The 144,179-nt window shown below is 38.5% G+C and overlaps 5 protein-coding genes across 6 annotated transcripts; 2 read left to right on the top strand and 3 right to left on the bottom strand.

Moving 5' to 3' along the window:
• Nucleotides 1-1,100: 1,100 nt before the first annotated feature.
• On the top strand, nucleotides 1,101-2,848 carry LOC131688289 (large ribosomal subunit protein eL14; the record flags this gene model as incomplete). The annotated part of the gene is made up of 3 exons (XM_058972481.1): nucleotides 1,101-1,208; nucleotides 1,408-1,602; nucleotides 2,529-2,848. Coding segments are annotated over 3 exons (540 nt in total), but the record flags the coding sequence as incomplete, so codon positions are not given.
• A 20,701-nt stretch (nucleotides 2,849-23,549) lies between these two features.
• LOC131691887 (cytochrome P450 302a1, mitochondrial) lies at nucleotides 23,550-33,838 on the bottom strand. The gene is made up of 8 exons (XM_058978577.1): nucleotides 33,623-33,838; nucleotides 25,955-26,037; nucleotides 25,630-25,873; nucleotides 25,380-25,567; nucleotides 24,805-25,320; nucleotides 24,423-24,745; nucleotides 24,194-24,361; nucleotides 23,550-24,127 (listed from the first exon to the last, which is right to left on the bottom strand). The coding sequence occupies exons 1-7, from the start codon at nucleotides 33,703-33,705 to the stop codon at nucleotides 24,248-24,250; spliced, it is 1,551 nt and encodes a 516-aa protein (XP_058834560.1). The 5' UTR covers nucleotides 33,706-33,838; the 3' UTR covers nucleotides 23,550-24,127; nucleotides 24,194-24,247.
• A 6,590-nt stretch (nucleotides 33,839-40,428) lies between these two features.
• LOC131688288 (uncharacterized) lies at nucleotides 40,429-43,770 on the bottom strand. Its single transcript, XM_058972480.1, has 3 exons — nucleotides 43,765-43,770; nucleotides 42,359-43,258; nucleotides 40,429-40,641 (listed from the first exon to the last, which is right to left on the bottom strand). Exons 1-3 carry the CDS (start codon nucleotides 43,768-43,770, stop codon nucleotides 40,429-40,431), a joined length of 1,119 nt encoding a protein of 372 aa, XP_058828463.1.
• Nucleotides 43,771-52,957: 9,187 nt separating this feature from the next.
• On the bottom strand, nucleotides 52,958-124,983 carry LOC131689839 (uncharacterized). 2 transcript variants are annotated; one of them, XM_058975161.1, is made up of 4 exons: nucleotides 124,243-124,983; nucleotides 55,790-55,943; nucleotides 55,615-55,736; nucleotides 52,958-55,552 (listed from the first exon to the last, which is right to left on the bottom strand). In XM_058975161.1, the coding sequence occupies exons 1-4, from the start codon at nucleotides 124,279-124,281 to the stop codon at nucleotides 54,536-54,538; spliced, it is 1,332 nt and encodes a 443-aa protein (XP_058831144.1). In that variant the 5' UTR covers nucleotides 124,282-124,983; the 3' UTR covers nucleotides 52,958-54,535. The 2 variants fall into 2 exon arrangements, with proteins under 2 accessions (XP_058831144.1, XP_058831143.1); XM_058975160.1 differs by lacking the exon at nucleotides 124,243-124,983 and adding an exon at nucleotides 56,044-56,289.
• Nucleotides 78,879-80,020, top strand: LOC131689841 (uncharacterized). Its single transcript, XM_058975162.1, has 3 exons — nucleotides 78,879-79,463; nucleotides 79,523-79,688; nucleotides 79,746-80,020. Exons 1-3 carry the CDS (start codon nucleotides 79,047-79,049, stop codon nucleotides 79,991-79,993), a joined length of 831 nt encoding a protein of 276 aa, XP_058831145.1. The 5' UTR covers nucleotides 78,879-79,046; the 3' UTR covers nucleotides 79,994-80,020.
• Nucleotides 124,984-144,179: the final 19,196 nt, after the last annotated feature.

The raw sequence follows: 144,179 nt of genomic DNA, 5'->3' as shown, positions 1-144,179 counted from the left end.
GTGCTCTTAGTTTAAAAATAAAACTTTTGATTTGAGTACCATTCTTCATTTGCTTAAAAGGAAAACTTTTACTTTGATTATTATTCTTGATTAATTTAAAAGTTTTACTTTCAACCTAATAGTTGGCGTTGGTTGTTCTTTGCTAAGAGCGGAACACTCTTACTTTTACCAATATTTTTTTCTGTGTGTAGTGGTCTATCCCGTCTACTTGCGCATATATCAGTGGCGCCATAATCTCAAAAGCGGCCACAGTCCCAACTAACAATATATTAAAAATGACCGTTAAAGCGGGCGAAGAATTGTTTTCGAGTGTTATGTCGGTTAGTCTGGGATTTAATTTCGTTGATGCGAGCATTAAATGATTTATCCATAGCCCGCATTGGTATTTAATTGGATACATACAGGCTCATTTTCTCCCTTTTTAATAATATATCAAGTAATTTAGTTTAATTAAAATATAAGCGTATGAAAGTGCAACTTCTGAAGAAGGATGCGTGAAGTTTTATCTATTTATTTATTTTATCTTGAGTAATGTTAAATTTTGCAATTGTTACGTCGTTTTCGTACTACCCTGAAAAAGGCTTTTGAAAATGACTACAAAATTTGTTGAACTGTCAACGCAAGGCCTTTTGGTTTATCAAGCCGCAAGGTTGGCAACGCGACCCATTACTGTCTTTCTTTCCGGTCCAAAATGGTACGAAGTCAGGTTTCGCTGTTAGTTCGCTCGTCGCAATTTTGTGTTTAAATTAGTTGAAAATTGGTTTGATTTGTACTTAAAGTGCCATCGTTGTGAATAAATAGTTACTATAAAATGGAATTATGTTAGTGCACGGTCTGTTTAGTGCTAATTTCGGTTAAATAGCATCCAACAATAGATAGCACAGTGATGGTTTTATATTAAAAGCGAGATGTTTGCCACATGTTTATCTGTCAAAACATTGAATGCAAACGGCCGCAAACGCTTCTCATCGGTTCACTTGATTGTTGGAACCTATTTTTTCACAACGTTAGCTTTCCTGAAATTGAAACTTGCGAGCTAAAATAGTTTAGATATTGGTAGTAGGTACTTATTGAAACAGGATTGAAGTTATTGTTTCTAATTTCAGACCTTCACGCGTTTTGTGGAGACTGGCCGCGTGGCCAAATGCGCCTCCGGAAGATACAAGGGTCGCCTCGTAGCTATCGTCAATGTGATCGATCAAAATCGGGTAAGTTCTGTGTTAACCGTAGTTGATATTCGTACAAGTATTCGTGATGACGTTCTCCCAAAGAGGAGAACTTGAAGATTAGGAAGGGCCGCCTGAATCATATATGAAGCCATGTCTTCCAGTTCTGAAAGTAATATGGCAAAAATGTGATTCGCAAAGCTGGTTAAGTTCAAAAACTAACGGACGATCTATTTCACAGGTACTCATCGATGGTCCAACCACCGGTGTTCCCCGGCAGCAGTATCCAGTTGATCACCTCCATCTGACCAAGTTCCGTGTCAAGTTCCCGTATACCGCCAGGACCAAGGTGGTACGCAAGGCTCTAGAGGCGTTCAACCTCAAAGAGAAGTTCTCCAGCACCAGATGGCAGGAACGTGCCGCCGCCAAGGCCAAGGTGAGCATCTTCATTTGAATTATGAACAACTTATGGTTGAACTGAGATTGGTTCAAAAATCATGAAAGAATATTTTTCACAGCTATTGCTACATAAGTTAGTAGCTGCCTTTTTGATTTTTGCATCATTCCCAGCGCACCGTATTGTAGTTTAATAAAGTTTACAGTTCGGAAAACGTGACACGGGATTTAGACTCCTGTGTATTTTAGATGAAGTCTGTGATTTTGAATCCCGTGGTGGGAAACGAGTACAACATGAAAATGATAACTAATCGCGGCGAGATGGGCCAACCCTAGCCATGAACTAGTACATGCTGCGTTACATAGCGGTACTTTCCGAGCCCCAGCTCGACCGGAATGACATTTGGTGCGCTCTTTGTTTACTTAGCTGATCAGATGTTCACAGGTTTTCTAAAGAACAGCTGATCAGCCAGTAAACAAAGAGCGCACCAAATGTCATTCCGGTCGAGCTGGGGCTCGGAATGTAACTCATATAACACAGCGTAATTTGGTTGATAGCCTGTCATGGAAAAGATAATGCAAAGAAAATAACTAATCTCGGTAAACGTCGCGGATTATGAAAATTTACACAACAAATTATACCGGACACAGTTTCACATGAAATGTCCGACGCAAGTTACTTTGTTTTGTTACTTTTTTTAAAAGTACCAGAACATCTTGTTTGAAAATTCGGAGATTTTGGCAGACAAATATCCCCGGTCAAAATCCCGTGACTAATTTTCCGATCTGTAAACTCCCTCAGACTACTCATGATGAACCCTTTATAATAATTTCATTGATAGGAAAGGCCGACTGATTCAAACATGAAGCCACTTAATTCTGAAACAATTTATTTTTCCAATGTGTTACATGGAGACGATCACCAAACAGCAATTTCATGGTCTCTTGTTTTCTCTCCCCCGACAGCGCTGCAACCTGTCTGACTTTGACCGTTTCAAGCTGCGGCTGGCCCGTGCCGAGCGTAACCGTATCGTCAGTGCTCAGTACAAGAAGCTAAAGAAGGAGGTTGTCAACAACGGTATGCTATTCGGAAAGCCAATCAAGGGTACGAAACCGCTGCCTAAGCGACGCAACCCAATCCCGAAGAAGGAAGGCAAGAAGAAGCGCGTCAGGAAAAACAAAAAAACCCCGGCCAAGAAGTAAAGAGTTTCGCGCTGGTTTTTTTCTGAAAGTTCGTGAGAGTGTGTAAGGAGAAAGGAGGAAATATACTAATTATTGAACGCCTATCTATCATTGTAATGCTTTATATCCTCTGTTAGATGCTTTTGATTAGACATGTCTAATCTGTTTTAGTGTTCTCATACTTTTGTTTAGAATGAATGCGAAATTGTTATTAGAATCAAAATAGTCTTACTTCATGTAGTTTGGTTGTACATATGCAGTTTATTCTCCGCCGTTCATTCTCTTTAATATTCTTAGATTGACGATTAGATTTTGCCATCTGCTAGGTGTACATAACACTAAACGATTTTGCCGATTCCCTTAACAATGAGTGGGACTAATTGCACAGAGAAGAGACGTCTATCTCGAGCGCCTGAGCTGTGTAAAATTTAATAATCTTGAAATTTAGTTTGATGCTTTCCATCAAACGTCTACGATCGGTCTTTTTAAGGATTGGCACACAGCTACCCAAGATGCCAAAAGTTGAGCAATTTTCATATGATTTGGCAGTTTCACTTTCAAAATAATGTGTTCGCATGTTGAATCAAACTGATCTGAGGTATTTTGGGAGTAGTGGTATCAGCTGTTCCTTTTGAGGCACGATCCTCAACGAAAACTTATACCTAGTATCCGATACGTTGTGGACTGTGTTGTGTCTGGTCGATCGTCGGCCGGTTGCCGATGGAATGTTTATAGTTCGATTTTTTTGTGATATGTATAGTTAGTGCTCGTCAATTTCAAACTTTCTGTGGTAGTTTTTTTATTTTAATGATGTTTCATTCTGCGGTGAAGTTAAATTACCAGTCTGTTGTTTCAAATATCATCCGAAAGTGCTCAACTAATAATGTGGTGTTAGTATGTTTCGTTAAACTTAAAAAAATAGTTCGATAAGGCTTCTAAGTGTTAGCATGGCGCCATACGATAGCCTTGCACTCGACTCTTTGTGGATAGGATTAGTTTCTGTCTGGGCGGGAACCCCTTTTTTGGTATAAAAACTGTGTGAGTATTAATTCGATGAGGAAGGTGCGATTTTTGGCGAACAGGACTATCGCGTGACCATTTTTCTTTTTTTTTCTAGAATATAAACTTGTTCTAATGTCGCTCTCTTTCTGCACTATCATAAAATTCAAAAAATGGAATTGAAATCATGCAATTTCTATAGTATTGAGAAACAATATGAGTTTTATTCTATTTTATTGAAATAGATTGTAATTGAACACAATTGAATATTTTCTAGAATTATTATGATTTCGAATAGATTTAGATAAAATAGCGTTTAAAAACTTCGCAGAAGCAAAAGCACAGACCAGTAGACATAAACTATTCTTCTCCAGCTTTAGTGGCGTGGGTGAAAATTTGAAGTTTAATTCGGTAAAAAGGACTTTTTTAAATTTATTGCGACACAGAGAGTGGTAGTATATTAATTCCATATAATAATGCATAATATTTTCTCAAAATTTCATTGCAAAATACTGAAAATTGAGCGAGTGACAATGAATCTCTTATTTTGAGGTGTACATCGTTGTGAAATTTTCCAGAGTTCTTCATATCATTCCCCAGATAACTCCGGGAGCTTTCTCTATTTTTTTAATAGTTTTGGTGTTTCCCAATGCAGCTGACAACAAAGATGCAAAACCGACATTTTTTTAAACACTCTTGTACGCAAAATTACAAATAAAACTTTAACTATCTTGATCCCTATCCTTTTGCGTGGATAACTGTCAAAAATGCTAACCCATGTGGCTAAATTCAATGTCAAGGAAGACCGATTGTTCGGAATTCTTTCGGGATAAACTAGTCCTTGAATCAGCTGTGTTTTATTAGCAGATCAAAACTGTAATTATCGATATATTTTAGTTCATACATTTCTTCATTTCTTACTCATTAACTCACAGATTTTAGTTTCCCTCTCCGTTTGCCTCATGTGGATATGAAACCTTCTAACACATACTATTTTCGCTTTTTCACTGCGCTTCAATAACATCATAATATTGACATTGACAGAACCTCAACTTATTTGCCCGCAAAAATAAACATGCATCTGCATTCTTTAATCGGCAGTAAAAGGGTCGGCGATACTCGCCGTAACATACCCCGGACCGTAATCCTGGTAAGGGGCAACCCTACCCAGTGTTACCTTCACTATCATCTCCGCTGCTGCATTAACATGTACACTCAAGTTTTTTTTAGGCGGTTTTTTTTGCGCGGTATTTTTTTACGCGGTTTTTTTTTACGCGGATTTTGAAATTTACGCGGTTTTCATTTACGCGGATTTTGAAATTTACGCGGTTTTCATTTACGCGGTTTTTGAAATTTACGCGGTTTTCATTTACGCGGATTTTGGAATTTACGCGGTATCCATCAATGAGGTTCCCTTTATCGCGGATTCTTAAATTTAAGTGGTCTTCATTTACGCGGATTTTGAAATTTACGCGGTTTTCATTTACGCGGATTTTGAAATTTACGCGGTTTTCATTTACGCGGATTTTGAAATTTACGCGGTTTTCATTTACGCGGATTTTGAAATTTACGCGGTTTTCATTTACGCGGCTCGTATCCCCCGCGTAAAAAAAACCTGAGTGTATAATCGTTCGCACACCTATCTCAGCGCGTGAAAAAGTTATTTGTTTATCATTGATAAAAAACTCTGCAGCTTCCGTAGCGCTCTTCAAGCTTCCTCGTCCGTTTGATTCTACGACATCGATAACCAATACCGAAAAGCTCTGTCTGAGCTGATATCGAACTCTCATTTCTAAATAAATCGTCGGCTGCTCATCTATCCCTTTATATTCATTAAGTTTTGCCTTCAATTTTTTCTTATCCGTGTTTACACTGTTTTTCATATTATTTATACTGGAACGGTTCAAAACAACAACACACACGTTTTGCTGTGCTTCGATCGTCTGTTTTGCCAGTACTTCAATCGGCGGATCTGCATTGGTAAAAATCTGTTCCGAACTTTGCACCATTTCGTTCAGATAACATCCTATGTTCATTTCACCAAGCGGTTGATCAACTACCTCCTTTTGATCGTCATTACTCTCATCACACACCTTATTGATATCATCTTTATATAATTCTATCAACTCACTTTTCTTCCTGTGGAACTCCTCCTGTATAGCTTGCTTTCTTCTACGAAAAGTCTCTTCAACAGCTAGGCATTCTTCTAACATTTCCCGCTCATGTTTATGTTTACTTTGCTCCATCTCAAGCTCCAGCTCAGTTCCGAATTTCTGGAATTTGAGCTGCATTTGAACCCGCTTTTCCTCTAGCAACCTCTTTCGCATTGTCGAGCAGGATTCGCAAAGGCATCCTTCCCGTCCTGAACAAGGCATCCAGGTGAAATAATCGAAGTGCATACATCGACTTGCGATGGAAGGAATCATCTTTCGAGGTTAAAATCTTTTTGATTTTGTTCGGACTTCTTTCGGGATAAACTAGTCCTTGAATCAGCTGTGTTTTATTAGCAGATCAAAACTGTAATTATCGATATATTTTAGTTCATACATTTCTTCATTTCTTACTCATTAACTCACAGATTTTAGTTTCCCTCTCCGTTTGCCTCATGTGGATATGAAACCTTCTAACACATACTATTTTCGCTTTTTCACTGCGCTTCAATAACATCATAATATTGACATTGACAGAACCTCAACTTATTTGCCCGCAAAAATAAACATGCATCTGCATTCTTTAATCGGCAGTAAAAGGGTCGGCGATACTCGCCGTAACACCGATATTGTCAAACGAGGACGTATTAATATTTACGCTTACGTGTCGGGTTGACCAGGATCAAGGGTCCAGTGACGTTAGCTAAAATGCGCGCTGATAAACTGAAGATTATTGTTGAGTCTTTTCTCGAAACACGACCCAGCCGCATGGCCACCTACACCGTACGATGATCAGGCCCGATAAGAGGGGGGGGGGGGGGGGGGTCAGCCAGGGCAATTGCCCTGGGGCCTGGGTGGCATTTGGGGGCCCGCGTTTCTACCCGGAAGATGGGCGAACACGTTCGGTATTCATAAAAGAGTAATAAAAATAGCGATAGTAATTCTTAAGGGAGTTTTGTTACGAAATATTTAGAAGCCGATTAAAATTTTTGACCATTTTTAAAAGTTACTCATTTTTAAATGATTTTTTTTACCGAGAAACAATTTTTTTGGACCTTTTAGAATGTAAGATGACAAATAATATGTTTACGTTAATTTTAAGCCTAATATCGCTAACATCGGATGGAAAATGTTGATGCTATAGCACATTGAGCGAAATGGAAATTTTATGATTTTAGCGGACCCTGCCCTGGATATGATTTTCGTGCTCAGCGACCCAAAATTGACTTAGAAAACACCTTTTTTCTAAACTTTATGCAATTAACTCAAAATTTGTAAACTAGTGTAATATGCGAAATAAAAAATCAAATTAGTTCAGTTCATCCATTGTTGTCGGGTCTGTAGTGTATAAGATATTGTTGGAAGAGGAATAATTTATCTAAAATCAATATTAGAATATGTCAGTATAAAGTATACATTCCACCTTAATGAATCGGTATATCGGTACGAATGTGAATGCAACAGAATAAGAACATTCAAGCAGTCTCGTTGATGTGTTTCACTATATATGCCTTGTGAGAAGAAGAAAATACAAGAGCAATGAGTACAGCTGTGTGCGTTTCAGCGTGTCATGCAGTGACAACAGACATCGAACACACGTAAGCGAGTGTGTTGATATATTTTGCGGCAGGGAAACCGATGGAAGTGCGAATACGATTCAGTCTGTTAAGAACTATTGATAGGTGAAGACGCTTTGAAGCGGAAAATACTTCGACCATGGATGCGACACGCATCCATGGTCGAAGTATTTTCCGCTTCAAAGCGTCTTCACCTATCAATAGTTCTTAACAGACTGAATCGTATTCGCACTTCCATCGGTTTCCCTGCCGCAAAATATATCAACACACTCGCTTACGTGTGTTCGATGTCTGTTGTCACTGCATGACACGCTGAAACGCACACAGCTGTACTCATTGCTCTTGTATTTTCTTCTTCTCACAAGGCATATATAGTGAAACACATCAACGAGACTGCTTGAATGTTCTTATTCTGTTGCATTCACATTCGTACCGATATACCGATTCATTAAGGTGGAATGTATACTTTATACTGACATATTCTAATATTGATTTTAGATAAATTATTCCTCTTCCAACAATATCTTATACACTACAGGGTCCTACATATTCTCACAGCAAATTAAAAAAAAACTCGTAACTATGGATATTAAGCCGATTTGGATACCACGGAATAAGAAGCTGTCGAAAATCGCCTGTCTGGCATGCTATCTGTGGATGTGGCAATGAGTCAACCGGCGACTAATAGAAACCACGGACCACGAGTTTCTCATAGCTGAAGAGGTACAAATGAACTAGAGGGCTTAGGTTTTAAAGGGTCCGCCAGTATTACAAGCCTTGGGGCCCGACACGACTCTCGACGGCCCTGACGATGATGCAGACGGTGGAAATGCTGATGACAATCGAGTCTCCAACAACGAGCTCCTTATAGTGGCAAAAGGGCTGAAAGCGAAGAAAGCTCCTGATTCGGACTGAATCCCCAACATGGCACTGAAGACCGCGATCCTGGCGTTTCCGAACATGTTCAGGCTAGTTCTATAGAAACGCCTGGACGAAGGCCACTTTCCGGATAGATGGAAGAAACTAATGTTGCTGCCAAAATTAGGGAAACCACCAGGAGATCCAGCATCATATCGGCCTATATGCCTGCTGGATCTTGGTAAACTTCTGGAAAGTAAGAACTAGGCAGTTCGAGTTCCGAAAAGGGATATCGACGGTGAACGCCATCCGCACAGTCATCGCGAGCGCGGAGAAAGCAGTCTTGAAACCACAAATGAGTTTTTGAAAGAAATTTCACCGCTAGGGAACTTTCCGCCGGTGTAGACTGGGTCCTCCACCGGGAGCCAGTTGAGTAATACGCGACGTAGTACCGGGCTCGGGTCGTCGGGGCGCAAACAAATCGGACGTCAGACTTCACCGGAATCGACGAACCGACCGGATTGTTCGTGAGTAGGCTAGATCCACTGCAGGGTATTAGAGCGAGTAGACCGCATCGAATAGCTAGTGGATCGTTGGGACTCCAGTGAACCGGAAGCTCGGAATTGCTGAATAGATCTCTGCACCTACTGGCTGGCCCGATGAGTGAGCTAGGTCCACCGCCGGCGACTAGATCGAGTCGATCGGGACGAAGCAGGAAGCCAAATGGTTCGCGGAAACGAATATTGGTATCGAGATCTACCGCCGGGGAATTCTCAGTAGGGTAGATTCACCGCTATGGACTATCCGACTATATTGCGACAAAAATGGGAGTTCATTGGCTCACGAAACAGACATCGGTACCTAGAGAAATTCCGCTATCAGGACTCTCAGTCGGAGTAGGGTAGTTTTACTGCTCAATAAAGCTGGGAGATAAATGAGACAAAAAATCGGATATCATTGTCAGGATAAATTCCTCCGTCGAGGAAATCTCAGTCGGAGTGGGATCACCACCGAGAACTATTCGATTAGATCGTGATAAGGCTGGGAGCTGAATGACTAATGGAAACAGGAGCTAAATGGTAAACGGTTCACTGAGATAAGAGCTAAATACCGATAAATGGAGACGAAAGGCAAGAGAAGAATCGAGAGTAAAATGATAGATAGATCGAGCCATTTCTTGGATCAAGTGAGGCTCCGAGATAGCTGCGAAAAACTCGTGAATAAATAAAAGAGGGGTGACAAAAATACAACGACACAAACCCCCCCCCCCACCCCTGGAGCTAATATTGATGTAGATGTAGTTACGAGAGAAAAAGGGCGAATTATATTAAGGAGTGTTTTTATTGGTTAGGCACGAAAGTGGGTCGTCAGTCCCACTCAGCGCCAATACACTACAGGCCAGATTTTTTAAGCAAACAATGCACTAAGCCTTACTAAAACACTCACACGTGGAGACAGCAGGGACAGGAGTTCAAGGTTTTAACGACCCCCTTCCTACCACGAGCTGGGGAGTTTTGCTACGATTTGACGACTTTGGGCTGATAGGCGTCTGCCTCCTTCCTGTTCAAACCTTGGAAGGTCTTCGCGTGCTTTCAAAACTGATCTTAGAGTTGGATGTACCACTCCTAATTGTAATTGGTGACGAAGTACCCAAGCAGACACATTTGGAATGAATCGGTGGGTCCACCTTCCTTTCTACTCTTGCAGCCACTTAGCCAACAAGTTGGCTCGGACCAGTTATCTCGGCAATTACGTACACCGCCTCCGACAATAACGTTCTGTACGCACTAGCGACACGAATAGTTATTAGGTGAAACGTGCTTGTTAACTTCGTCCGGTTCCGCTTTGAGTTCAGCGCAGGGTGGTGAGCCATACCACAGTATTGAGAATGAGACTCCAACCAGGAGACGTCTCGTGCTGTTTCTTTCCTTGATCCTTGCCAGTGCGTTAAGTAGCCTCGCAGCCTGCTCACACAGGTAATCGACATGGCTGGTGTAATTTAACCGATCGTCGGCCATCATACCCAGGTGCTTCAGCACATGCATCAATGGGATGGATTGTCCCCCGACGCTGATCACGACATGCTGGATTTTTTACGGTTGCTGACCAGCACTACCTCCGTCTTGTGGTGAGCCATCTCCAACTTGACGTCAGCCATCTAGGTTTCCCACGATGCCTATTGTTTCCGCCGTCAACATCTCCACCTCTTCAAGGGTCTCGCCGGTTATCGTCAGAACAACATCATCTGCAAAGCAGACGATCTCAACTTCCTTGGGCAGTACCAGTATTAACAGTCCGTTGTACTTTATATTCCAGAGTGTTGAGTCGAATAAGGAGCCCTGAGTTACTCCCGCCGTGACACTAACCGACCTCTTGCCCATGTTCGTTTCGTAGATCAGTATTCGGTTCTGGAAGTAAGATTTCAGAGCCTGGCATAGTCCATCTATCCGGAAAGTAGGCATCGTCCAGTCATTTCTGTAGTACTATCCTGAACATGTCCGGAAACACCAGGATCGCGGTCTTCAGTGCCACGTTGGGGATACCATTCGGTCCGGGAGCTTTCAGCCCTTTTGCCAATGTAAGGAGCTTGTCGTTGGAGACTCAATTGTCACCAGCATTTCCACCAACTGCCTCAACGTACGGTGTAGGCGGCCATGCGGTTGAGTCCGGCTTCAGGAAAAGACCCTCCACGATAATTTTAAGTTTGTCAGCATACATTTCGACTAGCGTCATTGGACCCTTGACCCTGGACATAACGACATGGTAAGCATTGCCCCAGGGGTTAGCATCTACTTCGCTGCATAGCTCCTTGTAGCATGTGGACTTGCTTAGCACTATCTCGCGTTTAAAAGCGGCCCTTGTCGCCCGGAACGTCACCTTACACTCTTCTCTGACTGCCTCAGATCATGCTCCCTGAACGCGTTTTCTGGCTTTAAGGCAGGCAGTCCGGAGGATGCTTAACCTTTTGTTCCATCAGTACGCCGGACGCCGGTGGTTCCTCAGCTCCATTTCTCTCGGCATTGTTACATCACATGCCCTCGCTACTGTTTCCGACAGTTCATCGGCACTCGGAATTGGAGTAACGCTGTCAGCACAAAGTGCTTTCACAAAAAGGTCCCTATCGAAGTCCTTTATTTTCCACTTCCGCTCGTACAATTTCACCGAGCAATAGCTTGGTGGTCACTATATGTGTACTGCTCAGTGACTCGCCAATTTATGTTATCCATCAGCGAAGCGCTGCAGAATGGTATGGTCTTTACGGAATGTGGTAGTGGAGCCTTCGTTGCACAGTCTCACATCCAGCTTCGCCAGATTTCCAACAAGCTGTAACCTCTTACGTTGGTCTATCTGCTATCCCACTCCACGGCCCAAGTGTTAAAGTATCCTCCTTTAACAACTGGCGTTCGTCCGACTAATGAGTCGGTTAGCGCGTCCAGCATCCGATTGTACTGCTCTGGTGTCCACCTTGGAGGAGCATAGCAGCTACAGACGACTACACCGGTGATGCTGGCGATCACAAAGCCTTCATGTGTGTTATCCACCACCCAGTTACCGTTATCGGGTGGAATACGGTACAGCTCTGCGAAAATTGCAACGGCGCACTTCGTTTCTATTGTAGAGTACCACAACATATGCTGTGCAATGTAGCAATGATTGAGATTAAGCTGGGTTATCTTCATCAATATTGGCCTGCCTTCGCCTTTATGTACGCAGGGCATTTGAAGCCTCTCGTCGACGGCGCCGGTGGTTGAGTGGTAAGCATGACCGCCTCTCATTCCAGTTGGTCTGGGTGTTCAATCCCAGCCGAGGTCGTTGAGATTTTTCTGAGGTGAAAAATCCTGTGGTGTTCTTAAGGGAACATCACATACCTATCCCAAGCAACCAAAAGTTCGTATAAGGGAGCTGCATAAGCTTCTCGTTTGAAGTAATTTTGCAGTGCGTTTTATGTTCTAATAGCGGCTTCAGCAGTTTTCAAGTTCCATTAAAGCTTAAGCAGCTTGGAAGTTCGCTAAGAACTTTATGTGAACTTTAAAGTGTGCTTTTTAAGTATTATTCGAACTTCTGGTTGCTTGGGATCTCTTCTCGTTTCTTTGTAATTTCTTTACTAAACTTTTCCCGTAATCGACTTGCAATAGCTTAAAAGTCTATAATCTAAAAAATATGGCTTATATAATTATTTCCAAGGTTTCATTGGAAAGCTGAGCAAATTTCCTTTCAATGTATGTACAAATATCTCTTAGTTAAGTGCCATAAATGACTTTTTACTAGTAAAACAACTTAAAATTAGCGTTTTTTGAAAATTTTGTGATTATTCTAATTATTATTCAACTAAATTTATTGTAACTATTGTTCATTTCACTTTATTCCTATCGCTTTTCATTTCACTGCAATGTAATAGTTAACACAGCATAACCTCACCACAAATGCAATGGATTCGAAATCGTTGTTCTTGCATATGACGAATTTCGCGTTAAATCATATTCAGAGTTGGCCCGAATAGAATTTTACAATAGCATTTACCCTACAAACAACCATAAAACAATAAATATTATAGGGTGATGAGCCTATTTTCACCATACTAAGACTATCAGCACCGGTGCGTAAGCAAATGCGTGTGTATTTTGATTACGCTAAACGATAATATTTTATTTAGACACCCGTTTTCGCACCAGTCGTTGGTAAAAAGGTTGCCAAAATAATAATCTGTTTTTACACCGGTAGTTGTTATTATAATTACGTTACACTTTTTTGCAATCATGCAATAAAATAATCGTTTTTTTTTAATGATATGGACTTTATTCAGTGAAAAAAATATTGCTAGAAAGAAAATACATTTATTTATTGAATTCAATAAAACCATTTCAGTAACAAACATCGTTCTCTTTTCTAAAAACATTTTATTGCAATGATTGTAAAATTATTCAAACTGGAAATGTTTATTGAGATTAAAAGTTAATTATTGTTTCAATGAAAAAAATGCTCATATCATTAATTTTGCCATTTGAAGCAATAAACATTGTATTATTGAATTGAATAAGACATTTTTTTTGTTCAAATATGCTAAAATTCTCTATGTAATAAAAATTCTAAGAAATGTTATGGGTTCGGAACGGACAACGAATTCTAATAACTAATGTTTACCCAGAAGTTATTGTCTGAAGCACATACTACGGCCGCTCTGAATCAGGAGTGTAATGAAAAGGATCTCATGCTAGATATTACAAACAAACTTGCGGAGAAGGAACCTTTACGACCACTCAACGATTGTTTTGCGGAAACAGTTTATACGATCAGTTTCGAATACGCTTTCGTTTTCATGTATTTCGAAGCCTTTGAAGAGGAGCTAATACTATATTGAAAAGTCAGAGAAAGTTGGGTTTTACCAAATTATACGGAAGCCATCTGACGTACGTCCTTCAGACGCTGCAGTCAAATATATTCGGATGGGAGAAAAATTGCGCGTTAATGTATGTGAGAATACTGCCATACCCGTTTACGTTTAGACGTTTACACTGATTTTTACATAAATTTTGTAGCCCAAATGTCCATCAGCTGTGGTCATATTGTAGACAGCATAGCCGGGTAAACATATCTGGGTTTTAAGTATATTCAAAGGCAATTTTAAATCGCAGAATAGTGGGCTTATTCATGAATACTTGGTACGCTGGACTATAGCCATTCGAAATGAAAACATTACTGTACAATTTGGGCAGAACAGTATGCAGTAAAAAAAATAATTAAGTGATAGTATTTTATGTGTGGCTTCAATAATAATATTAACTTGCGTAAAATGGGTTGTTTTCCTAGGTTGATACACGAAGCACGTTGTTATAGCAATCATATCTCATTTAACTATTGCTTGTGGCAGTAAAAACTGGATTCTAACCACACTGCGCACTTACTATTCTTCTATTGAATTCTTCTCATAGACTGGTTAGCTCGGCTGGTCTGTCCATGAAAATACCATCTCTATCACTTGAAATACATGTGATTTGACAGCTCGCAGTTTTCAGTAGCAGTTTGATCACTCGCACTTCGAAAGTGCAGAGTTCAGGTTGGTGGGAAGTGCGTAATATAACCTAGAACTAGAATCAGGAATCAGCAGCGACTGGTTCAAATAGCACGTTCCCCATGTTGATCGGAGATTTGTGCTTAAAAGACAATTATCAAAATTCACGTTGAGAGGAAGTTCCAAACCAATATTCACCAAATACATCTAGTGCTCGTGAACAAAAGGAGTATCGTCAACTCTTTCGTGACTGCTGTGAATTGCGCTGAACCTACAATAGTTTCTCCGGAATTTCCCCTCAATGTGGATTTTGACCCATACCAAAAGTAATTTTACTTTTGCTATTAATAAATGACATCCAATTCAGATTGTATGTAAAACATATAACTATCATTTTTAAGCAAACAACAATTAGTGTCTGTGGTATTATGGAGTCCCGTACAGAGGAATACGCAACGCTGCCTAAAATGATGCCATCTTCTTTGTTTCTGGCACCCATATTTTTTGCTGTAATTTTGAGTGACTTCAACCGAGTTACACAATAAATTAATATGGAGTGAATTGAAAGCCCACTGTTTCGTGGCTTATAGCACTTTATTCTTGATACTATTCCATGTAATTTATTTTACATTGTTACAAAAAAAGCATAATAAACCGAATACAGTGTCTTGTGTCTTGACGATTGAAATATTTCGCCATGATATTAACTAACTAATACATTTCTTGCTTATTCTCCGAAAGAAGAATATTTGTTTACTTTGCACGATAGGTAGCCATCTGACTGTTTGATAGGTAGATTTGGGTTCACTCTGTGCGAGCCTTTATAACATAAACAAGGCCTTTGGCAACAAGTAGCCGCTAGCCGGTGCTACTACCGGCCAATAGGCTTCCAGTAATCGATATATGAACTTTGCGTGCACCTATGGGTAAAGTAAAGTACAATCGGAAATTCTGGTTGGTTCTAATTCGTATTCGTAATTCGTATTCCGGCCGATTTCCCGAAAAAGCTTAACTGTGTAGTATTCCGGCGCCAATAACACAACTAATTCTAATTACAATCGGTTGTATCGCTGGAGCTGAAATACTAACTACAACTACATCTACTTCAAGAAATAAACATTAAGTGCGTACCCTGGAGCAAATTGGTACACACAAATTTGTGGCAAGTTAATACAGATATATATTAACTGAATTCAACATTTTGTCGTCGATGCGGTAATTCCAAAGATGGAATCAAATAATGAGTTATTGCTCAAAAATCATAAATTTGATTCCAATTTATCAGTATGCTGCTTACCAAATTGGTCATCAAATCCACATTCATGTATCCACAGTTTGCATAAAATTGTCGGAGTAAGTCAAAAACTATTGCAACAAATTAACAAAAGTGGCTATCCTAGAATTATAGGACATTTCCACATTGTTCGACGCGGAATACTTCTAGTAAATTTATAATAAACGTCTTGAAACAAGCAATTTCATTGTCCAACAATAAATTATAAAGTTAATTAACATTTCGTGTTACTGTTTCTAAGAACAATATTAGAAATGTTGAAATGTAATAAAAATATCATTTTTATAAGTTAAGTACAACCACACAACCCCGTCTACTCCCGCCCTCCCCTTATTTACAGACTAAGTGAATTGAATTCCAAGTGCATTCACGTTCATGCATTTCACTATACTGCCTATGATTGTAAGTCAGTCCCATGAAGATAGGAAATCCCATAGAAAACGGGGCAAGTAAGCGATCTTGGGTAGTATACAGTCGTGATTCGCTGGTTGGGCCACAGCCTTGTCCAATTAACGAATTTGATTCGCTAGTTGGACCGACTGACAAATGTCAAAAACTCTCCAAAGAAGATGTTGGCAGTGTAAATGCATCTGTTCTTATTTCTATATATTGTCAGATTGATTGTCAAAGTAAATTTGGCACGAGCTTTTTAGTTGGACAATTATCCAACTAGCGGAGGTTCAACTAAAAAGCGGTCCAGTTAAAAAGTGTCCAACCAGCGAATCTCGACTGTACACCACAACACAATATTATCCCTCGAAAATATGATGAACCACCGTATGAAATGAGATGGTGATGATGTAACAGGTGTGATCTGTGTCCTGCCATGCGTACCTATTAGCAATTAAATCCAGCGTTTTTGAACTAAGCGCTGCAGAGTGTGTGATAAACCATTATCGTTGTGATCTTCTTTTTACTACTGGTCCTGAATTAAAAAATTTGGCGCGAGAAAAATACACGCATTTTCTTTCTTCTCGAATCTTAGTTTCCACAGTCCCCACAATCATCACCATTTGTTCGCAGCGATTTTCGATTTTCGTTGGACACTATCATTAGCTTTCGTATTGGCCTCCACATATAAAAATTTTCGGGCTTTTACAAGCTTCAAAGCCAATGAAATTCAGCTTCTTGCTAGCATCCCATCAATCGGATCCTGGGACACATCATGCCCAGGTTGACATAATGCTACATCTTCCAGTTCAATCCAAGCTGCTTAGATGCACTAATTTTTACTTCCACGCAGAAAACATACAGCATAATCAAAACTGTGGGTAATTGAATACAAACAAATACTGTTCATTGTATCAAACGACAAAATAATTGGTGTGAATCGAGGTTTGAAAGTATATTTTCATTAAAGTTACAATAAACTTTTAATTTCAATAATTATTTTAATTTCTGTAAACTTTAAAAAAATGTTATTGAATTCAATCAAATAATTTATTGTCTCACAACCGATAGTTTTATTTATTGAGCTCAATCCATAATTTTATTTAAAATAAAAATCTTTCACGAGTCGAATAAAAGTTCACGCAGAACACTTCTGCATAACATTTATCGCGAGATCCTATTTTTTACATTTTCCTTTGTTTTGCCTCCTTTCTGCGAATAGCAACGTTGGCGTCGGTTGGAAGAAGTTACCAAATATAGACACTCGCTGTAAATCGAAACGATAAGTTTCCATTTCCCAACCTGTTTACCAACCGCCGGTGCGGTGTCGTGTTATGATGACGGTTAGTAAATTGCTTATACCCACGCCCGGTGCTGATAGTCTAAGCAAGGTGCCTCACTAATTCGATAATTTCTTGCCTTACAATCAATGGAATGCGTAAAAATTGACATCAACCGCTTTGCTTCGTTGTTAAGAACCAATATAATAACAAATGCGTTGAAAACAGTAAAATTCTCGTGTTTGAGCACAACAAAAACTCGAATCGAGTGCCCCTTTTGTTGCGCTACCATTTGACTCAATGCGTTGAACAAAGATGGCGGACGCTGCTCTAACCAACGGCTTCAAATGGGTAGGGTGATAATAAAAACATGGCGCAAATAGGCTCATCACCCTAGTTATTACTGTTTCAACATTGTTAGTCGCAGTAGATTTACAATAAAATTTCATGCAACAATCAATTTTATTGTTCAGCAAAAAACTGACACAGTAAATTCATATTAAATTTTACTGTTTTCAAGAATAAAATGCATGGAGAAAAATCGATTTTTTTTAATGTTAAGATACATAACCACCTCCGTTTTTCACTGTAAAAGTCGTTTTTACTTTGCAATTTACCGTAAATACGTAAAGTTTACTGTTTTTTCATTGTCACATAACATTAGAACTTACTGTAAATTATTGTAAAATTACTGTACTGTCACAGTGAAAATCATGGTTCACCCTCTCAGATTTTAATGAAACTTTCTGTACGTGAGTACTTTGTCACAAAAAGCCACTTTGCATACTTTGTTTTTCCAAAAATGATCTAGACTGTCTTTTGAAAAGGGTCAAACTTTTTAACCAACTTTTTTTAAATGGCTATAGTTCAATAATGACAAATCCTACAAAAAATTCTGTAGAAGTGATTTTCACAAAATCAGTCAAATTTTTGAATAAATATGTCGAAAAAAATCTTCTTTGACTCCTACACTAAAAAAAATGATTTTAAAAATGTAAAGTCGATTTACAAAAAAAAACCATTTTTGAAATTTTGTTCCAAGATAGGTAATTATGTTCCCTACCTACCGTCAAAAATTCAAATTGGGCACTTTTAACGAAAAAAAGTTATTGAAAAAAACTTTTCCTTGTCCAAACTGAATTTATTTTTTCAGTGTATTTTCATCGAAAACTAAACTAATGAAAGTCATAATCATCTCAGAATTCAATTTCCCATCTGCTAAGTGCCTGATACATGCAAAAAGTATCAGTAACGAGTTTGGTATATATTCATAACAAACTTGAGTGAGGGCAAAGCTGAGCCACTTGGTCGTGTACGAAAAAGTATCTTGTCTATGTACCCGCCGGGGAAGTAGAGATTGATGGTGTAGTCTCCAACAGGGGCCTTAATTGCGAAGTATGTGGTTCGCTCCTTCAAGAACCCTTTGTTTCAGCCAGTGAAAATTCTGGTTCGCAAGTAATTGCGTTCAAGAAAAAATCAAGGAGTATTTGAACACAACTTATTTTCCATCAGCCTCATGTCGAACCCTTGGCCCAATCTGCTCTTCCAAACTTTGATCTTTTGGACGGGGCTAGTCTACCTGGTCGCCTTTTTGTGCCGCGAGGCATGAACTTATTGTAGAAACAAGGCACGTCGTGGAAAATGCATATAAATTATGTGGGGACAAAATGAAACATTCTTTGAAGAAATACTCCGATAATGGAAAAAATGGCTACGCACCGACAACGACTAATTTCTACGTTTCCTTGTACACTAAAGAGTGAGAGTCTGACCATCCCATTGTGGGAACATCTTCTAATGTGCCCATAAATTTCCGAAACAGGAAAATCAGTTTTCTCTCCTAGGCTCCCTCGTAAAGGCCTGAGAGTGTTCCTTGAAGGGTGCTGTTACAAAACCGAAGTAAGTGGTTCCTGGTCTCGGTAATCTTAGAAACTAGCAGGAATTTCCACATGGGACATCAAAAAACCCAAGTGTCCTTATATTTCAGTTCCTATCAACGACCATGCCCACATCGTTACAGTTACAGGAGAGGGATTCCATGAGAAACCAGCCGACCGCAAAATATGACCATCGTCGATTCGAACGAAACTTTGCAGGTGTGTTCGCTGTATGAATCTCCATGATATTCTCTGGCAATTGGAATATTTTGATACAAGACTAATGTTTCAAAAGGGCGTAAACGTTTCCACGTGTATAAATTTCAATTTTTTTTTGATCGATTACTGTATTTTATACAGCAAAACTATCTGAGAACAAGTTACAGGGAATGAATACTTCTATCCGAAAAAAATAAACACTGAAAAAAATATTGCGTCATTTTTCAAAAAAACAAAAATTTAAGTTAAAAATTCAAATTGCGAAAAAACCCATTTTTTTAAAAAAAATTATATTTCGGAAACAAAAACCTAAAGAGAAAAGAAACATTTTGAATGTGATTGCATGATGGAGAAAAAATCGGTAAAAAAAGTTTTTCTAACAATAACTTCGTACATCATACTAATTGACATACAAAATTGTAATTTTATTACAGAATATAATTCTAAGCACCAGTTAAAACCAAAATGCATATAACAAAAATCCTCCAAAATGCGATAGTTGTCGAGATATTTGGAATTTTGCTCCATCAAAAATAATTAATTCGTGTAATTATGCTCTTTTTAAAAGTTATTTGCCTTACCCTATCATAAAATGACAATAAATTAATGTTTATCGTTTTAAAGACGTAAAAGCAACTCTTTTAGTGTATTTGGATCATGGAGAAGTTTTCAATAAAAAAGTTTTCCTAACAACAACTTTTGACATATTTTTATAATTTATACTATTTGCAGTCAAAAATACAATTTTCTTTTTGAATATGATTCTAAACGCCATTTTAAATCAAAATGCTCTCATCAAAAAATTTCTGAAATGTAGTAGTTCTCGAGATATTTTAACTTTTGTTTTGACAACACAATTATTTTGTTTCATTACGACCTTTTCATAAGTTATTCACGTTTCTCCATCAACAATAATAGGTTTTTCAAAAGGCCCATAAAATTTCCTGTAACTTTCTCTTTGACATCAAAATATGATTCAACTATATAGTTTAATCATCAGACCCTATGGTTGAAATATATTATGGTTGTTTTCATGTAACTTTCAAATGGTTTACAATATCGCCTTGATGTCAAAGGGAAAGTTGCAGGAATGTTTACGGGCCTTTTGAAAAACCTATTATAGTTGATGGAGAAACGCGAATAACTCATGAAAAGGGGTCGTAATAAAACAAAATAATTGTGCTGTTAAAACATAAGTTAAAATATCTCGAGAACTACTACATTTCAGAAATTTTTTGTTAAGAGCATTTCGATTTAAAATGGCATTTGGAATCATATTCAAAAAGAAAATTGTATTATTTTTGACTGCAAATAGTATAAATTATAAAAATATGTCAAAAGTTGTTGTTAGGAAAACTTTTTTCTTGGAAGCTTCTCCATGATCCAAATACACTAAAAAAGTTGCTTTTACGTCTTTAAAACGATAAACATTAATTTATTGTCATTTTATGATAGGGTAAGGCGAATAACTTTTAAAAAGAGCATAATTACACGAATTAATTGTTTTTGATGGAGCAAAATTCCAAATATCTCGACAACTATCGCATTTTGGAGGATTTTTGTTAAATGCATTTTGGTTTTAAATGGTGCTTAGAATTATATTCTGTAATAGAATTACAATTGTGTATGTCTATTAGTATGAAATTTAAAAACATGTACGAAGTTATTGTTAGGAAAACTTTTTTACCGATTTTTTCTCCATCATGCAATCACATTCAAAATGTTTCTTTTCTCTTTAGGTTTTTGGTAACAAAATATAAAAAATTTAAAAAAATGGGTTTTTTCACAATTTAAATTTTTATCATAAATTTTTGTTTTTTTGAAAAATGACACAACATTTTTTTCAGTGTATATTTTTTTCGGACAGAAGTATTCATTCCCTGTAACTCGTTCTCAGATAGTTTTGCTGTATAAAATACAGTAATCGAACAAAAAAAAAATTGAAATTCATACACGTAGAAACGTTTACGCCCTTTTGAAAAGTTGCTCTTGAGTCAAAATAATCTTATTACCTGTGGAAAATATTTAGTCTTGCATGACGGTGAAGCGTGTAAAGTTTCATTGGAATCTAAGATGGTCGGTCACGATTTTAAAGATTTTCGGACGGATCTTCGTGGAATTCCTCAGGAGGCTCTCACACTTAATTTTTTCTGACGAATCTCAGCAATTTTTGCAACTTTTGCCGATATTTGAACAGCCGAACACTCGGCAAATTCGTTTTTCGCTGAGATCTCAGTATAAGCTTTAATTGTTTGCTGAGAATCGGAAAATATTTCGCTAAAAATCAGCAAACAAATTTCACTTTTCCGAGATATCAGTAGAAATATTTACTGATTACTCGGCTGTGCGGGAAATTGCCGAGCTAAACTAAGTGTGCTCCGTTTGATGGAGCATGGAAAGCACTCTTTGTATTTCCTGGAGGAAACATGAGAGTTTTTTAGTACTTTATCAGAAAAATCATGTTTTGCATGATATCAGGTAACTAGCAGTTGGGAAATTGGATTCTGAGATGATTGTGATATTCATTGGTTCAGTTTTCGATAAAAATGCACTGAAAAAAATCGGTTTGGGTAAGGAACAGTTTTTTTAAATAACTTTTTTTTTTAAAAAGGCCCAACTTGAATTTTTGCCGGTAGGTAGGGAACATAATTACCTATATTGGAACAAAATTTCATCCAAATCAAAGATGTTTTTTGTAAATCGACTTTAAATTTTTAAAATCGATTTTTTTCAGTGTAGAAGTCGATGAAGATTTTTTTTAATATTTTTATTCAAAAATTTGACTAATTATGTGAAAATGCTACATTTTTTGTAGGATTTGTCATTTTTAAACTAAAGCCATTTGAATAAAATTGGTAAAAAAAGTTTGACCCTTTTGAAACGACAGTCTAGATCATTTTTGGAAAAACAAAGTTTGCAGAGTAGCTTTTTGTGACAAAGTTCTCATGTACAGAAAGTTTCATTAAAATCGGAGAGGGTGCTACCAACATTTGTTCGAGTTGGCGCGAAATTCGTCATATGAAACTATGTGATAAAAATGATTTAGCGTCGAAACAAAAAGAGATAATTGAATGGAATCAAAGTAAGTATTGTAGAACTTGCTGAGATGCATTAATTCCATGATAATAATGGTCATGTTTATTATTTACTATTTTAAGGAAATAACGAAAATGTTAATAATAACACTAACTTTAGTCTAATTTACTTCTAAAAGAATACTAAATTCAGGTAACTGAAAGGTATTAATACATTTTTCTCTTTAAGAATTTCCTGGCATTCGAATGAAATAAAGAAAAGGTACAATAAGTGTCATACTTTTTCAATAGAGCTAGTATTCGTGAAAATGTTCAATAACCCAAACACATGAAAACAAGAAAAGATAAGTGTATGATGTCAAAGAACGAATTATGCAGCTCTTCAAGACTAACTATTAAAATAATGACGTTAACTATTAGGATGTTCGAGAAATGAACGAAAAATCGATCAAAATTGTTAAATTTTAAATAAATTACTTTAAAAAGGTTACTTAACCTCATTAGCTGAGACAAAAAAGACCTAAAAGATTTGAAAAACAATGTATATGTTTTGCGTTAGACGTATTTTAAGATAACTATGTTTTCAACACAAAAAGTTTAATAACTTAGTTACGGTTGAAATTTGATGGTATCTACGGCCTCTATTAAAACTAACCATTCCTTTCCTTTCCTTCCGCGATCTACGTTCTGCCGCGCCGGTGTTGATCAATAAACACATTAGGATGCTGCTCGCATACTTCATTGTAACCTTGTACCATGTGGGAATATATTGAAAAGTAGTGCGAAGCGGGCATAGAGCAAAATGAACGCATTTTTATTGAATATATCTATTTTATCTAAACTATTAAATGGTAGGACTAGAACTCCTCATGCTCTAATCTACCAAAGATTCAACCGTACTCATTTGATTACCGACACTTTTCCAAAAAAAAATATCATTTTATTTGGTTTAATTTGTGCAACGAGCATTGAAGTTATAGATGCAATTTTCCGATTTTTTCAGTGTGCAACGGATACCAAACCAATTTAACCTAGTACCTCCAAACCAACACCCAGCATCACCAGCGGGAAAGAATGCGACTAAAAATAAACACACAATCATAATCCGCTAGCACTACCAGAAAGCAAGAACACTCGGGAGTACTACAGCGACGTTAGCATAGATGTATATATTAAAGAAGGATATTATTTAGAACCCCTAGTTTTAATAACTGCAACATTGATGATTCCTCGTCGATAAAATAGATCACAGCTAAAAGTGGAAAGCTTCTTTCACTAGATCTAACGAGCGTAATCTAATATATATTCCTTTTCTTTAATTTTTACAAATAGAGAATATGCTAGGTATATAGTAGAGTGGCAGTTATTTTCGCGATATTTTAATTTTGTGCATCTCCGAATTGCGTTTAAAGTTTAAAATATATGTATGGGAAGTTCATGTATTTTTCGTATATTTTATTTGAAAATTCATAATGTTTAGGTAGGTTGCAGTCAGTCGTGCATCTAGATGGCGCATTCGTTTCTCGAATCAGCATGACAGGTGTTGGTATGTCGTACTCTTTGATGATCAAACGACATTCTTTCGTGTGTGCCGATCCCGGATCTTGTCACATATGGTGCATATGTAATGAAGAAATTTCAACTGTCGTTACAGACAAACTAGATGTAACGAGCTATAGGAAGACACCGGTCCACTGCAATTAATTAGTAAATGACGAAACAATTATTAATGCGAAATATAGAAACATCCTCTAAATCACCTTCTGGCTGAATGGCCACGTGCCTGTGCCTGGAGCCGGCAGTGTCTATTATTATTATGAACGAGCACGAAACACGATCGCAATGGGCTGATCAGGCTGATTAATAAGCTTAGTCTGGATATCCATGGGAACACTTCCGGCCCATTCGATCTCGAACGATCGTATCAGCTACAAAATGAAAGAAAAATATTCGGTTTAGAATCACGAAAAAATTACTAATAATACTTGCCCGCAGTAGTAGCACCAACATATTCTGCTCCGCCATTCTTCTGGCGATGCACGCCCTCATGCCATGTCCGAAGGGAAGCACCAGGTACGGATGCACCGACTCCTTGCTCCCTCGCATCCAACGTTCCGGCAAAAACATGGACGCATTCTTGAAGTACTGCTCCTGCCGGCAGGAGATCAAATTTTGCGTTACGACTACCGTCCCCTTCGGCACGTGGAATCCTCCGAGAATGGCATCTTTATTCAGAATTCGCCCAACGCCAACGGAAATGGGATTCAAGCGGAGAGCTTCCTTCAGAACAGCCCGACAGTAGGATGCTTCTGCTGATCACAGACGGTTGCTATTGTAAAATTTAAACAATTTTAGTTCGATATCTACTCACAGTTCAAAGCAGCTGCTTCGATGTTATTTTTCCACGGATCGGGAAGAATTCGTTTTGCCTCCTCGAACAACTTTTGCTGAGCATCGTGATTAAGACACAAATGGTACAGGGCGAATGCCAGCGTATAGGAAGTTGTGTGAACCCCAGCCAACAGTAAGTCTGCTGCCATTCCTATAATGTCGTTTAGCTCCAGATTAGGATTTCTGAGATACTCCTCGAGTAGCGATCTAGATCTATGCTGACCGGAAGCCATCTTTTGGCGATCTTCGTCGAAGTAAAGTAATTTTTGCGATACCAACTCAACGGCAGTCTTCTCCATAAATTCTTGCGATTTTCGAATTTGTCTATAGGATGGAGTTTCGAAAAGTCTCCACAATTGGAATCCTTGGTCGGTTGGTAAAATATTTTGATTAGTCACCTCCGCAGCATCCATCAGTCTCGAGGAGAGGGAAGTGGGTTGCATTTGCTCGGTTGAGAAGCTGTCCAGTCGTACGTCAAACGCCATTAAGCACGTTACTAAAGCATCGGTATAAAGCTTGAAATCGTTTTGAAGAAAAGTTATAAAATATACTCACGCTCTAGATTGAGTCGAGAAATTGCTGGCATGAAATCGGGAACCCGTTCCCGTTTATCTGAGGGTTTTATGTTAGCAACGAACTCACTCGTGACCTGATCGGTCAGTGGTAAAAAATTCCGCACGCTCTGAGGAGAGCTCAGCCCCTTCTGCAATTCAGATCGTATTTTCCACCACTCAATGCCATTGCTGGAAACAACGAGTAGAAATCATACATTTTGAAATTCCAATTAGGATAATTTACATCTTACGAGGCCAACAGTCCAGCCGTCCGGTACACATTGGGCCGATCGCGTCGATACTTGGCCAACGCTAGGTGGCTCCGTCGTGCGGGATAAATACCGGGTGTTTTGTCATTTAGTACGGTCGCAATGTCGTCGGGATCGTACAGCCAGACGAGGTTTTGTCCGGGGACCATGGTTTCACGGACAATGGGGCCATACTTTTCGAGTTTGTCTCTGCCAGATTCGTGCAGGGCTTCGAAGCTATATTTTCCTGTTAAAAATGTGAACAGAATGCATAATGGTTGAATAATTGCTTTCGTCATGCAGTTTAAGTATAAATTCGGACACATACCTATTCCTGGAATGTATTGATACAAATTTCCCAGACCAAGAGGGCCACGTGGTCCTGGCATTTCATCGAATGGTTTCGGAGAGCTATAGGGGGAAAATAAAGTTCTTTGATAAATTCGAACGGCCCAGAACGTTTGAGCAGCTTCATTGAAAACGCAAACTTTCTAAATGATCCGGATAAGATAAAACAAGTTTAAAAGTTTGTTATTTCATGTGTACTAGCGCCACGTGGTGACATACTTTCGAACGACATTTGCTTTTTAATAATCTTATCTGAAGGCCGAACTATCATGGTATTATTGACACGGTCTTTACCTTTTGAAAAATCTCATTGAAGCCACGAAATGTGTAGGCCATTAGGAAAATGTGGTAAAACTGGTTAAAACTATGTTTGTGTATGTCTTTGAGTGTAGTCGATGTGGCTTAAGCCTTAAGTGCATGAATTTCACTTTTCCTTCGGGTTGGATACGATGTACACATTTCGTTGAGGTTTTATATCACAAAATTCGGTATGTTGCCAAATGGCAACAGTATGCATTTAAGGGTTAAGTTCAGTCGGGAGTCTACCTTCACTCTCAGTTGTACTATGCTATATTCTCCTTAGTGGAGAAAAATTTAGGTAAAAACTATTTTTTCCACTAAGGAGAAAATTGTTTTAAACCACATTTGCGCGTTATGGGAACAAAACCTATAACTAAATTAGTTAAGGAATTTGCGTTTGGACTTCGTCTCATCAGAATTCGACACTAACTTAATGACAGAACTACGGTAGAACCGGATTGACGTTAGCTCCACAAATGAAAACACTATTTTCTTGCGGGACAACACGCAAGGCTAGGGATGCTCTGAGAAACACAAATAGTGTTTTAATTTTTGGAGTTCTGCCACTAAGTTAACGTCGAGTCCTGATGAGGCGAAGTCGAAACGCAAATACCATAACTAATTTACTACTAGTTGTCTGACTTCTCGCTTAGAGTTGATGATACACTCTCTGACTGAAATTCTTATCTATTGCACTATCCTTCTGTTGCTTTATAAAACCACCTCGATTTTGTGCTGAGCTAACGCCAACTTCTTTTCCCGCATCTGGTTTTCGGCAGCGTCTACCGCCTCCGTAACATGTACTTCTACTTCCTCTAATGATTCACCGATCACTAGGAGTCACCACCAAGGATCACCAAGTCATCCGTAAAATCAACAATTTTCACTTCTCTGGGGAGGATCCACTTCAGCACTCCGTCGTACATAGCCTTCCAAAGATTCGTACCGAGTACAGAATCCTAAGGAATGCCCCGCTGTTAGGGTTACATTTCTTTATCCGGCGTCAGTTCCGTGGATCAGTGTACGATTCTGATAGCAGCTCCTCAGAATTCAACAGAGGGAAACTTGCAGTCAGTGCAGCAAATCGGCCATTACAGCTCAACTAGCACCGTTGGTTGAAGGCTTTTTTACGTCCAGCGTAACCACTCCACAGGAACGGTTTTAGCTTCTGTGCAGCCTCCATAGTTTTCACAACCGTTCATTTAGCGTCCACAGTGGAGCTACCTTTCCGGAAGCTGAATTGCACATTGGATAGGACATTCAATTTCTCCGTGTATGTTGTAAGCCTGTTAAGGATTACTCTTTAAAGCACCTTGTCGACTGTATCCAACCGTCATATCGACCCATATGCTGAAGGATATCTAGGGGACCTCCCTGACTTCGGCAATAACACCAGCTTTGCCGCTTCTAAATGTCGGGGAAGTTACCAATATATTTTTGCAACGCAGTCCTAAACATCCGGCTTCGTTAGGATTGCTATTTTCAGAGCCACGTTGGGAATACCGTCTAGTCCCGGGGCCATCTTGGTTCTCAGGGCTTTCATCACCGCTATCAGATCCTCGTTAGTTACTCGAGCTTTTTCTTCGTGGTCATGCGTGTGCGGCCAGGTCGTCGGTTCATGCTGTGGAAATACTGCTTCCTTACCGGGCACCCATCCCGTCCTCTTATCTTCGTCATGGTAACTCTATAGGCGTCTTTCTACGGATTTGAATTGGCATTGCGATAAAGCTCCTTTAGGCAGGCATTCTTACTGAGCTTGATTTCCTTGTTAAGTGCAACTCTTGCCGCCTTATACGCTGGTCTCAGAACGGCTCTTTTAGCGACTCTCCTTTAGGTTTGGTGGTAACATGCACGTAGGTCAGCATTCGTCGATTTCCACCAGCAGGCTGGGCTGCGACTGTAGCTTGGTTTACCCACTCTTGGCATGGTTGCATCGCACGCTCCCTCTAATGCCGCTATTATTTCATTTGCACTGAAGTATAGGTGATTGCACTCAAGCCTCAACGCTTCAATGAGACTCTCTTGTCGAACTCCGTTGTTTCCCTCTCCGTACGTTTGATTGAGTCACGCGCGCTTACGATTGTCTATTGCTTCCGAAAGTGTTGCTTGTGTCTTTGTCCTCCTCGCACACAATCCAATTCAAACTTACTGTTAGCCCTGATTCTTGATCTTCCCGGTGGTAGGTGCTGGTTGCACCATCGTTTGCAACATCTACGTTCAGCTTTGCAAAGGCCTCGAATAGACTACTCCCCCTTGGGTTAGTGAAGCGGCTGCCCCATAATACTGCTCAAGCGTTGAAATCGCCTGCTATAACGACTGGTCACCGATCGATAAGTTCTTCTGTCAGCTTATCGAGCATGTCTATGTATCGATCGATCATCCACCGAGTATCCATTGATTTTGGCGATTACAAAGTCTTCGTCTTCGCGATAAACAATTGCCAGAAATGAATATCTTCCCATCGTTCAAGTCGCTGTTACTTTTGCTTTATGTGATATCCTAGATACAGTATGGATCCAAATTCGAGTCCGCTAAAGATTGGCACAGCAAGTGTTATGCTGTATCGCTGTGGTTGAGGTTGATTTGCGTTACTTCAATTTTAAATTCGTAGTAGTCGCCTATTTGAAGGCCGGACGCCGTAGTCTCCTTTAATGTGGTTATAACCTTCTTCGTCTGCACAGATCAGACATCTCGAAACCTGTCGGCAGTCTTTTGCCTTATGGTCTGCTTCCCCGCACCTTTTGCTTAATTTTTCTCCTGCCATGTCCACTGCAGTGTTTAGCCAGGTGACCGAACTCTTCACACTTGAAGTACACTTCCGGTCGCTGAGAGACACTCAGTGAACATACCGACCATCGTATTTTGATATTCTCGGTTTTAGTGCATTTTTCGCTGCTTGGACTGGAAGTCTAACCGAGGCCACTAGCATACCGTAAGGTATCCCTATACGGATCATTATCTGCGCTTCTCCAAGCGCGCGCTGTTCTTTCAGAGCTTCTCTTAGCACTTCTTCCGAGGATACCTTCATCCAATTCCTTACATTGGATGGTTGCCTCCGGGCACAACGCTCTCACTTCTACCGCGTCGCTCATGGCTTTCTCGGTCAGCTCTTTGTAAGCAGATCAGGTTGACTTCGAATCTTGCGGATGCAGGTGCGCCTGATTTTCTTACTGTCTGAGCAAGCTCCTTGACTGCCGACTTTAACCGCATTGCGCACAGTACCTTCTCGTACGAGTCATCGATAGCTTTGGCTATGTATGCTTCACCTTTGTTTTGTCCCTTAAAGATACTTTGCTTTTCGGACTCATACTTGTTCTTCGCCTTCCGTTTTGTGCTGCCAACTACTTCCCATTGGATTTTTCTACCCACGTTAGTAACTACTTCGTTCGCTACGGGTGCCACGGTGCCGGGAGCCTCCTTATGTTTCTTGGAACCTCCTGATCTCATATAATCTTAGTATCTTCAGTGTAGGGATGGATTATCTCTGGGGTTTATCTTTCACCTGCTCAAATTTCCCCCACTTTTGGTGGTGCCACTGTTTGTCTTATTTCCAAGAACTTCTTGGCCAACGACGGCTCGGGCTTTTTTTCGGTTAAATCCTTGACGGCTAAACCGAAGTTCCCTTGTATTTTCAGAACCAGAGTCTTGATGTCATTGGGCACATTACTCCTGTTGTCTATGAAGTTGTGCAGTCCGTACATCAGGTTTTAGCTACTATTACTTTCAACTACGTGCTGCCCTCCTGCATTTGCTGCTTCTGTTGGGGCTGCTGCTCTTATTGTTTAAGCTGCGGCTGCTGTTTCTTCTGCTCGTGGTGTTGTTGCACTGGTTCGCTTGGCCAAGGTGCCAAGGCAGCCGTCAGGGAGTAGAACAGCACGCTTATCAGACCAAAGTCATCAAATCTCCCCAACTCGTGGTATGCCCGCGGGAGGGGGGAGTTAACTACTAAAAACACTCCTTACTCTTATTTCGCCCTTCTTTCTCATGGAACTATATCTACATCACTATTATTTCGTATGGTGGAGGTGGTTTCATTATGCTTTCGTCACACCTTTTTCTTTTACTCATGAGTTTTCCGCTATCGCTGAGCTATCTCGGAGCCTTACTTGATCCAAGAAATGGCTCGACCTTTGAACCATTAAACTTTTGACTCTTCTCTTGCCTTTCGTCTCTATTTATCGCCATTTAGCTCTCATCTCAGAGGACCGTTAAGTTGCTAATTCCATGAGCCATTTAGCGCCTGTTTCCGCGAGCCATTCAGCTCCCAGCCTTATCACGATCTACTCGAATATCACCACTGAGAATCTCACTCTACTCCGACTGAGATTTCCCCGAAGGAGGAATTTATCCCGACTTCGATAACCACTTTCTTGACCCAAATAGCTCCCAGCGCTATCGAGATCGACGCGGATATTATCCAGCGGTAAAACTACCCTACTCCGACTGAGAGTCCTCTGATAGCGGAAATTCTCTCGGTACCGATGTCTGTTTTGTGAGCCAATGAACTCCTATTTTTGTCGCAATATAGTCGGATAATCCACGGCGGTGAATCTACCCTACTTCCACCCCCGTTAGCCATTTAGCTTCCTGCTTCGTCCAGATCTACTCGATCTAGTCCCCGGCGGTGGATCTAGCTTACTCATCGGGCCATACAGTAGGTGCAGAGGCCTGTCCAGCAATTCAGAGTGTAGCGTAGCTTCCGGTTCACTGGCGCCCTAACAACCCACTGCTAGCGATTCGATGCGGGTACTCCTTGTAGTGGATCTAGCCTACTCACGAACAATCTGGCAGGGAGTCGAGGTCAGCTCGTCGACTCCGTTGGAGTCTGACGTCTGGTTTGCTGGCGCCCCGACGACCCGAACCCGGTGTTACATCGCGTATTTCTCAACTGGTTTCCGGTGGACGACCTAGTCTACACCGGTGGTGGAATTTGTACCAAAAACTGATTGGTGGTTTCACGGCGGCTTTCTAGCCGGGGCTGCTCTGTTGGTTCCTTCACCACTTTCTCTGCAGCTTGGGGAGTACATTCGTAACTACTCTAGTTACTGCATCTTAGATACGCTCATCGTGGTACATCTCCACGGCGAACCTAGGGCATTCGAATTTCTTCGAACCTAGGGCATTCGAAGACCACGTGATCTAGTGTCTCTTGCACGTTCACACACTCCGGGCAAAGGTTGTGACGAAGAATGTTCAAACCGATACAGGTACTTCCGGAAGCATGCGTGCCCGGACCAAAAACTGCGTTAAGTTGAAGTTCACCTCTCCAGGTTTCCTATGCTCCCAAGCCGACTCATTTGGGATGAGTCGGTGGGTTCACCTTCGTTTCTCCGCCTTGTCCCACACCTGTTGCCTCTTAGCCAACGAGTCCGCTCGGACCAATCTTCTTGTATTTCGTGCATTTCTCCGCTGGTAGCATTCCACGGCCTCAGCCAAAGTTATGCAGATGGGAATCATCCCGGCAATTATGCATTCCGCCTCCGACGATATCGTTATGTACGCATTGGCGACACGAACATCCATTAGGCGGGACATGCTCGTCAACTTCGTCCAGTTTCGCTTTGAGTTTAATGCAGCAGTCCAGGTCCAGGTTTCGTTGTTCAGCATGATCTTTACCAATGTGTTAGTTGTCCCTGAAGTACTCCGGCCGTGACCCTGATCGACCTCTATCCCATGTTCGTTTCGTAGACTAGTACTCGGTTCTGGAAGTATTTGTTCATCCATCCTGTTTAGCGCTACGGCAATCGCTTCCTAGCTGGCACTGTTGTACGCGTTCTTCACGTCTATCGTTTTCACGGCACAGTAGCGATTACCCCTTCTCTTTTGCTTTGATGCTTTCTCTGCGCTCGCGATGACTGTGCGGATGGTGTCCACCGTCGATATCCCTTTCCGGAGCTCGAACTGCCTCTGCAATAGTCCGTTCTCACTTTCAGTATAGATCGTCAGCCTGTTGAGGACAACCCTTTCCAGAAGTTTACCAAGAGTATCCAGCAGCCATATAGGCCGATACGATGCTGGATCTCCTGGTGGTTTCCCTAATTTTGGCAGCAACATCAGTTTGTGGATCTTCCATCTATCCGGAAAGCAGCCTTCGTCCAGGCGTTTCTGTAGAACTAGCCTGAACATGTCCGGAAACGCCAGGATCGCGGTCTTCAGTGCCACGTTGTGAATACAGTCCGGGTCAGGAGCTTTCTTCGCTTTCAGCCCTTTTGCCACTGTAAGGAGCTCGTTGTTGGAGACTCGATTGTCATCAGCATTTCCATCGTCATACGGTGTAGGTGGCCATGTGGTTGGGTCGTGTTTCGAGCAAAGACTCTCAACGATAATCTTCAGTTTATCAGCGCGCATTTTAGCTAACGTCACTAGACTCTTGATCCTGGTCAACCCAACACGTAAGCGTAAATGATAACATGTCCTTGTTTGACAATATCGGTCTTCCTTGAAATTTAATTTAGTCACATGGGTTAGCATTTTTGACAGTTGTCCCAGCAAAAGGATAGGGATCAAGGTAGTTATTATATATATTTGTATTTGTAATTTTGCGTACAAGAGTGTTTAAAAAAATTGTCGGTTTTACATCTTTGGTGTCAGCTGCATTGGGAAACACCAAAACCATTAAAAAAATAAAGAAAGCTCCCGGAGTTATCTGGGGAATGATATGAAGAACTCTGGAAAATTTCAAAACGATGTGCACCTCAAAATAAGAGATTCACTGTCACTCGCTCAATTTTCTTTATTTTGCAATGAAATTTTGAGAAAATATTGTACATTATTATATGGAATGAATATACTACCACTCTCTGTGTCGTAACAAATCTAAAAAAAGTCCTTTTTACCGAATTAAACGCCACTAAAGCTGGAAAAAATTAGTTTATGTCTACTGGTCTGTGCTTTTGCTTCTGCGAAGTTTTTGTACGCTATTTTATCTAAATCTACTCGAAATCATAATAACTCTAGAAAATATTCAAATTATTATTTGTGTTCTATTACAATTTATTTCAATAAAATAGAATAAAATTTTCATATTGTTTCTCAATGCTATAGAAATTTAATAATTTCATTTCCATTTTTTGAATTTTATGATAGTGCAGAAAGAGTGTGACATTAGAACAAGTTTATATTCTAGAAAAAAAAAAAAATGGTCACGCGATAGTACTGTGCGCCAAAAATCCCACCTTCCTCATCGAATTATTACTCACGCAGTTTTTTTTACCAAAAAAAGGGGTTTCCGCCCAGACAGAAACTAATCCTATCCACAAAGAGTCGAGTGCAAGGCTATCATATGGCGCCATGCTATCACTTAGAAGCCTTATCGAACTATTTTTTAAGTCTAACGAAACATACTAACACTACATTATTAGTTGAGCACTTTCGGATGATATTTGAAACAACAGACTGGTGATTTAACTTCACCGCAGAATGAAACATCATTAAAATATAAAAACTACCACAGAAAGTTTGAAATTGACAAGCACTAACTATACATATCACAAAAAAAATCGAACTATAAACTTTCCATCGGCAACCGGCCGACGATCGACCAGACACAACACAGTTCACAACGTATCGGATACTAGGTATAAGTTTTCGTTGAGGATCGTGCCTCAAAAGGAACAGCTGATACCACTACTCCCAAAATGCCTCAGATCGTGCTGGAATCATCGGTTAATACGATCGTTTGATTCAATATGCGAACACATTATTTTGTTTTGCTTTGTTCTTTATCAAGATAATAGACTTTTTAGGGACTTCTTAAGTGGTTTTACAAGTATTATGTACTTCCGGGATCGCTGCGAAATGGGCCTTTGCATCCGATATTTTTGTTTTGGATTTGTGTTATTTTATTTTGTATCGGCATTACCTTTCGAGTCTAGGCATTTTGGTTGCATATGCAGAAACAGAGTAAGATCGCATGCCTGTGTTCGAATGGAAGAAGCAAAGATCTTGAATTTCAGTTTACAGCTGTATGCGTGTCGTGTCTAAGTAGTTCACGTATCATTTCATAAATGCATATGTATATATGGTGAGATATAAGTGTATACAAATCGCATGTGATACAAATTATGATCAAGATTTTTGTTTCGAATTTACGTGTAGGCTAAGCGAATTGATCGTAGCTGATTGCTGATTTGAAACTAGTTCATATTGAATATTTGTTAACTCAGAGTGGGCTATTGGCTTTTAGGCAAACATTTAGAACAGCATGAGAACGTTGTAAAAAGCTGCTTAGAATAATCAAACATCTTAGTATGTCGAAAAGTCCTGTTAAATGCATTGTGCATTAATTTTTGCCAGTAAATGGCCAGTAGATGGCGGCGATAACATCAAACATACAGAATCTCTTACTGTTAGACTTTCTGAACTATAATACTTCATAAACAATATTGTGAATATCTGTTCTGAATCGCGTTTTTTCATCAGCTGACTTAGGCACTAGATTGTCGCTAGATTTAAAATGGAAACATAATTTGTGCTCCAAAACAACGACATGATGTCGTGTAGGAAAAGAAACTGATTTGCTGATGAGATGCTCAATCTTTCTCCGGACTAAAGCAGCCTAGAGGCCGTGTGACTGACGAGACTAAAATATGTCAGACGCGCATTATTTAAAAAAAACATCGTTACTTACCAGAAAAGAAATTTCATAAGATAAATAGGAAAAAAACTTCTATTGTTCGGCATTTTTGTCGCTTAATGAATCATTGCCTTCTGACAATTTCAAAAGCGGTGTATCATCTTGTGTGAAATGAGCTTCCACTCATAATCGGCAGTGATGTAAATCACATAATTTAAGACAGCTCAGATATCGCTGTTAGGGGCACTGAATTGATGGAATACTGAAACAGCAAAATGAACAGGAAATCATCTAATATTCGCATCCATCTGCAAGAAAACAGGTGATAGATGTAACTCTCTGCTATTACGCTATAAGTTGACTAACTGGCTCGTTCCGAATGAGATCGAACCGTCGTTATTTGATCATAAATACATCAGCTCTTGTAATCCCAAATCTACGAACTGGGACACCTACGAAGAAGGTTTGGCTACTTGTTTTTACGGATATTTCCAACGATTGAATCTTCAATCTACTAAACCCAAAAAGTAATGGGGACACTCGTCTGACAAAGATGAAGTACTCAACTGTATTTTTTGAGATACAACTTTCCAGGCTGTACGACGACTGCCTCTGAGTTTATTTCAAGTAGTTCTGATTCTTTGGCATTCGTTTGTAGAGTTGTGATAATCGAATCGATCAAATGAACGCTTGAAAGTTTTGGTCCGTATAAGTTTTCGGGAAGATGAACAAAGCACAAGATTCCCACTTGCCAACCATTGGCGTAGCTTACAAACTAGTGCTCAAATAAAAACTTTTCTGTCGTATGTAAATTTGTGTAAGTTTGTTGCATGTTTTCATATACAATTGACGTATTTTAATGAGCGTATGGACTGGACAATTGTCACATGGCTACTATTCACCGTACTGAGTGGTATACGGGTGATCTTTGTGAAATTTATGATGCAAGGATATGTTGTTGTTCGTAACCCAGAGGGTAAAAAGCTAAACACACCAAAAAATAATGAAATTTAAACGACATGTAAATCAATACAAATGTAAACATACAAAGATTGAATCAAAAATTTGATTGAAAATTACGTTAAAATCAATGCACTCAATTGGAGCATCAAAAAGCATACAATTTTACACTTTCATTCGTGTAATATTACATGTCATGCATTTTACAGAAATATTCGAATAAAAATACATTGAAGTGCATTTGTTTTACGTCTAAAGAAACTGTAATTTTCAATCCATGTGTAAAGTTATAACAAAATTCGTCGAAGAAAGCACGACAAGTCGTGTGTATTTGTTATGGAACTTAATTTTACATTTATATTCACGCTCCAAATATGTGCATGAAAATAAACTTAAAATTACGAAATATTTTTTTCTGTGAAGGTTTTATCAGTAGGGTTCAGACTGTTTACTGTTTTGTGCTGAGTTCCTCTCCTAATCTTTTTTCACCTCTCTTTCCCTTTCCAGAAGGATGTGCCAATTGAGTCAATTTATTCTGATTCCTGAAGTAGGGAAAATTCAATGCAACCGAATCTCTCTCTCTCTCTCTCTCGTTCACTCTTTCACTCTCTCTCTCCCTCTCACTTTGTCTCTCTTTTGTTAAACTTTGCCCGCAAAACTTTATAGGTTTTATTAGGATTTTTCAAAAATGTTTCCAGTCCTAATAAAAATAGGCACTATACTTTTTTATGTTTTAAAACACAATTGACGTAATCCATAAATTCTTGAAATAACTAAAAATTGATCAACTTCAACCAAACGCATGTTTTTTCATTGTGCGTGAAATAATCCTCCACACCCTTCATTTTATTGATGTTGCGCGTAGCATCATGCTTATACGCTTATACAAAACTACTCAAAATTTGAGTTCTGAGTACTCAAATTCCTAAATCAAGGAAAGCTGCCAAAAAATGAGTTTTGAGTTGAGTAAAATTAACTCATCTCATGAGTAGCCAATAAGTTTTAAAATTTTGGGTGAAAAAATACTTTGGACAAACGTATGAAATCGGATGTCGCCCAAAATTTCGAAAAATGACCTTAATGTGAAAGAAATGACGAGGAAACATACAGGAACATCAATCATAAGTTTCGCCATTATTAGTTTTGCTTTATCCTAATTACTTTTAAGCAGGCCCGTGCGCAGAAAACTTTAGTGGAGGGTTTTGATTTTTTCCGTTTCTTAGAAAAGAAAGGTATAGAAACCCTCAATTTGTTTTCCGTTGCCTTGAGGGCCAAGTCTTATGCACCAATAGACTCAGCTCAACAAATTGAGTAAATTTCTGTTGTCAAGAAGGATTCTTCAACAGACTTCTTACTGGCTCGTGGTAGTGTAGGATTGGTTTCTAGCAGTTAGTCTACTTTTAAACAAAAACCTCTTGTTTCTCGAAATTCTTATCCATTCTGGGCAACCGTTAGGTACTACTACTACTCTTGCTCTTTTTATTTTATGTTGATCGTTTCCTGCTTGCTGTCCAACCTTCGCGGTATATCTTAACTGCTCAGGTCTCCTGCAAATAGCGCCATCTGTTAAGATACGAACCGATCCGGAGGTGTCGACCATACATCTCTTTACAACCATCTTCGCAGGGTTTCTTATCCTTCTTGACGTTACTCGTCTCTATGTATCTGCTAGTTGATACTGAGAATTTCTCGACGGTAGTATTTCTCCTTATACTGATGCCATTTAATTGACAGCCACTCCGGTCATCGGTGCTGAAATTTCCCCAGACAATGATATCCCGAAATTTTTACGATTTCGTGTTTGTCCTCCTGAACTCCCGTTGCTAGCCCGCTGATCGAACTTTGCGGCGTAACTGGTCTACTCACAACCGAGTATGGGAAAATCGTATCACGAAACGTTCATTTGTCATTCACAAGAAATCTTTCTTCAGTTGTGATGCATTTTGTTTGCTTAGAAAATTAGGCATAGCAACCTGGTACTACGAACACACGCGAGCTAAAGCTACATATAACAACCAATGAAGAAGCACATCCATTGCTTTTTTATTCTATTCTTTTCCAATGTGGATGGCTTCGCTCACGAAGATCTTCTCGAGCGGCTCGCGATTTGTATAAAATTTTCATTAAACCGTTTTATTTGCTTTCATATTCGCAAAATATTATATATACTTAGAAAATTATCTACCGTTTATTGAATAAATTTTTAAAAGTAAATCAAAATCCTCATGGGAGGGGTTTGAATCCCTAAAGCCCTCCCTTTGCCCACGGGCCTGCTTTTAAGGTTTTTTAAGATCCAGCCGAGACTACGTGATTGTAATCTGCATGCTATCTAAGAAGAGAAAAGTTCTCGGAATATTTGGAATGACCGCATCGTATTAAAGCCGGGAGGTTCAGGTAAATACAGTTTTAAATACCGTTGAATTTTTATATAGATATATTATAAATATGGAATGGTTATTTTTCATATTTTGTTTTTGAGTAACAATTTATCATATTTTGACATTTTCAACCCGAATTCAAAACTTAGTAATCGAGAAAAACTCACTTTTTGATAATGTGCGTTTTAATGAAATTGAGTGACTGGCCACTCACTTTTGAGTTATTTTGGATGAGCATGTACTATTAGATTTTGACATTTGTTTTGAAAATGGCGTTGAAGCAAGTTAGGAGGAACTGAGCAAAATTTTTCTCGCGCATCACAGAAATCCGAGCTACTTACAAGCCAAGTTGGCGAAATTGTTAAATGGCCATAATAAAAGTGTTCGGAAAACGCTTGCCGACAGCCAAAAAAACGACGAAAAGAATGACCGGCTGTTTCAAGCGGAACCGTCCGAGGCCCAACAGACCAGAGCTTCACCCAATATGAATAAAATTTGGGCTATCGTCAAGCGGAACCTCAAGAAAACGCGAAAGACATTTGCAGTGAGATGCAGTTCAGGAATACTGGCGTTCATCTACTGCAACGGACACCAGTACGCTGTCATCTTGTACTAAACCACAAACGGTTGCTTAACCAATAGTTTCGGTTCAAAAAGTAACACACACTCACCGAACAACGATAGTACCTCCTGTGTCTACACACCAACAACCAGCAAAACCAACAAAAAAACCATGAAGACGGATACACCATAGTGACTCATAAGAGTATATCCGCCCAAAAAAAATCAAAAAAGTCGTTGCGCAGATGGCATAGACTTAGACCTTCAAATATTGTCGCGCTTATAATAAAATCTAACATTGCGGGCGTCTGAAAGGCGCATCAAATATAGCCGCAGTTGCTCCGCAAGCAGATTTCAGTGGAGCTTTATTTTTCTGCCAGCTGTGTGCTTTTCGAAAGCTTCAAGGAAAAAGCTGCCTATACATTTATATAGGCGGCTGTCACGCGCCTATCTCAATTGAGCTTTCATATAATCGCATATCGAGCGATTATCCTGCAAGGCACAATAACAGTGTTTCACAAATATATCAAAACTTTGTGAACTTCATTGTTTTATTCATGTACGTTATTTTGCTCATTGTTTAAATCTTGTTGAAAAATTCATTTTTTGCTTTTTTGTTCACTTTTTGCACTTTGCTTAGTTTGCTAATTTTATATATTTTTAATTTCATTTATTTGAAATATTTGATTCGCCTTCTTCTTTTCATTTTATTCGTTTAGTTCATTTTATTGATTTTATTAATTTTATTCTTTAGATTCATTCTGTTCAGTTTATTCCTTGTATGCATGTTATTCATTTTATCCATCAACTTAATACTAGTCACTGTTTTCATTTCATTTTTATGGATTAAGTTTTATTTTATTTTATAATTTTTTCCATTTTCTTCGGATCATTTATTTTTTGTTCATTTTATTGATTTCCATCATTTACTTCATTTTGTACTTTTTATTCTCTTTATTCGATTTGTGTATTATTATTGTACACGATTCTTTTGTTTCATTTATTTCACGATGTTCATTTAATTCTTTAAATATTTATACGATTTTGCATTTTTTTTTCCTTGTAATTTTGTAATTTCAAGCATTTAATTGATTTTCTATAATTTATTCATTTTATTCCATGAGTTCTGCAAACTATTGACTGAGCAAACATCGTTAAGTATCAGAAACGTTTCATTCCAGTCACTAGGAGGATTAAATGGGGCTTCTATCTTCAAGTCGATAGATTCGTGTGTTCTGATTAGTTATGTAGTCTGTTGGAGTTTGATACTTTCTAAGTGGTGGAAAACCATCGCATTTAGAAAACCTGAATCTTTGATTTCGCGCAGATTAAATATATCGATAAATGGTATCTTCATCAAAGTTACTCCAAAATAACTGTTTTGCAAGAGAGCAGAAGACCGAATAAACACTGTAATATACAGCCGATTTTTAATATGGAAGTATCCCTTTAAGAACAGTGAATGTGCCATCCGTTTTAGATGCGCAATTAAGTTTCATGAAACATTGTTGAAGACACCTAAGCATCTGGGCCATCGCCATCTATCGTGTACAAATAATAATATAGCATAAACTAATCAATAAAAAAAACAGACAACAGACTATAGGATCAACTGTCATTAATTTTCATTATTTTTATTTTTCCTTGTTCCTCACTATCTAACTCACTATCAGCGCGTTATCAATAAGGTGCCCCATACTGTAGTGCGGGTACAACCGGTACATTTGGAGGAGACCAGGCTTCTCCAATGTGATTGAAATCACCGATTAGCGTGGGATCTTCCACAGCGGGAACGCTCAAGCTCGGAGGGTACGGAGCTGCTTGTTCCGGTTGGACCGGTTCTTGCCAGCTCTGTCCGACTATCGGCGGATTGGGAGCCGGATCTTCCCAGCTCTGGCCGACATAGACATAGACTTAGACCTTCAAATATTGTCGCGCTTATAATAAAATCTAACATTGCGGGCGTCTGAAAGGCGCATCAAATATAGCCGCAGTTGCTCCGCAAGCAGATTTCAGTGGAGCTTTATTTTTCTGCCAGCTGTGTGCTTTTCGAAAGCTTCAAGGAAAAAGCTGCCTATACATTTATATAGGCGGCTGTCACGCGCCTATCTCAATTGAGCTTTCATATAATCGCATATCGAGCGATTATCCTGCAAGGCACAATATTGTCGCGCTTATAATAAAATCTAACATTGCGGGCGTCTGAAAGGCGCATCAAATATAGCCGCAGTTGCTCCGCAAGCAGATTTCAGTGGAGCTTTATTTTTCTGCCAGCTGTGTGCTTTTCGAAAGCTTCAAGGAAAAAGCTGCCTATACATTTATATAGGCGGCTGTCACGCGCCTATCTCAATTGAGCTTTCATATAATCGCATATCGAGCGATTATCCTGCAAGGCACAATAACAGTGTTTCACAAATATATCAAAACTTTGTGAACTTCATTGTTTTATTCATGTACGTTATTTTGCTCATTGTTTAAATCTTGTTGAAAAATTCATTTTTTGCTTTTTTGTTCACTTTTTGCACTTTGCTTAGTTTGCTAATTTTATATATTTTTAATTTCATTTATTTGAAATATTTGATTCGCCTTCTTCTTTTCATTTTATTCGTTTAGTTCATTTTATTGATTTTATTAATTTTATTCTTTAGATTCATTCTGTTCAGTTTATTCCTTGTATGCATGTTATTCATTTTATCCATCAACTTAATACTAGTCACTGTTTTCATTTCATTTTTATGGATTAAGTTTTATTTTATTTTATAATTTTTTCCATTTTCTTCGGATCATTTATTTTTTGTTCATTTTATTGATTTCCATCATTTACTTCATTTTGTACTTTTTATTCTCTTTATTCGATTTGTGTATTATTATTGTACACGATTCTTTTGTTTCATTTATTTCACGATGTTCATTTAATTCTTTAAATATTTATACGATTTTGCATTTTTTTTTCCTTGTAATTTTGTAATTTCAAGCATTTAATTGATTTTCTATAATTTATTCATTTTATTCCATGAGTTCTGCAAACTATTGACTGAGCAAACATCGTTAAGTATCAGAAACGTTTCATTCCAGTCACTAGGAGGATTAAATGGGGCTTCTATCTTCAAGTCGATAGATTCGTGTGTTCTGATTAGTTATGTAGTCTGTTGGAGTTTGATACTTTCTAAGTGGTGGAAAACCATCGCATTTAGAAAACCTGAATCTTTGATTTCGCGCAGATTAAATATATCGATAAATGGTATCTTCATCAAAGTTACTCCAAAATAACTGTTTTGCAAGAGAGCAGAAGACCAAATAAACACTGTAATATACAGCCGATTTTTAATATGGAAGTATCCCTTTAAGAAAAGTGAATGTGCCATCCGTTTTAGATGCGCAATTAAGTTTCATGAAACATTGTTGAAGACACCTAAGCATCTGGGCCATCGCCATCTATCGTGTACAAATAATAATATAGCATAAACTAATCAATAAAAAAAACAGACAACAGACTATAGGATCAACTGTCATTAATTTTCATTATTTTTATTTTTCCTTGTTCCTCACTATCTAACTCACTATCAGCGCGTTATCAATAAGGTGCCCCATACTGTAGTGCGGGTACAACCGGTACATTTGGAGGAGACCAGGCTTCTCCAATGTGATTGAAATCACCGATTAGCGTGGGATCTTCCACAGCGGGAACGCTCAAGCTCGGAGGGTACGGAGCTGCTTGTTCCGGTTGGACCGGTTCTTGCCAGCTCTGTCCGACTATCGGCGGATTGGGAGCCGGATCTTCCCAGCTCTGGCCGACTATCGGTGGATTGGGTGCCGGTTCTTCCCAGCTCTGTCCGACTATCGACGGATTGGGATCCTCCACCGCCGGTGAAGCCGGATTGATTACGGTTTGCCAATAGGTTTCCTGTACGGGAGATGACGGATTGGCTGGAATGGCTGGGTACACTACGACTTGGCTGGTTGGGTTTTCACCGAAGGTATTTTCCAGATTGTACAAGTTCTCCTGTAGAACGGTGAGCGGACAGTCCTCCGGATTGTGTGGTGGTTCCTCGGTCGGAGGTTCGATTGCTGGTAGTGTTACTGGAATGCCGTAGATTTCATGAGGAATGTACGGTGGAAGGGTTGTTTCCGGCGGAGGTGCAGGAGTAGTTGTTGTTGTCGGTGGTGGTGGTGGCGGTGGAGGTTGTGTAGTAGTAGGCGGTGGTGGTGGAGGATGCGTAGTAGTAGGTGGAGGTGGTGGTGGTTGTGTTGTAGTAGGCGGTGGTATTGTAGTAGTTATTGGAGGCAGCGGTGGAATGATAATAGGAACTCCATAGTGACTAGGTGGTTTGATCGCAGGTGGGTACGGGTGAGATGGAGCGTACAGTTTCAGTTTAACTGGTACGGCTGGTTTCAGGCTTTTCGCAGTGAGAACGTGCGTCTTTAAAGCCAATCCAGCGGACAACAGATGAAGCAGCGCTCCTTCCGAAACGGCGACAACCGCTAGAGTGAAAAGTACTCCAAGAGATTTCTGAAAGAAAGAAACATTTGCTAAAATCCTATTTAAGCGCAAAAAAATATTTTTCTTACCATTGTGATGATTTGCCGATGACCGACATTGGTGTAATGTGATAAGAACTTCTTTAGAACCTTAAATATAAGTGGGTCTCCTACAGAAATTCAAATCAACTTTTATCCCCAAAGGGCAAATAGACTTATTGCTACTTGGGAACAGGATTTTCGAAGCTGTCTATAGAAATGAAGAAGCCAAACTAGCCAAGCAACTAGCTTTGGAATTATTCCGTCATCATGGCGCTCTGTGTTTCTCGCTGTAAAGTATATATCACTGATCTATGTTCTTGCGTCTATGTACATATTTCGTCTTTCTTGTCCTACCAAAGCTTATTAGCTAGTGTTATAAATAGCGCTTAGCATGAGGATATTGTGAGATATATTGTCGTCGATTCGTTCGAGTGTGTCAGATTTGAATTCGAATCAAAATTCTCTGTAACGGAGATTCATTTGCGAGTTAACTACGATCATGTTCAGTAGGTTACAGAAAAAGATAACAAATGCACTTCTATTATCAGAGAACCTATGCCTCGAACGAATTAGTTTTTCATTCTGTTTTACTTTTTACTATAGTTTTTTTTCTCCTACAAATATGGCAATCAGTTTGTATTATGTTTGTATGATCACTTGGTAGTTACTTCAAGCTTGTTTAGGCTTATATTAGTTGCGAATGGATCTACTACTTTTTCACGAAACTTACATGCTACACACTGGAATGGGTTAAAAATCTTAAAAGTATGGCAATTTCTTTCGAGAAGCGACAGAGTTCTATTGAACTTTTGAAGAATTCGAAGCTGGTATCAAGAGGGCTGTTGGCTAATCCTGGCTAAGGGACCATTCATAAATTACGTAACGCTTTTAGGGGGGGAGGGGGTACGACAAGTTGTGACAAGTTGTGACATAGGGGGGAGGGGGTGTTAACTAGATCGTTACGTAACATGTTTTCATCGAAGAAAAAAAAAATTTTTCTTGGAATTTGTTACGTAACAGGGGAGGGGGGGATGGAAAAATTTGTGACAATTTGTTACATAGGGGGAGGGGGGGGTCAATTTTGGGCAATTTTTGCGTTACGTAATTTATGAATGGTCCCTAAGGTTTTTTTGCAGTTTTTCCATGTTTGCTATTACAGTGGCTGACAAGAAAAATTGGTTGCTTGTGGAATGTGAATCCAAAACGGTGTAAGTCGTACAATTTCTAATAATAAGTAGAAGAAATACCTAAATTGATACTAAGGTTTAATCTTATACAAATAAAATTCAGAGGAGCAGAATCGATCGATCATTTCAAATATTAACCCCTTCATGCCCATGTTGTTTATAAACAACAACGTTTTTAAACAGCATTGTTTTAGGCAAGATTTGCTCACCAAAATAAGTAAGGCTAGTAACTGAGACTATCACCTTTCATTTGAACGCGTATAATTAGAAGTATTATTCACAGAACTAACATTATTGCTATTATGTCGTTTTCGATTGAGAACCTAGACACTAACCCAGGTTAGTTGCTTCAAACAAACGTTTTAATGGAACTGAGTTGGGTTCTCGCAAAACAGCGGTAGTGTGAGCGAACCCGAAATATATTTCAGGTTGGAACCCAACTCGGTTTTCAGTTCAGTGGAGCATAACCTAGGTTCGAAACTAGCTTCAAACAAACGGTTTGACAGCATATAGTTCCGAAACTGAGTTAGTTTCTGCCTCAAGCGAAAACGACATTAGTTTCATAGGCTTCCGCAGGAGCAGTGCCAGGGTTATTATTAGTTAGCGAAATTTTAATATATTTTTGATATCTGGCAATATTATTGAAAATTGATAAGACCTATGAATTGAGACTGTCTTCGACTATCTTTTCCATGCATTTAGACTATTTCAAATATTACAGGAAAATTTCATTGAGCATCGGAAGGTAAAAATTGAACAGCTTCAAGCACTGCAAGGGAAGTAGTCCTTAAGCAAAAATAATGTTGAAATCCTATACGCGCTAGAGAAAAAGTTGGGCATGAAAGGGTTAAGGTACCAACATAAAAATAAAATCGTGTTGTGTTCGTATCTGAATTCAATATCGAGTTCTTATTATAGACACTCATAGTAATAGACCGGCGAAGTTACTTTTGTCAGACAATCTGTCAAAATGGGGAGTCAAACGAGCATGACGTCATACAATGCAAACAAGCAGAACAAGTATTGCGATTTTATTTCAAAATGCATTTTGTTATTCACATGAGGCTTTACTTTTCATGTCCGTATGAGTGTTTTACAACTAGGCTGTGCAGGCTGACGAAGTGGACTGATAAGTCGACATAAAATGAAGTTTGCTGTGAGCCGTGTATACCAACATTGCCATTACGCTGTGAAGCAATGTTTGTAAATACGGCTCACAGTAAAAGTCAATTTATGTCGAATTTGTCAGCGTGCTCAGCCTAATGTTCTTTAGAAAGATATTTATTGTGTTCTGCCTAACCGCATAAACAGCATTTTACTTATGCTCATTTTCATCTACTTTGAGTTTTTGAAGAAATTTGATATTTTTTTTGCATTCCTTTATTTCTTGTATCAAAGTCTTGTATCAGAGTATCAAACGTATAACTTCTCTTTTGATTCATATATTGAATATCTTGAAAAATTATTTTGATAAACACAGATGATCGAATATAGTCGAGCACGTTCGAGCTTGTACATTTTTGGGTGATGCCAATTTAACATGCTTGTTTTTTCAGTTGCCAGTTTTGCGGTTTTTTTTCATCCGCGAGTCTATTACTATGAGTGTTTATAATTCTGATTTACCACCATTGATTGAAGTAAACACAAAGCTCAGTTTTGTAATCGTTTGTTTGATGCAGCCGTATAAACCAGCCCCCTGTCAAGGACGACGTCTCTGTACAGCCAGCATCACTGCCATGAAAGGCAAAACATTGATTTTGAACCAAATGATTAGAAGCTGTATTTAGTTACAAAATATCGATTTTCTGAATGATATGATATTAAATCATCCCACAAGATGCAAAACGTCGTGTGGAATGCTTGAATATCGAGCATAGTGCCGAACATAATTCTTTGTTTGGGGCTTTATAGCTATAACGCCCCATATATGTCGATCGCTGTCAAACTCCATATGATGGTATAGGGTTGCCAGGGGGCTGGTATAAACAAGTTATCCTCCGGGGAGAGATATGCACAGAGCGAGCCAGCTGAGCCAATCTACCTATTTTTGGCAGCACTGCAAGATTTTAACAATGGAATTGAAGGTTGCCTTATTTTCTGCATTTCTCTTCGTATCTCTCTCCTAGAAGATAATTAGTATCACAGATAACAAACATATAAGCTAGAACAAACTTTCCCGAAAAACCTGTGTAAATATTTAAATGAAAATACGAAATAGATGTTTACACAGGTTTTTCGGGAAAGTTTGTTCTAGCTTATATGTCTGTTCTCTGTGGTATAATAGAGTTGAATTCATCCAGGAGTGGCTTATATAATGAAATTATTTTTTTTAACAGAGTTCAATTTGTGATTGCTAAAATAAATTCAACAAGACCTGGAGTTCAGTCTATTTTCTACTTCTGTTAGAGTCTGACCTACAATCGTGTAAAATGAACGATAACTATCAGTCCCTTTATCTAGTGTGAACGAAGGAAATTTCGTGAATTGAAATATTGTCTGAAGGCGAAAGTGGTACTAAGGCTTATGTAAGACGTCTATATTCAGTATCATCACATGCGTAATGCAATGCTGATATCAATCCATTAGGCAAAGCAGAAAGATTCGTTTAGTAGAACGACCTAAAGCACGTGACTGAAAGTGATAGTGTTGGATTTAAGATTCCCGTGTATATGGAAAATAACAATATAGGGGTGAGACTATATGACCTTACACCGCGTACGGCTTCTAAACTAATTGCAAAATGTCGCAATACAGAGAAGAAGATTCCGTTACACCAGATACCTTTACCTATTACCTCCTTTTTGACTGTAGAACTCTAAATTGGCGAAACTAATATTGCACAAATCAGGCCATGTCCTGTAATCAGACAGCACAGGAGCTTGCGCGGAACACACAGTGGAGAAAGCATCTCAGTCGATTGCCCGCTAATCTACAGCAAGCTAATCCAGAGTAGAGATTTCAATGCGAATACCTGAACAGACAGTAGCCAAATATGTGACAGCTGTGCAGGTCATAATGACAATTGCAAAAATAGCATCTAACACCCCCTAACACAGTCAACTGTTAGCACCATCGGAGAGGAAATTAATAACAATTAGTGCAAGAAGTAAGAAAGTAAGCATGTCTGTAAAAGACTATCAAAAGTCTATAAAATACATAAATATTTGTAAATCTGGCTTACTAAGTAACAGTCAAAATCGAAGATATGACCTGACGTGAGTTAACTTCCGACGCCTAGCTTCAAATAGTATTACGACACATGTCTTGTCTTGTCTTACCATAGAAAGACTAAAATCGAATATATTTGGCAAATATATAATTACATTTTTTTTTACTTTATAACGACATTTAATTATCTAGGGATTACCATGTAGAGGGAAAGTTATAAAAATTTTAGAGCCATAGTACTCAAGTGACAGCAAGGATGTGTAATATACAGATCGGAAAACTAGAAGTGGCAGGGTCATTAGAAATAGGTTTAAAATCTAGCACACTAATCTTTTGTTTTCTGCTGGCAGGAATCAAGCTCAGGCAGAGTTACTACGAATCGCTCAAGTCTACTAACATGTCTCACGTTGACGACAGACGTGTTTCTCTTTAGCATGAGAACCGACTGGTACGAAGATTGGTAATGGAAAGTTTCACATAGAAGTTTTATATTGTATTAGGGGATAGTTTCGCAAAGACAATATACCCAAAACGCGACACGTGTGATTTACATGCAAGGAAGCATGATTCTGGTGTGAAATATGCATTATAACTGGTATAATGCGTATAAAGCGTTATTGGTCAGGGTTAAAAAGCATTATGCTACGATTACACCCTAGTTAACTGCACAAACCCACTATTGAACTTCTATTGATGAATTTGAAGTTATCAGAGTGTTGGTTTTAAAATAAACCTGCACTAATACACATGCAAAGGGCGCCTTCACCCGTGTACATGTGCATTCGTATGTGCACGCCACTCGGGCTTTAAAAATATTCACACATACTCTTGGAACTTATTTCAATTACGCCGATGTCATAGCCAGGGTTGCCACTATTTTACAAAGAAAATCTGGCAATTCAACTAAAAATGTCTGGCAAAATCTGGCACTTGACAGCGACCTCACAGTCATCGAAATTTGGCATACATTTTAGTTTTCATAGAATGTACATAAATCGATTTTATTAAATTTTTTAGACATTATAACCCAAATTTCCAAAATATTTATGTAGCAGCTTCTAAAACTTAAAAAACCTGGCAGTATGAGAAATTTGTCTGTTTGTCTGAAAGCAGCAAAAATCTCTGGCTGTGCCAGATAAATCTGGCATAATGGCATCCTTTGGCATAGCTCGCTTCATTCTACCTAAATGTACCAGTGTTTCGTGGGTTCTAGATAGGATTTATGTTCATCATTTTTGTATTTCGCAGCAGTAGCAGCTCTCTGCAGACTAGTAACATTGAGAGCCCCTTTAAAATGGTTGTGCTGATGATGAAATGGCTTTGTTCTTTCGAGCAGAAGTGTCATTTCGATATTAATTTTTCAAAAGGGCTAATGAGATTTTTGTAAACAAACTTATTTTGCTCATTATTCCGCTGCCGAGTTGAATTTCATGAAAAATACACACGAGTCAACATCTTTACCCTTGGTAGAATCAATTTCAAATGTTTTCTGAGTTGAAATTATAACAAATAAAGAGAAATCAACAAAACAAAAGTTTTATCTTATTAGGCCTATTCAAAAGTTGATATGGATTTGATCATTTGAGTCGTGTACAGTGTACAAAAGAAAATGGTATTATTTTTTCTTGGTTTTTATATTCTTTTCTGTATAAAAATCCAGGTAACAAATACTCTATTGCGATTAGAGGTATGTTCACATATTAAAACATGTTAAGATATGTCTAAGGAACAACTTTTGATGATATGTGGGCATGTAGGGCCTATTAAATCAGAGTTTAAATGATTTTCCTATGGAAACATAGCAAAAACACGATTTTGATTGGAGACACCTCTAAATCATGTCCAAATTAAGCCATTTTTGGCAAAAGTTCTTAAATTCACACCTAGAACAAAAACCTGAGCTGACCCATGTATATTTCAAAACTTTTTCAAAATGTGGAGAGGTCTAGTGTACACTTCTCTTCGGAAATATCATTCTAGTGCACTCCAGCATCCTGTTGAACGTCCATCGAAAATTAATTCAAGCGCAAACCATATCTAGCCAAACATGTCAAATGGTCCTAAGTGCAAATGACAGTTTCTCTTTGTTTACATTTGTTACTCAACTCTTAGCAGAATAAGCTAGTCGAAATCAGAGTTTTTCGATATATCGTGAAAGAATATTGAAAGGTTTTAAGATGACGCCGTAATAATCAAAAGAGAAAGTAAACAAAGAGAGGCTCACATTAGCACTTAGGACCATTTGACATCTTTGATTATGTTCACTGCATCGATAACTGATGTCGTTTTTGCTTGAGGCAGAAACTAGCTCAGTTTCGAACTTAACTGCTGTCAAACTGTTTGTTTGAAGCCAGTTTCGAACCTAGGTTATGCGCCGCTGAACTGAAAACCGAGTTGGGTTCCAACCTGAAATATATTTCGGGTTCGCTCACACCACCGTTGTTTTGCGAGAACCCAACTCAGTTCCATTAAAAACGTTTGTTTGAAGCAACTAACCTGGGCTAGTGTCTAGGCTCTCAATCGAAAACGACATGAGAGAGCGTTGCCATATCCCTGTCAAAAAAATGCGGACGAACATGGTCAGGCGATTTAAAAAGTTTGACGTTTGACTCAACTCGCCTGTGCTAATTTCCCCTAGGAACAAATGCAATTTGCGAATGCGATTTAAAGGCAATTTCAATACTTAGACAAATTTTCTGGCGGCTGAAATGGACTTGGTTGTTTTTTTTTTTTGCGTTTTTCAAACATGGCGGTTCATGTTTGGCTTAAGTTTAAAATTGTTTTTTTTTTAAACAATTGGCGTGTTCCCGCTTGTATTTTGTTTGTTTAGTGCACTTAATTTAGCCAACGAATGTGAAAAATTGTGGAATCGTGTGTAAGTATAGTGGAATAAGATCTCCGAGTCTAAATGAAAGTCAGATTGTGGTAAGTTTTGGTGTGCTATACGAATGTCACCATCGATTCTTCCTATAGTCTGGTGGTGATTACCTAGTGTACCGATAAATTTATGTGAGTAGATAGTGAATCCGAAAATAATTATTATTTTTAATTTTCATATCAGGCAATTAAGGGCGATTAAATGGTGCGTTCCCTGGGCGATTTAGGGGCGATTTAAGGGCGGGTAGAGCGGCAAAAAATGACGGCGGCAAATCGCCCAAATGTTGCTTAGAAAATAGCCCCTAATTGCCAGCAAATTGCTGGCAAATTGTAGGGCAATTAGCGCATCCGAGTTGGAAAATAGCCCCCCGCTAGCCAGAAACTTGCCCTTTTTGACTGGGATGGACCATTTGCTGTGCTATGAGTAAAACTCACCGCGTAACTTACACATATACTTGCGTACAGGTTAAATGTGTACATCAGCACAGCTTGTTTGAAATTAAAGCCAAATTTACACCTTTCCGATCCGATTCAGTGACGGTTCAGTACCGTGCACGGCCGCCAATATTCGCATTTGGATTGCATGAAAGAATATTGGTGTCCGTGCACGGCACTGAAACGGATCGGATTGGTGTAAATTTCGCTTAAGTCATTTGCAGACAAAACAGCATCGCTGTGTGTGATGACAGTAGTTCGTACAAACACCAATGAGACATGAGACAACCAAGCAAAATTAACTAACACTTTTACAAGCGAATTTACTATACGGTTGCGTGCAGCGTTGCCAACATTTTTTCAAAAAAAACAGACCTTTCTTGAAAAAAAAAACTGGAAAAACTGGATGCTCGAAAAAAGTTAAAATGTTTAAGTCAACGATTCAATGAACGTAATTTTTAGTAAATACGTATGTTCCATACCTCTTTTTCTGAAAATTTCAGTCCAAATTAAAAAAAAAATGTAAAATATTCGAATTTGATTGTAATTGTGATAGTAAGACGAATTTTACTGTTTTGAAGGTTTCAATCTACACATCCACAAAATCCTAAATTTAAGATCATTTGCTAAATTTGAGGATGCGCTTAAAACTTTCTTTAGATATCACTATAACAACTAGCTGAAAATTCAACAAATGGTCATCAAAATATTAGTCACAATGTAGTTTATTGTTTATTTTTGAGTAAAATTCATTTGAAATCGAATCATTTGTACATTCCCGAACCGTTTTACTCACCAGTGGTATAAAAAGAGTTCAGGTTACGGTGGATTAAAATCTTATTCTGGGGCACTCGGCATCATCCAATGGCTTGCTTGAAAATTCTATGAATCAAGAGTCAATTTGTGGCGTGTGAAAATCATCGGCGTCGCACAGTGGAGTAACTGGAACAAATTCCTGGTCAATAACCAAAATATTTTTTTTTTGATTTTCTCCTTCGTTATATTTTTTTACATACCTAAAATCCTGCTGAATAACGTGGCAAAATTAGGAGTATGTCAAAAATTGTTACAGATTTTTTGCATGGATGAAAATTGGCGATATTTTAAGGGGGTTTTTAATCATTTTAATTATATATCCAACAATATCGTTTTGTAGTGATGATGACTGTATTAAGTAAGACAATATTATTACAAATGTAGTTGAACACAGCCATTTGTATAACTTTAGGCTAAAACCGACTGAAAATATTAGTGTTGCAGCGCATTGCACCAACTTTAAAATATACGTTTGTTATATATTTTATTCCAAACTTGAATGATAAAAAATTCCAGCTATCCGAAAAACGTTTGAACTCTTCCGATCTTGTCCGATCTACAAATTCCAAGCGATTTGAAAATATTGAAATTTTTAGTAATTTGAGGTACACCGAAATGCTGTAGTGTCAAATGAAATGTTTTTTTTTAAATGAATCTTTATGAAAATATGCACAGGCGTCCCTTTTCCACTGATCAACTGTTTGTGCAACTGGAGAAACAAATGTATTCACAAAGATCATCTCGAAATTACTAGTTTTCGAAAGGATATAGAAAATTGACCTCTGCACTGGTAGGTGGATAAATGTCCAGGGCCGGCGGAAAGCGTGGGTAGTATGGGTAGTACTACCCACTCGAATATAACCGAGTAAGTAATTACCCACTCGAAATTTTGAACCATTTCAAAAAATTTAGATGCGCAACGCATGTATCTCGCACTACACACATTTGAAAACATCGATGTACCACAATTCCATTTGCATAAACGAACGTGATTTAATGTGAATGTAATGTAAGCGTGCGCATTGCGAAAAGGGAAACTATTGGACCCCTCACCCTATGCTTTCTACCCACTCGGGCGTAAAGTGTTTCGCCGCCCCTGTAAATGCCAAATTGTTCCAAGAACTAGTTATTGGGCCCTATTCTCACAGTCATGTCACCTAGTGACTAGAGTAAATTTTGTTCTAGTCACTAGGTGACGTGACTGTGAGAATAGGGCCCATTGTCTATTTTTTGTTCACATCAGGCATCATAAAAGCAATAGCAGCAACAAATATTTTTGGCCAGTATTTGACACCAGTTACTCCTCTGTGCGTCGGCGGCGTGGCGCGTCGTCATAATAAGGAAAGATTACGAAAGATTACGAATCAAACAATATTCTCGTAACAGTTCCAAAAAATTGGATCGAAAACATAACAGTTTCGGTTGAATTTTGGCGACACAGCCTTTTTGCTCACAACCCTAGAAGCAGATAACTTGTGATGCATTTTTGAAAATTAGCGAAATTATCTAATTTGATGCAAATTTATTATACATTTCTATAGTGATCTGCCCCTAGTCACAACCACAATATCGCTTTTTACTGACAACTGTGCAAAATTTGTAGGAAAAATGTTGTTTTTTGTTTTGCATACATAATGACTTTTCGCGCGAAAAATAATTTACCCAGTTATAGCTTATACGGATCAATGACGAGGTCACCGTGTCAGGTAACTGACTCAGGCAAGTTTGCTTAGTTCACCCTTTAATTATTGCATCTCAGAACCGATCACAATCCAAAACTCTGAAGTCATTCTAAATTCAACCGATTCGCTTTGAGTGCATGGTTTATGGTAGGAGGGAGCATTGAAACCTGTGATTGAATTGAACTAGCGCCTACTGTTATGAGTGACTGAAATTGAACAATTGAGCTGGCATTGAAATCGTCAGCAGTTTGTTGATTTATGGAACCAACGCTCCCTGAAACTTTCATCAATCTTTGCAGTGCTAAAAAGAGGCGCCACACGAAAAAAAAATGTGACTAATACTTGTGGTGACAAGCGGTGTTCGAATGGTTTAATGGATTTGCAAAAAAAAAGTGTAACTTAGCATGCCGTGACCGATAGCAAAGCAAATACCTATGAGTAGAGTAGAGCAGCGAAAAGCGTTTATATAGGTTGACATATCCAAATTTGTCCGATGATCGACCCAACATATATATTCTGATACGCCAAGCAAAATTTAATTTCGTCCAAAACGTCAAGCCAGAAAACCCCACCCATTTCGAACACCGCACCCACTACTAACTTAGTTCTGTCTGACCAGCATGCAGGATTAGGATTGTCAACAGCCCTCAAACCATCAAAACGAGCGGACTCGTGCCTGATGCTGGAAGGTCAACAATTTACTCGACGGGGGAGGGACATTTCATTTACCCACTAACGATACAAAGAACCGGTAAAGTTCAACTTTAATCTCGGCTAAGCTATTTGCTTTAGTTTACTTTAGCAGTGTCACGAAGAACGCCCGCGGCGCGGTAAAAGCAATCGTAGCCTGTAATGACATCGCCTCCGCACATCTGTCGAGAGTCCAGTTGACCACCACCATCATCATCATCATCATTATCATCATCAGCTAGTGGCACCCGATCTCGATCAGATTGAAATCGTTAATTAACTAAACCTACTATCGCGAATGCTTACCGTCGTGGGTAGAACTAGGGCTAATAAATAATTTAATGGAAGCGTAAGAACTTGGCGATTGAAGGGTGGTGGTAGGCGATTCGCGTGGGAAGTTCTCCCACGTTTTTACAGCGGTCGTGGATCATAAGGAGTAGCGTTAAATCCTACGAAGCGATTGTTCTTCCGATGGACAAATCCTTTGCCGGGGCCGGTGTTGTAATACACAACCCTGCGGATACCGAACGGGTCGATGTATCCGAAGCTACCCTCTCGGGATGAACTACCGGAGTTGGTTTCCTCGTGATACTGCCGCGGTAGATAGTACCGGAAACCGTCGTTAGTAACCGACACACCGTCGTAGATGTGATCGTCGTCTCGTCGAATCGTTTGGTACTGCTGGTAGCTTGCCGGCGGTTCCAGCAGATCTCGGTTGAAACTCGGCAGAGAATCGAGATTGTTGTCGGAGAGTGGAACTACCAGAGGTTTAGGAGCTGGAGTAGCCCGCTCAATAAAGGGAGCCGCTGAAGTGATGGTAATGGGCTGGACGTAAGGAGGACGTCTCCTTTCCTGCTGAAGTCGCCGCCTGTGTGGAAAGGGAGTAGAGTAAGGTACCACACGGTAGTAGTGCTGTTTTGGAGGTAGTAGATCATTGCTCAGCTGGTAACTGTAGGAGTTTTCGGGTCGTGGTGTCTGATAATCGAATTCGTTCGGTTGTCTCGTATCGCTGTTGTAGATGACTAGCGGAGGTAGATGAGCCTGGGAACGATCGGCTAGAGGAGAAGGCGTTGAAGCAGGCGGATATACTGCGATCGGCGTCGAGGAAATATCGTTCCCTGCAAGCGGAGAATACGGCGTGCTGGAAGGTATGAAGACATTAGGCCTTGGCGTGCTGGATGGGTAATGTCTGCTAGGCGGTAAATATTGTTCAATATCTGCTGGCAGATAGTTTGTATTGACGGGCTGCGAGTGTGGCCTAATGAATACAGCTTTGATGCCCGTCGTGGTCACCGGTGGTGCTATCGGTGCGGGAGATTGAGGCGCAATGGCAACCGGTCGCGGTGGTTTTGGAGGTGGATAGGCTGGACCCTGGGACACTAGGACACCGGAGTCAGCCGGTCGATTCTTGACGGATTTCATGGCATCCTAGTGAAAAACAAACAAAATCAGCTTGAAAGATACCGACAATACCAGTACAGAGTCCATACCTGAATCGGAATATCACTTCCCACAAATACCGTTTTCGATTTCAATATTCGATAGCCTTTGTCATCGGCGATGTAGTCCTTCTGGCGTAGATAGCCGGAGGCATCAATCCACGCATCAGTTCCTGGCGGTGAAGATTAGGGTAATACTGTTTTTGAATGTAATAAAAATTCTCACCTATCACTGTACCATCTTGTAGGCGCTTCTCCTTCCGGTACTGGCCGTTGTCAGTTTGATACTTAAAATATCGTTCGGGTCCTTCGTCTGTTTGGATGTGATACTGATTGCTGTCTGGTGTGCCCCAAGATGCATTGACCTTATCCAAATATATCTGTATGTAGAGAGACAGGAAAACGAGAAATTAGTAAATTCCCGAAATTTGCTTGTTTGTTTCGAAAAGCAACACGTTTTTAGGCGTGGGTGAGACGAACCGCTACAAAACAAGTTTCGTTCTTTTTGCACTGTAGAAGCTGCTTAGAGGTTTTGGAGTTTTTGCGCCACATGAGCTTTGCTTCAGTCTGAGAGGTTGCTTCAAACCCACGAAAATCGTCGCTTACTCTAAAAAAAAGTTCTTGACTCCGATGCGGGCGGGGGGCTGGACTTTATCCATCACGGTCCAGATCGGCCACTCGGCAGAAACGGAAAGAAATGATATACAGCTGCCATGCGGAATGGAACCAATCCATTTGCGAACTGGTGCGCCGTTTATGGAAGCTTGTTCCTCCCGACAGCAGCTGACGGCGACAAGATATCGGAGTTTAGTGCTCGGAGGGGAACGAGAAATTAAAACGAGTCTGCGTCAGTACCTACGCGTGCAATTTCAATTGAATGCTGGTTCTGGTGTACCAGCGAATTGCTGATGGTCGTCGATTGCGAGTTTGTGCTGATTTCATTAATGTGTGCCTGTTTGGACCGATTGCTGATTCTGATTTATATGAGTGAGAATTCTTGGCCTGGTGGGTGAAATCGCTTTCGGAATTGAGTACAAATTAGTTTGGCTAGATCCGCATTCGAGTGCTCTGTTTAGTTTGATCGACTTGCTTGCTGTAATAAATTTCTGGGAGGTGTTGTGGCGATTTTATCGTAAAAGGTAAATGAGTACAAAATATGCTTGCGAAGTTATGCCATAAACCATGCATTGCTAGTGGAAAAAAGTTCATAATTTGTAGCCAAAAATTTCTTTTTTAAATTTTCAGAACTTTGTAAAAATTGCAACTGCACGCCGATTTTTAACTGGCGGCGTTGACAGCATCACGTCGTTGATAAATTTCGCCGGCGGTGTATTGGATTTACTCGGCGTAAAAACAATTTATTACCCTTAGAATTAAGTTTGGCAATATCTATCTCGGCGGTATACTAAAATATTTAGAATCTTCTTTTCAAAACTGAAACTGAAATTTCTTAACGCCAGGGATTGTAATTCTCTCTCACTCACGCGAGAAGTAGCTTATCCGATGTCCAACTTTTTCGAGATAAGAAGAGTCGCAAAATTCTCCGTCTCCACAAATAGCGTGAGAATGTTTTTCCGGATAAAATTTATTTGACTTTTTCCTTCTTACCGGAGAAGGTGATAAAATTTTAATTTCGTGGAAATCGATAAAAACTTCAAAAAATACACTTAATTACAAAGAAAAGCGGCACAGAAGTATGATAGACTTGTTTTATCGTGTTTTGGAATAACGAAACATACGAAAGTCCCACTGCTCCCATGGAGTCGTGCTAAATAAACGAATTATAAAAGCTAGTCTTGGGTCTATTAAAATCATGAGATTTTGAAAATTAACAAAGTAGGCAGGTTTTGATTATTTTTTCCAGCTTCAATTGAAAGATTCTCATCTTACATAGTCCATATTAAAAATACGGAATTGAATAAATAAATTCTTGAACCCTCGAAAACAATTTTTGATTAAATTTGTGCTTACAATTGTGTTCCAGGTTATTATTTTTGCCTTTCCCCTATAGAAAGGCTATGCAATCACTCTGAAAACCGACTTTTTAACCGAGGCCCGGAGGGCTGAGTCTCTTATACCATTCGACTCAGTTCGTCGAGTTAGGCAAATGTCTGTGCGTGTGTGTGTGTGTGCTTGTGTATGTATGTATGTGACCAAAAATAAGCATATTGGTTACTCAGGAATGGCTGAACCGATTTTTTTTCAAAATTAGTTTCAAATGAAAGGTACAACGTTCCCATAGACTGCTATTGAATTTCATTTAACTCCAATTTCCGGTTCCGGAGTTACAGGTTGAAGAGTGGGGTCACGCATGAAATTCCTTTAGGAATCGGAATTAGCATGGCATCTAAAAGATGCAAAACTTTATAAAATGTGTTCGAAAATGTTTGAATTTATAGTTTCAGCTCACTGATGCCTAATCAAAGCTACGTTGACCAAATTGGACAACTTCGGCGGAACCGGAAGCTTCGGGAAAGTGGCTTTGTTCCTAAGTTGAATTCTCATCTGCTTCTTAGAAATGTCTAACTAAATTTTCACAAAAGCAGCCTCAAATAATAGCTAGAATATTCCTATTGAATACTATTAAATTTCCTTTGAATCGGAGCTCTGGTTCCTGTGTTACGGGTTGAAGTATGCGGCCACATGCGAAATTTCCATATAAACCGGTAATCAATATATGTATAAATGATGCAAAAGTAATTAAAATGAGTTACAAATTGCTTAAAATTGTTGGACGACAATCTTATACCATTCAACTCACTTCGTTGAGTTCGGAAAACGTGTGTATTCGTATGTGAGCATATCTGTGTGTGACCAACAATTGCGCATCGGTTACTCGGAGATGACCGAACCGATTTTCTCAAAACAAGTCTCAAATCGAAGGTATAATATGCAGTTTGGTGTAGTATCGCCCTCCCACTTACCCTGACACCTCCACCTTTCATCAACCCTCCCCCCCCCTTGGCCACCATCGCACCAGCATTAGGGCATTGCAAAAAACACTCATTTTTGAAATTTCTATGGCCTCCTATTGTGACAAATAGCAAAGTAAACTCAGATGCCAAATTTCATATCGTTTGGACAATTTTAGACCTCCGCCCACTTTGCTTGAAGTTTTTGACATTGGTTTCATGTACAAATACAGTGTGTTTCACATTTATACGTTCACCCTAATTTCTCAGAATAACTTTTTTTCTATTCAAACAAACTGCACCAATTTTATAGTGTTTGTTTCGAAGCTTAATCAACTATCCCATATTTATAAGTTCACCTTATTTTTTTGCCTTTCTCATATAGAAAGGTTATGATTAATCTGAACATCGTCAACCTAATCCCGGTCTATCCCCACATCACACATCTTCCTTCTCTTAACCCACCTTTCCTCATCAATTGCCCCCCCCCCCCCCAAGAAAATTTCCTAGCTCCTCCTAAATAAACTTACCTGTTAGGTCTGCAAAAGCAGTGAAAAATTTGGTTTGAAATGATTTTGAGTTTAAAAAGTTTAAATTTGAAACTAATTTAAAATTTGTTAACAAGTTGAAACTTTTTTGCGGGGTCCGGACCCCCCATACCCTCCTCCTGGATCCGTTGCTGGGTTTAAGTGTTTCAGCTACGACACATAGCTTCTCAAGTTCGTGGCTGTCGATCCATTGTATGTATGTGCAAATCGTACAGAATATGTAATAGATATTTCCACCAGTATATGTACAAATAAGAATTATTGTAGTAATATTGGATCTCGCGCGCAACTTTTTAGTGCGAGCCGAGACCTTCTTTCGCGAGGACTGTTGGCAAACAGCGTCAGGAGAATCATTTAGTTCTCTCTTGTTTTTCACGTCCCGGTCGAAGCTGGCTTGGTGTCCGGGATCAGATGTTCTCCCCTGCTTCTTGCACTTATTGTTGATCAGTGTAAATCCGTCATCATTGTTGCTACATTCGTTGCCGATGTTGCTTACAGTTGGTTTTGGGGTGCTGGATGATTTTTTTGTAGTTGTCATTATTGTCTGAACAGCAAAACAAATTTAGCCACCGTTTGCGGTTCAGGCATTGGTATTGACAACTCTGTTTTAGGTTCGCCGTAGATTTGCCGTAGATGAGTTGGCAATCGGTTGAGATGCATTTTCCTCTGCATCTTCCGCGCAAGGTTGTCCATGATGAGCTGTCTGATTACAATACTTGCACGTAGGAGTTTGCCCCTCATGGGTGCATAGCGTAGTTTGCATAATTCTAGTTCCGCGAGTTTTGAGCTTTATTGTCAAGTAGGAGGGTACAGGCCTTTCAACCTGCATCCTCACTACAAAAACGCTGTTAGGAGTACCCGGAAAGAAGTTTCTCCAAGTATCAGGTGTAACGGATTATACTTCTCCGTATTGCGACATGCATTTTGCAATTGGTTCAGGAGGGGCACGAGGTGATACGTCATATAACCTTATATCTATATAATCATTCTCAATATATACGGGAATCTTAATCCCAACGTTGTCACTTTCAACCACGTGTTTTAAATTCTTGTTCAAAACGAAACGCTCGGCTTGTGCTAACGTGTTGAATGATGTTAAAATTGCATTGCGAAGATGATGACACTGAAGGTACAGGACTTCCGCAAGCCTAAGTTGCAGTTTTACCTTCAGAAGGTATTCCACTTCGCTAAAACTCGGTTGTTTTGAACAAAATTTAAAGCTCGGTCGGAGTAGAGCTTTTTTGTCAACTTTACTCATAATGACAAGAATAAACCTTTGTTGTCGAGACAATGCACACTAGATCGAGAGGCCTGTTGTTCACTTGGCTCGATTGTACGTCTGACTGCGGCAGAAGTAGAAAGTAGACTGTTCCAGGTTTTGGGTTGATTCAGAATTCCTCTTAATGCCATTTTCGTTCAGACAGTGAACTATAGCGGTGTAGTAGGTGCTACACTCATTCAAACTTGGGTGTAATCAGTCTTTTTTTGCACTAAACCAGTGTAATACCAGGTAAACACAAAATTGCTATAAGTTAGAAACGAATTTTAGTGAACAATCATTAGATATTTACCTCAAATTCCCGTAAAATACCTCTCAAAGTTTAAGTAATGCTCTTTTCAGCAGATTTTTTTCTTTCGAGTTCATCTCATCAGAATCCGACACTAACTTAGTGACAGAATTAAGTTAGCGCCGGATTGACGCTGCGATCTGCGCGATATAATTTGATATATCTGTAAGAATTACTTCCCTTGAACTATTTTATTGAGTTCTCGAATCATAACCCTCATTACCCTTTTTTTGATTTCTATATTTAAAATTATGGGATTTGGAACATCTATACAATTTTGCATCAAACGTTTTTTAACCTTCCGGTGGTTGTGTACATGAACAAAGTATACTCATTTTTTTTCTAAAACTGGGCGGCGGTCAGCTAGCTTCATCCGCGTTTTTATTGCCTATCTTTTATATACACGGAAAAATCCGTTCATAAATTCATAACCTCGTGAACTGAACGATTTACGAAAATCGTGACCAGGTTCTTGAAATTATGAATAATAAGCGTCGTATTCATGGAATTATTTGTGTTTTCAAGAAACTAGTTCGCACCAAAAATGTACATGGCGTTCCATTCGAATATTTTGTTGGCTTGCTGTGGTTGTTCCCTGAACATTTTTAGTAAAAACCGCGTTAATTGGAAAATCCGCGTGAAAAATAAATAAACGCCGTAAAAAAAAACTCAGCCAAAGACTTAATATTTTTGGAAGTTTTTTTTGCACGGATTTCGCAATTAAAGCGGTTTTTTTAGCTCAACCGGAAGTCGCCATCTTTGATTTCAAAATAGCGTCAAAAATCAATTTCTGGTCCCTACTCCATTCCGAAAATACCCATATTGTTGGGCACGGCCATAAAGGTCCGACCCGTCTCTTCCATCTTTCCGAAAATTTTGTAAGTCTTTTGCATTCAAAAGGATTTGAAATATTATTTGCAAAAACCGTGTTAATTGCGAAATCCGCGCAAAATAAAAACTGCCAAAATTCTTCTAAGTTCTTTGCATTTAAAAGGACTTCGAAATTTTTTTTTCAGAAAAAGTCTTTTGCACTGAAAACCTCATTAATTGGAAAATCCGCGTAAAAAAAACCTCGTAAAAAACCACGCAAAAAACGCGTAAAATAACCTGAGTGTACTTGGTATCCATGGAAAAATGACAACCTGATATTTGAGCTACATAGTGGGTCCATTGATGGAAATTGATGGATTCCTACTGTGCCTTAAAGGAGGCTCATGATTTTAGGAGCTTTACACTTCAAGGATTTTGGAATGTTTAATTGTAAACTATACAACGTAAGAACCTCAATCAATGAAAATCAATTAAAAACGTCGTTTGAAGGAGTTCAATTTTGAAACAAATTAAAAATTTCTCAACAAATTGAAACTTTTTCAATAAGTTGAAAATTTCGGCAGATAATAATAACGACTCTCTCTCAACCGAATTTTACCCAATTTAGACCAGTTTCTCTTTGGAGTGTATTGTTTACATAGAATTAGTTGTGCAGTTGTCAATGAAATTCTGGTCGAGATGGAAGAAAATCAGCAAACCGTTCGGGAAAGGATTTTGTGGATGGATTCGGGAACGGCTGCGTCCTGGATGGATGGATATACATCATTCGACCGTCTCAAAGGTTCTCCAAAGATTCCAAAAATGGATGACGGTGAAACAAAGGCTAGATCAAAACAGTTGTTTCGGCCTGATTTGGCATCATACTACTATTCCAAAACCAGGGCTAATTCGGTGGATTTTATTCCGAAAGCCATGAAGCCATGAATTTGTTCTGAATTCCGTTCGATCGAAACCTATTGGGTCATGATGAAGTGTGAACTTCGCTAAAAAAGAAGTAGCGAAGGACGCAAAGAAAAGATGAGAAAGTGGAAAAAACTGAGAAAAGCGTAACAGAAACGATTGTACAGGCAGGGATCAATCGCCAATGTCGAGCATTTTACTAAAACTTATTCTAAAGCTTAACCGACGTATGGAAACTGGAATAATTTCATTTCGATAACTATAATCGCTTTACCAATAAATCTGTGTCATGTTGAAATAGTTGGTAAGTCGACGTGCTCCTGCTCGTTGCAATGTTTCTGGCAGATTCAACTTTTTTCGCGGTTAAGTTGGTGAATAAATTATGATTCGGCAAGGGATCTGTTCCTGTGGCAAGAAAACTAAAGAATTGTTTTCGTTAAAATAATATGTCGTTATTTTTGTTTCATCCCTGGAAAGTTTTTCGATTGAAAAAAGGTAATAAATACAAACATTCGAAAGTTCCACATTTCAAATGATTTTTACAGATATCCTTGAACCGTACTTCCTCATCACCAACACAGGCATTTAAGCGTGGATTACATGTTGATGGGAAAGTATAAGGTAAGCAATAAAACTGAATTCACTTTATTGTTTGGAATTATCAGATGAAATTTGGAGCAAAATTTCGAAAGTCTGGAAATTTTCAGCTGCATACCGTACGATACTAGATATGGCGTATCTCAAAGAGAAGTGAAAGAAAGAAATGTAACTATATATTCCGATCCTTTATTTAACATACCTTGTAAAGATGGCCTTAAAAAGTTGCTTTGATTCTGACAGAGGCTTGTAGGTTCTGGTTGCGTGATCATTTGACTAATTTTGGTTTTCATGCAGCTTAAGATAGCCTGCCTCAATTTTATTCTGAGAAACTTTAGAGCTTGTACAAAATTAAAAGAAATGGACCCTAGTGCGACTTCTGAACGAGGCCATAGGTGAGTTCAACTAGTTCACGCATACATCTCCGTATAACAAGGAAAACGTGCCAATCAAGCCAATATGTTCTGATTCCTGGATTAGTTTAGAAAATTATAGTAAGAGGCATTCAATTTTTTTCAATTTTCATTAAATTTGATCAAACTTGGACCACAATAAAAATAATTATTATCCGCTTATAACACTCCTGCTGGTCTGACTTTTAAATTCAGCCGTTCATTTCAATGCCCAATAAAATTGATTTCCGTTTCCAGAAACAAACACAATTGCCAATTTGCATCATCCTCTGCACCATCGAAGAGGAAAGAAAGCGAAAACAAACTTTATGACCTATAGCTTGATAACGCTTCCTCAGACGACGTATTCAGCATTCCCAATTGGCAATGGTATTGAATTGTTGCATGATCAATTGCAGCAATGTTAAATCAAAACAAGTTTCGGCCAACCGCCCCCAGCCAGCAAAGTCCTCCACTCGCCCCTGGATCATTCCAAAAATGTACCACTCAAACAGCCGGTACTGTCGGTCTATCATAAAACCAGTACCCAACCGTGAGAGAAAGAGAGATTGCAATTTACCGATATGGTCTCTGGTGCAAGCAGCAGGTTGGTGACAGTGAAAGTAGAATTTACACGGAACCACCAGGGAGCGGTTGTGTACACGCATCAGGCTACGTATGGGTTTGTTGCTTCACCTCTGAGTTGCATTGCCCCTGGCACGAACTGAACATGCAACTGCGGAAGAGATGTCTGCGCTCCGAAAGAGCATGTGGTGCAGCTTCATGCTGCTCGGTAGGTATGTATGTAAGTATGTAGGTATCAGTATTATCTCATCGCTATGCTACAACCGCCAACCGATCGGAGTTATTATTGCATTTTCAAGCCGGTTTGTTTACTTGCTTTCTGTGTGAACCCTGCGACGGAAATGTCTGTCAGTAAAAACTAGACCAAAAAACGCGCGCTAGTAGGTGATAATGATCTCGTGCCCAAGGAATGGCAGTCTAAATGTTTTAATTTTTGCTGAAAGTCAATTAATCAATGCGTTTATTGGCCTCTAATTGAGTAATAAATACCAGCAGCAAATACTTCACGCACCACTGATTGAATAATTGAGGCGATAGAAAACTGCAAAAATTAAATTCGATAGTCGGGGCGGCTGTCAACACTAGTCGAAAAGATGTCCATGGCCGCGAAGGCATCCAATTATTTGAATGCATTCACGAACTTGCGAAGGCCTAGAGTAACTTGGAGACCTACGCGTGTAACCTTTGTTTGGTCAATGCATGTGCTTTCAAATAGTTGGCTCAGGTCTATTATAAAAGCACCGAACGTTAGTCACCTTTAAACTAAGCACTTTAGAATGCGTTCATTTCATGATGCAAGTCCTCTAGCGAGTGCCAGTTCCAGTAAATCAGGATTAGCATTTTACATGAGCTCGTGTCACAACACTGTCGCAAACATTACTTATAGGTGATATCATTTCATGGTGTTAATTCTTTTGGACTAAGCACGTTTGACCGAAGCAACGTTGGATTGAATGTATGTTAGGCTGACAGTGTGGATTTGATTAACTACGCTTCACTTTCGTCTGGTTGTAGTTTGCTGCTTCGTTTTGCAGATTTCAGCTATTCTCGAGATTAATTTTAGCCGAAAAATATCTTTTGATAGTTATATTGACAACTGCTAATGGTTTTGCTAGAAGCCCACGATATGTTATTATATTTGATGTAGAATTTTTATTTCGGCCGAAAGTATATTTTCCTGTGCTGAGTTTCTCTTTGCCACAATCACTGCCTCTACTTGGTTCCAAAACATACGGCAAGTTTAAACAAAGTAGTCCGGGTTCATTGTACTTAGCGTATTAATCCAAACGGCAAGTACTCGATTAGAAGTTTTGCTTTATTTTTACACGAGAACTCACATTTTCAATCCACTTGTTTGTTTCATTTGTTTTTGAACTGTTTCTTGCGATCAAAGCAAATATTGAATTATTGACCATTCATGAATTACGTAACGCTTTTAGGGGGGAGGGGGTACGACAAGTTGTTACATAGGGGGGAGGGGTGTTAACTAGATCGTTACGTAACATGTTTTCATCGAAGAAAAAATTTTTTTCTTGGAATTTGTTACGTAACAGGGGAGGGGGTGAGGGATGGAAAAATTTGTGACAATTTGTTACATAGGGGGAGGGGGGAGTCAATTTTGGGCAATTTTTGCGTTACGTAATTTATGAATGGTACCTTATGGGCAATTAACGCATCTTGGCTGCTTTATGCATTTGACCAAATACGTGTTTAAGTTTATGCAGCAGCATTAGAGTGGCTCGAAAATGACATTTTTCAGCACAGCACTTTTTGAGTGCCTGTGCAAAGTTTGGGAGCGGTCGGATGCTTCCCGGGTTTGCGCATTGGGTTTAAAGTTTGTATGTGATTTTATATGGGGAAATCAATTATTTTACATTTACGTTAATAAAGATCGCTATTTCACTCAATATGAAAAACCAGCTTTTTAAAACGATAATTCAAACCTTGGTTAACAACTTTGTCGAAGACGGTAACTAGCTACGAGTTTTCAAAAAAAAAGTTATAACGATTTTAAAACTTATGCTTCAATCCAAATGCAGAAATAATTATTACTTTAAACTTGAATAAATGAGAATATCCTTAATCGCTTTGGTACCTTTGAATGAAATGTTCAGAATGAATTGCTGAATAACATAGACGTAGTCAGTAAATGAAAAGAAGAGGTGGTATGGGATGGGGGGGAGTACTCCCCAGTTCCCTTTTTAGATAACACATATTCAAAGCAGGTTTATACCGCCGAATTAAAAATTAATCTTACGTGTTTGCGTGCTACTATTTAAATGTTCTACTGTTATTTCATTTAAAATGGTACAGCAGTTTTACATATTTTAAAACCCTGTTTCTTAGCCGTTCAGAGTCAGAATTTAAAAAAATGCATATCCTTAGATTCCTTGACGTCTCGGAATTGTTTCTATTGACGTATTCGTTTGAGGATCTAGGAACGAAACCAGGATAGTTATTTCAAACAAGCATTTTTTGATGAAATTGAGTTACACGACACGCAAAACAGAGGTGATGTTGGCGAACCAGAAATATACTTCAGGTTAGAACCAAACGCGATTTCCAGACCTGAGCTAGTTTTTGCCCCATGCAAAAACAACACATAAATATGTAAGTGTAAATTCTAAATATTGTAAATGTTATTTCCCACAACAAAGATTGTAGTATGATTCATATTCGGGTCTATCAAAATATTAACCCTACAACGGTTTCGTGACTTTTTCTATACGTAAACGGTTTTGTGGGGTACATTCGTACCCCTGAGCTAAAACCGCTCTAATATGCCTAGTTTTTATTGAATTTATAATTAAATTGGATAATTTTATTCAAAAATAAGCCAAGCCAAGCAGCCTTTTCAAATATATTCGTGTTTTGTACATTTTATTATTTTTTATAGAACAGGTCTTTAAAATACGTCAAAATCCTCTTTTTTCTTAATATTGCTCTAACTTTAAAAGTTTCTAGTCAATTTTGACAATCTATATGGCGTTGTAATAGTAAATAAATGAAAAACCGACAAAAAAGTGTATTTATTCCGATGTTTGTTTCAACAAGAAACGCCGATACAAACAGTTAATATACAGCAAGATGCAGTAGCGAAGTTAAAACAGGAAGGCGTCGAAGGGACAAGCCAGTGCACTGTACGATCCAGAGCCTGGGCTACAGAAAATGAGGAATTGAGTGGTGCGTAGTACATATTATATACAAATCATATTCAAGAATGTGTTTTGTCTCTTTTGTCCTCAAAACCAAAAAGTATGATAACGATCCAAGCGCCTTTTCTAGTTACTTTGCTCTAGTAGCTTTATTATATCAAATAACAGATTCTATTGTTCAGTAATGTTGAAGCCTATACAATTTCAAGCAAGTTTCTCGCTTACTATGTATCGATATTTTTCTTATAAAAAAGATATAATAAATTTTCCGAATTATATACACATGATAAAACACTAACGTAAACGGTTTTGTGGGGTACATTTGTACCCCAGACAAACTTTAAGCGGGCACTGTTGGATTGGTCAAGTGAAACAAATAGGTTGCATCTGCTTTAATGGAAGTTTAATAATCAAATTGATTTATGATAAAGTTTGCTTGCAGTTAAAATAAACCATAACGGAATAACAGAGATTGCAAATAGCTCTGGGGTACAAATGTACCCTACAAAACCGTTCTAGGGTTAAGAAAGTTCAGTCGTTGACATTTACAAGGACGTAATGATTCTTTGTCTACAAAACAATCTAAACAGGGACTGGGGAGTACACATGCCCCCCCCCCCCTTCTTCTTTTCATTTTCTGACTACGTCTATGATATTCAGCAATTCATTCCTAACATTTCATTAAAAGGTACCAAGTCTCTGCGATGAATATATTCTCATTTATTTAAGTTTTTAATGTCGATGTCGGTGGTGCACCGGCAGTGTTGGAAAAAGTAATCAATATCTGCATTTATATTTTACAATAAGTTTTAAATTCGTTATAACTATTTTTTGAAAACTCGTAGCTAGTTACAGTCTTCGACGAAGTTGTTAACCAAGGTTTGAACTATAGTATAAAGCTGGTTTTACGTATTCAGTGAAATAGCGATCTTTATTAACGTAAATGCAAAATAATTAATTTCCCCATATAAAATCCTATGCAAATTTTGAACGCAATGCGCAAACCCGGGAAGCAACCAATCGCTACCAAATTTTGCACAGGTATTTTGGACCACGAAAGGAACTACAACCGCGAGTCACTCTAAGCAGCATACTACGCAGTTACCGCTAAAAATGCGTTTTAAAATTACATCGCAACATTATATTTTATATCTTTATACTTTCTTTATACTTTTAACACCTGACGAATGTATGGGTATGGGTACAATACCGTTCTATGTATATTTGTCTCTTGTTTATAGTGAGATTTTATTTGTGAATAATTCACAATTCATTTAATTGCAAATACGATGGATTTAATTATAGTTGCATCAAAAACGCAGGAAAGAATCATCAGTGCCGCCAAAGTGAAACATCAATCCAATGTTTGATGTGAAACTAGGCATTACTACAGACTGTTTACACACAGATTTGACTAGCACAGATTTGGAACTAGCTAAAATTGCACAAAAAATCAGTAGATGATAAAACCTGGAAGTAACAAATCATCCTTCAATGTACAACTTCTGGTAGCGTTTATTGATCAATACCGACACCAGCCAGGCCAGGGAACGTATATCACAGCAGGAAAGGCAATGAATGTGAGTCTGACACTTGCTTTTACTAGAGGCTACAGCAGTGGTTTTCAACCTTTTTCATTCCATGTACCCCTTCCCGAACATTGATCTCCCTCATGTACCCCATTCTGAAAATTGTATACCACCATTACACCGTCAGAAAATGATTATCAATTTGATGATAAATCGATAACTAAACTATTTTCAATTGGTAACCTGTTCCTGAAGACACTTTCATAAAAAAAAATCCGACGGGATAGCTAGAATAGTAAATTAAAATTTACCCCGCATGATTCAACCCCTAGAATAGTCACTAGACTGCCCAAAAAACAATGAAGTTTTGAAAAATCAATGGGCCCACCCCTGAGTCGATTCCTAGTCTCACAAGGAGTACTTGTTCCAAATTTGAAGCGAATCGGACAAGTCTAGTTACCGGATCAACGTACCTGAAGTTTGTATGAGATTTCTCGACAATTTGCATGGAGGAAACCCACTAACTCGTCTTTTTGCCGCTAGGTGTCACTGTATGCATCGTATTATCACTGTAAGTTAAAATAAGAAAGATAAGTTAATTGTCTACAACTTTGTCGAAGACTGCTTGTCAATCCGGCTTTGTTAAAAAAAGTTATTAAACTTTTAACGAAGTGATGTCTGAGTCAGTTTTCTATGCGGCCTAGCAGTGCATGGTTGTGTATCAGTACTCGATTCCCACGAACTATGCATTTTTGTGAAATAACCGTTAGATTTAGCTCAATAATATGTTCAGAAGAATTGTAGTAAGTAATACGAGTCATGTTTTGGTTGAAAAATTTTAGTTCCAACTGTTACCGCATAGAGGGCATCAGCACTAACTTTTCATAGAAGAGAGATAGAATATCGAAATGTTCGGAAGAATTATTGAAAAATGTCTGCTCTACAACTTTGTAGAAGCAACCTAATATCTATCTCTTTCCGTTAAAAAAATAGTGTTGGCGCCCTCTATGCGGTACAATGTGGAACTAAAATTTTCTAACCAAAACATGACTCGTATTATTTACTATAACTCTTCTGAACAAAGTTTAGTAGCTTCTTTGAACAAAGCCGGATTGACTAGCGGTCTTCGACAAAGTTGTAGACAATTAAATTATCTTTCTTATTTTAACTTACAGTCATAATACGATACATACGGTGCCACCTAGCGGCAATAAGGCGAGTTAGTGGGTATCCTCCAAGTAAATTGTCGAAAAATCTCATACAAACTTCAGACACGTTGGTCCGGTAGCTAGACTTGTCCGATGCACTTCAAATTTGGAACAAATACTCCTTGTGGGACTAGGAATCGACTCACGGGTGGGCCGATAGGGGTCATTTTTTTCTTGTCACTCTAATAGTCACCCCTGGGGTGAATTTACCCCCGGTTGAACACCACTGAGCTACAGACTGTTTACACACATACTCGCGGAGATAAAAAACTATAAAACTAGCAACCATGAATATAAACTGGCATCACGAAAGGTCTATAACCTTTGAATGGGCTTTCCCCCATACTTCGCCTCACAAAACCATGATACTCGTTTGGCTGCCCTTTTTGACAGTCCGTTTGGCTGCAATTTTTCATACTTTGCTAGTCTGTGTGTGAAGAGTCTGCAGTAATTACTAGTTGCTAGCCCTCGCATGGTAATTTACTGCGAGCGCAATTCCGGCAGCTCTTCTTCTAACTTCTACCCGCTTGGAAGAAAAACGGGCAGTCAGCAGAAATCCGTCAGGATTCCGAGGGCTGTCAAAATTATCAAAATTACGCTGCCAGAATTCAGCTATACTCCTGCCAGTCATGCCAGGCCGATTCGCCTCATTGAGTTTCTTTTGATAATTTCAAAAGTGTCTACTTTTGAAATTTCACAGCTTCCTCGATTTGACATTTTGATGTCAAAACTATCAAGTGGCAACCGAATGGAAAACACGGTTGACAAATAATTAAGAATAATTATTTCAATAACTTAAATTAATTTTAAATGGTATTAATTATGGATGTTTCGAGAAGCGTTGAATGTAATAGTCAAGAATTACCAGCTCCGTTTCTTTCCATATTTGAGTAATAACGGCTGGATTTGTCATTACCATCTTCGGATAGGCTTTGAGGGCAGACTTCAATATGCTTCTCCGCAAACAGTGATAACAAGCCTGAACGCAAGCCAACAGGATCCAGGGATGCCAAGTGTCTTTCCAGAAGATCTGCAATATTTTTTGAAAAAGTCTGGAATTGTCTGGATTGCCAATTTTTTGAGAAAGTTCCATCTATGAGCTGCCTTTCAATGTTTTTTTGGTTGTCAAACAAATATGTCGCGACTTACTGAATATTATGTAGTTGCGCCCATTCGAAATTTAAATGCTTAATTTTCAGCATAGAGATTCCATGAAATACATTAAATTTGAACTTCCTGCTGATAAAAATTCGGAAAATTTAGCTGACTTTCAGCGAATAAACTTTGATATGACGTGTTTCCAGCTTTTCTCTAATAGTGGTTTAAAAATCAACAAAGCCTTCTTGTATTTTATTTCGTTATTTTTCATATTGTCTGAAAAAGTGTGCACAAAATCTCTGAAATCTGGATTAGACACAAATAAATCTGAATATCTGGACGACACTTATAAATCTGGAAGAATCCAGATAAATCTGGAAGGTTGGCATCCCTGAATAGATCTAAAAATATAGATAACGAGAGAGATTTTGCCGATCGAAGAGAGGGGGCGGTAACGATTTACTTATGTGAGATATTGGGGATCAATGGGTCCATTAGTAGGTATTGGGATTGTGGCGGTGATCACGATAGTGCTGAGAATTTGTGATGACATCATCATAGTTCCTCGATGGCAGAGTGCTTAACGCACCCAACTAGAGACTAGGAGATCGCAGGTTCGATTCCTTCTTAAGGATATATTTTTTTTCCAATTGTGTCCAATTAAAAGGTGAATTTTCACCGTAACTTCATTATCACCGTTCTGATTATTTTTCTCTGCCTATTTTCCACTGCAGACGTTCCTAAAAATCTTGAAAACAATCGTTCATATTACAAAAGATGCTCGTAAATATTATAAAAAAGACTTTCGTATATTTTATCAAACATTTCGTTTGAAAACAGATTCGTTATAAGCCAACGAAAGTCGTTTTGTGGCTTTTACGAAAAACTCGTAACAAAACTAAAAACGTTTCCGTAGAACTACGAATGATTCATCACATGTACGAAAAATTCGCGTATTTTACCTAAGTTTTTTGTACGAAACCTATTTGTAGCAGATTTTCGAATATTTTCTCTCAGTGCGTGAAAGTTCGTGTCCAACGAGATGCAGATCAAGGCTAACGAGAGTGGGTCTTTTGCTACATAATCCAATAGAGCTCACCTTGCTAAATGTATTAATATATATGTTCAACCCTTAAAACTTCAGAATAATTTTTTATTGATTTTGTCCGAAAATGTAAACACGTCCTCGTTTGATACTATCGGTCTTCCTTGACAGTAAATTTTGCCACATATGGGTTAGCAATTTTGACAGTTATCCCAGCAAATGGATAGCGACAAGGTAGTTCAACGGAAGGTGTGGTCGTAATGATTTAATTTAATAACTTATTTTTTATTTGTTATTTTTCGTACAAAAAAGCGAAAAAATAAAGTTCGACTACGAATCTTCAACTTCAGCTGCATCGAAAAAAATCAAGAACAGTATATGACTTGAGGGGTTACAGTACTGTTAAACACGAAAAAGTAGGCACATTTCAGGAATTTTTATCTAGACGCAATAAAGAGGTGAATCGAGCTGTGAAGCATAAAAAATTGTTTTTTTAAAATAAGTATGTCACAGTATGGCGGCTGCACAGCTTTTTCCTGTATACGCGTCTTTTTGGAAAGGGTCTACGGCCGGAAACGAATCCCCGTAATATTTAACCTAGAGTTTAAAACTAAAATCCAACTTCATAAATAATAAATAAACCTTGTATTGTATTGTGTTTTTACAAAACTAGTTCAAGGAAAAATTACATTGCGTTGTACTCGAACGTTTCAGAGAACTACTGTGGCTGTGTCCACGTGGCCGCTTCTGACCCCGGTGGGTCTGGATTTAATCCCATCCGAGATCGTTGAGATTTTCTATCGTGAAAAATCTGTGCTCACGGCTTCCTTTGGAAGGGAATTAATTCAATTGCATTGCATGTAGAAATGGAGCGTTATTCAGGGTTCAGATGGGGGAGCTACCTCTCTGGTATCGGTGATAAGCACTCAGTGCGGACATCATCCGACGGAAAATAGAGAAAAAACTTTGTCTGAAAAGCTAAGAATTGAACGAAGTACTGTTTTCGTAATTCTTCAATTTTTTGGCTTCAAGTGGCATGGCAGGGGCACCAGACGACGCTTGCGAATTCCAACTGTGAGCGCACCAGTGAACAATATAACGCTTTGAAGCACAAAGGATCCTGGAATTCGTTGGATATTTTGAACCTAAAACCTAGTAGACGATTAGCTTTGTCAATGATCGCTGAGAAGTGATGGGTGTACTTTAGCCCTTCGTCAAGGGTGACGCCCAAATATTTTACATGGTCAACGCGTTGTAGTTGCGTTCCAGCAATGTTGTAATTGAAAGTAAACACGTTTCTCGTTCGATGAAAGCTGATATCAAAGCATTTAGCAACACTAAGAACCATTATATTTCTTTAACGCCAACTGTGAAAGGTATCAACGAGATACTGTAGCTCACAGCAATCGGTTTCTTTACTTATAGCTGGAAATATTTTCAAGTTGTCGGCGAAGAACAGTTTTCCTCCACGCATTAAGACGAATACCACATCATTCACGAACAGTGAAAACAGTAGCGGACCAAGTGTACTACCTTGAGGAACTCCAGAATAGTTGGAAAAGGACTCAGATTGATTGTCACCAATTTGAACAACGATTTCACGCTGAACAAGGTATGATCGAAGTCAACGGCAGAATTGCAGAAATAGCAAAAGCATCTAGGGAATCTGATAAAGATTTACCAGTCCACTTCAAATCCAAGGTAGTGGAAAACGCGTTTTCAGATAAATATAACCTAACTGTAGAAGATATTGAAATTCAACATCAAATCTCTAATCCTTGGAAATTAGACGCAACTGAAAGCCTAGAAATTTTCAATCATTCCTCTCCTTCCTTACTAAATCGAGACCAAGGTAATGGATATTCAAGGCTCTTCGAAATATTACCTACGTGCAAAAACCGGTCAACTTCACGCACCTAGGTACCTACCGACCACAGCCTACCTTTCAGCCAGTTTCCTAGATAAATGACTTAGCAATCCCGTAATTTCCTATAGACTGAAGAAGATTACAAGTAGTAGGGGAACATGGGGAGACTTGACCAAAGCGCAGAATTCTATTATTGGCTATAACGTGTTCTATTGGGTTTAAAAAAAATCAAAAATATTTTTATACTTGTTTCGATTCCTTAAATTAGTTTTAAAAGTTTGGAATGGAAAATCGTTTCTTCAAAAAAATATTCAGTAATTTATAAATTTGCTTTTAATGATGTAATTTTTTATCAAGCTTTGTATGGATATATAGACTCAACTAATAATTACTTTTAAAGTACTCATGCATCATCTTATTCTTTATAAAGTAGTGAAATGAATTTACATAAATCGGAATTTTGGAATAGGTATTACTAAAATTTGCACTACATTTTATGGGGAGACTTGACCAAGCGGCAATAAGCTGAAGACAGACAAAAAAATTCTGATATTTACTACGCTGTGGTACCTACTGATAATGTTTATCTTGTCACGAAAAATTCCTACATCAAACATCAGTCTATATTTTTCAGTACTAGTAAAGAAAGTTAGCAGTAATATGGCTGATTTCGTGGCGTGTAAACATGCAATGTAAGCAGTACAGTTAATCCTTAAAAGGAAATGCCTTAAAACAGTCGAAATTTATGAAATACAACCCTTTTACATTTTTACTGCTACCTAAGGATCTCAACAATATGGGAAAAAAGGATTACAGTATTTTTTATGTCATTATTTTCTGTTCTGATTTTTCTAAATTCTCTTGGTCAAGTCTCCCCAGGCCATGGTCCTCCGCAGTGGGGTGACTTGACCAAAAAAGAAACGATCACAGAAAAACTTTTATAACTTTTGAAAAGGTAAATTAAAAATTCTGCAAAAAATCATGAACAAGCACAATATCTTTGCACATTATATCTCAATGACTTTGAAGGATTGAAAACTTTTCTAGAGATTTATTCAGATTTAGCTGAAAACCTGGTCAAGTCTCCCCATGTTCCCCTAATCGAAGTACCAGGTATCTGTTAAATAGTGAAGTGCAAGTGCATTTAACTATAAACAAACATAGTGGAATTGAATGGTAGAAAAACGTACATAAATTACATATAGATGTTTAGTTTCAGTAAAAATATGGAAAATTGAAGTGTGAGGGCATTTGATAAAAAATGTGGTTTCCAAACAAAATGTTAAAAAATCTGATGTTTCTGAATTCTACCGATAACGAATCTATTTCCATTTTGTTTGTGAGGGTTTTTCGCGTTCAACGAGTTACAATAAATTGAAATTGATTGGAGAATAATTGAGATGTATGCTCGAGCAACTGATAAATTTTATTATGAATGACGAAAAGCCCTAGAACCCCAACTTCTCGTATTCTGACACAGGTCTCAATGATACCATTCGATTTTTGAGATTTTTTCACATTAGATAAACTGAAAAATATGTATGGTTTGCAACATAGAGTAGAATGGTTATTAAAAATAGGAGATGTTTAAGGCAAAACGTCCAAAACGCCAACTATCCATATTTTTCGAGAAGCAGAAATGTTTCCTTTCTTAAAAAAAACGCATGAACTGAAATTTTTCGAATGCTATTTCAAAAGTTATAGCATTTGTTTTTGCCTTTCTCAATATTTCTCATATTTTTCCCTAGTACCAATGTCAAAAACTTCTATCAAAGTGGGCGGGGGTCCAAAATTGTCCAAATGTTGTGAAATTTGGCATCTGAGCTAACTTTGACATTTATCACAATACGAAAGGCGGCTTTGAGATGTTAAAAATTAGTGTTTTTTGCAATGCCCTAACGCATTCAGCGAGTATAGGGACTGCCCCAAAGTTGACAACCTATTTCAGGTTCTCTGCTGAATAAATCTATAGCTGATCTCTTCATGCCCAGTAGACGTCATTTTCCAGCAAATCACTTTTTGAGTTATATCCAAGCTCCTAAATAACTGTGCAAATTTGGTGGCGATTGGTTGTTCCCTGTATTTCTGCATCCCTTTAAATATTTGCATGCAAATTTTTTTTTTATTTTGATTAGAGAGGTTTTAACCTTAGGGTCATTCGGCACTTTTCGGGTTAGAGAAATCTCTTTTACTGAATCGATTTTGTTGGCTATTTTCGGCAAATTTGAGACTAAGTGAACCGAAAGCAATGAAATTGAAAGACGGATAGGTATTCTAGAGCGAATCAGTTATAAACTTAGAACGCAAAACTGGGACTAGGCAGGCTCATATGGACATGATCGAAAGGAAATGTGAAGAGTCTTTTGCCTTCTGCTAAGTAGGAGTTGGAAGTTGTACGTAAGTCTACGGCATGGTCAATGCATTGATAGAACATAACACATCATTATGTTTTACCGCCGACGCCGGCCTGTTTTGGAAAAATCTTTAACCCTATGTGCGGGGTTGGGAATCGAGCCCAGGTGAGCTGCGTAGAAGGTAATCGATTTACCAACTACGCTGGCATGTAAATTAGTATGTGTGATACTAATTTTTGCCTTTCTCAAAAGAAAGGTATTGCAATTGCTCTGAAAACCGACTTTTTAACGGAGGCCCGGAGGGCCAAGTGCCATATACCATTCGATTCAGTTCGTCGAGTTCGGCAAATGTCTGTGTGTGTATGTATGTGTGTATTTATGTATGTGTGTGTATGTGCGTCTGTGTGACGTCTGTCTGTCTATGTGACCAAAAATGGCACTCATTTTTTTCAGAGATGGTTGAGCCGATTTTGACAAACTTAGTCTCAAATGAAAGGTTCAACGTTCCCATAGGCTGCTATTGAATTTCTAATGGATCTGACTTCCGGTTCCGGAATTACAGGGTGATGAGTACGAACACGCAGAAAATGTCGTTTTTAATAAATTCTGCAGTGAATGTATAAAGGTGAAAATTTTTCAAAAATATGACCATAACTGCTTCGATTTGTAGTATTAGGTCACTAACATCCATTCAAAGTCTATTTGGCCACATTGGCCACCATCATCGGTTAAGGAACCCCCGGCGGAAGTATCTAAATTCAGAATAACAGTCACATCGGTTTTTCGGAGATGGCTAGACCGATTCAACTAAACTTGGTCTCAAATGAAAGGTATTGCGTCCCTGTAAATGGCTATTTAATTGCATCCCCATCCGACTTCCGGTTCCGGAGTTACAGGTTGTGGCGTGCGATCACATAGCAAATTGCGATTTAAACCGATACTCCGATGAAAGCAAAATAGGTAAAAATTTCGCTAAAATGTCTCTCAAACAACTTCAATTTGCTGTTCTAGGTCACCGACGGCCAACCAAACTTTTGTTGACTACATTGACCACCATAGACGGTTCCGGAAGTGTCCGGGAAAAGCGGCCATCTTTCAAAATTGACGAACTCACATCAGTTTCCCGGAGATGGTTGGGCCCATTTTCACAAACTTGATAGCTATAATATCCCCACAGATGTCTATAAAATTTCGTACGGATCGCTTATATGGGTCCGGAAATATAGACTAAACCGTCAGGTCACATATGAAATTCCCATATAAGCCGGAACTCAAATTTTTTTTCAAAGGGGGGACTCCATGAAATTTCAGAAATCGAATTCGTATTTTTATCTCGAAAATTTTTTTTTTATGAATATCGACTTTTCGGGACTTTGCCGATTTCGCATCTTTTTTCAGTTCAATATTACCGTAGCTGTTTTTTCTTTTTCAAAATTTTAGAACTCGAATAATGATTTATTTTCCTGTATATAGTTGTCATGTGATGTATAATAATGAAATGTAATATATGCATTTAAAAGCTTTTAATGAATATAAACAACGCACACATTCTCGTGATTCATGATTGAGAAAGGCACAATTGCACCGCTAGGTGGATTAAAATAGGTTTTTTTTATATTCGATCATTCATAAGGATGTTTCACTAAAATTAGGCCATAATGATAATAACAAATATGACAAAACCAAGTTATCAACTACTTTTTATAAAAAAATATAAGTAAAAGCTAACCATTAATATACAAAAACTTTTTCACTGTACTTTATAGCTATTCCAAAGTTTTCCTTTTTATGATTGAAGCCAAATGGTTTTATAATTTAATTCTAGAACCTGGCGCCCTCGCTTTTATGTCATACTTTGATAATGATGGACCTATTGCCATACTTTGTTTCCTATTAAGCTGTAAGTTATTAGAACGGGTGCTAAACCATGGTATAAATATGCATAATTTATGCAAAACGGTTATCCACGCACTGCATTTACAATGCACCAACAACATGCAGTTGGGGGTTTCAAAATGAATATTCATGGATGCTTCGTTTTGTTCTATCTGTTAAAATTATTAATCTCGGATCACCTAGCAGGGAAACAAGACTGTTTTTTTCATTCAACGCTATAAATCGACTGAAAAGTTTGTAGAAACCGTGAAGTCCGAAAAAGGTTCATAGTAACACGACTTTTTTACTTTTGTGTCATAATGCTGCTTATAATACTAAACATATCAATCAAACTGCTGTCCAAATTCGAGCAAAGCACAATTCGTGCCGCACTCAATAACAGTCTAATAGCTGCCCTGAAGTACAATACCTCATCTTAGTCGCGCGCATCAGCGCATTTCATTGGAATTCGCACGCGCCCAAATGCTGCAAATTAAGCACATGTTGATTGTTTCACAGCGGGCTCCGTCGTTGTCTTGGGACGCTTGTAACGTAGCCCGCGTACATCGGTTATTTAGTAGGTACATATTGTTGGTTGGCAGCCTGCTGGTGTATAGGCATAACACCAGTCATCAGTCTTTACCCGCCCATCCCGTTGCGTTAACGATTACCATAGCAAACCATTCCGTTCCATTCGCTGTTAATTTCGAAGAGATCCGCGAGGGTGGTTTAAATAATTTATCCATGTGCGATTGTTGTGGGTTGGTAGCTTGTAGGTATTCGGTGCGTTCCATTCCGACCTTGCCACGCTTGCCACCGGGATTGAAGAATGAAGTTCAATTGTACACTGCAAGCGCTGTCGTTACGGCAACGAGCTATTGAAGTTCGTTTTCGTCTACAGGGGATTGTACCCCGGTGCTATGGTTACGTGAGTGATTGACCGTAGCATTGTTTGGATCGATGCACACAAACAGTACCCGTCAAGTTTGGAATCGGATTCGAATAAAAAAAGTGTGAAAATGTCTACGCCACCCGGAAAAGGTTCCAAGAAAAAATCGCTACCGTACTTCATGCAGCGGTCAGAGGACACGGCGCTTCCATCGTTTCAAAACCGACGCACGCTGGCTGACCACGTGAAGGACAACATGCTGTGCGCGGGCCGTAAATCGTACTTTCAACGGATTGTTTACATCGGTCGACATCCGAAGGTTTCAGCGATGACTATCCGCGATCAGTTCTTGAAGGTGATTAGAGAGATGCAGGATAAGACATCGAACGAGGTCAAACTGTTTGGGCTGATGATCAATTTTGACGGGTACTCGATGCACATGATCGAAAGTTCGGAGGAAACCATCGGGGAGTATATGAGATATTTGGCCGCCAGCGATTTGTTCGATTGCAGCCGGGTGGTTCTGGTGTATAACAATATCAATCAGGTTGGTGTGTGTTATGTTTTGCAACGGTCTATTAACTAATTTGGTGAATTTGATTGCAGAGATTCTTTCGTAAATTGGTTTGGAGGTTTGCTGATTATTTAAACGGTTTGGAGCCTACGGTTATTGATACCAAGGATTCGAATGTGGTTGAGAAGACCATCAACGCTTTTATGGTAAAAGTCTATACGCTCTGCAAGATGGTTCGAACGGAAGAATTGGATGAGAGTACGATTTTACGGTGGTTAGCCGTTCGAACTGTAACTAATACCACTGTTATTGTAGGAACTGCTTTCAAGTCACTCTATTTGGATGAGAATTATGAGGAACATACACCGGATGCAGCCCTGCTTGAATATTTGCTCAGTTTGAAGTGTCTCTTCACTATACAGGAGTACGGGCAGTTTTACGGGGTACTTCCCGATGTAACAACGTTTCGGGATAAAGTCTGGCCAATCCCGCAGGATTTCACTCCTTATGATGTGTTCGATTCTGGCAAATATCAAATCAACCTCACGTTTGGAAACCCTTAGTGTTTCTAAAGACGAAATTTTGATGCTTCGCAAATAAAAGTATTGCTTTTCGAATAAAACAAAGGGACATTATTCATTTCTTTTTTCAAAAAATGATAATTCTAAATCAATCAATTAATGTTTAAACAAAGATTCTACCGAATAATACAAGAAATCCTTTTGTACTTATATACTTAAATGACAATTTCATCGTGTATCTAAATGCTAGAAACACACTGACAGCTTAGATACACCCAAAACGAATCATCGGAAGTGTAAATGCATCCGTTTTTTACGCTCTCGAACTGTGAACGAATAGCGCTCAAATGATTCGATAGTGTTCAACCAACCTCATCAGGAATCAGTAGAGGCTGACTCAAATGGCACGTTCCCCATGTTGATCGGAGATTTGTGCCTTGCCGTGATTTGTGTATTCATCATTTTCCTAATAGGAAGTGGGTCGTAGCGCCAGCTCTAGCCGATTCGTCCGCTATTTATTTGCAGTAATACCGGAATTACCACGTATAGAAGTTAGGTAGAATTTGAAAGTTTTTCGATTTGAGTTCGACATGCTATCACTAATGTCGATCTCAAGTCTGCAGAATTAAGTGCATTCAGGGCAGCCTAGCAAAAATAGATTCTTTTACCGAAAATTCACTGTTGAAATCCCGATTGCCATGCATAATCGCAAAGATTTCTGCATAGAATACAGTAGGGGAACATGGGGAGACTTGACCAAGCGCAAAATTCTATTATTAGCTATCACGTGTTCTATTAGGTTCCTAAAATTTTTTCGAAAATATTTTTTTACTTGTTTCGACCCCTTAAAGTAAATTTGAAAGTTTGGAATGATAAATACTTTCCTTATAAAAAATGTACCGTATTTAATAAATTTGTGTTAAATGATGTAATATATTATCAAAATTTGTATGGATATATCTACTCGACTAATAATTACTTTTTAATTACTCATATATCATCTTATTCCTTATGAAATGGTGAAATGGTTTTACATAAATCGGAACATTGGAATAGATATTACTAACATTTGCACGACATTTCACACAACAACTAATGTTGGGAGACTTGACAAAGATTTTATGGGGAGACTTGACCGAGTGGAAATAAGCTGAATAAAGATTCTAAATTTCTGATAGTTACTATGCTGTGTTACTTACTGTTAATGTTAAACACGCCACAAAAAAATTCCACCTCAAACATCAGTCTATATCTTTTAGTACTAGTGAACAAAGTTAGCAGTAATATGGCTGATTCGTGACGTGTGAACAAGCAATGTAAGCAGTACAGTTAATCCTTAAAAGGAAATGCATAAAAAATCGAAATTTAATGAATGCAAACCTTCTATATTTTTTACTGGTACTTAAAGATCTCGACAATATGTAAAAATATGAAGACAGCATGTTTTATGTCTTAATTTATTGTTTCAATTTTACAAAATTCTCTTGGTCAAGTCTCCCCAGGCCTTGGTCAAGTCTCCCCATGGTGGGGAGACTTGACCAAAAAAACTCATCTCTGAAAAACTTTTATAACTTTGGAAAAAGCAAACCAAAAATTCTACAAAAATCATGATTATGCGCAATACTGCTGCGCATTATGTTTAAATGAGCTTTAAAGGATTGAAAAGGTTTTTAGACATTTACGTAAGTTTAACTGAAAACCTGGTCAAGTCTCCCCATGTTCCCCTATCTACCAAGCGAATGACCTTCCAAGAAAGAACCGTCAGCACAACAAACTACGTATCAATTTTGTGTGCCAGTATTGGTTTAACAATTGTTGTGTAGATCAACTGAATGTACTTGGGCTTGGGTCCCCAAGATTTGCCGAAAACCCGTTTACATTGCCTGGAGGACACGCAAGCTTTCTTGATTCTGAAATCGTTGTGAGCTGACCAATTAAGTTTTGAGGCAAGAATTGCCCCAACGTACTTAACTTGATCTGCGTCAATAATTTCAGATTAAAAGAATTGCAACGGAAGCTCCGGTTGTAATCCTTCGTTGTGGGTAAAGCACCATAGAGGTTTTATTTGGATTAATTGATAGTCCAACATGAAAACACCATTGTTTAACAACACATAAGGCTTGTTGCATCAAATCAAAAAGTGTGTTAATGCAAATACCGGTGATCATTATATATCATTATATATCATATATCATTATATATCATTCATCGGCGAAACAATACGTCGGAAACCCAAACTCATTAAGTTTCCTCAACAAGCCATCGGCGATAAGATTCCATAAAAGTGGTGACAGCAGACCACCTTGAGGACATCCGTAGGTACTCAGTTCTCTTATCACTACTTGTCTCAACGATGAGCACCGATGTCGGTTGCTAAGCATTGCGTGTATCCAGTTAGTGATACATGAAGGCACTCCAAGACCTCGTGCTACTTCCAAAATGGATTCGAAAGATACTTTGTCAAAAGCACCTTCAATATAAAGAAAAACTCCTAACCTTGATTACTTTTGCGAAAAAGCTTTTTCAATGTTGTAGACAGCATTGTGTAACAGGGAGGTAGCAGACTTCCCTCGCTGATACGGAGCAAAGCTTTCAATCGCCCATTTGATCGATTCGGTTGTCACAATTCTGTTAGCAAATGCCCAAGAATCAGATCTACCGGAAAAGAACTCAGGGCAAGGGGTGGGCGTAGCGTGGTTGGTAAATCGATTGCCTTGTACGCAGCGCACCTGGGTTCGAGTCCCGACCCAGCACATAGGGTAAGAAATTTTTCATAAGAGATTTTTCTAACACGAAGAGGCGAATGACCTTAAGGTTAAAACCTCTATAATCGATATAAAAAACTCAGGGCAGTCGTCAGTAATAGCTTCGTACAGTCTGAAAAGTGTGTGTCAAAACGACATTTGCGTGCTAAATTTTCTTCAGATAAGTATTTACCCTTAGCAGTTCTAATGGAGTTGTCATTAAAATCTTTCGAATTCGAAAATAACTTATTTAATATATTAGTCTCGTTAATACTTAAGATATTTGTTCAGCGGCTTTTTCCAACCACTTCGCTCAGAGGATGGAAAGGCATTTTTGTATACTTTGCGAGCCAACTTCCGATCCGTCCCTGCGTCTTCGATTCCAAGCTCTTCTACAAAACTTTTTGAGTCGAACAAGTTCGGTATTCCACCAAGGTGTTCCTCTAGTAGCACGTATAACTCGAAGCGGACAAGCCTCTTGATATGCTGATACTATGAGTGAGCTTGTTTTATCCACGACCTCATCCAAGACACTTGGAGATTCTTTCGTCGGGAGATACCCATGAAATCTAATCGCCAAGCCCTCTTTGTAGAGGTCCCAGTTCGTATTCGATTTGAGATTACGATATGTGACGATATCTAGCGAGACGTTTAAATGATCAAAGACGATGTACTTATGATCATTTAAACGTCTTTAAACGGTTCAAGCTCTTTTGGTACTAGCCAGTTTACTCACTCATGCCTAATACCGTCAGAGTAGAGAGTTACATCTAACACCTCTTCTCTGCCAGATAGTGCAAATATTGGGCGATTTTTTACATTAAGTATGTGCAGATTTGTACGACTTAAGTATCTATCCCATCAATTCGGTGCCTCTCAAATTGATATTTGAGCTATTTCAAACTATGTGGTGGGCATTTGCATCACTGTCGATTATGAGAGGAAACCCATTTCTGCCGCAGTATGATACGAACACTTTTTAAATCATCAGAAGGTTATGGTCCCCTATGCGGCAAATATGTCGAACAATAGATGTAATTCTTGTTTTTGCTATCAACAGTTATATTGACTTTGACGACGCAAATACCACGAGTTGTGAGGTTGGATATAAGACATGCGTCAATAGCACTATTTGAAAGTATACATGCATGAGGCATTTCACGTGGATTTGTCGTGCTATTTTTGTTAAAAGCTACGAAGACGGTGTTAAGCAGCTTTTCAACATAGAAGTTTTCTATATGAAAATACGATACTTGAACCAAAGCTATGGACGCCTTTTCCTTCCTGCACAAGGCGGGATAGATTAATAGTTGCTGTGCGTGTATGCTGAAGATAAATTTGTGCTACTCTAACCTTACTCGTTTACAGCACTACACATTTCATCATCAGCACTTGTTGTACAGCAATTGGAAGATACTAAACATTGGCTTCTAATCATCAATAGCGAACTCCGAAATGGGTGTTAGCACTGAGAACTGACATACAAGTAAAGTTTTCAACTTGTGTAAGAAATAAAACTGTCGCTTTGAAATGACAACAGCGAGTAGCAACTTGCCACTGGTCGGCGCTTCGATCGGCCAGCAATCGCAATATGGAACATGTGTACAAACTTGGATACAATGGTGATTCACGCATGCGAACCTGTATGCGATGGTGATTTTCAACGTATTTTCATTTAAATGTTTACACATTTAAATATTTATACAGTTTTTCAGGAAAGTTTGTTCTAGCTTATATGTCTGTTCTCTGTGGTATTAGTGACCTGGCCACCATTTGAATCCCACGATTTGCGAAGAAACAAACGTCTATTGTGTCAGAGATCCGCTTAACACAGCGAGGGTAAGACCCACGACACTTCGTGTACGACTGGCATATTTTGACTAGAGGACTCCTGTTTTCAGTTGCCTCGTACTACATGGGAGCAGGAACCCAGTAGATAATATCATGGCTGAACCACTGTCACACAAATTATAAATTCTTGTATAAAGCAACAAATTAAAGAAAATTACTTGCTCCCACAACAACAGAACACGTTTAAACGTGGTAGCCGATTCAAAATAAAAAACAATTCCTCTACCTATGCAAGCATCTTCTATCTCCGTTACACCATCCAACAGTGGCGCGTTATCTTATGCTTCAGTGGCAGGGAACGCGGCTAAAAGAACGATGACTACTACGCCTCGAATTTCGTTTTCACGCAAGCATCTTTTGTTTCGACCGAACTAGGTAGCATCACGAAAGAAAAATTGAATTTCTTGCAGCAATCAATGTTTCCATTGATGACTGAAATGCTATATTCTGTCTCCATATGTGAAGCTTTTTAAACTGGGTGCGAATTTTCTAGTAAAATTGTAATGAATTTTAAGTTTAATAATGACTTTAAATAATCATTGAAAGGGGACTTACAAAACCTTACAAGAAACCGGTCGAAATTATTTATAATCGGTGATTTTAGCGCTTAACATCGATCTTGGAATAATGCTCAAAGCAAGAGGCAGAGTGTACACTCCTGTGTGTAGTTCAATTTAGAGCAAAATGCGTAATAAATTCTCTTAATTTTAAACAGCTTAGAGACCATTAATAATTTGCTTAATTCAAAATTGCCCCCCTCTATCCCCCATGTAACATATTGTCGCGAGTTTCTCTATACTCCCTTCTCTATTACGTAACTAATTTCTTTATTTTTTTATCTTCAGTATAAACATGTTACGTGACGTTCTACCTTACTTCCCCTCCCCCATCCCATATGTCACAACATGTCACAATTTATCGTATCCCCTCCTAGCCTCAAAGCGATACGTAATTGATGAATAGTCTCTTAATGCGTTATCTCAAAAGAATCGAAGGATTTTAAAAATAAAGTTCATGCAGTCTCGCGTATGCGACTTGCCACAGCCCCAACGACGTTGATAGCCCGTTGAGACTAACAGACACATTATACATAGCCTAGCGAATTGCTGTTTTATGAGGGGGAGTATAGGAGGAAGCCAATGGAAAGCTTATGAGATTTTACGTGATGCCAGTTTACCTTCATGGTTGCTAGTTTTACTGTTTTGTCTCCGCAAGTCTGTATCTAAAGTGTCTGTAGTTGAGATCTAAGAAAAGAGACGACAACCGGCTTCATGCTCCTTTTAATTTTCTCTACTGGGCCCTGCTGTAAATCTAAAGACACCAATTGTACCTCAAACATCGCACCTCAACCAAGAACTCGCAATACTAGTTGCATTAAAAATTAAATTTTATTTTTATTCACATTCTCTTAACAATACACGTAGCTATGTCGTCATTCAGGACTTTTACTCAATTTGCATGAAGTTTTGATAGGTATGAAAAGTAGCAACAATAGATCCAGCAGCACTGGCTTTCATCCCGTTTTATGAACGCTCTTAGCTGGCAAAACGACCAATCAGAAGCTGGTTCAATATTGAGGTTAGGACTGGATCAAATTAGCTATGCGTTTGTCTTCTCTTCTCTTCAGGTCGAGACTTACTTTTGCGGCAGGAAAACATTTGTTTCCTAACTTTCTGCATCCTAGGAGTCATTCGTTTCTCTCTTGTTGTCGTACGATGTTCATGTCGTCATCGCAATTGTTTGCCTTAATGGTTGCTTGGGATTTTAAATTTCCCATAAGATAATCGAAAATGTACCTTGCGCGTATCTTATCAGAATTGTAAATCTAGTATGCTATCCGTTAAAGCAAGCGTCCCTCGGTTCATATTTTAACCTGTGATTTCTACAGAAATCTACAAAATGACTTTTCTGTGATTATATTAGTATCTCTGCCTCAGGTAAGGATCTGAAAGTTATTTGCAGTCGACTGCAACGAATATTTTTATTTTTAATAGTTATCTGAAAAAAATTGAAAATTGTCACTAATGTGGCAAAAACACGATTGATTGTGATTTCGCAAAAGCCGAGAACTTCTTCTCTTAAACCAAATAATTTCCATATACCTAAATTTACTGGTTTAACTTAAACGTGGCCATATCAAGTTAAACATTTAGATTAATTTACGATAAAAAGCTTACTTTCAAGTACCACATTGAAGGAATCTAAGCAAAAAGAAACGAATATATAAAATATACCTCCTTGTATACAAAAATTCTGGACGTAGCCTAAAGTATTAATGACAAACTATTAATTTAGAAACAAATATTTAGACCGGCAATGCTTAAGCAGTGCAAATTTGGACAAGTTGTTGTGCTACTAGGAAGAAAATGCTTCAAAGGATTCAGAACAAAATTCTGAAAATGTTTTTGATGCGCCCTTTCAGGTTTAGCAAAACAAATTGCACAGACTCGCAAACATAAAAACATTGGAAATTATGACCATCAATTGCAACGATTAGCTCTCTTTCTAGTTTATAAGTTAGTTTTCAAGATTAGTTCAGTTCTTTATTCACATGATAAGTAGGCTTCCTGTTCGTAATACTAATAATATCACGAAAATATTGTCTCAGTGTTTTACTTGTGTGTCTGATTAACTTCGACCTGAGTAACGATAAAATCTCAACTAGGGTTCGTCGCGGTTGCGGTAATTACCGCAACCGCGCGGTATTTACCGCACCCGCACCGCAAAAACTGCGGTGCGGTGAGACCCTTTTTCCTGCGGATGCGGTGCGGGAAATGAGCTTATACCGCGCGGTATTACCGCAACCGCACTTCAAAAAATAATTGATAAACTCTGCAGTCTGCTTTAAAAAGTGAATTAAAACTATGACTTTTACCATTTGAGAAGGACGCAACTAGATTTATTTTCTGAACGAATTCTGTCAGAACGTTCGAGTTTTATTTATTACCCTACAATAGAGAAACATGATAAACATTTAATTGCTCTAATTTCCATAGACTTGAGAATGATTTGAAAAGAAATCCGAATATAATCTGTATTCGACCTATCACTATTTGATTTTTTACATTTTGGTCATTCAAATATTATAAAACATACTGATACTAAGAAATAAAATTTATAAACTGTGTCCAATATAATTTGGCACCATTATTTTTACGACATATTTTGAAAACTATTTATTTTTTACTTCAAAGATAAAAATTACAAACAAACCTTTTCAAATACATAAAAGGCACTGTCAAATCCAATTACAAAATGCATAATTTCTCCTGACTTCTCTTGGCAATCGTGGAATCGTAATCGTTTTTGATGACATTTTCTCAGCTGTGAGTTTTGATTAATTTGGAGAACTTAGAGATGAACTAATGATACTACGACTTAAAAACAATCCAAAGAATGTAATTATCATCATCAAACCAAACGAATTTGGAGGAATTTTTTTTGCGTGCGTTCATTGTTCGTCCAACTGGGAATATTTCCTACCAAATTAATAAAATATTATTTCAGTTAGGAGTATTTTGTAACTTTTTGAAAGTAAACTTTCGAAGTTAGTGTAGGGCATTGCGATTTTTTGTGTTTCTCGAAGTCTCCCTTCATATTTGTGACAAGTATCAAAGTTAGCCCAGATGCCAAATTTTGCATAGTTTGGACAGTTTTTGCCTTAATTGAAAATTTATCTCGAAACTTTAACGTATTTTTACATGGAATCTGTATACAAAGTTTGAAAGAAATCGGTTAAGTAGTTTTTGAATGGCAGGTGACACCGGAAATCATGTTTTTCCAGAGACGTTCTACAAAAAGCTTGGTCACCGAGTCGATTGTCGATATTTCTGCATGGAAAATGCTGTATTGAAATGATACGCTATAATGCACAAAAGTTTTGATCAGTTCGCTTCACGCAAAGTTTAAAAAAACAATCAAGAAAAAGTGTTTTTTTTCGCGCCAAAACCCTTACCCCTCTTAATAAAACTTGCAAAGTTTAATATTTTCATAAATGTTACATTCTGAGGAGTCCGTCAAAGATAATTTTCGCGTAAATAGGAATAACATTTTACTATATATGGCTATACAATACAAATGAATAATTTTTCAGCACAATTTTAAAAATTCATGATTTTTACCGCATTTACCGCATTACCGCGCGGTGCGGTGCGGTAAATGCAATGCGGTTGCGGTAAGCGGTGCGGTTTTATTATTTTTTTGCGGTTGCGGTGCGGACTATCCATTTACCGCCCACATCCGCACCGCGACGAACCCTAATCTCTACAAAACATAGTATTATGTAATAAATAAAATTTACAACGAATCAGTTGTCGTAAAATACCCAGGAAGTCAATTAAATTGTTGGAAATGCTATAATCTACACCTGATAAATATAAGGCACGTCCAAATAAAACAAACAGCAAGTGATGTTGCCCCAACCGCTTCCACAGCGCCACCCGTCACAAATCACGGCTAATTCACGGGTGAGATCCACTATATTTATTATGCTTCATGGTCCGTTGCTTCACTGACAGCTACTGTAGTCTAGCACAGTTAGTGTGCGGTGCTTGTGATACCAATATCAAGGTCATTTAGATTTATTGCTCTATCACTGTCCGCCGGCGGGACCTTGTCAATAAAAAAAAGAAAATATAATAAATAATAGGTTTACAAGTATCAACCTTTTGAGCGAACGTCATACGACTTTTCAATTATTGCAAATGCCGCCGCCGCCGCCGATCGATTACTGCATTCAACACAATTGTTACTTCGTGTAATACATGTAATCAACCGGCATTTGCAAAAAACGAAACCTGGTGTTGGCGGAATTCGCTACAGACACGAAATTGCTTTGGTTCATTTGAACCATTGGGGTCGAACGTTTGCCGGTAGATGCTATAGGACATGGTGTTTCGATACCATGTCAATTCATCGTAACAGGCGTTTTGGGCCAGCCCTGTAATCAACGTAAACTCGTGTTGCACAAGTATGTACAGCACGCGTATGATACAAGTGCTAGGAAATAGTACAAACGATCGCATGGGAACTGATCATAACAAACATAAAGGTCTTACGCATTAGAAAGGTGCGAAAGTGCAATTAAAATATGCGTTTGGAAAAAAATTTAGTTGAGTTACCGCCTTTCATTGAAGTGAGTATCCGTTAAGACTATGTCGCGTTTTTTTGTTAAATCTACAGGATATTGTTAAATTATGAGTTAATTTACAGTATAGTATGCACTACAAGGAAGTTGTTCAAGTGTTTTTTCTCCGGTTAGAAATGAAATGGTGGCCTAAGTAGAGTCCCTCCGGTATGATTAATTTAACGTATTCAAACAAACAGTAAGGCCATTACAAATCTTTTTTAAAAATTATGTCCAAGTACAAATTTTTTTCCGAGGGGGGGGGCAAACAAAAAATAAATATTTATTTTAATAATCACAATTTTTTTTTCTTTTTACATTTTCTTTCGATTGTTCTCGTGGACGTTTCCGCAGGGTGATTTCGAGGTTGAGCTATTTGTTTTACTAGAAAAATTCAAGCAAACATTACTGAATCAATCAAAAGTTCACATAGGAAAGGGATGCTAAAGTTTTCGTTTTAAATAATTTTCCGAACAGTGCAATTTCTAAAATCCCAATAAAAGCTTGAAAGTTCTCTAAGAATTAAGAGTACATTAAGGTATTAACTTTTGGTTGCTTGAATAGGTTTCGTTCCGTTGTGGCGGCACATGGACCGACTGTACACACAAGGTATGAAAATCGGTCAAAGGTGAACATGCTCGATAACAATGTACAGAAACAGGATTGCAACATTTCACTTTTGGAAAACATTCTGGAATGAATCCAAAGGTAAAGTGTACGTCAATGTAATTATTCATCTCAGATATGGTTTTCTCTGATATTTTTTTCTATTGCGTATTTCGTATACAGTAGCCTGGCGAACGTACATCCTGTGCATACTATACTTTTTCGAACTCTAGTGGAAACATCAGCTTTGGTTTATCGCTTGTGCTTGAAGACTTGTAGATTTGTTTGCTTGGTACATGATAGTAATTCGGCTCGGTTCCGTGTACATCTTCGAAATCTTTGCATGTTTCTCCATCTTGTTGCGCAGTAGGTAACCACATCAGAGAAACTCATTTGATAGTCGTACGGATTTATGAAATGTATAGCAATCATCAGTTCATTTTTTGCCTTTTTCATATAAGGAAGACTGTGCAATCACTCTGAAACTCGACTTTTTAAGCTACACCCGTCATATACCACTAGATTCAGTTCGTCGATATCTGAAAACGTCTGTATGTTTTATAGTATGCTTAAATAGCTTCAAAACTGCATTGGCCCTAGGTGGGACTCACTTTTGTGCCTAACCACTACTAACAGTCCTCACTTTTCTTCCTTCCTTTCGTTCCACGAGACTGCATCGAAGCGTTATATCGTAGGGAGGCTGATTCAGTCTTAAGACAAAATGATACATTAGAGCGGTTTAGCTCCGAACACATATCCAGCTAATCGCAGTGGTAAACTTCCGTTAGCCATTTGGCTCCCGTTTCTGTGAACCATTTAGTTCCTGTTTTCGCGAGCCATCTCAATTCCTCGTCGGAAGTTCTCCCGATACCGATGCCTGTTGCGCGAGTCATTTAGCTCCCAGTTTTGTCGCAATCTACTCGCATAGTCCATAAATCCTACTCAAAGGGCCAACCAGTACTTGGCGAGGACAATTCGGCGATACCGGATGGAGCGTAGCTTCTGGTTCGCTGCTTCCGGTTCGTTGAAAACTCGACGACCCACCGCTGGTGCTTCACTCGACCTACTCGATCTTGTTCCTGACGGTGAAACTAGTCTGCCCACATGCTTCGGTCCAGCGATTTCCGCTGGTTCGTGGTGCCCAGTACACTGGCGCCTCAAGCAAAGCTGTGGTTGCTCTCACAGCCTTCCCCTTACATAATCATCGTAACTTTAAAAGTTCAAATCGATGATATATTTTCCGACCGCGCTGTCTTTCGGCTGCTAGTCATCATCAACTCTGTTTTATGATGGGCAATCGTCTCCGTGTCGAGTGTCTCCTCTTCTAGCGATTGTCCGATTACTTGGAACACCACATCATCCGTGAAGCCGAAAATCGTTATGTCTCTGGGAAGGTTAAGCTTCAATACTCCATCGTACACTGCGTTCCACAGCGTCGAGTCGAGGAACGTCAGTTGTAGTTGTGATTCCCCCTTGTCTGTCTCGTAGATCAGTGTTCGGTACTGAAAGTAGCACTATAATATCCTGCAGAGTTACTCATGCTGTACAGCGAATGGGCGATTGCTTCCCAGCTAGTACTATTGAAGCATTCTTCACGCCTAAGGGAACCACCACGCCAAAACGATATCCTTATCTCCGCTGTCTCCACAGTCCCCACAACCGTTTGGATGGATTTCACTGTAGACCTGCCTATAAGGAAGCCGAATTACATGAGATGCCGTTCTCACGGTCCGCGTACTTCGTTAGCTTGTTCAGGATTACTTAATCTCTCTAACATTACCAGGGATATATTAACTACGCTGAAAGATTTCCATGTTGTCCCGGCATCGGAAGCAACGTCAGCTTTTGTCGCTTCCAATTATCGGATCGTTTTGAACATATCCGGGCTCTCATGTATCGCTCCACTTTTATGGCTTTCGCCATCTCGATAAGCTGTTTGTTGGTAAATCGATCTTCATCTTTGTGATCATCCTCCTCACTGTACGGCGAAAATAGATTCATGTTGTGGGGAAAACCTTTCGATGATGACCTCCATCTTTTCCGGGCACCTTTCAGGTGGTGCAGCTGAGCCTTTTATCTTTGTTATGCCAACTTTGTAGGTCTCTCCTAAGGAAATTCGCGTTGGCTTTGTGGCAAGGCTTTCTTGTACAGCTTGACTGCTTTGTTGAGAGCGGTTCTTGCAGCTCGCTTCCCTCGAGCTTTCTGACTTCTTTTTAATTTTAAATATATTTGACACGGCTCAATGCGTTAGCACAACTGAGCCGTGGAGCGCACCTTCGGGGTCATTTGGTCCGTCTTCTCTTGCGTTTTCGTTTACGTCCATGTCATCATCGGTACTGCATTCATCTTGCTCATCGTCGGATGTTCTTATTTGTTGTTTGTGCTTACGGGTCGCTATTGTAAATCCTTCTTCATCGGTATTAGATTCCTTATTGGTGGTGTTGGTTGTTGGTTTAGAAACATTTGCTGTAATCGTTGTTACTTCGATGTTGGTAATGGCAGTTAGTTTAGTGGTACTGGGACCGATCGTTGTTGAGCTGGTGGTTGTGAATGCCCGGTCTGCAGTCGTTGGTTTACCAACTGGTTGTGGTTTAACATACGATGATTGTATACCGGCTTTGGTCGTATCAGGTGGAATTTCTTTAGCAGTCTCTGCGCAAGGTTTCCCGTGGTGTAGCGGATGATCACAACATTGACAGGTAGGAATCTGTCCTGGGTGCGTGACTAGTGTTCGTTGAGAATATTCAACACCATGAGGTGATTTGCATGTGAAAGTCAAGTAAGAGGGAATAGGTTTTGTCGGACGCATTCTCACCACACGAACTCCGTTGCGGCGTCTTGGGAAGAAGTTCCTCCAACTATCTTCCTTAACACGTGGTGCCAGGTCATGTCAACATTTATCATACGTTGGGATACTGTATAAAATGTCATTACATTCGATGACGTGTTTCATGTTGTTCTGGGAAGCGAATGATTCTGCTTGACTAATATTTTTTAACATATTCAGTACCGCATGACGTAAATGGTGGAATTGCACCGCATAAAGTACCGCAAGCTACGTTGAACTTCAAGTTCACCTTCAACATTTGCTCCCCTTCATGAATTGATGGTATTACCGGATATTTCGTGTAGTCAACAGCAACACAGTTTGCCCGCATCGTGATATACTTTTGCTTGGCATTGTCACTCATTGTTTGTTCACGTATCACACACTAGGCAGAAGGAATCAATTTTTGCTAAGCGTCGCGCGGGTAAATTTGATTACTTGCCCTGCTATTGCAGCGGAGCGATTTCTAGCTTCTGAGCTGAGCGAGATGAGAAACCGAAGTGATCTCCGACTTCTTCTCCAAGCTCGGAGGCAACTTATACGTAAATCGATAATCGTTGTATTGCACCCGGCGACCGTTTCTCAGTTTCCCATCTCTTGGTATGGTCGCATTACACGCCTTTGTTAGTAGTGCCGTGAACTCGTTCGCATTTAGGTTGAAGAGGATACCCTCAAATTCAAGTTCTTCGACGGACACGTTCATGTGAAAAATCGCTGTTTTCCATCTTCACTCGTTTATATATCTCCCACATGTGTAGTTCATAGTCCTGTTATCAATGCTGTACCAGATCGCTTGGTGGTCGCTGTGGATATATCCTCGCACACTTTTCAGTCCATCTTTCCGGTTACTCCAAGGCTACAAAAAATGACATCGATAATGGATTCCCGGTTCTTCCTGCGGTAAGTGCCGATGATACCATTATTTGTAAGATCTATATTTAGCTTTGCTAGAGCATTCTTGATCGCTGATGGCCAGACAAAGTTCTTTTGATTCCAGCGTCTATCTCGAAAATTTCGCATGTTTCTGGTTCTTGGAATATTTCAGAATTAATGTCTCTTCGGCTTCTTGGAAAACGGCTTATTCGATTTTCACAAGCTTAGCCTTAAATGGAAGGTTTGGTAGCAGATTTTGATCTGATCAAGTTCATAAGAATCGCACATATGGCTGCGGAAATACGGTATGAATACTACGATCCCATATGAAATCTTTAAATGTCAAAAACCTTTCGCTAAAGCTCATGTATATTGAATATTGAACCACATATAAATCTCCAGGAGTCTGATTTGAATTCAGGTTGTTTCTTTATCTAAATTATTTTCGAATGCAACGATCGATTATGTCTCTATCGACTGTGGCGTTCAAAATGGAATCGATTCAGAAGTCGGTCTGTATTAGCCTTTCCATGAGATGTTTGTTTGATAATACACAGATGGGTCCTTCCTTCCGCGACCAGCAAACGTTTCATTTGATGATGGGATGGTAATTTCTAAAACTACCATAATAGTGTTCAGTTACGAAAAGCAAAACTCTATGGAAGTTATTGTTGTTATATAAAACGTGAAAATTTTTTGAATTTTGATTATTTAAAAAAAAATTATTTGCCCCCTGATTTTTTTCAGCGATTTTGAAGGGGGGGGTGACATAATTTTTAAAAAATATTTGTAATGGCCTAATGTATAATTCCTATTGTGGATATGTAAATTTTGAAGTAGAGTACTTCTATAGCCGTAAGCTCAAAGGCGTACTAACTATTTTTAAACCGGACTATCTTTTAAACCGGCCTAAAATATTTGGTAAGCTTTAACCAAACGATGGCTGTGTTCTGATCTGCGATACACGACAATGTTAAAACTACTAACTAAAATTGTACAAGTTTTTTCAGCAAGGCTTGAAAAAAAAGTAAACAAAGGTCAAACAAAAGATTGAACTTTGACAGAATGATCATTTTATATTCACCAGCGTTATATTTCATATTTTTGTTTGCACTGTGGCAGACAGAACATATAAATATATTTCTGTAATGCGTCAATGCAGATTGGAACGATTTTATTTGCTAACAAAATTTCTACGATTTTATGAATGAAATAATAAGTACATTAAAACAGAAATGAAAGTTTTAAGCATCCTAGCAATATATTTTTACGAACACCCTGTAACTATTTGTGCCATTTATACGTAATGCCACTTTAAACAAACCTATAATCAATTAATCATTACAACAACTGACAGCATCAAATATCTGTTTAATTATTTCTGGAGTTATTTAATATTTTAATCTGACGGATTAATATTCCAAATTTATGTCGTATTATTTTCTGATTCGCGAAAGCAGTGAAAATCACCATCGATATGGGTTTCATTTGAAAGCGGATGGTGAGGAAAAGCCGGAAATTAGTGATTGACGCCATTATGAAATCCAAGATGGCGGTTTCCGGTTACCACAAAACAGTGAAAACCATCTTCAATAATGGTGACATTGTAAAGCGGGTGGTCCGCAGAAGACGAAAATTTATGTTTGACGCCATTTTGAAAACCAAGATTCCGGTATCCACAAAACAGTGAAGACAATCAACAAGGAAGTCATTTGCAAGGGGATAGTCAGCAGACACGGATATTGATGATTGACGCCATTTAGGAAAGCCAGGTAACGGTATCAATCATAATCATCCCAGAATCCAATTGTGAGAAGATCTTGTCTAATTTTGCAACTATGTATATTTTTATTAATCAAGAAACCTATTGAAAATAGTGTCAAAATTGTCATTAAAAAAATATTCAATTATCACTTCATTATTTTCTTATTTTGTTCTGAGGAAGGATCACGTGACAAACCCGTTAACGTACAAATGCTTGAGCCCTTCGCGACCATCCACGGAACATACACGCGCAATCTCTCAAACATGATAACATCCTGGTGATCAGGTAAACGTCTCAGGGCTTATAAATTTTCAAACGCGACCTCAAGGGTGAACCTAACAACTCTCGCGCTAGTACGATCATGAATTGGTCACTTTCGGAAGTTTCTATCTTTGGTATCAGCAGACTAGGTCCATGCCTTCAATTAACCAATTGAAAAAAGATAGCTCTCATATCCACTGGACAACGCGTTCCATGCCGACATGACCGGGAACTTCAGTGATATGGAAGATCTTACTTTCTTCTAGTGTCTAAACCGTACATAGAAAATTAAGTATCAGATTTACGGTTCGCGCGCGATCATCCAAGAACACACGCGAATATGCGAAAGGCACATGGTAAAAAAATCGAATTTATACACGCGAAGTTACATACACGTTAGCACACGCAACATACAAACGCACACGCGATTAAACACTTGAGCGTACAAATGCTCGAGCCCTTCACGATGATACACTCGATCGTAAAATCTCTACGCCAGCACATATCTGAACCGTACAATGAATATCACATTCGGGATTACGGCCCGCTGCAATTAGCCTTAAGCTGTGTTTTAGTGGGCAACGTTGCCTGTCTTGTATGCAATTGTAGTGTGTGATTCTGATGGGGAACCTTACCAAAAACCAAAGTCTACAACTCCAGTAGAACAACTCTGGAAAAAAAAGATTTTTAAAAATTTCAGTTCCACAAAATTGCTAGCATCATAGAAATACACCATTTTTTTGAACCGAATAATTTGATATATCGAACAATTCTTGAGTTATTCTCATTTTTTTGTTTTAAAAAAGGCATACTTTGTATTCCCCCTAGTTTGAGGGGTTTGACGGTATTGCAAACATCATCAAGCATATTGCATGCATCAGTGCTAAATAACCTCTGACAGACAATTGTTTTAAGATGGTTATTGCATTGCGCCTCGATAGTAATGCATCGAGGTGACCGAGAGAGCCTATGGGCCTTTTTATGTGTGGAGTTTCTTCATACTCCGCACCTCCTTCATACTCCGCAAATAAACGACCACTGGCCGGTGCGCGCTAGCATGGCCGACTCGCGGGTCGATGTGAATTGATTTTTGCTGTGGACCGTGTTTGCAAACATTGTTCCACAGCTTAATGGCGGGACACGGCTCGCAGCGCAGGTCATGGTGTGTCGATTTATCGGTCGACTTCGTCATCGTGCTAATTATTTAAAAAAAAATGTAAATGTAGAAGTCTATTAGTGTAAATTAATTATTGTGCTTATTTGAAGGTTTATATTAAAGTTTGTTATTAATATATACCAAATTCGTCACTGATGCTTTTATATGTATCCGGAAACTAGCAGTTGAGAAATTGAATTCTGAGATGATTATGACTTTCATTGGTTTTGTTTCCGATTCAAATACACTGGAAAAAAAAGTCAGTTTGGACAAGGAAAAGTTTTTTTCAAATAACTTTTTTCCTTAAAAGTGCCAAACTTGAAATTTTGATTGTAGGTAAGGAACATAACTACCTATCTTGGAGCCAAATTTCGTCAAAATCAAAAATGGGGTTTTTTAATTTTTAAAATCGATTTTTATCCGATTTTTATTGAATTTTTTCAATATTTTAATTAAAAAATTTGACTAATTTTGTGAAAATCACTCCTTCAACAATTTTTTGTAGGATTTGTCATTTTTCGTCATTTGAAAAAAATTGGTGAAAAAAGTTTTACCCTTTTCAAAAGACAGTCTAGATCATTTTTGGAAGAAACAAAGTATGCAAAGTGGCTTTTTGTGACAAAGTCTTCATGTACAGAAAGTTTCATTAAAATCTGAGAGGGTGCTGCCAACATTTCGAGGCGCGAAATTCGTCAATGCTAAACATGTCAACATTTAACCGGAAGTACCCACTATAGATCAGATGACGGTTGGTGAATGAAATGATGCTTTTTTGAAATGAAGGTGCTCGAAGGTCATGGAAATCTCGTCAACTTGAAGGTCAATGATTGAGGGGGGCTTTAATTTGAAACTTGGTTGGGTAGATTCAACCGTATTTGAAAATGAAACTTCGCAACTCTGAGTACCACAGCCACATCTACTGACCACCCCCTTTCAAATGATACCCATATATATGATAGTTTTCATTGTTTTGTGGTAACCGGAAACCGCCATCTTGGTTTTCAAAATGGCGTCAATAATCAATTTCAGTTTTCTACTAACTAATCTTTTTCAAATGACACCCATAATGATGATGGTTCACTGTAAATGGAAGTCGCCATCCTAGTTTTGAAAATGGTGTCCAAATTAATTTCTGTCTTTCCCCCTTTCAAATGCCACTCGAACTGATGATGGTTCTCATTGATTTTTTTGGAATTATAAACCGCCATCTTGGGTTTTAAAATGGCATCAATAACAAATTTTCGGCTTTTGCTGTTCACCTGCTTTACAACGACTCCATTACTGATGGTGTTTTATACCGTTTTGTGGAACCCGGAAGCCACCATCTTGGTTTTAAAAATGGCTTCAAAAATCAATTTCTGTCTTCTACTGACCACCCCCTTTCAAATGACATCCATGTTGATGAGTTTTCACTGTTTTGTTGTAACTGGAATTCGCCAACTTGGTTTTCAAAATGGCGTCAATCATCAATTTCCGGCTTTTGCTGACCAAATGATCCTTTCGAATGACACCCATATTGATGGTGAATTTCACTATTTAGTGCTAATTGGAAGCCGCCATCTTGATTTTCAAAATGGAATCAAATGCCCACCCATTTGACTCCATTCGGAACCGGTACCGAAATGGCCATAGGTTGAGCGAGCTGTAGTACTGTATGATATAAATAAAAAAGTATATGCTATTTTTTAGGAATAGTTTTCCGGCGGCCATGATTGGTCCAATTCATGTCTAATGTGAAGGATCAATGGGCAATAGTCATATGTAGCGCATTTCAAAAACATTTAGTTCTATTTATCAGATGTTTAATCAACATTCGTCCGTCACCCTACCTGGATGCCCCACGGGAACTCGTCGGTCATCCTACTGGGATATACCCCACGGAAATTCGGATTAATTCCCGAATTGATCGACGGATTTGAGTGCTGCTAGGCACACAAAAACTGGATCAAATTCCAGATCTTTTAAAGCTGGTTCCATCCGAATCGGTCAAAAATGGACGAATTGGAGTAAAATGAAAATAAAATTTTCAGAAAAATTATAAGCTGGAACTGTAAAGGTTAATGGGGAGGGGTGATGAGGGAAGAGGTGTGATATGGGGAGGGGGGCTAGCTCCTGCAAAATTGTTTAATTAGCCACGATTTTGTTCACGGTTTTTAGAGTGATACAAGTACAAGTTTCATCAAAAATGTTGTTCTCGAGATTAAATCTAATCTCGACGTTTTGCATCAAAAATACTAATTCGATTTTTAAATATTCGTTTACCACCCTTTGAAAGTTTTTCAGTTTCTGCTTATACGTGATCAACAACCGTCGTAGGTGGTCAATGTGGTTAAAGCAGTGGTTTTTAACCTTTTTCATTCCATGTACCCCTTTCGAATATTGATCACCACGATGTACCCCTTTGTTAAAATAGTTTACCATCATTGCCCTGTCAGAAAAAAATGATTTTCAGTTGGATGAAAACCATAATTTCACAATCTGAGACCTGTTTCTGACCACTTTAAATAAACATCTCAATTCTTGACATACTGAAATAAATATGAAAACAAATATCTGATGAAAGTGTTTGGATAACACGTAAAAATTAATCCCGCATAACTCACCCCCTACATTTACCCCTGGGGGTGGATTCACTCCCGGTTAAAACCACTGGATTAAAGCCATTAGTGATCTAGACTGGCAAATTCAAGTTATTTTGACCCATTCTAATAAGTTTGGCATCATATTGATATCATAGTGGTAACAGTTTATATGGAAATTTGCTGCGTGACCGCACTCATCAGCCAATAACTCCGGAGCCGCAAATCGGATCAGAGAAAAATTTGAGTTTGTGCAAATCAATCCAGCCACCTTCGAGAAACAGATGTGAAATTTTTGCCATATACTCACATACTTACACACAGACATTTTCCGATCTCGCAGAATTGAGCTGAATGGTATATAACACTCGGCCCTTCGGGTCAGGACGGTTGACGATTTTTGGAGTGATGGAAAAACCGTTCTTACTTTATATATGTTTTTCTACCATTTAATTCCACTATGTTTGTTTTTTTTTAATTATGCTCACTTGGCTTGGTTGCTATTTTCACAATCAATTCGCGAACGGAGGTCTTAGCGGAAAGAACGTACTTTATATATGTTTTTCTACCATTTAATTCCACTATGTTTGTTTTTTGATTTTTTTTAATTAGAGGAATTAAGTGGTAGAAAAACATATATAAAGTACGTTCCTTCCGCTAAGACCGCCGTTCGCGTATAGATTTTGAAACCGTTCTTCACGAGGAAGACAAAAATCAGGACAGTTTATATTGGTAGTAAAGAAAAGATAATTTTAACATTATAAACTACTATTGTTCAAAAGGTGAGAAAATCTGATTGAAACTTGAACCATTCAAAAAGTAATAACACTAAACAATCAGTTATATTGTCTCAACAATCAAAACAAACCATATACGCTTTTAATTTTCCAAATCTTTTTTGCATCATTTCAACCAATCGACCGATAGAGCGATGCATCTCACCGAGTAACCCAAATAGATTTAAAACCATAGTGGCCATAGTTCGTCCCATTCACTCCGAATCGATTATAGTGATGCAACTGTTAAAACATCAACCCGGTCATTATCAGTTCGATTTCGGTAATTTTCGTTCGGGTGTTTTATTTTGTCTTGATACACATGTCGATTTGGACTGGCTGTGGTGAATGCAACGTACAATACATCTCCCGCTTAATCGACCCGCTCGAGTGCTGGAGAGAATTCCATTACCATGCTGTCTCGTTAGCTGACCACAGACGGGGCAACAGACCACCGTCACATTAAATAACCATTTTGCAAGCTTTTCGGTGACAAATGAATAAGAGTTCAACGAATCATAAACAGTGAACCGAAAACAAATTCGTCTCCGATTGCAGCTCTCCTAAGCTGAATTACGTAAGCAGTGAGTAAAACTGTCCGGTCTTAATGCTGCATTGGTACCATGCTACCGTGATAGTGGAACTCAATGGAACGCATGTTTGTAGTATACCTACTTAACGCTAGGAATTGATTGAACATAAATTTACCCAGGTATGCTCATCGAAAGTACGAGTATCGTGTAATCGGTTGTATACAAAATAAAACACAAATTTACTAATGAAATCCAACTCATTGGAAACATTTTCCATTGAAGCAAATGAAAATCGAAAGTAAATTAACCACGAGTGTACGATCATAGGAAACCAGAACATTTTCGTGACAACGCAAGTGAGCCGTCGATATCTAATTATTTCTCATTGATTATGTTTTTTCCGGTAATTATACGATGGGTGGGCATTAACATTAATTTGTTGGAGGAGTAAGTTTCTAATATTCAGGACAAATCGCTCCGGTAATTGGTCTTTGTTCACCAATATTAGAATCGTGAACTGATTTTAATCAAGCTTTGAAGATCTTACAACATTGATTAAATCAGACAAAAGTCCGTAATGAGACAATGAGACCGGGTTTGTGAAATTGTTGAACAGTGTTGCTTTATGTCGCCTAACATTCCACTACACAATATTATGTTTTGTCCATGATTAGCAGTAAATGATGTTAGTCCAAAGTCAACTGTGACATATCAGAGTATCTTTAAAGTTCATAGCGTTATCTCCTTTGTTAAAAAAAATAATAACGAAATAAATAACGCAATGCTCGTTGAAATATTTTTATATAAAGACACCCCATGGTACGGTACAATCAAAAGCGGCTTCAATGGGTTCGAACATGCAGTTCAGATGCTTAGATGAAAATGCGTCACAATGGCTCTGTCACGAGTCGGGTGACCAATAAGACTGGATTACTCCCCACGGAGAAGCTGGATTGAGCGAACAAAGGAGGCTGTCATGCAGTTACCTAGTGCTGCAAGCAGAAAAGTATCACATATCTTGTCGTTAGCGTTGATGCAATTTCGTGGTACCCTCAGTGTTAGGGAGTATCGAAGTACATATGTAGAAAGTGGGACAAATTAATTATGTATTTGCAAGTTTTGACCGATTTTTTAGTTCAAATCGCCTGTGAGTAAGCCTAAAACTTTACTATTTACATTGGATAAGAGACTTTAGTATGACTCTGAGTTTTCGTCTTTCAAATACGGTGTCGTCTATGTAAGGACGGCCGAAAACTCGAAATCACAATTGAGCTGCTGCTGGGCAGTTGCGTATCAAATGGTATGAGGTTCCGTAGTCGGATTCACAAAAACACATGAAAATGACTCAGCGCGCTGCATAGCTGGCATGTGACAATTGAGTTTGCAGTGGCCGGTTAAAGCCTTGGTCTGTATGCCGCAGCGGAGTTTCGAAAAATGTAGGAGATTATTCGAAATCACTGGGCACGGTTCTAGAAATGCTTTTGTTTGGCGACAAGTTTGTAGATTACTCTGATTATTGCGGTGCTCGGATGAAGCCCAGGTTTCTTCTCTTATCCAACTTGCCGAAATTGGCAGATCTGGTTCAGGACCAACGAAATCAACCCTTGCACCTGCCGTGGTCCATCCATTATCAGTAATACCGCAATGTCTGGGTACCCAGACATGTTAAATAGTGCTGACAATGCTTAGTTTTTCGGTTTGGGATCGGTACGGGATCACTGGCTTGGACCGTGATTTGTCTGAGCTATGGGCCTTGATTGCAGCCTGACTATCGGAGCAGAAGTTTATAACTTTGCCGGAAAATATCTGTTGAAGAGCTAGTTGTACACCGCATATAATCGCGAAGATTTCTGCTTGGAATACAGTACAGTTTCTACCTAGCAAGTGAGATTGTTCCAATCACATTTCACGACAGCAGATGCCAGCACCAGCACATCCCTCCATCAAAGAACCGTCAGTGTAACAAACCACTTGCGTTTGTTGTTGTCCATGTGTCCATGTTTCCAGACAACCACTCTTCTCGAGAGGGAATCTTCACACTACATGTGAGTGTAATATTGCTGGTAGCAAGATTTCTTCACTCCATGTAATAATTTGTGACCACAGTCGTGTATGCAAGATCAACATGGTTACTGTTCCCAAGATCCGTTTCCAGTGCAGTCTGTATGATAAAACTTCTTGTTTTAGACGTATGTGTGATCGTTTGATATTTAGAAGGGGCCTCAAGGGCAGCAGTTGGAGTTGTGGTGAATGCACCAGCCAACGCCATGAGCGCCATTCTTTGACTGGACTGTCATCACCTCTCCCCTCTGCCACCACACAAGCCCTCCGTATGACAGTATTGGATGTACAATTGTAAATCTAATAGATGTATTTAGGTTTGAGACCCCAGATCTTACCGAAATTTCGTTTGCGCTGCCCGAGGACCACGCACGGCTTTCTGGACTCTGAACTCACTGTGAGTAGACTAATTCAGCTTTGAATCCAATAAAACTCCAATGTATTTGGCTTGATCTGCACGAACCCCGGTTGTTATTCACTTCTTCGTGGAGAGAACCATTGAAGTTTTGTTTGGATTAACTGATAATTTAACTTGTCGAGGGGGCGGGCATAGCGTAGTTGGTAAATCGATTGCCTTGTAAATAGCTCACTTGGTCGAGTCCCTACCGCGTACATAGGGTTAGAGATTTGTCTTAAGAGATTTTTCTAACCCGAAGAGGCGAATGACCTTAAAACCTCTATAATCAAAATAAAAAAATAACTTCGAGACACCACTGAAGCAAAGCTCGTTAATTAGTATTTGGTGATCGTCAGCAAACCTGCAGGATGTCAAAAGCATCTTCAATATCCAGAAATACACCCAAGCTAAATTGCTAGACCCAGAAGGCCTTTTTAATGTTGTAAACAACATCGTGAAGCAGAGTGATCGTGGAATTCGCACACTGATATGCATATTGCATTTTGTGCAGTGGATTTTCAACTAATCTAAATTTCCTGATCTGATGATCGATTATCCGTTCTAAAGCTTTTGAAGAAAAGAACTTAAGCTGGTTTGCCTAAAACTTTTAAAAATAAAGTTTGTGAGAAAACTGTTGGTGGAGTTCTTTTTGGGGTTATGTTCGGCTTCCAGTCTTTGAAACATTCAACAAAGTAAATATTCCGTTTGTTACATATTGCAAAGACAGGAAGCCGAACATAACCCCTTTAAAATTAAATTTAATAAAAGTTTTCCATTCTTTATTGCATGAGCTATTTTTCACGTCAAATATTTTGTTCTTGGATAGTTAAAACCTACATGTATGCAAGACCTTTTGAAATGATTGTTATTCATAGATACAAATTGATTTGTAACAAGGGCGATGAGTTAATTGAAGTCATGTTTCTCATCTCACTATTCAATTGAACTTGTTGCTTCTTTCGCTTAAATGTTAAAATGAAAGGTGGAGGAAGTGCTTGTTCAAATATCGCTTATAATAATTCCCCATGCCAAGCGTTCCGTTATTTCGTTTATTTCAGCAGATTTTTTCCAAGTATATTTACATAATATCTTTATTAGAGTGACAAGAAAAAAAATGACCCCATTGGCCCGCATGTGAGTCACTTGCTAGACCTTTTTATTTTAACTTGCGGTGATAAACTGCTGTATATAGACAAGAAATCGACTCAGGGGTGGGCCAATAGAACTTTAAAAAAATCGTATTTATTTTTTCTGAGCAGTCTTGTCTTTGTGCCTAACGTATTTATTCCTAATAGGGATTGGTATTAATTCATTAACTCAACTCATTATTAGGTAATCGGAAGTGAAACATGGCGTGGTCAACTGTTTTCGTCCGCGTCCCTTATCATCTATTTTTATTAGGTGATTCATCATTAGTGCTATCTTTATAAATGAGCTACCTTGGTTTTTTCAACTATTTTTTCCGTAGTAGTAGTATTGATTCTATTATTTTCAAAATTGCACATGGGTCATTCCGCGCGTTGTGATCAAAAAACGATGGAAATTGAAATCCACCTTTACAGATTTGAACCAATTTCGGAGCAATTATTCATCTACGACTAATATACAGAACTTTAAATTTTTGTTTCAATTGAATCACCCCTTGGTCCATTGAAGTATCCCCGTTTTGACAAATTGCCAAAACCCTTGATTTTTTTTATTATATCTCCTTAAATCCTTCTCTGTTGATTATATCTCCTGGATCCTGTAAATTATTCATGGAGTCTAGAAAAAAATATTAGTTTTTAGTGGCAGTGCTGCCGACTATGATATTTTCCCAGACACAAATTAAACGTTCATTTTTCTCGCAGGATAATTTCCAAAATTCTAATTTCTTCGTGTTGCTCAGACATTTTTACAATATAGCATAGTTGGTACCAATGCCACTAAAAACTAATACTCTTTCTAGACTTCTTGAAAAATTTCAAAGCATCTTGCGGTTTGATTTTAGAGTAAATTGAACCGAAGATATAATCAAAAGAAAATCAAAGGTTTTACCAATTTGTCGAAACGGACGGGTTTTCCCTTAGCTCGAGGGGTGGTTTAATGCGCAAAAAAATTTGGATTTTGATATATTGGCCCTAGATTAACAAGTCCTCCTAAATTGGTTCAAATCCGTGAAGGTCGATTACATGTGCCTTAATCACTTCGCGCGGAATGACCCACATATTTTATCGCATGTAATTTTAGATGTTCTTTTATTTGATAGCATTGTAAGGGAATATGTGACCGCCGGGTGATACCACTCGAGCTGACAGTTTTTTGAACTGAGCAAACTAATTTCTATGCTTGTTTAGTGTTTTTTTGACCAACTAGGGAACTAATCCACAGAGCATTCAATATGCATAGGGAAAACGCATGATCTTGTTTGAGTGGGATGACAACATCAATCATACATAAGGTTTGAGAATTGGCAATTCACGTGAAGAATCGAAACCCAATTACCAATTTCCTTCAGTCATATTAGTTCGAAGAATAAATGTTTTATTGTCAAGTTCATTGTTCTGCTTTCAATTCATTAAATCATATTCATTACATATTTTTATCTCATTATATTGTATTGAGTATTTTCATATAGTTTTGAGTAATACAAGCACTGTATTATTGATTGACGTGTAAACCATATTTCATGACATTATAATATTATTTTTGTGTTAAAAAGCGATAAAATCGAGAATTGCCTTTTTATTTCTTGCATCTTCTGCATTTTCAAATTTTGGTACATTCTTGTTTCCATTTTGTTATTTAGTTTTTCCTGCTTCCATGTCGTAAGAATTGATGAAAACAGGACTCTCTATACTTCTTCTCCTGCATCTGCTAGACTTTCTAGTTTATTGTACTAAATTAACAAATTGACTAATGCACATATTACGGTCTCAATTGGTTCTGGTCGGTAACGGAGTGACAGGCACAGGCGATCTCTGATCAGCGATACTATCACCTGTTACATAATGTTGTCTACAATATTGAAAAAGCATTTTCATAAAAGCAATCATGTTTTGGAGTTTTTCTCGATATTGAAGGTGCTTTTGACAACATGTCTTTCGAATCCATTTTGGAAGCAGCACGAGGTCATGGATTACTTTCATATGTCACCAACTGGATACACGCAATGCTTAGCAACCGACATCTGTGCTCGCCGTTAAGATAAATTAAGATAACAACCTCAAGTGTCTGCTGATGTCCTAAAGGTGGTGTGCTGTCACCACTTCTATGGAACCTTGTCGCCGATGGGTTGTTGAGGAATTTTAATGAGCTTAGGTTTCCGACATATGGTTTAGCCGGAGTTCGTTCGCTCGTTCATTGCAGTTCTTTAACTCTGAAATTGTTGTCTCGGGTCAAGTTGGGGTAAAAGATCCTTGAAACTTAATTGGACAGCTCACATCGAATTCAGATTCAAAAAAGCTTACATGGCCTTCGGCCAACGTAGACGAACTTTGGCAAATCTTAGGGACTCAAACATTCAGTGGATGTACACAACAATTGTTAGGCCAATACTGGCATATAGGTGTCTTGTTTGGTGACACAATCCAATCAAAGTTAAACCATCTTCAGAAGATGGTCTTGATGGCGATGACTGGTGCGTTCTTGACAACACCTACTGCTGCTCTAGAGGCATTTTTGAACACAAAACCTTTATACGAAACAAGAAGCACTATCTTGTCCATGCCGTCTTAAGGTTACAGGCCCCTGGAACAGTCACTAGTTACAGAAGATTGGTACCCCAAATGGTAACTTGGGTGAGTATATATTTGCCCACAGTGACCTTACACTCACGTGTAGTTTTCCTTTTAAGGCTTTTAATGTAAGAATTCCTGCTCGCGAGGATTGGTTGTCTGGTTGGATGGAGCGACAACTTGAAGAATAGGTAGTTTGTTGTAGTGGCAGTTCTTTGTTGGAGGGACGAGCCGGTGCTGGTGTTCATTGTCGTGAAATAAGATTAAACAAATCCCATTCGCTTGGTAGATACTATACCGTATTCCAAGCAAAAATATTCGCGATTCTGTGTGGCGTACGGCACTTCAACAGAAAATTAGCGGTAGAAGAATCCATTTTTGCTCTGACGGTCATGCGGCCCTGAAAAACCTTAGTTTGACAGATTCAAGATCGAAATTAGTAATCGCATGTCGAACTCAAGCCGAAAAACTAAGCATTGCAAATGCTATCTACCTTCTATGGGTTTCCGGTCATTCCGGTATTACTGGAAATGAATGGGCGGATGAATTGGCTAGAGCTGACACTGCGATTGACTTTGTTGGTCCGGAACCAGCCGACAAGTTGAATAAAGCACAACATTCGCTCTTGGGCTGTATCCGAACATGCCAACCATTGGCGTAGTTTTCAAACTTACGTTCAAACAAAAACGTTTTTGTCGGATGAGTCCAAAAATGTCAAAAACTTTGCTGCCTTTTTTCAAGCACAATTGCAGTCTTCTAGTCCGGGCACTGACTGGACATTGCAAACTCAATTATCACATGACTACTTTTCAGCGTGCTGGGAATTATTCTTGTGATCTTTGTGAATCTGACTACGGAACATCATATCATTTGATATGTAACTACCCTACAGTAATGCAATAGCGTATCCGGATTTTTGGTTCTCCATACATAGATGAACATATGTACAGAGAGGTGAAACTCAAGGATATGGATATGATATTGTTCCTAACCCAGCGTGGTAAAGAGCTGTAGTTTAAGTCGCATTTGAACGACAATATCTCTTCGGGGGTGTTGTAACTCTGTTTTCTCAATATCGCTTCGGGGGTGTTTATATATTCGCTCATCAAGAAGTGTCTTTTATTCCTTTAGGAGCGATGAATGCTTCCGTTTTGTCTATGTTCACTGTCGTTATTTTCTTTATCCCTAATCTTACCACTTTCTTAATCCTTCTGATAAGGAAATGACAAATCACGACAAGGCACAAATCTCCGATCAACATGGGGAACGTGCCAAGCCATTCCCTATTGATTCATGATTATGTTTTTGTAGCAAATAAGTAGATTTATTCTGATCATTAGTGGTGATAAACCTACTTGCTTCTCTCTCTAGGAGTTGGGATAATAATAAAGTAAGGTTTTCAGTTCAATTAATTTTGCACCGCTTGTAAGTAGCGATTTGCCCACTACTCGGGTTTTTATTTGCCCGGCAGACCCTTTTGTCAGGGTGACCTAGGTGCTCCTACCGGAATTTCGGATTTCCTTAATCCAACTAAAAGGGTACCAACTTTTATTCCACTGTCTCCTCTGCTGCTCAACGAACTGCTGCTGCTGCTGGCGGATTGCCTCCGGCCGGGACAACAACCACAGTGGGACGAGCCCGAACTTAAGTCCATATATGAATGTTATGCGATATTCTCCTTTTTCTCCTATCAGCTGTCCCCTCAGAGACATTTTTGCAAGATTTGAAGTGATTTGAACGTAAAATGAATTTTTGGCAGCTTTTTTAAGGGCATAATTCAAGTGTTTTTTTGCATAATTTGACCATAGGAACTACATCCGGTTATTTTCGTTTTTCAAAGAAATGGTTGATTTTATGCATTACATTACTTCACCAAAATTATCCGTGTGATAAAATTACATCGCAAAATCGCCAAAAATAAGTCACAATCAAATAGCATTGAGAGCATGATCTACAAGGTTTTTAATAGTGATCAAGAGGAAGGAGCCGAATAGGAAGTATTTTTTTAGATGGTAGAGGTATTAATAATGTTTGCAAATCAGTAAATATTTTCAACCATCTGAAATAGATTATAAAATGTTTCTGGAACTATTTCTTTTTACCTTGCGCAATAACTGTCAAATAGAGTGAACACAGTTGGGTTCTAGTCATTTGGTGGGACTATTTTGATCCGAATTTGCATAGCACTGATATAGCTAAAGGGTATGCATATTATCCAAATAAAATAAGACCACTTATAAATGAACCATATACACGAAAAAAAAGGTTTTGGATTTATTTTCATTTAAGATATGAAATAAACAATCTAAGTAACTTAAAACACACCTGCGAAAAAACATCGGTAACCATCTTGTTGATTAGTGGATGACGCTCAAAATGTTTGTTTTGAAAATGCTAGAAAACTAATGAATTAAATGTTCCAAAATTAGTCGAACACATCTTATTTGATCCGTAAAAACAAAATAGTCATTTCTGAAGCTCCATAATGAGATGTTTATTAACTCGTTTCAATATGAAAAATAAATTCCAAAATTACTATTGAAAAAAATCATTATAATGGACAAAATACTTACTTTTGAGCCACTCTAATAAGAAGTAAAATTAATTTCTATTTTTACAATTAAAAAAAATTCAGCGCTCAAAAACTTCTTTAAAAAAATTTTGAACCTTCATAACAAAATAATTTTTTGAGGCACCCTAACGTATGATAAAAATTGTTTTACATGCGTTAATAACAAAAACGATTTAGCACACGAAAATCAATATACACAAATTTTAAGAACGATTTCAAAAAAAAATGATTTTGAGGCCCCCTAATGAATAGTAAACGCTTATTTTTGAAATATTTCAATATCAGAAACGAATTCAACGTAACAAAATTACATAAAATCGTCCTATTTGAGCCAACACGGCACAGTTTGAACTTTAGTCCACGTTTTGTTCTTAGTCGTGGCACTGTGCAACGACCGGGTTTTACTCTACGAAGGACGGGGCGAGTTGATTTTCTCTTCCGGACCGGTTTTACGAATTATAGGTGTCTCGGGGTCCTTTATAATTAAGACGGGGAAGCGAGCTACTCCTTGACGATTAGCTTCCCGTTTTCCTCAATTGTTCCCGAACCACGGGTCAGCACTTTCGCGGGACTGTTGTTTGGCGCACTCACACGCGGGCTGGAATGTGTCCTATGCTACAACTTTAACTACCGGGCACAAAATTTGACGTCGTTCTCTTCTCGTAGCTCGTAACTTTCTGCCTCGTTCACGATGGCTGCCTTTCCTTCTCCGTGTAAACAAACACATACCAGCAAAATCGGATCTCTCATCGCCGGTGCGCAGGAATATCAGCAGACATTTTCCAACAAAAGGAGAGCGGTGGCCTATCTAATCCCTATGTTACTAAATCACAAACATAAAACAAAAAATATTTAACCTATCTGTACGAACAAAACCGTTCATGAACGCGAAAATTAACAAAAATTTACAACTAAAATGTGAACGGTACCGAACAGCGGTGATCATAATTTTGGGTAAAAAATACACTCTACGGAGTGTTATACACAAAAAATGGTATATTTTCACCCAGTGCTAAATTGTTACCCTGACGGGTTACACGCTCAAATTTTTTTCATATCCTCGTCACGAAAATAATCGATATTTCTCAGTTGTAGTCCCAGTTTGGCTTCCACTTTTGCTAGTTTTTCTTATGTTAAAATGATATTTAAATTGAGGATAATTTTAAACATTGTCTCACTATCCGAGATTACGATATTCCTAAAACGTAATTTAAATACTCCTAAAATCCTGAACTGTGCGCGAACAATATCCAATTGTTATCTTGACCAACAATCTCCCTCCCCCGTGACACTTGTAGAGTGCGCAGTAGTATGTACGGCCTCTAGTAAAACCAAGTGTCGGACTAACATTCCTTTCCTATTGCGATCTACGTTCGGGCCTTACCGGCGTCGGTATTGATCAATAAACAACTTGGGATTACCAGGAGTTGTACATCGAAAGATGGTTTGTTACTTCCAGGTATCCTCATCTATTGATTCTCTGTGTAATGTCAGCTAGTCCCGATTAATAATGGAGTAGCAGCCAGGGGTGCTTACACAAGCTCAAGCTCAATTAGCAGCGATACAATCAGCAGCGATACATGATGAAAATTATCGTCACAATTTTGTGCTTCTAAATTCTTTATGTAACGGAAATAATATATTTGTATATTCATCAAGTTATGAAATAGATTCAAATCAGGCTCGTGCGCAAGGGGGGTGGGGGAAGGCTTAGGGGTTCGACCTGCCCCATGAGGGTATTGAATTACAAAAATTGATTAACTTCCTGTTCAGGAAAAAATATACTGAAAACCGTTTTGACACATAAAATGTCATTTGTGTTCGGTCACTCTAGAAGCAAGTCAATGAAGAAACTTTGCGAGGGTGGCTGGAAAGGGATGTATGTCAAGCTGGACGGCTTCTTCGTTTCGATAAGCTTCGATCTTAGCAACAGTAGTGAGCAGACAGCAGATGTCGGTCAGCGGGCTAGCAACGCCAGCTAAGGAGGAAAAACATGATGTTGGAGAAAATCAGGATATCATTGTCTAGAGAAATTTTACCGCCAATGATTATTCCGTTGGAGTGGCAGCGAAATGGACTGCGAAAATGGACATCGGTATAGGGTGAAATACCGCCGCCGAGAAGTTCTCAGCACCAGCTAGCAGATAAATAGTAACGACCAGCAATAAGAAGGCCGGCGAAGGTGATTGTAAACAGATGTAAATCCTTATGATCGACACCTCCGGATCGGTTCATGTTTCAACAGGTGACGATATTTGCAGCTGGCCTGAGCAGGTCAAATATATCGCGAAGGTTGGACAGCAAGTAAGGAAAAGTAGCTATGGATAAAAACATGACGATTAACACAAAACAAAATAAGCAAGAACACAATCCCTACTAAAGCAGTACTTAACGGTTACCCCTGATGGATTAGGATTGCAAGATACAAGATGTTTAGGTTTAGTCGGTTGGCTTAACAACTACTACAAACCAATCCGAATCCACCACGAACCAGCAGGCAGCGCACAGTGGTCAGAAATGCCAAAAACGTGAACTTAATTCACTAGAGGCAAAATCATCGAATATATTCACGGGCTGTCTTTGTTCGTATGAATATTTCCCACAATCTGATAAGAATAAAATTGAGGTATGGCTTACTATGATTGAACTAGAAAAATTAACTTGTTATACTGACGAGGTAGAAAGTTGGAGTCTTCGACAAAGTTTTAGAAATGCTTATAATGAAGAATTTTGTTGAACAAGTTGAACTTGTAGGACCTAATGTTATCGATTTATAAAGCGTTTTCTAAGGCAACCCCCTTAAATTTAGTTTTTTAATATAACTTTTTTCACTGTGACTTTTCGTGCAAACGATGTTCCAGACAAATGTTGAGGTATTAAAACCACGTAATATTGTTGAAGACTACATGTAAAAATTAAATTATTGTTGAAGACTGCATGTAAAAATATTGTTCAAGACGTCATGTAAAAATTTTACCTGAAATTGGTGATGCGGCGCACCCGTCTTGTAAAAATACTAATTCGTTTAATAGTTATTGAAAAAAATTTCTGCGCACGGGCCTGATTCAAATTATTTTAAAATTGTTTTAATTTCAACTAAAGTAGAAATTGTAATGAATAACTTTTTTGTGCAGTATGTAAAGCTACCTAGCTTGGAATAATTCTGAATTTACTCCACTATAAGCAAACCAACAGAACCTGTCAATATGACATAATGTCCATCTCAAGAAATCAATAACTCACATCAAATGTAAATCGACCAATTTTCTGCAAACCACCAATTTCATTTCTGGGCTAGGGTTGCTCTCGCATAATTTTTCATTTAACGCCGGAGAAACGGTCGCACTAAATCCGTCGTCGATTATCGATTGCGTAACGATGGTTCTTTTCACACGAAGGCAGGGTGCTAAATTCACTGGTTAACCCATAATAAGCATCGAAGGCGACCTGCACCAGCTCTTAAATTGCATAGGCCTCGTAAGAGCGAGAGCTGCTGTAACTGTGGCGGTATGCAGTGCAGCCCACAGGGCACCTTTCTGCAACATACTGTATGTATGGCATTACCATCATGCTATGACACCCCGCTTTTCACCATTGGTAACTATCGTAGGTGTTGAAGTAGCTGCATGCCTTGGAGAACCTGTAAATTGCAATGCCCAGAAGAGCTAAACACACGAGGAGAAGATGGATGTCGAGCAGCGGGCAGAGGTTTCCGTAGGTTGAAGGTACTTACTACATTTCATAGGCAGTGGACAGGGAATAAAAACAATGTTAACCTTATGCTGTTTGCTTCTGTTGAATCGCCCCGATGGAGAATTAATTTAATTTATTTAGTCGAAATTGATATACAGGGTGTTCAGTTCCGGAACTACAATCAATGAACAACCCATCGATTCGATCCTGGAAAACGTCGTATCAAATCCGATGCTGATTTCGATCAAAATTAATTAGGTCAGCGGGTGGCGCTTATGAATTTCCATTCAGCCAGCAAAAATGATTTGAGTGTGGCGTCATATAAAATCCCATTTTGGATATGGCATATGATGATTACTCCATTCAACCATAGTTTCAAGTTACGTGACACTTGCGAAACAGGAATGCAATAATTTATTTGCATAGTGCTGCATCGTGTCAAAATGCGGTACCAATGAGTGCCTGCAAAACAACATCAACACAAATTGCCACATGGAAAGTACAGTTGCAGTTTCCGGTAAGGATAGAAGACCAGCGGAAGCTTCGTACCGTACCAATGTCTTTAATTTGTGGGCAATAAATATAACTGCGGAGACAGAGTTACCGGGGGACGTACGCCACTCGGTAGGTACTTACGGGTGATCAAGCATTTGGGAAGTGCACCGCTATCGGTTTGCCGCTTCAGATAAGAACTCGATTTCATCCGGACCAGTGTATAGGGAAAGATGACTATTTCGTAATAAAAAATTGCACACAACCGGTTTGATGGAAAGCATTAGCTAGCTACTGCTGCGACTCAGCTGGTAGCAGGGGTACGTCACGAGTAGGATAGGGTTGTGAATGAAAACGAAAGTTCAGTGAGGCTCGTGTTGTTTGGATCCATTTCTGTCGATCCCTTTCGAAGCAGCAAACCAACGAAGAGCAACTGGTTGGTTTTGTGCTGTCGCAGTAACGCGTTCGAGGTCCCACAGTTTTCAGGTTTAATAGTGAAACATAAGTTACCAAACTGTAAGATTCGGGAATCGGTGCTCAGGAGAATTTTCGAATCGTGCTTGGCTTGGGAATATTGCGTGGTGCATGAAACTGACTGGGAGCATCTGATATGGGGGCTGTTTACAACTAGTAAGCACACTATTTTCTCTGTGAATGTCTCAATTGACGGTCAAAGCAGTCATCGGTCGGTTGGTGAAAGGCATTTCGAAGTTCACTACTATGCATAACATATGTATGACATCTAGCGAAGACTCTGAAATAAGATGGTTTTAAGCTAAAATAACCCATATTAGCACAGTAACGTAAACAAATGCTAGGCAATGTGATAGGTCAACCAGGGACGTATTTTGTCAACCTATAGGCTTTTCGTTAAAGATAAATGTACAACGAAATTATGGAAGTAATCATGAAGTTTGTCTTCAGCCCATAATCTGAAGTGAATGATAAGATAATATGTGGGAAACAATCTACAAGCTGGACATTTAATAAAGATACAGAGACTTTATTCCAAACCACGGTACAGTAGACGAACGTTTTGCTTAATTATAATGCCCGGTAAAACCTCAATCAGTTAGCTGGACGCCATTCAAATTCCGCCAGCCCGTAGACGTATACCAACAGTCCGAAAGGCAGAAATGCACCAACCCGCGGGTTGTCATTGTCATGTTTGGCTTTGTCTTTCGACGTCAAGGGAAAAACACATTGTTCATGTACCAACATATGAATAGATACTATGTTGTCAAATAAGGTCAAAATCACTTACGTAATGCGAAATCGCTAAAAAAACGGGAACCTTGCTGGTTTAAATGTCATTATAGAACGATAGAGACGCAGCACAGCATGGGTGCTATTGTGTAGTATACATTTGCACTAATCGAAGCGACACATTCCAATAAATTGCGATCAATTAAGAGATATGTGCCGCCTTGGTTCGAGGTCTCGTGACTATGCAGTTCTGGTCGGCCCAGTCCGGGTTGCCGCGCTGCGCTGATCACGTGCGATCGGATCGGCCTGTCCGTCACTCCGCCGGGGCGCAGAATAATGTGCGTTGCAGAGTTCTTGCTTATATGGTAACTTTGGTTCAGCGAACTGACCTGGTTATGATGGATACGATCATGTTTCCTTCAATAGATATTGCAGAGAGTTTCGCAACATAAGCTATTTTCGATCGATTCCATTTGGTAGTGTGCGAATGCGAAGTCACGACGGTGGGTTGATGTTAAAATTGATTTGGTTTATGGAGAAAGCGAAATTACAAGCCAGGCAATGGTTTTATACGGCGCTAAAGTCTGCTTCGTTAAGAATATAGTTGAAATGTACAGCGAGATAAATATCGCGATTATGCATTCTATCGAGGGGCACTCTTTTCGGAGAATTTTCAAATAAATTTACGGAAATTAATTCGTCATTCGATCAAGGATTACATTTTATAATAAAATATATTCTCAAAAGGGAAATTGCTTTAAAGATTGACTGTCACAAAAATTACCAAGCATAGTGAGATTGACGAGAACAGGTAAATTTTGTTGAACATATTTGAAAATATTAAAAGTTTAAGGATTATAAAAGGTGGAATTAACAAAATTAGACGAAATGATCTCGTAAGCCAAGATAAATCAAATTAATTTTTACTGATAAAGTATCTAAAACAAACTATAAATTTGACATAAAATGTGAAGCTGCGGAATAAATACTAAAGTTTTCGTAACCAACAAAAGTGTGAACTTGAAGATGTGCAAGCCAAAGTCCCAGAAACTGTAATGAAGGTAAAGCATACAGCTTTTGACATACATTATTAAAACACAACCAAATAGCCATACAACGACTGATTCGTTTTGTATCTCGATACCAACTGTAGGTAGATACAGCGAAGTAACAACGATTGCGCCTAGTATCTCCAAACTAACAACCAGAACTATAAATAAAGGAACAAATATCGATGAATACGCGTATACAATAGCGATTTCTAAGAACGGTTAGAATATAGTACTGATGACGGCATGGACGTGTACGCGAGAGAAAGTAAACCAATTGATCCGAAAGTTCCATTAGACAACACTGAAAATATTTTGCCGTCTACTAAAAGATTTCGATGCGCAGCAATAACTTGTAAAAAATAATTCATGTTTGTATTATTTACGGAAACCTAAAAGACCCGCGGCTCCGACAAGCTAACGCATTGAGGCGTGCTAAAAAAAGAAAGACGTATGCTTTTGTGTATGTACATAGGGTACATAATTTTTTTATTTCGATTATTGAGGTTTTAACCTTAAGGTCATTCGCCTCTTCGGGTCAGAAAAATTTATTATGAAAAATTTCTAATCCTGTGTGTGAGGTCGGGACTCGAACCCAGGTGCGCTGCATACAAGACAACCGATTTTCTAACTACGCCATGCCCACCCCCACATAAATATTGTATTCGAAGTAAATTTGCAAAGTTTTCTAAAAACTGACCAAGTGTTTGCGGTGATGACTGCGGTTACCTAGGGTAGATGCTCCTTAATTCGTCTCAGCAATTCTATTGATTCAATAGCACCATTCCATAAAATCAACTATAGTGAAATCAATTCAAATTGAACGTTCCAGGATCCTGATGACCACTTCAAGTCCATCAATATAGTAAAAACACCAGAATCGTAAACGACGCCGTACAGTGGTCCAATATTAAAAAACAGTCACGGTCATAAGTTTTTCTTTGGTTCAACTTACATTTTATGCCTTTGTGTCTTCAGGAAAGTTTTGTAGAATTTGTTTACGCATTTTTTGAGATTTTTACTACAGTTTGTATACCATCAAAGCTTAGCTGGATCATTCCGAGACCTCGTTTCGTTCATTACATTATACTTTTAAAATATGTAGAAAAAAAGTTTTCTATTTAACATTTTTCATGTCAAGCTCAGAATGAACTTGCTGTGCAGAAAGATTGTTAGAAATTATTACAGACTGTTATAATTAAATTAAAGTAGATATCAAACCTTTGAGGTCCGTAATTTTGGATTTTAGCATTTAGATTCCAAGGAAACTGGATTCAAAAAGATTTCAAATACACTACCGGGAATCTCGAAATTGTGAATTTTAACTATGAAAATGTGAATTTTAACTATAATATCCGACTGCAGAGTTCAGAGTCCTGAAACGTTTGTTTGCAAAATGTTGAAATTTGAATACAGAAATAAAGAAAATGTTTCCCAGTTCGCTTTACGTATAAACAGGATACTATACAAGTCGACTGAATTAAAACATCAGTAGTAAGCACAGAAGAAGGGACAGTGCACGCAATTTGCTATGACGCGTAGAGATTCTTTTTCGCAGCAGGTAAATATTTGCTTCCTGTCCTCGTGATCGTACAATACTGGATGATTGCGGTTGGCGCTTCTTTCTTACTGCTGGCCATTACAGACCATGAGTGTGAATCCGTCTTTTTTATTATTTGCTTCCTCACTGATGAAGCTTGTGTTTGATTTGTAGTTATTGTACACAGTTTTGCGGTTTTGCAGTTACCATTATTACCTGAACAGGATAGTGATTGATACGGGCAAAGCGTTGTCTGGGGAACGTTAATGTCTTGTGTTGTATATTGTCAGGTAGGAAGACCGCATTCTTATCACGTAATCACTGTTGGAGTATCAAGGAATATGTTGATCACTGTATTCTTCGCAATTGATTTCACTTTTCTGTTTTGCGACATTATAGTTTTAATGGCTATATCGCAAGTACGAAGTGCCTGACGGTATAGTTTCATCTCGATTTTGCCATTATCCATAAACACGAAGTTTTTTAATTTGATTCTGACACTGTCACTATCAGCGTTATGGCGTAGGTTTTTATGTAAAATGAATTTATTTGCATGGAGCAAAGCAACCTTGGAATATAATCATTATTGAATGCTTGATATAATGAAATTGGATAGAGGTGACTTTCGTAAGGCTTAGCTCTGAAAACTTTTAGCAAATGTTTCAACTGGCGAATACCCGGTCCAATACGAAAAGACGTAAAATCAAGGGTCGCGTTATTTGATATCATTTTGAATAAGCTTAGTACTTCCAGTATTGACAATTAATACCAACACGTCAACTAGGAAAATGGTTATTCCTATTCTATTCAACATAATTGTAGATCCCCATATTAATCGCTAACAGAAAGTTTCTTTCGCCTTTCGATATATTGCAAAATCGGTTGCAAAGGCGGGCCCTCACACATTCCTAAACCCACGATCTTGTTATCATACAAACGCCTGCTCTCTCGCGCGTTCATGAATTGTACTCGTCCTGGAGTACCCACTTTAAAATACAGAGCTTGTATACACAATCTCGCCAACATAAAAACGCCCCTGTGATTGAGTGAACGTAACACTTACGAATTGATACACGAGGTGACATGTGCAATACAAACGTGCGTTTCTACATGAATCGGTCACGTCCGGAAACCCCTACCCTCAGTCCTAGCAGCTTAGGTACATGCCTTCAGTTGAACAAGCCTCAAAAAATGAGTATCTATGTACACCACCCGTACAGAAGAAAATAGCTTCAGAATGCCAAATTCAGGTATACTGTACCCAATAATGAACCCCACAATAATGTATTGAGGAGCCTTGCATATGAGGTAAAATACTTGAAATAATAACTGAAACATGTACTACGAACAACTACTTGATAATGAAACGAGTTATTATAATACCTAAATAATAACAAAACCTTTTCAACCTTCCAATAACAAAACTCACTGTATGGAGGTATTTATGAAGGTATTGACTTGGTATTTGTAAAAATAACTGGAATACATAAATAAAACTAAAATAAAGTATTATACCTCATTGAGGTATTAAACAGGTATTGAAGAATGTTTCTTCAATACCAGCTTAATACCTCAATGAGGTATTAATAATCAATTAATACCAGGTTTTGGTATGATACCAGCAAATAGTATGCTCGGGTTATTGGCCAGGTATTTTCTCCTGGTTGGGTAGACAACAAACTTCATTGCCGGGAACTCTAGTGATATAGGAAAACTCTTTCTCTTCTAGTATCTGAACCGAACACTCAAAATTAAGCATCAGACTCGCGGTTTCCGTCAACATTCAAGAACTCTCGCGAATATCCAAATGACCTGATTACACCGTTGTACAATTGAATTTATACACACGAAGTTAAATACTCACTAGCACGCGCAACAAACGCCTACGCAATCAAACACTTTAACATACAAACACTCGAATCCTTCGCGATCATCCACACACACACACCTACGGCCACGATTTAGCAAACATTAAGACGATCCGGTCATTAAATTAACGTTTTAACACATATAAATTTATAAACGCGGTCTCAAGCGCGAACATATAAACGCTCGTTCCCACGTGATCATTTTCCACGCCCCACATCTGAACCATACACTCAATATCGCAATCAGAATCACGGTATTGTGCAATTGGCCTTTATCAGTGTTTTAGTGGGCGATATTTCTCGTTTCGTCTGCAAATAAAAGAACGCAGACCGTACATAAAAGTCAATTTTTGTATGTATATGAATAATGGACTCCCAAACGGCTTAACCGATTGCCGTCAAAATTTATACAAAGTAGGCGTTTGTTATGGAGCGTGTTTGTGTGTTATTGGTTGGGGATTATTTGCCCGCCAGATGGCGCTTCGGAACGAATTGTGTTTTCCTCCTATTTCGTTGAAAGTCGCAGCAACGCGCGATGGGTTTTAGCTAGTTTCAGATATAATTAACGAGCCATGGAGTGCAAATGAAAACAGCGAGCAACCCATACTATTGCAGTAAATAGCGCTGAGTTGTGTCACACCGCAGCAAAAGTAAGAAAGACTTTCTCGTTTTCTTTGAAAATGAGAATATTCTGGTATCGATATTTTACCAGTACTACCGATACTTAGAGCTTCAGTACCATATCGGCTCACTTAAAAAAGATCGATAATAGGAACCCCCAACTTAGTGCCAGTTAGACACGGAATCCAATATTATAACCCAACTTATGTGAATGGTGTAAATGACTGGTAGAGGCAGATAGACAGATAGCGGTTCATTTTTTATTTGTGTTAAAAAAAAAAATCTTAAAATTCACCTATTCCGAAAACTCCGAAAATAATGTGCAAAAATTGATTTTAATCTTTCTCGTTTACTGGTTTCTTTTTACCATCAATATAATATTTTTAGATCTTGAGAGACTAGTTTGAAACGTTATTTGGTCTATTTTCATTTGTGGAAGAATTTGTATTATCTCGGGAGTACTTCTACTTCCACTGAGCTCGAAAATTCCATACAAATTCCGAACAAATCCGTACAGTTATTTTTCCGGGCATGTCTATGAAAATCTGTACAGTCGTTCCAAATTACGTACGGTTGGTCAGCTTACCCATTCGACTCAGTTGAGGTCGGAAAAAGTCTGCATGTGTGTGCGTATGTGTGTGTATGTATGTGCGTATGTGTCAAAAAATGTCACTTATTTTTCTCAGAGATGGCTAGACCGATTTACCCAAACTTAGTCTCAAATTAAATGTACAACCTTCCCATCGGCTGCTATTGAATTTTGTATCGATCGGAATTCCGGTCCCGGAATTACGGGTAGAGAAATGAGCAAGGCACAATTGCACCGCTAGGTGGATTAAAACAGGCTTTTTTGGAAATGAATCTTCTGAAAGCAATAGTTCAAAAATAGGGTCGAAAATAATAAAGTATGCCATTTTGTTTTTTCTCGGTGGAAAAGTTTCATTGTAGTACCGACCAGAGCCAATTCGGTACAGAATATGAAACTGATGATACTCACCAAACAAATCGGATGCAGCAGCTGTTTTCAGAGCCGCAAAAATAAAAAAAAAAATGTGTTCAAGTAGTTTAATATATGGTTTATTGCTACATATTTCAAATTTGGCAAGAGTTTAATGTAGCTGAAGAAATTCTTTATCCAGTGCTATCATTATCTCATTTTTTGTAGTTTTGCGACTTAGTCCGGTCTGACCTAACACCGACCATATGTACTCTTATCTGTAAAAAGTTTAATTTTGAAATGTTTTTGGAACAATGAATGGAATTAAAAACACGTTTTTTGGAGAAATCTGGCCTTAATTCGGCTCGGTAATTTCCCAACAGCCGTGATTTTTGGTAAAATATTTTTCGAGTCTCAGCACTCAAACATCACTTTTACTGAGATCCCACAAAAAAAACCTGTTTTAATCCACCTAGCGGTGCAATTGTCCCTTTCTCATTTCTCTAAACTATGGCACGGAGGCTTTTTATGTTCAACATAATTGTGGAAATGTCCATTACATTCTTAGTACACTTTGCACTTATACACAATGGCATGCCAGCCACGAACTTGATGAGCTACGTGTCGACGGTGAAACACTTGAAACAAAAAATATCATATTCCATTAGCCTAATCAGCATTAGATCAATGTTATCTGCTTGCTAACTCATTGTGTCATGCGGGGTGGGTATGTGAGGAGGGCGAAAGTCCCATGAACGAACGACTCCCCAGCTTAAATTGGTATGCTTTGTGATATAGTGGTGGTTTAAAGATGATGGGGTTGAAAGGGAGGGGTATGAGGGCTGGATGGGGTGGTGGTCTGAGGGGTGATTTAAGGAGATTTTTAAAGGAAAGGAGTGAACAGTAGAGGGGGGGGGTGTAACCCCTCTCCGTAAACCATCAACTACGCCCCTGTTAAAATCCAGAAACCTTATGCTAGTCGAAAAAAAAAATTTGGCCGGGATTAGGTTGACCTTTTTCAGAGTGATTGCATAACCTTTCTATATGAGAAAGGCAAAAATGTGCCAAAATCCAAAAAAGTGAATCGTCGTCAATTTTTTTTTCGAGTTTGCATCAAATCTCGACGTTTCATGCACCTTGAACACATTTAGCATCAAAAATAAAAATTCTTTTTTTAATTTTTCCTATAGTTTATATGAGAAATTTCTGTGTGGCCGCACTCTGAAACCCGCAATTCCGGAACCAGAATTCCGATCGATCCAAAATTCAATAGCAGCCGATGGGAAGGTTGCACCTTTCATTTGAGACGAAGTTTGGGCAAATCGGTCCAGCCATCTCTGAGAAAAATGAGTGACATTATTTGACACATACGCACATACATACACACACACATACACACACATACACACACATACACACACATACACACACATACACACACATACACACACATACACACACATACATACACACATACACACACACATACAGACTTTTTCCGATCTCGACGAACTGAGTCGAATGGGATATGACACTCGGCCCTCCGGGCCGGGATTAGGTTGACATTTTTCAGAGTGATTGCATAACCTTTCTATATGAGAAAGGCAAAAATTGATTACTGAGTCGCAGCTGTTGAGATTTCGTAAAAAGATGCGAAAATGCTAAGACTCGGCAGATAAAATTAAGTGTGTGTAATCTGCTTTCCTTGTTGGAAAAGTGCTTCCCCCAACTGATGAAAAAATTTCACGGACTTTTGACGAATTCTTCAGCGAATTTACCTTTACTGATCATTTAGTATCTAAAATGTTGCGATTTTGCTAACTATACCGGAAAAAGATAGCTTGCAACTTAGTTCACGTATGCAAGTGCAAATTAAATAATAAATTTAAAACGATCTGTCCCTGCGACTTTTTTTTAATCGCTCAAAATGTAAAAATATTATTTCAATTATTACAAATTACTGAGACTGCAGTTTGCCTTTCGGATAAAATGAGTAAAATAGTGAATAATGGTGTTTGTCTCGAGCAGGTCGATTTTTGTGAGCATTTGAAGATTTTTTGCTATTTTCAGTAATAAATATAAAAATAACCACTAAACGGGATTTCATTTTTTATTATTATCTCGTTGTTGTTATGCCATCTTATGACAAACGTCATTTTAGTGTATACTGTCGGTTTCGACAGCATAAATCATTAAGTGACTTTATGCTTGTCCAGAGATGCCGCAGACTCAGGTGATTTTAATGCCAAAATATGCTGACTCCTGCGTGTAGAAGACAAAAGATTAAATCGCCGGGAAACTCTAAGCTTGCTCATATGACCCTATTCCACACTTTTCTGAACTTTCTTCCTTCTACTCTTTGCTCTTTCTTGAGTACATTAACATTGAAAATTATTTCACACCTTCCAGATTTTTGCTAATTGAATGTCGTTATAACATAAAAAAGGAAAAATTGACTCACTATTACTCGTTAATTAAAAAGAAACTAACAATATATTTAACCGATTTTCGTAAAAAATTAGAGGCTAATACAGAAAATATAGAAGCATCAAAAGACGTCTTCGAAATGTTACTATTTTAAATAATTATCAAAATCTCAAATTTTCGAAATCGTCTTTCACGAAAAGTGCTGAATGTCGCTTGTCCCAAGATAGCACCACAGTGACGATCAGTCAATACATGTGCTCAACGAGGGACGAGCCATGCAGTCAAAAGTGCATTTTTAGGCCCCAATCACACATTACTTGAGAATTCCATTTCCAATTTTACCTTGTCCAATAACTTTCAACACCAATAATTCAATTCACCGATGATAATTGAATACAACACTTGACAATCCAGAGTAAAGTTCGTTGTCCTACAGACGATCCGTATCGCCTGCCTGGCAGGCGGAAAAATTCCCATCAGTAAGCCGTACTAATTTTATTTACCACCGCCCGGCTATTAGTAATTTCACACTGCATTAATTTTTCACCGGCGACACGTAGCCGCCCCCGGGTACATATTTGTTTGCTACAACTTCCAAACTAACTACCGTACTCACCAGATAGAAGCCGCACAGCAGTAGGAAAATGTTTCCCATTTTTGCTGCTTATTAAATCGCAAATGAGCCCGCTGTTCCGTTCGGTAACCGGGTGCGACTTTGGAGAAAAGTCGGAAAATGTTATGCTTTTACTTGCAGCCGTCAGTTCTGCCTGGCTGGAAGACTAATTGAAATTCAGGCGGGTTGGATCGGTGCTCGATAGTCGACGACGACGACGGCTCGACTAGTCGTGCTGATTGCGGTAATTCGCACTCAAAGGAACGACGAATCGGGTAAAAAACTGACGGAATTGGTTCACAGTCGATTTGATCCAAGCATTGGGTTCGTTACACTCGCGATCACTTTTTTTTCGGATAATTATTCATAGGTGCATAATTTACCACGCTGCGTCGAGATTGAAACTACTGCCTTACCGTCGCCGGTTACATCATTTATCTGCGATTAATTAGTATCTTTGAGCAAGAAACTGCTAATAAAGTAGAGCACTTATAGTGGGACAGATTTTTCAGCTGTACTGATTTTCCAGCTTTTTTCTTCTCAACACCTGAACAGATGGAAACTATTTTGACTTATTTCAACATTTTCTGCATCATATTTCGGCACATGTTAAACTACCAGGACCACAAACACTTCTCAATTCCCGAGTCGATAAAGGTTCCTATTTTAACTACGGGAGGAAAATGCACCCGAATCGAATGCTGGCCAAAGCGCCACTGAACCGTCTGGCGCAAATTTTCGCCTCTGTGCAAAACGTGCACGCTCGCCACTACTCAACGATCCAACCGCGTGTGTTCGATGAGAGACCCAAGAAAATGAATAGTTAAATCAGAGCGAGTCTCAACCGACTTGGTAGAGCGATGGGGTTAAAAACCGAGTAGGCACTGTGCTGGTAGTAAACCAACGATTCCAAGCCGGTTTCGAAGGTGGTGGTGGGTGGTGAACCGATCGGCCGGTAGCTGGGTGTAGTTTCCGTTTTGTTTTGATTCCCTCTTCGCATTGTGTACCATACTATGCAAAACGCGGTTACTCAGTTGAGTCATGTGGATCCGCAGCGATGCTGATGATGACGACAGCGGCGACACGACGCCTGAGAGTAGTAACTCAGTTCAATGAAAATGTGGGTGGTTTTTCGGGGTATGCCTTAGCCGTTTTTTAGTAGCTTAGCTAGAGATGCGGCTGCCGTGTGAAAGATAGCTTTTGGACATTTTTAGGCAGCTATTATGCTTATGACTATTAGATGTGGCATACGAATGGTTAATTGAGACTTAATGATTCGGTCGTTTTCTGGGAATGAGTATTATTAAATGCTTATTTATGAGGTGTTAAAAGTCATGTGAATGATTTAAATATGATTTTTCCTAATTTAATTTGTCGTATATATTAGGGCAAATTTCCATTTGCAAATTTTGTAAGAAATGCCAAAATAAATTTGAATAACTTTGTTGTTGGAAAAGTTGTAATTACTTACACTGATCGCGAAAATAGCAATAGTTTTTTTCTTTTTACATCTAGTTTGTGAAATATAGGACGAAGCATGTCGAAATTTGAGTCTTCCCATTTGCTTTTTTTTTTTGTTCTTTGATTTTACATCAATTTTCAACGAAACAAAAAAAGGTATTGTCACACACGTACAATCCGTAGCCCAATGCGGATACTGTCCATAATATTGCATATTTTCATAGCTTTAAAATATAATATTTGTTCATTATTTTTCTGTAATTAGTTGGATATAGTTGTATAGGTAATACATCTAATAGGCTTGACATGTGCTTGAACTAAAACTATTCACTTAAGCTCATCCATGAAAAAAAAAATAGAAAAAAAAACTCTACGCTTGTAAGGTATAAAAATCTCGAATGATATTTTGCCATTCACCGTTTCTGGTTAAAGTTATATGAATGTATGGTATAACAAAGCGAAGTATTTTCCTAATCCAAAAAAAACGAGCGTAAGGTTGAAATTTCTACAAAAATTAAATCCTTGTGATTGCTTATATATTTATATGAATTATGCCAAACGTCCATTTTGCCTAACGTACACGGAAAAAAAATCCGTTCATAAATTCATGAAAACAAGATCACGATTTCGTAAACTGAAGGATTTGCGAAAACCGTGCCCAAGTTCATGAAATTATGAATAATAAACCTCGTATTCATGAAACTATTTGTGTTTCCAAAATAACTAGTTCACGTCGAATACGTACATGACGTTACATTCGAATGTTTGGTAGGGTTTCGTGGGATTTTGGTCGTGAGTAGAGTGATTCATGCTAAGATGCATGATTTCAGGATACTAGTCACGATATTTGTGTGAGTAATGTGATTTATATTCGCGATTTCAAGATTTTTGTCATTATTTTCATAATTTCTATTAACGTTATTGTGATATTTTAGTCACGAGTAGAGTGATTTTTGTTTATGAATTCAGGATCTTAGTAACGATTTTTGATATTTTAATCACGAGTAATGTGTTTTATATTCATGATTTCAAGATCTTTGTCACGATTTTCGTAATTTTATTTACGGTATCTTGACATTTTAGTCAAGAATAGAGTAATTTATGTTAATGATTTCAGGATGATCACGATTTTTGATATTTTTGTTACGAATGGTATAATTTACGTTCTTGATTTTAGGACCTTAGTCACGATTTTCGCAAATTATTTGCCCGTTATCATGATATTTTATTCTAGAGCTTACTTTCCAATTTGACACGTGGAGTGATGAGACTGATGTTCATGACATCAGCAGTTCCTTAAGCAGGATCTTGTTCCATAAAATATATCATGAAAACGATTTGTAGCTCTATAAAATATTTTTGGTGCTCAACGCAGTTTTCTTTTTCTGTCGAGACATCACACTGAATAACAATGGTCAAAAAAGTTTTTTTATATCTACTGCTTGTGCTTTTTACTGGTCGCTAGTAGCTGGACATATTTGATATTTCATGGAATAGTGCATGGAACAAAAATGATTCTACGAATAATACTCTAGATTTTGTGAAATAATTCCCGTGAAAATTTCATGACCATGTTGCTTGAAATTGAAAATGATTAGATATATCTTCTGAATATCACAAGCACGCAAGATAAATCCTAGGTCAAGCACTAGGAATCATGAACTAGTTCCCGAAGCCATGAATAACATTTCATGATTTTGTGAAATATATTACGTGCACAAATGGTTAGTCGTGACTATTGTATTAGGTATCATGAACCAGTTCACAAATGCATGAATAATATTTGATGATTTCGTGCACTATTTCACGAGCATGAATGGTGTGTCGTGACAAGTCTTCCCAAATGAACATCGAACACCATGTTCGATCTAGTTCGGTGCTCATCTTATACCCACATTTCGTGTGCAAACTCGAACGCGCTAATGCGTATCAAAAACACGTACACGTGTTCGTCTGCACATTCGAACCCCATGTACAGACGCGGCGTTCGTACACACAGGTTCTTGACACTAGTTTATTCTTTCTCTCACTCATAATCACTAGCGTTGACTCATTCTGTTTTGCGTGTGCCTTTCTTGTGTACGCACACGGTGTTCGTACACGGAGTTTAAACCTAAGTTTGCACAACGTTCGCTTGGGTTCGGTGTTCTATGCAAACCTGTACATAAAGACAAAGCGTGTTTGAGGTTGAACGCGTGCACGAAATGTTGTACACGGGTACAAACTTGTTGATGTTCATGGGAAGACTGGTTGTGACTATTATACTAGAAATGACCAGTTCACGAAAACTTCTTAAAATATTTTATGATTTCGCGAACTACTTCTCGAGCACGGATATTGAAACGTGGCTAATACATTAGGAATCATAAATTAGTTCACGAGGATTTTATGGATTCATGAATAAAATTTCAAGTTTCGTGAAACAGTTCACGAGATAGTATCCATACTGTTTTGATTTTGTGATCTAATGTTCCTAATCTTATGAATAATATCATAAATCAACCTTTGGCTTTGTTTAAGTTGTGAACTAGTTCACGTCCGGAAAATCGATTTGGCAATAACATGGCGGAAAACATGACTTAAGTTTACAAAACAAAAACAAACGCGGGCGTTATTGAAGGGAAATTGAACATAATTATAAAAGCCGTGATTTTTGTTCATGGTGCTGTTTTCGAAATGTAAAAACGTGGTTGAACTCATGGCACCTTATTCACGATTTTGGGAACTTTTTTTCGAGTAAATTGTATGTTTACCACATTGCTTGCTACTGCGTGTGAAGATCAGCTCTTTCGGTGGTGCACCATTCCGGATCTGAATTATAATAGAATACAGGTTTCGTCGTAAGCGGTGTTATAAGTTTGGTTTAGTTAGTAGTTAAAATAACAAAAAATTATGGCATGTAACAACGCGAGATTTAGCTTTGAAAGTTTTCTGTTATGTGTTCCTGATCGGGTTTGTTGCTTGTGTGACAGATTTTGCTTTTGTGTATTTTCTGGCGCTATTTTTTGTTTCTGAGTGACCACAGTATAGCTCCAGTCTTCCTAGCTACTTGAGGATGCTGGCTGTTGGTTTCGAGTTAATTGGCCGTTTGATAATGTTTTAGCAGGATATCTGTTAGTTGTTCATTTTGAGACACAAAATAGTTATTGATTGGGTGGCTGTCTTTGGTTTAGAAGAAATTTTCGGAGGTTGTGGTATTTCAACTCAATTATCTTAGTATTGACTTTTTTGGAAAGCGACTTCGTGGTGTGTTGTTTATAGTGCCAATAATTAGAGTTTGGACGAATAGATCTTTTTTATTTCTCTTTTGTTTATTGGACACGGCTCAATACGTTAGCATAACTGAGCCGTGGGCCTTTTATGATTTTTACAACATGTGAAAATAATAATTAGTTTTCAAAATGCTTGACCATCGGGTCTTATTGACGCAGCTTGTTGCTGCGTGTTGAAATCCTCTTCCTTAGCGGCTTAACAACCGGTTGTGGTTTAGGTTGACCGCATCTAGGAATAAATTAGTTTTGAATTGTCACTCATTGTTCACGTTTCACACATTAGGTAGAAGGAATGATATTTTGCTTCGGAGAATAGGCAAAGCGCCGCACGGGTACATTTGATTGCGTGCCCTTCGATAGCAGCGGAGCGATTTTAAGCTTCTGAACAGAGTTTGTTGCGAAACCAGGCTCTACGAACAGATCTTAATTTGAACCATCATGACTATTGCTAATGAATACTAAATAAAATGCACTTAAAATCAGGGCCGGCGGAACACCTGTTTCCCGAGTGGGTAGTAAGATTCGGAGTGATTTCTCCCCGTATTGACGAAAGTTCAGCTATGGCGTGTGTAAGTGAAAATTAAAATTCCATGATAATAGCTGGTGGCTATTTGAAAACACCCTTTGTTAACAGGGTTGTATGTCTGACGGCTCAACGAAAATGTGATTGTTGAATACCGATACTACAAATGTTCCACAGCTAAGTACCAATTACTCCATTCTTTTAAATTTCGTTGCATTAATTTTCCATCCCCTGCTATAAAACCTTCCATTTGCGGGTACTGAAGCCCGCATGATAGTATTGACTAATAGGAAGGTAGTGGAGGTCGTTTTGAATATTTCTCCGATGGCAAAAATAATACCGAAGTCTCATTTTCGATACTAATTAGATAATTCAACCGGCCCCTGGATGGTCTACTTCCGGACCAAAGACAAGCTATTTAACATCATCGGTATATCGCGTGATCTAACTAAACAACACTCGACCGTGTACGAAAAGTATTTTGTCTACGCACCCACCTGGGAAGTAGAAATTGGTGGTGTAGTTTTCGAAAAGGGCCCTAATTGCGAAATAGGGAGTGCTCCTCCCAGATCCCTGTGCTTCAGTCAGTGAAAATTCTGGTATGCGAGCAATTGCGTTCAGCAAAAATCGAGGAGTAAAAGAAAACTTATTTTCCATCAGCCTCATTTCGAGCCTTTCCCCGGATTTGTTCTTCCAAAATTTGTTCTTTGGAGCGGGGCTCGTCCATTTGTTCGCCTTTTTGTATTGCGGGGCATGGACTGCCGCAACGACGGCACAACGGGCCCATTGTAGAAATAAAACACGGTGTGGAAAATGTCGCATGTTAAATCCGAATTATAGACAAAGATTTATTGAATATTGTTTCCATATACATCGCACCTCAGCTGGTTCTAGAAGATTTCAACTCCCACGCTATGTCATGGGGTTGTCTTCATTCTGATAACCGATCTATCTTACTGCGTAATATTCGCGACAATTTCAATATCACTATATTTAAGTGGAAATGAAACGAATGCCTACCAGCGCGGCCAAGCACGTTAGATTAATCGTTGTACTCTACCTGATTAGTGTGCTCATTGATCGAAAGACCAACGCGTCCACTATATCCGAAACAATCGAATCAAAATAAGAAATTCCTCTGGTGTAAGTGTTCAACGTTTTGACTGGCTGGTTTCTCTACACTGCGAATAAAGATTAGTCGAAACAAATATCCGGTGCTAACAACCGTGGACGGTTTCCCACTCCGTTATTGTCAGAGAGTGCTCAGAATTGTATGCGAAACGGTCCTATGAGGACTTTTTGAACGTCGGATCGCCCAATTTTTTCCGAATACTCGCGACGTTAGAAACGCAAATAAAAAACTTGATGGAAACTGAAAAACGTGGTTATTGGCACTGGTTCGTCAACGGATTAACTAGACAAACAATATTTCGTCTGGCAGCTGGGCCCTACGCTGTGTACTCGATTCAGCCTTTGATCGGAATACATGGAACTAAGAATTCTTTATCGGCGACAACAGCATTCCACGTAAATTCATATTCAAATGATAGACGTTTCGCGATCAATTTAATAAGTAAATAAACGTAATATTTGTTCTTCAAATGCACAAATTTATCTGACAGCACAGTTACTCGCGCTAAGCATTCTCCCCACAAAGCTTTTGGTTTTATACGACCATGTCCACATCGTTACAGTTCCGCTTCGATCGATGGAGCATGGAAAGCACTCCTTATTTTCCTGGAGAATATATGAGCGTTTCTAGATTCTTTATGTTAAAATCGTTCCTGATTGCCTGATACGAATTGTTCTATTCCCGGTAATGAGAAAACTGGCACTTAGATCAGAATGGTAATGAGAACGCGAACACTTAGGCATAAGAAGGTAATATTTGTGAAAGACCGCACAGTTTTAACGAATTTTTTAGTATTTCTTGTCAGAGGACGCTCAAAAATTGGCAAATTTCGTGGGATAGTGGAAGTTTAGAAATCCCAAAGGCATCAACTAACCTTGGTAAAAAAGGAAGGATGAAGGTCGTGACTTCCTTCAGGTGGCAATCATTATACGTTGAATGCGCATCTCCGGGGTATTAGGGTGATGGAGAGCGTTATCTGCGCTTGCGATGACAGCTATCGCGACATTAAACATGTTGTCGGGTCGTGCGCCGTGTTCTACACACCAAAAAATCTGAATTTTACCCTTTGAGGTAATTCCAAACTTGCCACAATCTAACAAATCGTAATCTGTTTAATTTTACATGCAACATGTACTTTCCATGCGCAGTGCCATACAATTACACTCCTCCACATTTAAAAAAAAAACGTCATATGTGGAGTAAAATTACGTGACTCGCAAAATTCAATGACTTGTACAAATAAAATCAAACGTAAAGTTATGTAATTTTTGATGCTCGCATATGTCATGGTCAGGAGACGTAAATTTACACGATTTTTTAATATGTGTGTAGCACCAGATCTCCGGTAAACGAATCCGTTCGACCTGGTTCTAGTCCGAGATGTGGTGACTATCCTCCAAACTTATTTATATCTTCTCTTTTGGTTGACTTGCTAAACAGCTACCTGCAAATCTGATCCCAAGAGTTACCAGCGGATCCAAGGAGGCCAGTCGACGATCCGGTTCATGATGTCCTGATAGTAATCTTCCGTTTGCTACAAAGCTACAAGTTTAATTTCTTTTTATCCCTGTTATATTTGTTCTCCCTCTTCACGCTTTCTCTGCTACTGATGTTGGGATCAACAGTCTATTGTTTTCCTTATAAAAAGTCTTCTGATTGTCTAGTTATTGTTTCTCCTTGTTCCAATTTTTAATTAAATGATTGTTTATGTTAAAACATTACAAATTGTATAATATTTCTAACTGCATCCCATAGTCTGAATAAAATTGCATTAATATTATTTGTCTATCGATCTGAACTTCTTGTTTTAAGATGTAGATGTGTCAAAATGTGTATAAATGAGTATAAATATAAAAAATAATACCAAATTTCAAGCAAATCCTAATTATTATCCCATATTCTCAAAAAATAAAAATAAATTGTATAGCAAAGAAATTTGTATCTGAAAAAAATATGCAATTGTTTTACATCAAGGATTTCCAACGCAGGATTTTTGTGCGCAAGACACATACGTGGTTAATCTTAGGTTTTGTTTTGTTCCAAATTTTCGAGTGGGTAATTCCCCCCTCGGTAATTTTCGAGTAGGTAGTACTACCCATACTATCCACGCACTCCGCCGGCCCTGCTTAAAGTTATTCGTTCGGAAAATCGTCTCCGTATGTAAAAATGAAACATAGAACATATGCTACGCCACACAATATATACTACGTCGCCCTTATTGGTATTTTTGAAGGGTTTCTCACCATTTAATGATGTTTATCACAAAATAATATTTGATAGAAACCATCTTAGTCCTTCTATTTCACCAGGTTTTATTCGTGATACAAGTAATCCTTAATTGATGCCTACACTACAAGTCAAATTATTCATACCTTTACTGTTCTTACTCCCAACTAGAAAAACACGGAAAACTTCAAAGCCAGCTGTGGGAGCACTTCGCATACCTACTAGTTCTTTCAGATCAAAAGATCTTTCTTCAAGCTTGAAGAACCGAACCAATTGTTCCCTTATGTTCCGATGATCGCGGCTGCATATCCAATAACACGCCATGATTCTTAATACAGTAGAGCTCATGTCCCACAATCAGATGATTGTTACCGTGGAAAGCGTTTTTTTTTTTGTTTTGTTTGCTTCTTCGCCAGTTCACAATGCGTTGATGCGCGGTGGGCGCATCATTTGAAGTTCAAGTAGGAGAAACACTCGATGACTATGCTACATGCAGACGGCATACAATTAAAATGCAAACACTTTCGTTCGACTTTTTCTATCTCTGATAGTGATGCTTCTGCATTGGTAGGCCGGCAATACCGGTAGCTCTTCAGCGCTGCTGCTTCTGCGTCTTCTAGTTATGAACTGCATTCGTTTGTTCACAATGAATGCCGCTCGCTAGGGTGGGTTCCGGAGATGGATCGCAACGGTTGATAAGCGATGAACCTGGTTTGTTGCGTAGGTGATGATCATTTTGGCGGCTGTTCAGGAATTTGTTTTTCATTTCATAAGTGTCTTATGAACGGAATAATGGAAAGAGTGAAGCATTAAAACTTACGCTGCAAAACCATGGCTACTAATGAGCGCGTAAACATTTAATGACGATTTTTTGCGGAGGAAAATGTTAGCATGAGAGTAGGAGTGATTGTTAAACTCGTGAAACAAACAGTCGATCACCCGGATTCAATCTTTTGACAAGTGTGGGAGAGTGAATAATTTGTGCAAGTCGAATGCACCAAGCAGGAAAATACGCTGAAAACTGTCGCTCTCACCGGGTGGTAAAACATATGATTCAACTGATATACTATCTGGCCTACGGGCGTGTGGACGTGATACGATTCGCAGATTGACTGTGTGATTGGTGTTTCATGAAGAAGCAAACGGTTAAAACTATCTGCCTTATAGGAGTGGTCGAATCGCAATGAGCAGGAAAACCTTGAGTTACCATTTTCAGTTAACTTGTTGCTGCTACCTTTAGGCGATCGCGAATTCCTTACAAACCTAACACAAAACTTCATCAGCTGGTTAGCATGCTTGCGGTGACAGTGTAGTAAAGTGAACTCATTGTAGAATCGGTAATTATTCCGCACCCGCACTAATGGTGATGAGACGTCGGTCGTCACGAATTGAATACACGCCGGCGCGTTGTGTGGTTGGCAATTTAACGTTTTCTCTGATTGGCGTTGTTCAATTAGTATTCACTGCTGGCGGCCTGCGAGATTAATAAAAAAGGAAAACGGAATAATAGATTAACTCATTTTTTGCACACTGTCACTTTTATTTGCGTGAAGACGCCTCCTGGTCCCGAGAAGGCCGATGGTAGCTAAGCTAGTTAATGGCACTATGTTTTGCGGACAATAGTAATGTGGGTTAGTTGAGCTGTTACTACCGGTTAGGAAGTTGCGATGGCGTTCGGTAGAATGTTATTGATAATAGTTGAAGGGCAGTTTTTCCTGACGGATGAATGTCATTGCTAGGTATAATTTATGCGTTGAGGTGAGCACCAGTGAGAATGTTAATGATTAGTGTTCTGCCCGCATTCGAATAGTAGTCGGTTTACTCTTTATCTTGTGTTCTGGCTTTGTTTGTATTAATATTATTCTAGTGAATTATAATGCTCAATATATCGGTTAATTGAAACTAATGTGTATTACGTAATAATTTTTGCTTTGAATTTCTTGAATTCATGAATTTTGTATGTATAGCAGTCCTTACCTTTATAGAAACAGATGTGAATACATTCAACAAATTGTTGCTTTTAAAATTGGCGGAATCTGGAAATGATGAAGCCATCAAGTATAGTTTGGGTCAAATCATGAAATGCATTATATATAATTCGAAAGTATAACTCATGACATAAAGAAGGAAAGTAAGTAATTAAATTAAAACATAGTGGCACTCTGGTACGGGTCGGTTCCATAAAGGCAGTACAGGGGACTTCTGAGAGCGAGATTTAAAATGTGAGGGGCTAAGTTGGGATATTCGTAGATTTTATAAAAATGAAAATGTAGATAATAAGCATAGAGAGAAAATTACGGCTTGCCATGAGTTAGAACTTTAGGTGGTTTGCCTCGGGCCAGAAGAGAATTCTTTTAATTGCGTTAGAATAACCGGTATATACCCAGGCAACGTGCTTGATGTCGTCATAGCCTTCAACACAAGCGCATAGATTGCTCTCTATAAGTCCAATTCGTAGCAAACGCGTATCCAATGTGGTGTGGTTGGGCAAAGGCCGAGCAGGTCCGCAGCCATGATTTTATTTTGGGAGAGCGGGAGGGCGGTCATTTGGGTATAGCAAAAAAAGTTTTTTTTCGAATTTTACAAGGGCCCTCCTCTCATATTGTGACAAATGTCAAAGTAATCTCAGATGCCAAATTTCACATCATTTGGACAATTCTAGATCCCCACCCACTTCGCTTGAAATTTTTGAAATTGGTACTATGTGAAAATATGGAGAAAAACCTGTTTTAATCCACCTAGCGGCGCAATTGTGCTTTTCTCATTTCTCTAAACTATGGCACGGAGGCTTTTTATGTTCAACATAATTGTGGAAATGTCCAATACATTCTTAGTACACTTTGCACTTATACACAATGGCATGCCAGCCACGAACTTGATGAGCTACGTGTCGACGGTGAAACACTTGAAACAAAAAAATATCATACTTCATTAGCCTAATCAGCATTAGATCAATGTTATCTGCTTTCTAACTCATTTTGTCATGCGGGGGTGGGTATGTGAGGAGGGCGAAAGTCCCATGAACGAACGACTCCCCAGCTTAAATTGGTATGCTTTGTGATATAGTGGTGGTTTAAAGATGATGGGGTTGAAAGGGAAGGGTATGAGGGCTGGATGGGGTGGTGGTCTGAGGGGTGATTTAAGGAGATTTTTAAAGGAAAGGAGTGAACAGTAGAGGGGGGGGGTGTAACCCCTCTCCGTAAATCATCAACTACGCCCCTGTTAAAATCCAGAAACCTTATGCGAGTCGAAAAAAAATTGGGATTAGGTTGACGTTTTTCAGAGTGATTGCATAACCTTTCTATATGAGAAAGGCAAAAATGTGCCAAAATCCAAAAAAGTGAATTGTCGTCAATTTTTTTTCGAGTTTGCATCAAATCTGGGCGTTTCATGCACCTTGAACACATTTAGCATCAAAAATAAAAATTCTATTTTTAATTTTTCCTATAGTTTTTATGAGAAATTTCTGTGTGGCCGCACTCTAAAACCCGTAATTCCGGAACCAGAATTCCGATCGATCCAAAATTCAATAGCAGCCGATGGGAAGGTTGCACCTTTCATTTGAGACTAAGTTTGGGCAAATCGGTCCAGCTATCTCTGAGAAAAATGAGTGACATTATTTGACACATACGCACATACATACACAAACACATACATACACACACATACACACATACACACATACACACATACACACATACACACATACACACATACACACATACACACATACATACACACATACAAACACACACATACAGACTTTTTCCGATCTCGACGAACTGAGTCGAATGGGATATGACACTCGGCCCTCCGGGCCGGGATTAGGTAGACGTTTTTCAGAGTGATTGCATAACCTTTCTAGATGAGAAAGGTAAAAAAATATTAAATGCCATAACTTTTAAAGTGGCACTCTGAAAATTACAATTCATACCTTATTTGAAAAGAAAATAACCTTAGTATTTGAATGGATATTCCTGTTTCTCAAAAATACAGGAAAGAGTGGTACTGGATCAGTTTGTCCCCAAAATTCCCTATTTTCAATAATTTTTCTGCTCTGCGATGTAAATCATACCTATTTTGCAGTTTTATAATGTGAAAAAATCCCAGAAATCGAAAGGAGCCTTTTTCCGAATACAAGAAGTTCGGGTTATAGGGCTTTTTATCATTCATATTAAATTTTATCATTTTCTCGTGCATATTTCTCTATTATTCTTCTGTCAATTTTATTGAATTGTACCTTGTTGAACGTGGAAAATCCTCAGGAACACAATAAAAGTAGATTCGTTACAGGAAAAAATCACAAACATGAAATTTTCTGACATTTAATCTCGATTTCACATTTTTATCATTAAATCGCACATAATAACTCTATTTAACAATACATTCCTATTTTATTTACTACTTTTAGTGTAAAATACTCTTGGGATCACATGAGAAAAGTTTCATTCCTGGAAAAATAGGGGAAGTTGAGGTATTGGGACATTTAATGAAAAAATGAGATTTATTTAGTTAATGACAAAAAATTTGATGTTTCTGAATTTTGCCTGTAACGATTTTCTATTTTTGTTTAATTTCTAAAAATTTACCCCGTTTATCAAGTTACTTTTTATGAAAATTAAATGAAGAATAATAAAGACATATGCACGAGAAAATGATAAAAAATAATATGAATGACAAAAGGCCCTACAACCCCAAACTCTCGTATTTGGAAAAAGGTCAAGAAGGTTCCGTTACATTTCTGGGATTTTTCTACATTAGAAAAACTGCAAAAGATGTATGATTTGCATCACGGAGCAGAAAAATTATTAAAAATGGGTTTTTTTGGGAACAAACTGACCCAGTACCCCACTTCCCGTATTTTTCGAGAAACAGGAATATCTCCATTCAAAGGTTATTTCCTTTAAAATAAGGTATGAATTGTAGTTTTTGGAGTGCCACTTCAAAAGTTATAGCATTTAATATTTTTTTACTCCATATTTTCACATAGTACCAATTTCAAAAATTTCAAGCGAGGTGGGCGGGGGTCTAGAATTGTCCAAATGATGTGAAATTTGGCATCTGAGATGACTTTGACATTTGTCACAGTATGAAAGGGGGGGGGGGCTTTCGATAATTAAAAAAATGTTTTTTTTGCGATACCCCAGCGGTCATAGCATAGTTGGTAAATCGCTTGTCTTGTACGTAGCTCACCTGGGTTCAACTCCCAACCTAGCAAATAGAGCTAGAGTTTTTTTCTAAAAGATTGTTTAAACCCGAAAACAGTGGCAAATGACCCTAAAGTTAAAATATCTATATTAAAAAAAATCGGGAGGCACTCGAACAAGATTAATACATAAATGATCACCAAAAACTAAAAGAAATCATTCAAAACTAACTTTTTTAAATACAGCAATTTAATTAACCCTCTTAAGACATTCAATCACTCTAAAAATCGGCAACCTTATCCCTAACCCCGATTTTTTTTCACTTATATAGGCGTAGGTAGAGGTATGTAGTAAGGGGTTGCTACTTTAAAATTTAAGCTAGTTTAAAATTTCTTGACAAGTTGAAATTTGGGGGAAGGATCCGGACCCCCAGATCCCCCTCCTTGATCCACCGCTGGTATCAAGCGATGTTTCAGTGTCGACATATAGCACCTCAAAATCGTGGCTGTCGATCCATTGTATGTATGTGCAAATCGTACTGAATGTGTAATATACATTTCCACCATTGTATTGTACATAACCAGTCATGGAATCGTAGTTTGGATGAATGAGAAATACACAATTGCACCACTAGGTGGATTACAACAGGTTTTTACGGTAGTGTTTTCACGCCTAGACCCGTTCGCACCCTCTCATTCTGCTCCTATCAACAGTATGCAGAGAGCACCTAGTCGTCGCCGGTCTAAGGACCAAATGTCATCAATAGACTTAGACTCGCGCGGAGGCAGGATACAGGAGACTTATGAGAATTGTGTTGTCTTACCGTTTGATTTACATATCCAAAAGGTCTCGTCTACAGTGTATTGAATCTTTTCTTTTTAATTTGTGACCATCTCTCTTTTTTATTCCATAGCGAACAAAAAAGAAGGAGATACTGTCACATACCGAAGACATGACATCGAAACGTAAATCCCAACTTATTGACTTATAGATTCAACCAGTCGCAACATTTTAGTAGCTCTTCGTGACTGCCTATTATTGTCTGTTCGCTGCCTCGTTGCGTCGTTTTCAAACTAAAATGCTTCCGCTGGTGGCAATATTAAGTTCATCGTGTGAATTTAACCGAATCGAAAATAGAAAGCTTATTGATACTTATACGATTGATTGAAAGGAAAAATCATGACCTTTGGTTCTATTGCCACTGTGTACGTTTCTCCATGTTAGCAAAGCTAATAATACATCAGTGTATTTAATTCGTGGGTAAACTAGCTCATATCTTAGTAAAATCGATTTTCTTGCAGATTTGTTAATTATCGCCCCTGGCGAGGAACTGAACCCTAGGCATATCGATACTTGGACATATACCAGGATCGGAACCAGTGTGGTTTACTTAACTTCAGGTAGAAGATCATTCTCTAGGATTGAACCTAAACCCATTGGGGCCAGAAGTACTTTGAGCATGCACTTGTTGCTCAGCAACTCCTTCTGTTCCAATATGAAAATATTAAAATGCAGCTTCAAATTATGTTCAATAAAAAATACTTGGAAGCTTTGGTCCACTCGCGTATTCGCGGTGACGACCTTGTAACAACAAAATCAAAACATGTAGGTAGTGATTTGCCCACCACTTGGATTCTGTACATATTTGCTCGGCAGACCCTAAGCGACAGGGCGGCCAAGGTGATACCACCTATGCTAGATGCTGATGGCGGTGGAAATGTGTAGCGACTTCTTACCGCTTCTGAACGGCCGGGATCAGTGATGTTTTGTCTATCACCAGCATTTGCATGAGCTTTTGGAACTTATTTGTAGCTACTGCATCGAATCACTCAGTAAGTGGTTAACAACATTAGACTGTCGTACAACATGTCTGCTGGCGGAGCAGTGTGAAGTGTAGCGAAATGACAAATGTTTCTGTTTCTATATCTTGAGATAAGAAGTAAAATTGTATTGGCTATGTTGCCATGCAAAGCCTACGTTGCCAAATATGCTGTTTTTCTCTTCGCTCATCCTTTGGGTTTATCTAACAGATTCAATAATAGTGTTTATTATAATGATCGAATGTGAGTTGAGTTGACAATATCTTCATTTTGTTTGCTTCCACCTAGAAATGGATCATCGAACAGTTAATGAATTCCACTTTTGTTTAAATAATTTATCCTGATTTGGCAGTTGACTTTCTTGAATTTTAGTTATTTTGCTCTGTTCACGTACCTAATGGAGGCAGGTATAAGCTAATCTTCAGTGATCTTATGCAGCTGTTGCATGTTTTACTACAAATTTAAAGCGAATCAATACCAACAGCTGCATAAGATCACTGAAGATTAATTTACACGGGAAATTTCTATAAAACAATCGGCTTTTTTATTTAAAACGAAGGGAAGTGAGACAGCACGTATTTTTAACGTCAATTATCTCAATAAATGATAACGTATTGATTTGGAGAAGGAATTTAGATTTTTCTTTATATTTTATACAGAGGATTTCATGTTGTGCAATATAACAACATTCGAAGCAAACACTTCCGTTGCCTTATTAGTATCCCAACTCATAAAACGGCAATGAGTCGCTTCAATTTTCCAACAAACCTGGAACAACTCAAAACCTTTGTTATATTCACTCGACCAACTTTGCTCAACGAAAGCGAGTAATAAACCGACCGCAGCGATGAGGTAATTGATGTCATCCCGGGGGATAATATCTCAGCACTCAGCAGCCTGTCCGGTGTCAACAGCCAGCCAGCCAGCTTCACTATGTGTGTAGTCTCATTCCCAACCTACCAACCCGTCTCGAGGTGGCGTCGAATGGGATTGATTATACCCACCGATCGACACGGTCACAACGTCGTCGTGTGGGCTGCCAGCTGGATGTTGGTTGACCCGGACGGGAGTTCTAATGCGCAGGCGGGCAGAAAAATAGCGGTTGTTCTGAGTCATGTATCGTATCGAAGCGCAGCGCAGTCCCGATTTGGATTGTTGTTTTCGATTGAATGTAGAACTGTGCGGAAACCAATCGCGAAATTTAATGTGAATTGAATTGGGATAATTTGTTTGAATGAAAGCTTCGCGTACAGTTTGTATAAAAGTGATAATTTTCACGCTCTTCAACCTACAATCTTCAACCAAACCAAAAGCAATACATATTTGTATTCCCTACAACTAAATGTATATGACTTAGCCTTAGATAACTCTTCGCTACATAAGTTGTTTCCGGATGCATAATTTCTTGATGATCCCGTTCAAAATTAATCAAAAATTGGTCGTAAAGTCCAAGTGCCTTTAACTACAGTTGAGGAAAAGACGAATTTCGTGCTACATCAGATTTTAGTAAAACTTTCTGTACATGAGCATTTTGTCACAAAAAGCCACTTTGCATACTTTGTATTTCCAAAAATGATCTAGACTGTCTTTTGAAAAGGGTCAAACTTTTTTTACCAATTTTTTTCAAATGGCTATAGTCTAAAAATAACAAATCCTGCACAAAAATATTGTAGGAGTGATTTTCACAAAATTAGTCAATTTTTTTAATAAAAAAATTCTACATCGACTCCTACACTGAAAAAAATCTATTTTAAAAATTTAAAGTCGATTTACTAAAAAAAACCCATTTTTGATTTGGATGAAATTTTGTTCCAAGATAGGTAATTATGTTCCCCATCTACCGTCAAAAATTCAAGTTGGGCACTTTCAAAGAAAAAAAGTTATTTGAAAAAAACTTTTCCTTGTCCAAACAGAATTTTTTTTCAGTATATTGTTGTCGGAAACTAAACCAATGAAAGTCATAATCATCTCAGAATCCAACAAAACTTAATAAGAAGTTTGTGAGAAGATATTGTCTAATTTAGCAACTTAGTATATTTTTATTAATCAAGAATCCCATTGAAAAGAGTTTATGTCATTCAACAAATATTCAATTATCATTATCAATTATTTTCTTATTTTGTTCTGAGGAAGGATCCCGTGACAAACCCGTTAGCTTACAAATGCTTGAGCCCCTCGCGACCATCCACGGCACATACACGTGCGATCTCTCAAACATGATAATATCCTGGTGATCAGGTAAACGTCTCAGGGCTTATAAATTTTCAAACGCGATCTCAAGGGTTAACCTAACAACTCCCACGCTCGCACGATCATGAATCGGTCACTTCCGGAAGTTTCTATCTCTGGTATCAGCAGACTAGGTCCATGCCTTCAATTAAGCCAATTGAAAAAAGAAAGCTCTCATACCCACTGGACAACACGTTCCATGGCGATATGACCGGGAACTTCAGTGATATGGAAGATCGTACTTTCTTCTAGCATCTAAACTGTAAATAGAAAATTAAGTATCAGATTTACGGTTAGCGCGCGATCATCCAAGAACACACGCAAATATGCGAAAGGCACACGGTTATAAAATCGAATTTATACACTCGAAGTTACATACACGTTAGCACACGCAACATAAAAACGCACACGCGATTGAACACTTGAGCGTACAAATGCTCGAGTCCTTCGCGATGATACACGCGATCGTAAAATCTCTCGCCCGCACATATCTGAACCGTACAATGAATATCACATTCAGAATCACGGCCCGCTGCAATTAGCCTTAAGCTGTGTTTTAGTGGGCAACGTTGCCTGTCTTGTCTGCAATTGTAGCGTGTGGTTCTGACGGGGAACCCTTCCGAGAACCTAGCTCTACAACTCCAGGACAACTCTGAAGAAAAAAAAAGATTTTTAAACATTTCAGTTCCACAAAATTGTTACCATCATAGAAATACACCATTTTTTTTAACCGAATAATTTGATATATCGAACAGTTCTTGAGTTATTCTCATTTTGGGTTTGGCGGTATTGCAAACATCATCAAGCATATTGCATGCATCAGTGCTAAAAAACCTCCTGCAGACAATTATTTTAAGATGGTTAATGCATTACGCCTCGATAGTAATGCATCGAGGAGACCGAGAGAGCTTATGGGCCATTTTTATGTGTGGATTTTCTTCATACTGCGCACCTGCTCAAATAAACGACCACTGGTCGGTACGCGCTAGCATGGCCGACTTGCGGGTCGATGTGAATAGATTTTTGCTATGGGCCGTGTTTACAAACATTGTTCCACAGCTTAATGGCGGGGTGGTTGGACACGGCTCGCAGTGCAGGTCATGGTGTGTCGATTTATCGGTCGACTTCGTCACCGTGCTTATTATTTTAAAAAATGTAAAAGTAGAAGCCTATTAGTGTTAATTATTGTGCTCATTTGAAAGTTTATATACAAGTTTGTTATTAATATATACCAAATTCGTTACTGATGCTTTTTTATCTATCAGGAAACTAGCAGTTGAGAAATTGAATTCTGAGATGATTATGACTTTCATTCGTTTAGTTTTCGATTCAAATACACTGGAAAAAAATCATTTTGGACAAGTAAAAGTTTTTTTCAAATAACTTTTTTTTCCTTAAAAGTGCCCAACTTGAATTTTTGACGGTAGGTAGGGAACATAATTACCTATCCTGGAACCAAATTTTGTACAAATCAAAGATGGGGTTTTCTAGTAAATCGATTTTACATTTTTAAAATTGATTTTTTTAAGTGTAGGAGTCGATGAAGAATTTTTTCAATATTTTGATTTAAAAATTTGACTATTTTTGTGAAAATCACTCCTACAACATTTTTTGTAGGATTGTCATTTTGTGGTTATAGCCACTTGAAAAAAAAATGGTAAAAAAGTTTGACCCTTTTCAAAAGACAGTCTAGATCATTTTTGGAAAAACAAAGTATGCAAAGTGGCTTTTTGTGACAAAGTCTTCATGTACAGAAAGTTTCATTAAAATCTGAGAGGGTACTGCCAACATTTGTTCGTGTTGGCGCGAAATTCGTCAAGACACATCCACATTCAGAATTTTAGCTTACTGCTTCAACGCACTTCGCAAACGATTCTAAACTTACAGGACGAATTATTGAAGGGCTAGTGACAAAGTGACGACCCTATTTTATCAGCTAGTGACAAAGTGACGACCCTATTTTATCAGCCCCCAAATTTATCGGCGTTCAATGGGGTCATGTTTAGTATTCATAGATATGTGCAGAGCCGTAAATCACAGGTTTATTGACAGAATACTAATAATAAACACAAATTAAATGAAAATGAGAATGTACATATTAGTTTTGTACATGATACGACCAATCAGGAA

Source organism: Topomyia yanbarensis, chromosome 3, assembly GCF_030247195.1.
Source record: "Topomyia yanbarensis strain Yona2022 chromosome 3, ASM3024719v1, whole genome shotgun sequence".
NCBI classification, from domain to species: Eukaryota; Metazoa; Arthropoda; class Insecta; order Diptera; family Culicidae; genus Topomyia; species Topomyia yanbarensis.
This window is presented reverse-complemented; position numbering and strand designations above follow the sequence as displayed.

What these genes read in the sequence shown, in the direction of transcription:
- LOC131689839 (XM_058975160.1), bottom strand. Translation starts at nt 56,115, where the DNA reads ATGTGGCGCAAAAACTCCAAAACCTCTAAGCAGCTTCTACAGTGCAAA. An exon ending in ACAAGATGGTACAGTGATAG is followed by an intron (nt 55,737 to 55,789) that starts GTGAGAATTTTT and finishes CTTCACCGCCAG; the next exon opens with GAACTGATGCGTGGATTGAT. An exon ending in GAAGTGATATTCCGATTCAG is followed by an intron (nt 55,553 to 55,614) that starts GTATGGACTCTG and finishes GTTTTTCACTAG; the next exon opens with GATGCCATGAAATCCGTCAA.
- LOC131691887 (XM_058978577.1), bottom strand. Translation starts at nt 33,705, where the DNA reads ATGATGTTTCATTCTGCGGTGAAGTTAAATCACCAGTCTGTTGTTTCA. An exon ending in TGCTCAACTAATAATGTAGT is followed by an intron (nt 26,038 to 33,622) that starts GTTAGTATGTTT and finishes TTCCCCCTATAG; the next exon opens with CTCTCCGAAACCATTCGATG. An exon ending in TCAATACATTCCAGGAATAG is followed by an intron (nt 25,874 to 25,954) that starts GTATGTGTCCGA and finishes CATTTTTAACAG; the next exon opens with GAAAATATAGCTTCGAAGCC.
- LOC131689841 (XM_058975162.1), top strand. Translation starts at nt 79,047, where the DNA reads ATGTCTACGCCACCCGGAAAAGGTTCCAAGAAAAAATCGCTACCGTAC. An exon ending in TGTATAACAATATCAATCAG is followed by an intron (nt 79,464 to 79,522) that starts GTTGGTGTGTGT and finishes ATTTGATTGCAG; the next exon opens with AGATTCTTTCGTAAATTGGT. An exon ending in AACGGAAGAATTGGATGAGA is followed by an intron (nt 79,689 to 79,745) that starts GTACGATTTTAC and finishes CTGTTATTGTAG; the next exon opens with GAACTGCTTTCAAGTCACTC.
- LOC131688288 (XM_058972480.1), bottom strand. An exon ending in GGTCTCCTCCAAATGTACCG is followed by an intron (nt 40,642 to 42,358) that starts GTTGTACCCGCA and finishes TATGTCGGCCAG; the next exon opens with AGCTGGGAAGATCCGGCTCC.